The following is a 144,179-nucleotide window of genomic DNA, read 5'->3' on the forward strand; positions in this document are numbered from 1 at the left end:
AGAACTGCTGGCGTTTACACTCATGGTCATTTTAGTCATTTATTATCGTAAAAGAAACTTCTACGTATGCAATAATAATTAACCAATCATATGAACATCACTTCTCAAAATAAAAGTAAAGAAACACAAAAACGCTGCCTGGCTCCCCCTCCTTTCTATCTCACAAGGCATCTTGCTGTCTTTGCCCGTCTTCTGTTGCTTTGAAGTGCTTTGTGCTCCGCACACTCAGACAGCCTTCCTGTCCTGTGCCGAGCTCTGCCCAGGGTCAGACAGGGAGTGTGCGTCTGTGTGTGTGTGTGTGTTATACATTCGTATTCTTTGTCCGTCTCTTTTTTTGCGGCGGCTCCATTATGAAGATTGATAAACTTGGCCGTCTTCGTGCCCTGGCCGCCCCGTCGAGCTACACAGGGTGGCCCCCAGACCAGATCACAGATGTTCTTTGCTCAGGTACCTTTAATCAACCAGTCATTTTTTAAACTGTAAGAGAAATCCCAGCATATTTTTAGAGACCACCTTTGACTCAGGAAATTACACCTTCTCCTGTTCTCTGACTCAAAGGAACATGAGCTCTAACTGTCCTCCAAATGCCCCCTCACCTTCAGCAATAAAGGAGACACCCTGGGGTACTCATCTGCTGTCGGCAGACTGCATCTTTCTGACATTTTCAGGGGAGTAAAGTCAGCGAGAGAGAGGTGAGACCCCAGTGGGCGTGAGCGGGTGAGAGTAAAACGGAAGGATACTACACTGAGGAGAAGAGATATTTGTGTTCAGATGTTTTGGCAGCGCCATGTGAAGGGTCCACATGTCAGAGAAGGTGGTTTGTATTTTATGGACAAGAGAAGCAGGATTATGTCTATTAACTGTGGGATGGTTTTACTGTTGGGGCCAATACTGAAAGTATTTCATGTGGAAGCACGGACACATCCAGAGACCTTAAAACATGTGCCTGGAATCTTGTAGAATATGAAAAGAGGTTATTGAGTGTGGTTTTGTTGCTGCGCAGGCATTCACATGTTGCCAAGACTCCACTTTAAAGTGAACCTATGAGGTCTTATAGAGGATTGATCGAATCGATTATGTTTTCCAGATATTTCTCAGAATCAAATTGTCTTTTTGGGATTGTGCAACTGTAAAACGAGCAAGAAAAAGTACCTGACCCATAGAGAAAAATTCATTTCTGATTTATTTCCAGGAAGAGAAATGTGAGACTTCATTTATTAATGGGTTTATTTGCTTCTGAACATATGACATTTGGTAAAGATAGGACAAAGTGGTTACTGTATGTTCATAGCTCCACAGTACCATAGCTAATGTATAATATACCATATCCAATGGAAACAATTAGTGCTGTAAAAAGCCATACATGCAGCATGACAGCAGTCTGGTACAGGAAGGGAGGAGGTGTGTTTTCTGAAAATCAGAACTGTCAAATGGCACAAAGTGCAACCAGACTGCAACGATAATCAGAACCGTGACCCAGGAAGCGAACGCGGCGACAGAGACAATCACAGAAAGACGGGGTGAGGGATAAAGGTGAAGGAAGAGATCAAGAGAGCACTTCATAAAGAAAAGGAAAGAGAGAGTATCAGCACCCAGACTGGACCTGAATAAATGGAGGGAGGAGAGCAGATGTCTCGTGGCTCAAAGCCTGTCCTTAAATCTGCTGTCACGAGAAGAACACTTGTACTGTCACTAAAAACAGAAAAAAAGACCCAAAGGAACAAGCGTCTCATAGCTCCTCCTTGTAGTCGATGAAACTGAAACCATTCCCCATCTGGATGGATTTAGATTAATAAGCAGAGCCTTTAGCCTGCTAATCTAAAATGACACGACATAGAGAGAGAGAGAGAGAGAGAGAGAGAGAGAGAGAGAGAGAGAGAGACATTCTGAAACACTTGTCTGGGATATGCCAGCAGTGCCACAATAAAAGCTGTATTGTAATTCCATCCAAAACCAGCTCATTTTGTATGATCTTTGGCGCTTGAGAAAGTCTGTTCCTGCCGTAGAGAAGTCAGAGCTGCTCAGGTTGTTTTCTCACCTCGCTGAGAAAGGTCTGTTGACCACCAGGACTTCTGACTCACAAGCATTAGAGCCGGCAGCTCCTTCTCTACATCACACACTCTGTATGGACACATTGTCGTGACTGTCATGCCTGTGGACTCAGGGACTAATTATCATACAGGGTGGGGGTCGCGTTAAATCAACGCATATGCAGCACAAAGGGATATTTTCATGCATGCTTTCACAGACTTTCTTGCCAAGCTTAATTGGTTTCATTCCATTTGAGGTGTTTATTCTTTGTGTTCTCGACTTATTGAGGTCACCAATGATGTAGATCAAAATGAGTAGAGGACAGGATACCATTAGTGTCTGTCTGTATGCGTATCTGTGCCCACAACAAAAGGCATCACACCCTGACACATGGCAGTAGGAGTCACAGGTCACAATACACTATGCATCCTCGCTATTGACATAAACAAAAAAATATGTCAAGAACTATTTTGTTGAATGTTTAAACTGGTTCCAGTCCTGAAACTGATTTGAATAGAGTATATTTCCAGTTGGAATTTTGAGACAAAACTGGAGCACAAACTGGGCAGGAGGGTTACATGAGACTTATTTATGGCAGAGAAGCTTTATTTGGTTTGGGTTATGTTTACGTTTTTGACAACAGTACTTTAGTTAAAGGTTTAAACCTGAAATAACTGTTTTGTTTGCCCACTTGGATATCGACAAATCATAACATTTTAAGTAATGTGTTTGTAAACTTGCTGATTTACATATCCAGAGGCATTTGGAGTCAGGTTTGTTTCCACCTGACACATGTAAACCCAGTATTCCCTCTCTTTTAGCTCGGTTTTATTCTCTTCTAACTCCTGATGGGAATGTCTTGCTCTTTAGCTTCTGAATGCTGCATTAGCAAGTTGCTACCTGTGTGTGTGTGTCTGCTGTTTGGTGCTGAGCAGGTAGTGTACACTGACTTTTTACAGGTTTTTCACTGAAGACAGCTGCCGGCTGCCGAAGTAAACAAAACCAGTAACGTTGTGGGTTGTACAGCGAAACAAGGAGCCTAAACTTAGTCGAAAGTTAGTCATTTACAGTAGGTTCAACTCAATGAGCATTGTCACAACATTTTCACAATGACATGTCAGACATTGTTGTTGGTGCCAAAATGTTAACTTTAACCAGTACAAATTGATTTATTTAAATGTATTTATTGAATATTATTTATAATAATTTGGTGATGGCTGTTAAAACATTTTGGTCACTGTAAAATTAGCAGAACTACAGCTACACATAATAACAGGCATCTGTCAATCTGTTCACTCACCAATGTCACTTTCCCAAATTATTTTCTTTCTCTCCTCCATGTGGTGAAAGAACCAAAACAAGCATTTATTTTGAATCATGTAACACAATGTTATGTGGATGTAAATATAACAAAAGTTGTTCATGAACACTATTTTTCTGTTTCTATTTGGCTTCTTTGATAAAACACTGGTTCCTGTAGGCATCTATATGACGGATGTATATTGGTGTCAGGTCATTAAGTGGAAAAGTTTAACAACCCCCGATGTACTTTATTGCTTTTTTATACTCGACACAGCCTTTGGGCTTGTAAAAAAGACATTTTCACGCTGCTTAAGTCACCGAAAGATCGTCTATACGCCACAATAATGTTTCAAGTTCTACTTGTTACACATTTTTGCACCTGTGAAATTGGTTGGTTTGGTGTAGATTACCCTGAATGGGACTTCAGTGAGCAGAGCAGCAGGCACAGCCCTGGAGCCGGCCCAACACATGCCTGTCTAATGGCTGAGATATGTGAGCGGGACAGAGCACGCTGCACACTGCGCCTCATTGATGAAGACGGGAAGATTTTCCTCTGACCATGCATGGAAGAGCAAGGTGGTCCACCCTTGACATTTTTCGTCTGGGCAAATTGGTATGTGTGGGGTGAATGTGCATGAGAAAGAGAGCGACAGAGTGAGTAAGTGAGAGAAAGAGGGGAGAGAATTATGCTTTTCCTATTCCAAAGTTTGTGTTGTCCAAAACTAGCATTGGTGTATGGTAACCACACTGGAAGAGGACATACGCAGTGGTTTGGAACAGTGGCCTGGCTGCCAATGTGAGACTGCTGTTCTTCCATCAACACAGAACAGTGGCATGTCTGCCCACTGCATTAGTGAAAAGCACCATTGTATTTAACAATTAACTGGTTTGTTCTTACTTTCATTTATCTGGGCAGAGTTGGTTCAGGACACACAGTCTTACGCAATATGTCACATTCTTTTAGTCATGCCAAGTTGACTCGTGCTTCAGTCGTCTACTGCCGCCGGCCTCGCACAGCTCCAAGTGCTTTCCTCAAGGGCCGCTAAAATATACAGCAGTTGCTTCAGAAGAACATTAGTAATGGATTAATCCCAGTCAAATTCGCCCACTGTCTAAAGAATGAGCATGTTATTTCTAATATTCACACATATTCACATTATATACGTCTACAAATTATGCACAGCTTAAATCAAAACAAGTATTAATCTATTTAAAAATACTGAAAACATACAGTATGCCTTTATAACTACAACTATGTGTTTTATGAAACTTTCCTCAACAGTTTACACAGCACTAAATCACGCTTCATAGGTGAAGTAGTTGTTAACAAAATCAATGAACAGAGCATTTCCAGCTTATGATGACATCCAGCTCTTGCTCTTTTGAGTTTCAATGCACTTATTATTGTAAGGTGCCCTGTACAAGCGTCTGCCAGATGAATGTAATGCAATGTAGTTCAATGGTTCACTGGAGAACATTCTGGATATGTATTGCGATGGCATACAAAGAGCCCTTACGTTCTTGTTTTTAATTTTGTGTCAGAAATGTTCACATTGATAAATGTGGAATGTATGTGAAAATAACCTTGTGAGGGCTGCTGCTCTGCAGATGACAATTCAAATGAGAAAGGACTCATAAAACATGGCTGGAGGAAAGTAGAAATATGCAGTTACACAATGTCACTGGCCTGGACAAGATGACGTTGGTTAAGTGATGCTAAATTTTGAGCCAAGATTACTAAACCACATGAAACTCATTCCAACCCTTTGTTACATCAGAGGCATTTCGATGGTCCCTCTCAACTGGCCTAAATCATTTAAGAAAGCGACCATTATGAGCTTTTTCTCTGTGGAAAAACAGGCTCTATTGGTGCAGACGAGACGATAAGTCTACCGAAGAATTAGCTTTTAAACTGTGATGTGTGTTTGGCTTTCCGTATAGGCCAGTGAGTGCGAGACCTTTCTAATTTTTTTTTTTTAACAAGGGCTGCTAAAGGCTGACATAAATGCCGAGACCTTTCCTCCCATCAACCAAAAATGTTATCATGCAATCTTTCACAGAGATATGGGAAAAGCCATCCCTGTTTGTTGAAACTCCTATCTCTCTATTTCTCAACAGAGGTGAGGTCTGATCCTTAACTGATGACCCCGGCCATTACGGAGAGGAGCACATCGGGCATGTGGACACACACACACACACACACAAAAAGATGAAGAGATAGTGTGGAGAGGAAAGATGGGTTCTCACTGTCCTCGCTGACATATTCTGGATTATATGTTGAAAGACAAGCAAATGGATCGATAAACACACCCATACACGCAAACAGATCAAGTGTTTAACAATGAGGTTCACTCGTAAATTATAGCGAACCTTGCAGTTACGGCCTAAACACACAACTCACTCACAGTTGGGTTCAGATTACGAACAGTAACACTTGGAACAACACCGAAGACTAAGCGCCGAGTTAAAATACTCAGTCGCTTGCATACAGGTTGCGAGTCAAGTGGATGTGGTCAAAGAGGAACCTGGAGAGCATCAACTCAGTCAAAATCCTTTATTTAAAATAAATCAGCGTTTCAAAAAGCACCACATTTATTTATTCTACATATCCAATTGTGTGAATGTAGCTGGAATAGCTGCGGGGCTCAGCCTGACCTGTGGTTGCTTTGAGCAGTTAACTTTAGGTAAACAGTCAAAAGTATTACAGTAGTGGGGTTTCACTGCCTGGCAGTCACTGAGCTTGGGTTGATTCTTCAAAACTAAATAAAATCTCTACATTAAGCTAATCCCTTCCCATTCTTTTCTCCCTTTTTGAAAAATACACAGATCAAAATGTAAAAATGTCACAAGTTACGAGCAACTTTGTGCATCTTTTTTGCAGTATTTCAGCAGTTGGTGAAATAAGTCAATAACTGTTTCTTATTTTTGACATTTTAAGTGGACTAAATGTGTCATGAATATCCTTTGTTGTCAAGAGATCTCTGTTCTCTGTTCTCAGTGCACTAAATCAAGATCCAAGTATAACACATCCAACATGTGCAGCTTGAAAGAAACTGCAGGATGAGAGACTGAAGCTGACACTCACAGACCCCAGTTTGAGGAGACACATTTTTACCATGTAGATATATTGAACTGCATATGCAAGCGTGCTCACGCTTACACACATGTACCGATTGTGTGAATTCTAGCACCATGGTAGCAAGTTTGACCCAAAATGCTGACGAGAGCCATCGTCTCTGGCCCTGTTACAATAACAGTCTGTATGCTGCTACGAGCGCATCTGTGTCGCAAGATTCAGAGAGAGTTTCCCATCACTCAAAGGGTTTTTACTGGAAGCTGACTGCATGCTGGCCACACACACATACACACTGACAAAAAAGCCCTCCGCCCCAGTGTGCGTATCCCTTTCTCCTCTCTGTCTCTTTACATTGGGCTCCATGACGATGATCTGGTCAAAGCGCCTTTACAAAGACTTCGATTGGGGGAAGCTAAAGCCAGTGGTAAGGGTTTAAGTTGACAGCGCAGGGAGGTGTGTTCATGTGTGTGTGTGTGTGTGTGTGTGTTTGTGTGTGTGTGCCTGAGTGTGTGTGGCGGTCAGGCAGAGGCAGTAGAGATTGTCACATTGTACTTTCCGAGCCCTTGTGTTCACCCCGATGTCCAAATGAGAAGCATCCAGTGCTGGAACAAGAACAACAGAAACAGGAGTGAAGCAAAGCATCACACGAAAAAATACTTGAGGTGATAGTGAAGACAAGAAGGTCAAAGAAAGGAGCGATTAAATACTTGTCATCATATCTCTTAACCACTAAGCGGGGACAAGCATATAGGTTTAAGATGATGTGACTGTTTGGTGCTAAAGTCTTCCAACAAAATGTCATCACATTTCAGCAACTATACGTGCAATAGTCCCAACTGATAAAGTCGTTCCTGGCCTCAAGCTGAGCTCAGGCAGAAATCGGTCATACTGTATAAACCTGATATTTCCTGGTGGCACCCTGAGCTGCCAAATACATTCTTGGAGAAGTAAAACTCTCTGCTGATTTATTTGATTCCATCTACTGCGGTCTGTGGACTGACTGACCCTCCTTACATTGCAAACAAGCAGGTTATGGCGTTTGAGGGGTCCAAGTTTTAATAAAAAGATTGGAACCAGTGGAAGTTGAAGTGGAAACTACTTCAGGTGTTTTCTCACCTTGTATTCATCCTGAATTATTGATATTATTATTGATTGATTATCTAATAGAGCACCACGCATGACAAGTCAAACCTTTACAGGGAACTGAGAAGGCAGAGATAAAATCACTGCTCTTTACAGATTATGAATTGGCTATTTTTGTAAAAATGATCAGCTATATTTAAATGTCCACATAATTCCTCTTGTAGCATGACTGCGGTGTCTCCTTCAGTGGTTCTGCCTCTACCACAGATTACAGTAACACTCTCAGTGTGTGTGTGTGTGTGTGTCGTGAGGAGGTGGAGGTTTGCTCTTGGAGAAAGCCTCGTCCACAACATGTTCTTACCATACAGTGTAGTTGTATAACTTAGATACGTCTACGTTGAGTTCTAAATCAGTCGACATTATTTTCATTGCAAGAGATAAAAGCACCTTTCTTATACTGCATTTAATACACATTTCAGTAAGTTTTCATTCATTCTAATTCGAGTAAAATAAGTCACGGATTACAGAGTTTACTGAGATTACTTGTTTGATGAGAATACACAGTATGCCATACATATAATAGTGCAATCTGTGCTTGCTGCAGTTTTTCCCGCCGGAAAAAAACATGCATCATGTGGATGTTTCCGTTGTCGTTTACTTCATCTCCTCCATCATCTTGTGTGGTTTGGAATTCAAACTCTGCTTGGAGGGCATATCTGGGGGTCTGTCACCTCACCCACACCATCCAGCCTTTCCTCTTTACAATCACTCTGACACACACACACACAGACACTACCCATACCCACCATCACCATCTTCAAACACATACACACTCACTCATACAATTGCTGAGACACTCTTTTCAAACCATGCTAAACCTTTAGGCCCAACAATACAGGCTGGCTCTAATCTTATAGCCCTTGTCCAATCAGAAGGCTGGAAACTGAAGAGTGCAATTGATTGGCTGTTGGCCACAGGGGCCAGTTAGGGGAAGGAGAACAAGAGGAGACAACCATTGTTGATTGATTACCATGAAAGACACTTTTGTTACCGACTTGAAGGCAGTACACTGTGCCTGTATTCAGAGGAAACGCTCGCGGTCTCAAAATAGGTCACCACTGAACTAATGTGAATACACAAGATGTCACAGAGATAGCGAGGTGTGCACAAGACAATCTCACAAGCCCTTTATGAAAGAGTAAGGTCCATAGATTATTAGCTGTGAGTAATATTGATTAGCTGTGGTGCAAAGGTTAGGAGAGAAGTTACAACCATGAATAACAGAACACAATGTGAGCAGGAGCAGCGTTATGGGAAAGAAGAGGTGCGGAAATGTAGTCAATTAGCTTTGGCTAAAAAACGTATCAAACCAAAACAGCTCTCACATCAATTCATTGCTGCTTTTAGTAAAGATGATGACATCTTAGGGGTGACTTCAGCTCACCACCATCTCATCTTTCGACATCGCAAGTTATGAGAACAACTCCAGGAAAGAATTTAGCTTGTTTTTTTCTGCTGGCAGCTTTTGAATTCCCAGGAAAATCACTCTGCAGTGTCTGCAGCGCACCAATAAGTCAACAGGGATTCGAACTGTAGCTCGGGAAGATAAGAATGAAACATGTTCCACTCCATTCTCAAGTAAAAATGTTTTAAATGAATTAGTAATTGTATTCATGATCCCCTGGCTTGGGAAATAAGTATGGTTAAGATACTATAAAACTATATGTGTGCTTGGATAATGTCCAGGGTTTTATTACTGTGCCCGGTGGCCTGATACTGATCCACATTTGTATCTATTTGATTTCAACTTATTGAATTAGATGCTATGGACTCACTGCCGTTTCTGGAATCTTTCCCCTGCTACAGGCGAAGAACAATAATATCCCTGATTCTCATCCAAGTGCACCTCCGACTGTTTGCAACACACACACACTCACACACTTTCTTATTCTCCTTGTTTGTGCTGCCGCATAATAATAATAACACTCCCACATGTCATGTCTTTCATGTCATCTCCGTGTCAGCAGTATCCAGATTGTGTCCTGGCAATCCTTCTCTATCATGAAACAATGTCAGTTTGCACCAGCAAACACACTCTTCCCTACCATTGGTATGAACCTGCTTTTACAGCCCATTCACATGAGGAAAGAAGGCATGACATAGATAAAATGCCAGATGCAAGAACACCCTCCATGTGAGCCACCGATCCCACATCCTGCTCACACAGCTACTGCCCTTTGAATCTGAACGTGACCCTTTTAGGGTCAAGGCGAAGGCCCTCACTGTGTCAGTGGCACTGATAGAAAGAGACAGAGGGGCAGCGTGCCTCTATTCACAGGCAACATTTTCATTAGCATAACTCCCATAGCGCGGGTAAACCACCTAGCCACCTGTAGCTGCACAGCACACACTCAGGAACCTTAGTGCAGCTCTTTCACACCCACTTCATTCACTTTCTTGCAATTGTGCTTGAGCGTGTGTGTCTGTGTGTGTGTGTGTGTATGAGTGTGTGTGAGAGATTATATGTTCTCACTTTTAATGCCAGTAAAAAAGCCTGTTACACCAGCCTGTTTTGAGTTAATGAAGTGAGTAGGCTTGCATGGCAAGCAGAAATATTTGTTCTATGTGTGGAGAAATGTACAGGAAGCTTGTTGAGCCTCTCATGAGTACATTTAAGAGGGGTAAAAAGTGTATAAAAGTAGAAGAGTGAAGAGAAAAACAACATGACTAAGAGGGTGACAACGTCTGCTATGCATGTGTGTGGGTGTGTTTCTGACCAAAGAATCTTGTTCATATTAGGGAGATTTATATATTTTTTTACTTACCAAAGTTTATTTTTCTCTTTCTCTCTCATTTTTGGAGAGGAGGGGTTTTGTTGCGGACAAGAGGAGTGTCCTGAGGCCCACTAGGATCCTCCCCCAGGGTTGTGATTGGCTGAAGCTGTTGTGAGTGAGTGCAGGGGAGGCCAGTAGAGAGGTGAGTGGTCTGGGAGCCTGCTAGGGGGCAGGCAACCGCAGAGAGCAGCTACCAATGCCTTAAAACCTAAGGTACTCCTCATTACGGCTGCAGACTGATAGACAGCGAGCAGGGGAGGGCTGGAGACCGGTCTAAGAGAGGGAGAGGGAAGGAGAGTGAGACATTGTGACCAGGGAAAGTTAGAAAATAAGCAGTCCTGTGCTCATCTTTCCTTGGCTGCTTCCTCCCTACTCCACTACCTGAGGCACACATGCACACACACACAAGGAGGTGTTTCAGGGAGGCTTAGAGGGCTGACTGCAGGAAAGAAGGGAATTAAACACTTTGTTTTCAATCCACAGCGTCCATACTCTGGACAAAAAAAAGGAATTAGAGCTTGTACGCCTGCCCCACTTGTTCCTCTCTTCATTCTGCATTTTGTCTACACTGAGTCACTTTGGAGACTTTGGATACAATCTTCCTGAATTGTTGGTTTCGGGCTCAGAAAGGAATGGCACACGGACAAAAGAGCCCCAGGTGGGCATTAACCCAAGGCTCCTTCAGCTTGGCACTGGGCTTGTCACTCTTCTCACTCCTTCTCCTCTTCCTCACCGCCTCAGCCGCAGATGAGTACGACTACTACAGCTGGCAGTCGGACAATTTCCACAATGGCCGCTTTTACACCAAGCAGCCCCAGTGTGTGGACATACCAGCTGACCTGCGCCTGTGCCACAATGTGGGCTACAAAAAGATGAGGCTGCCCAACCTCCTGGATCACGAAACCATGCCAGAGGTCAAGCAGCAGGCGGGTAGCTGGGTGCCCCTCCTGGCCAAACGCTGCCATGCTGATACCCAGGTCTTCCTGTGCTCTCTGTTTGCACCGGTGTGCCTGGACAGGCCCATCTATCCCTGCCGCTCGCTGTGTGAGGCTGTGAGGGACAGCTGTGCTCCGGTGATGGAGACCTATGGCTTCCCCTGGCCAGAGATGCTGACCTGTGATAAATTTCCCATTGATAATGACCTCTGCATCCCCATGCAGTTCACTGGGAACCATGCGACCCAGCCTCCAGGTAGGGGCAGCTATGTATACACACATACACACTCACACACACACACACACACACTCCAACACAACCTAATTCAAGTACACTCACACACAAAATGATCTACGAACTCATAAAAGTAAATTATTTTCATTTTAGAATGGACCTGAAAGAAATTGAATTAACTTAGCTTGAGTTGGTTTGAGATTTTGCACCACCTATAATTTTTCTAAATATTACAAGTCAAATCTCATTAACCAAATTAAAATCAATTCAGATCCAATAAAACTCTCCCCCCCCCCCTTACAGCATAAAAAAGCAGGTTGTAGTTTGTTTGAATTCGGCCCAAAAAGGGTTTCTAATCAGTTTAATTGTACAAATCAGTTTCTAATCATGTGCGAAATGTGCATTTGTGTAAGCAATATTAATACACACACAAAAATACGTTACAAATATATATTATTCTCATAAAAACAAATGAAATTACTGTTATGCTATGTCCTGTGCAGACACAAATCCACCCTCGGAAAAAACTAGTTTGTCATTTGCATTGTAAATACCGGGACTCCCGCTATCAACTTTACTAAGACAGATGAGTGTTTAAGAGCCCGCAGAGTCAGAAACACTTAGAGCCCAGAGACGGCTCTGAGGCCCATATAGTCACAGCAAATGATGACAGATGAAAGTTGAAGTGAGAGAATAACCAGAGTCGGTGTGAGAGACAAGAGAAGGAAAAGACTTCGGGGAAAGTTCTTGAGTAAGTGGACAGTTCAGGACGGGACCCTGCCAACTGCACACGCCTCAGGGAGGGAGAGAGACGGAGACGGAGAGTCTCCGACAGCCAGATTGTTCACCTAGTTGAGATTAATGGACTGTGATGTTAAACTAATCTTAACTGAAAAGGTGACACACACTCACGCGCGTACACACATACACACCTTTATCAGCAGACATCCAGCAACAGCTAATCAATCAAAAGTGAATGGAGAATGTATTATTTCAATGCTGTCATGCATGCAAATCACAAGCTATAGTCTGCAAAGTGTCATTAAATGTACAAATAGATCTGAGATGGATAAATTAAGAAGGGGAAATTGCTCTGTGGTTTTTGTCAACATTTGTATATAATGTTTCACAGGCTGCGAGTAAGAGAACAGACAAATGGGCGAAATAATGAGCTGTGAGAGGATGAGAGGGAACGACATAGAGAGGGAAAAGGTGTGCGTGCATGCGTGCTGCGTGTATGTGCGCGCGTGTGTGCACCGCGACTACTTAAGCAGGCTCTTCACAAAGGCAGTCAGCGCTGAGAGGGGGAGAGAGGGAGTTGATGAGAGTCTTGAGACAGTGGACGGGGACAGTCCCCACTGTGTCCCAGCCCGAGAGGCCTTTGTTGGGTCTGGCAGCCAGCAGGCCAATTAGCTAGAAGGCCAATTACTGAGCTCCCACTAATTAGTCGACATGACAGGACAAGAGAGGCAGGCAGAGAATGGGCATGGCTGAAGTCTGATTGTCCTTGAGAGAGCCGAATGGTGAGGAGTGAAAGGTGAGGGAAGCAGGAGAGTAGAGAGAGGCAGGCAGAGTGTAGAATAGGAGAAAAGCTGCTTCCTGCTGGACAAAAAGTGTTTGCCTCCCCGCTTTCAATATGGACTCGAGGAAAACGGTTTATTGTTCTCATTATTCCACTTCATGCCCTTATCACAATTTCTCACCGATACCTACTTTGGTTAAAAATGTTCGTTGTTTGTATTTCTCTTGATATACATAGTAAATGTGTTTTTCTTAACTTGATGTATTACACACATTTACCAATACACTCAAAATGAAAGCTCCAAAAAATGCCAACACATAATTCCTTTAATCATAAATTGTTATTTTTAGCAATAATACTGATATCTAGTTATTTAGATTATTTCAGGACTATCTGGGGAATTCATGCAGTGCTGACTTATTCCATTAGGGAAAATGGCTGTTGTGTTTTTGCAGGACGAGAATCAACTATGTGACACTGTGGCTTTGCAAAGCCATAACTCATACTCCTAAATGCTCTCCGAGAAGGAGGCGGCTTAAACTTCATCTGTCACCTCTAACAGGGAACTGTTTGTTGAACCTATCTAATCCAATAATGATCGGAGTGGGTCTTTGCTGTTAAGCAATTTTATGCAGTAAAGACAAAATATGTTGACTCAAACTTGTAAAGTTCAAAAGGAAAATATTGGTGAAGTTTAACAATTCAATTTGAAAGCTCTATGCTTGTGTTTGTGTGTGTGTTTGTATGTGTGTGTTGGGGGGGGGGGTGGTGTCTCAGAGTGTGTTTGAAACTGAGAGTGAACCATTATCACTTCTTGCCTCAAGGCTCAGTCACTGACATTTGGTTAAGAACCAGAGATTCTCAGATGTGCCGATGAGGCCATCCTGAGGACAAACTTTTGGCTCTAAAACACACACACACACACACACACACACACAAAGCCAGCAATAATACAAAGGAAATTCAGCTTTGAAGAAGAGTTTCCTGGGAACCCTCTGTGTCGAAGAACATGGAAGATTCTCCTCACACGGATCACATGAGTTCTCTAGTGGTAATGCAGGTGAATCTTGGGGACTTAGATCAATCACCGGTATTAAGCACTCTGCTATCTCTGTCCGGGAGGCCCTGTTGCTATCTGAGCTATTCTGCAATTACATGATATAGCACGGTTCGAGAGCTCCTGTGGAAACTAACAGTACAGAGTCAGATTCACTTTCCACTATACTCTGTCATGGCCAAAACTGAGAGAAACACCTCTGCCACCTAACTTAGGTTGTGTTTATGGATAATGTTTGGCCTGTGTGTGTGTGTGTGTGTGTGTGTGTATGTCTGTGTGTGTACCAGGGGCCCATGGTGTGAGTATGTGAAACACAAGTCTGTAGATATAATACCAGGCAAGACAAGCAGACAAAAGAGGCCCAGGCATCCAGGGAGCCAAAAAGGCCAGCTGAGCTCAGCGCTGCCGATCAACTCCGCCTTATTCGATGATGCGACCTTTAGCTGCTGCCATCATCAGTAAACCAACACTTATGACAGACGTAGGTAGTCTGTTTAAGAGCATAAACTCCATAACTCACATTGCATGTTTTTTGCAGTAAATACTCTTCCAGACAAGTTGTGCGTTGTCCAGTGAAAGTTGTTGAAATTGCATGGTGTGAAAGATATTGTCTGTCCTCGCCGTACTCCACGATGCGGCTAGTGTAAGTTACAACCGTGCTAAAGGTGACAGGCAGCACTGTCAGGTCCCCAGCAGCACAATGGGGGCTACTCATGTGGCCCTGGCTGATATATGAAAGGGAAAATGTGATCCAATGCTCTGTGCTTGGAAGACCGCTTCGGCCTTTTGAGAGTGTATTTTCTCCTCTGTATGGGATTCCTACAGATAGAAGGAGCGTGCTGTGTTTTCGGGGCCCCGGGGGCCGCCTGTGGGCCGTGTTTAAGACCTCCTCTGTCAGTCTGCATGTCGCATTTAAACAGATGTTAGGCCGTCCGACATAAATCACACACTGCAGTTCATCTCCGGCACAGTACCGTTTTATGTCATAAGTGTTGCTGCTTGTAAGTAAGAGGGCCCAAATGAGGCATGAGTGAGTGACCCGCGCATACTTTAAATGGAACGTTCTTACAAAAACATAAAATGTGATTTACAGCATTACAGAATGTTTGAGGCAAACGAGAAGAATCTTGGAAAGTCGTTTATTGACAAAGGACAAGGTGTTTCCGCACATTTCGTCACTTATGGTTGACGGAAATTATGTTGTTGAAACTTGCATTAATGCAAAATAATTTTTGGCTGCACCAACTAATTTTATCGACTTTGAACATTGGAGATGACAGTGGACACATATTTTAAAGAAATAAATTCACATAGATGCACAATGGCAATTCTTTATTGGGATTTCTTGTCCAAAGGTATGTTGTTATTTGATAAGTTACTTTTCACATCTTTATCATTAACATCAACATTTGTTTGTTGCATTTTGTTGTGTTCAATTAGCCTTTCAAGATCATTAAAATACAATGGAAACCAGTGAAAGAAAGGAGAAAAAGCAAGTGAGAGCGTGGACAAGAGAACAGAAATACAGCAGAGGAGGGAGACTGAAATGAAGAAAATGATATTAACCTCGGAGCTATGACTAAGTTGTGGCGTTACATTACTGGACCCTTGCCGTATGTCAGTTCTACTCTGGCTTGCTGTTTGAAGATTAACAGCAAGGCTTTCCAGCAGACCACCCTCCTACTCAAACTACTCCCATCATCCTTTTCCTCTTACCCTCAATCATCAAATCCCAACCTCTTCATCCTCCAGAACAACAGCTCTAAAATACAACACCATAACATGTGTCCCGATGAATGTAAACATTTACGTTTCTGTTATTAAATCCCAGCGCGCAGATGACGAAAAGCAGCGCACAAAAAGCAGTCAAATCCAAAATCCCGGGAAGCAAGAACATTGTTTTCACAAGTCAACGAATTCGAAACTGCTTGAGATGATGACAAATTACATATGTGATCTCATGTCAAAATATTTGCTGCGTAGAAATATGTCAAGGAACGAAAACACACCAAGGCTCACAGCAGTGAATCCCATCAGAACATGACGTTGACTCCCCCGACGGAGAGCGCACCGTGATGTGGGCAGCCGCCGCCTAATTGATTTCTCAGCGAAATCCAAATAGGGGTTTTCGTTCCAATCTCAACTAGGTTTTTCATGGAGGGGCTGCTTTCTCTTGACACATGCTCTGGCATCACTGTAACTGGGCCTCCTGCCAGCATACCACCCCTGTGAAACCAGAATGAATTACCATGGAGTCTGAATAAGACGTAACAGCTTCAAGGGAATCATTCAAAACAGACAAATCCAGAGTTTTGGCATCTCTTGCCCTGCACCGTGTATGTATGTGTGTGTATGTGTATGTGTGTGTGTGTGTGTGTGTGTTTGTGATTGTGTGTTTCCGAGTTCTTGTCCCAGTCTTCATGTCAGCACCAGACAATTAAGAGGCCTGACCCTGAAGGCCTCGCAGGTCTCCTGCCTGTGAACCCTCAGAGGAGAAAAGCTGGCAGTTACTCTTCAAGAACATGGTTCAACTCCCTCTGACACACATACGAGCACATACACACATACATACACTCAGTGGTGGTAAGGGGGTTCACCTCCCCACGACCCGAGCGGCGAAGCATGCTAAACTTTGACCCCTTCTCATTATCTGTCCAGACGCTGAGGTTTGGAATGGGGTGATAACCTTTGAACCTTGACTTTTAACCCAGAGGCCTGGGCTGGACTGTGCTAGAAGTATCATATGTGTCTGTTGTAAGTGTGAGACATGCAGGAGAAAAAAAGAGAAGTGGGAAAGATCTGGACATATTTTGGATTGTAGTTAGTGAATGACAAAAAAAGACTGCTTCTGATATTTAACTGCGCTGTAGGTGTATATATGTGGTGTGGACTATATTCGTATGCCACATCCTTCACTCCCTGACCATTTCTAATATTATACCTTGTTCCACCGATTGGCCCATGGCTATGTTTTGTGGATAAGTGTACTCATGCTAGATGTGTATTGCTACTACAACAGCCCTTCAGGGATTACATGGAGTTTATGTAGTAATTGTCAGAATAAAGTTTTATATTGAAGAGCGTTTGGAGAAAATTGAAAGGCAGCATGAAGCATGTCTGAGTGTGTTTGTGTTTCTGAGAAAGAAGAGATGGAGGGCTTTTTTAAGTGGCAGATTCAAGTTCGGAAAAATGTTTGATTAAGTCAAAATTGCCATGCTTTTCTGTCGTATAAATAAGCCAGTCTGCAGTAAACAACCAAAAAAGACTGAACCGGTGCACAATAACAACAATCAAGTTTCAAATCAAAGTTAGTGAGGCTAAACATGCTTTTGAGCAAAGGAGGCATGACCATATATTTTGAGTTAAAAATAAACTGGACTTGTTGCTTCGGTTTCCCCTCGCTGTTTCACAATGTGTGGTTGCTGTGTGGCCTAAGTGCTGGCTGTGTCTGTGTACTGAATCACTTTGCACCAAGTTCAGCTGCTCCTGCTGCAGCGTTTACCTTCCTGAGCAGCCAAGACCACGCCTGCACCACTAAAATATACAAGGGCCAGAATAAAAACATTTCGTCCAGTATAATTTCAGGGCAAACATCAGTCAGCGTGCTGGACTGTGTATTCGCTCAACAGCAAATAGCCTCTGACAAGAGGAGGGGGGCTACAAATAAGTGCCTCAAAAGTACTCTGGACTTAACGATTTCATACCAACGCGGCTTTGGTTTTGCTGACAGTCAGCAGCTGTAAGATATGAGCTAATCTGGCATGTGATTAAATTCAGTTGCTAATGATGAATTATTTTCTGTCCCCTCAGTGTCGAAGGTGTGCCCTCCGTGTGACAATGAGCTGAAAGCAGATAACATAATGGAGCATTACTGCGCCAGTGACTTTGGTAAGTAACATCATGAAGTGTGACAGATACACAGGAGCAGGGTCAGTGTAATGCAGCAGGGCCAGTTTGGTCTTCTTTGGAGCCCAGAAGAAACCACAACTCTAACATGTATTGCCTGCAGGTGGCACACAAGTTATCAATAAAAGTTGTCAATAAAAACATCAACAATAACAAATAATGCTCACAGTGCTTTGTTAGCGACCGTGAAAACCTTTGGATTTCCACTTCAGTTTTAAAAGATAAAAATTATACTTACACCAGTTAAAGGTTAATCACTTAAGGTTATTTTGTTGGTGCACATACAAATAATATATATATTTTTATTTATTAGATATTTAAATTTTAAGTCAGTCTCTTCCGGTAACTCACATGTTCCAATATACCATTTGCTTGCAGGTATTTGTAGAACATATTTAAAATGAGCACAGACATGAATAAGAAAATAGATTAATGTGCACTGTTCCCTCCGCTAGCATGAACCTTTTCATCTCATAAATTGATACATTAATATAACAGCTTCAAGTCCCATTTTTTAAACTTCCTACTTTTCAGCATTCCAGTTTCACCACAGAAACGACCTGAACGTGAAGCCAGAGCATATTTATTCTATTACTTCTGCTCATCGAGGCTTTTGGCCCATTGTGCTCTACAGCAGCTGAATTTCTGCTTTCATGGACTACTGGCCCATTCTTTAGAGTTAATGATATACTTCTCTTTATTTTCTCCGGTCATACGAGTATTTAACTACTCGTCTCCCAACTCAAAACCTTGGGAAATGCATGAGGAACATGGCTTATGTTTCTGAACATATTAGTGAGAATCATATAACTGAAAATTAAATGTGGCAGACTGGTGCTGCAAAAACATATGTCTATGCTGAAGGGTCCCACAGAGGAAATGTCTGCAGTTTGAGAGAGACCAAGTTAAATAAACTATCTTCTGGCCATCACCCACACCTCTGAATAAACAAAACATGATCCATTATAAATGCACACACATCACATCCAACAACAACAATAAAATACATCTTTGGGCACATCACTCACACTCTGAGCTGCAGCCAAAATGTAATCATCCCACATAATTAATCACGACTCCCTATATGTATTTGTCTGATTAATTTCAGGATTACATATCTCAATCCTCCAAGATTATTTACATTTTTTTCAGCCATCAGATATTTTCTTTTTATTAGAAGGACTCATAGTTATTAATGTGAAAGCAGATATAGCCACAGACAGACATTTTATTGGCTAGTTATGTATAAGGATGAGTAGAGAAGTCAAGATAACCATGATGTATGGATCTGGAGATCAAGGGAAAAATTACTCTTCAATGTTATTCTATAGGGCGATAACCGATTACGGCTTGATCTCATGCCTCGTGAATCTTATTACCTATTCATCTTCGGACACTATTCACCCTCTGAGAATTTGTGTTTTTCGTGTTTTATTACAGTCTACTTTTGATGTCTGATCCCTCCACATTCCTTGCTGTAACATCCTGCAGCCTAGCACAAATGACAAGGGTGGAAAAGGAAGGGGTGGGAGGGAAAAGAGTCGGGCGGGGCATGAACATGAAGCCTACACCTGGTTGGTAGGGGAGGTTGCCTGATTTAGCTTCAAGAAAACCTGTCTCTCCTCAAAATGACAGCACACTTCTCTCTCCTTCTCTCCCGCTACACCCCTTCTGCTCGTTTTAAAGACAGTTTGTTTGTACAAAGAAATACGCACAGCTTGTTACAAGGATACTGGCCAGACTGCACAATGGGGCCCACTGAATATGAGTGGGCATTCAACATGAAGCAGGGAGGGACATTATTTGATCCTTCCTATCTATACTAAACACATACATACACATGAATGCATTCATTCAGGAAAAAAACATACACAAACATACAGGCATGCAAAAGTGAATGAGCTGGATGTGAATCAGGATGGGGATGAGAGGCAACTCAACACACACATTCCTTCTTGAACATGCTATCGCTTCACATGTACTGTATAAGAGTGCACCATGGGGTGTTTATACAGGCTAGAAGTGAAATGGCGATCTTCCAACAGGCTTGGGTACATAGCGATGCTTCATACCGACCCCTCGCCTTTGCACGGCCAATGATTAATATCACCTGTCAAAACGTTCCCCCAAGAGAATTTCTCTCAAATGCTTGGCAGGTCAATTTGAATCTCTCATATGTTAAACTAATAAACAGAAAGCTCGGGGGAGATGCAAGTTAGTACTTCGTGAAGTTGATAAACCGGAATTTGTTGAAACTAAACTCCTGGTATGCTAAAAACTGTGTACAAATTGGTATCTGCTCTGTATTACTTTGTGTTGTAATGTAAGTACAGAGGACGCACAATATCTCAATAGAGGAGCATGACATGTCAAACATGTAACTGTTACATAGGAAATGATATTCATGAAGAATGAGACCAAAAAGGATTGTACGGAAGTGAGTCCATACAGATAGAAGCAATGCAACGTTAGAACCAATGCTTTACACTGAGGATTTTTATTGTTACTTATAATCATTTTTTATTTTATTACTTGTGGCTTGACTTGGAGTTCTTATCTTAAAGTACTCCCTAAAGCTTTAATTTGACATGAAATCCCATGAATTGATGTCTAAAATCCTGTAATAATAATAAAAAAGACAGCACCAAGCAGGCCCTGCAAGTTTAAATTATTAGGCCTCTATGTTCTGGAAGGACTTGATCTCAGTTATAAAACAAACATATTCAACCCAGTTGTGAGAGAAAGTATATAACTGCCATGCCATTTAATGACTAGCATTCAGACATGTAAAAGACTTGCAATTTGCGTATAATGACTTGTGACTTGGACTCAACCACTTGACTTGAAACAAAGGTTGTAACTCCAAAAAATTGTCCTCCTTTTCTCGGGTTTTCCCCAAGTCAGACACACAAACATGGACACAGGATCCAGTTTTTATACGCTGCAGGCGAGTTTAAATCATGATACTCAGGAGAGGTGTAAAATACTGTAGCTGCGTCTTTGGCAGGTTTTCAGGAAGAATAAATGTCACAGCTGCTCAAAGTACAAGGGAATCAGAATGACACATACACAGCTTCTGGGTCTAATTATCTGTATAAACACTTAAACATATCTCTTCATCTCTTCTCCCTCAGCCCTCAAGATGAAAATCAAGGAGGTGAAGAAGGAGAAGGGTGACAGGAAGCTGATTGCGGCACAAAAGAAGAAGAAAGTGTTGAAGCAGGGTGTGCTGAGGAAGAAAGACCTGAAGAAACTAACCCTGTACATCAAGAATGGCGCCAACTGCCCATGTGCCCAGCTTGACAGCCTGGGGTCCAACTTCCTCATCATGGGCCGTAAAGTGGACCAGCAACTGCTGCTCATGTCCATTCACAAGTGGGACAAGAAGAGCAAGGAGCTCAAGTTTGCCATCAAGTACATGAAGTCTCATCAGTGTCCCACCTACCACACGGTCTTCCAGTGACGCGCCTCGCTGCACTGTTTGCACAATCCACTATAGCTCCCCACATTCCACCCGGTTCCACGTAGATCCAAACTGTGTGTCCCTGAACCCCAGATCCCTGCACAATCTGTTACCAAGCGCCGCAGCATCGTCCTACAAGGGGTAGCAGTGCAGCCAAGCGTTTATTTTCTCAGCTTTAACCCTTGTGTTGCCTTCGGGTCAATTTGACCCGATTCAATGTTTCACCCTCCTGTCGCCTTCGGGTCAATATGACCCGATTCAATGTTTAACCCTCCTGTTACCTTTATATTTGCTAACATATTTTACCCTTGAGGTCAATATGACCCCAGCTATTAAAATCTCCAGAAAATTATTAGAATTAATATTGTTTTCCAAGTTTAAGTGTGAGGTACTTTATGTTTGTTTGTTGACTCCCGAAAGAACACCGACATTAAACATTGAATCGGGTCAAATTGACCCGAAGGCGACAGGAGGGTTAAATATTGAATCGGGTCAAAATGACCCGAAGGCAACACAAGGGTTAACATGAATCAAGTTGTCAAGGGGGTTGTCCTGATCTGCTTAGATGAATCAGACATGTCAATGTTGGAGCGCGGAAAAGCTGCACACTCCGCAGCTCCCTCCTAACAATAAAAAAACCCTGAAGAAGAAACCACAGATTTTCCAACAATTTCCAAGAAATGCAGACATTTTAATCTCCCCCCCCCCCTTCTTCCAATTCAATGGAATCTTCCTTAATAATTGTATTTTCTTCTTCTGCTACAGTAAAATAAATCACTTATACAATATCTGACAGAAGGTTTATCAAGACAGTGGCATTGAGGAATGTGAATCTAAAGATTTGAGGTAACTTTTGTTGGGAAAACATGTTTGACAATGGAGTGACTCTAGAGAGACAGAATGAGGAGGGAGCCGAGAGGGAAAGCAGAGTTTGATTCAGTGTGAAAAAGAGAAATGAAACACTGCAGTACATGTGGGCTGTGCAATGAGCACCCAGGAAAAACATCAAAGCAAAGATATGTAGATGATCCACTTCAATGTATGTTTTAATAATGTAAAAAGTAGGTAATTCAGATGAATACTAGATGATTAGTAAATTGGGTCTTTTTTCTTTTATCCCTGCTGGTTAAAGAAGAACAATGGTACGAGACAGACTGGAAGACTGGAGGATGCTTCAACTGACTTTGTACAGCAACACGTTTTGTGGCCTGAAAGAGGGAAACTTGAATATTTGTTGCTTTTTCGATTTGAGAGCGAAGGAGAGAAAGGCAGAGAAGACTTCTTCCTGAAAACAAGTGGAGAAAGAAAGAGAGAGAAAGAGACTCTGGACAGAACCAACAATGTTGGGTTGATACGTTTCTGGTACTCGCTGTTTTTTACTATCACTCTTCAAATGTTTATTTGTTTTGTACTTGTTTTGCTTCAGTTAAACTTGTTAATGGACGCAGGAATCATACATGCAGACATAGCACCTAAATTCACTGTTGCCGTAGCAGTAAAAGATGAAGATTTAACTTTGACAATATTTTCTAATCAGTTAACCTGTAAGTACTGTAGTTATGTTACTGAAATACATCTTTGTTTTACAAAAAAAGAAAATGAATAAAATATATTTGAAATTTGTATAAAGAATCTTTCTTTGAAATGTGTCATTTCTTTATCATTGTGATTAAACCACGAAGGGCACACTCATGGATCTGTCTGCTTTCATCACAACATGTTAAACAGACTGCACACTTACATTATTCATTCAGTGTTCTTATGATTCCGTAACTTCATACTCTCCTGGGTCTGTATGAAGTTTATTATCCTAATTTTCCATAACAAATAAATAAAAGTAATTCAAATGTATACCAGCCAATCAGATGCAGCCATGGAAAAGCCCATGGAAAGGAAACCACTCCCAATTTCTCGTTTTCATTTTGTGTTATCCTTTTATCAATCCAACAGTCAACATTTAGACAGTAAAAAACTATTTTAATGTATATTGATTTAAATAAAGAACAACAAATACAACTTTGGACAATTTCATTTTTTCATTTCAAGTCGTTGAGCTTTCAAAAACACAATGAAATATATGGTCTGCCCTGCACCTTTAAAAAGAGGTGAAACCTCAGTTACGCCCTGTGGGATGACAACACCTTCCAGATCTTCACTGGGCAGAGCTTTACACAAAGCCGGGGCTACAAAAGTACTAGTATTTAATGTTTGAGAGTGAAGGGGTGACACAGACACACAGCAGGCTGCAGTGTCACCGACCAACTTTATCAAAACCACTCAGCCCTTAATCACTTCAGACGCACACAACTAATTCCATGCAATAAAACCAATTGACTTGTTTGTTCTTCTAAATGAAAGACGGATTAACTGTGACACAGTAAAATGTTTATTGTCTTCTTCCCATATTTCCCGAAATGTGGTGACTTTTGGAGAGTGCTTGAAGCATGAACGCTAGTAGAGTGATGATTTATGTCCAGCTGATTGTGGAGATAGTGCACACTCTGTCTTCAAACTGTGGAATGACAGAAACAAGAGGGCGAAGGTATCGACTGCCTTTAAAGGAGAGCACAAAAACTAAAAATGGTCTGTGAGCGATTAAACACAATAAGCACTGAGCTAGAATTCAGATTCCACACAGGTGAAGATGCCTTTGTTGGAACGTGTTGAGCAGAGTTGAATCAGCTCTCATGTAGCAGATTAAATGGAGTTAAAGAGAAAGGATGAGCGGATTTCATGAAAACGAGACGTGGTAAATCAACGAAGTGAAGGTGGTAGAAGACTAACAAAAAGGAGACAAGGGAGAATCTTGGCTGCGTACCACAGACACCCATCAGCACCTCCTCAAAGGTCACTTGGAGTTAATGAGGGCCTGATGAGGGACCAGCGACACACACACATTAATAAATACCCTTTTGATGCTCGCACGCACACAAACTGTAAAATAATGGCCACATTGTCCATTTTAATTGCAGTGCGCTGATAAGCAGCACCTTTTCACAGTCGAATAGTGCAGGTGCACACAAATACACTCACACACAATAATCATCTCAACATAATATCATATACTGTTCATTCCAGGAGTTTATGTTTTTTAGTTAGATTTCCTGCATCCACCCACTGCATCGGTGAATTTCAAAATGTTTCCATAACTTGTTCTGCTTAAACTCAGAGAGATGGGTGTGTGTCAGCGACTTACAACTTTTTTAAATGTCCTTCGAAAATATTTTTCTATTGTTAAGAAGTTCATTTGGCAAATGAGCTAATGAAGCCTGAATGTATGTACTGTAAAATCACATTTATGGTATACTTTTACACATTCCAAGACCGAAACCAGTGGCTGTAAAACACTGATCTCATCCAGTAATATCAGATCTCAGATCTCAAGTCACGAACAATGAAAGAAGAAGAATTATACAGTTATCCAATATTCAATATTAGATTTCGTAACTTCACTTTAATTTGCAGTATGGGTGGAGACAGCCTGGAAGAAAGCCCTCACTTTTGATTCTGGGCAACAGACAAAAAGAAACTTTAAGTTTATTGATGTTTTGATGTGTCTTTGGACAAGGCGTTGTGCATTGGCAACATATTACATTTTTCTTAAAACAAGTAGAAAGACTCAAATATGCTCAAATTATTACAAGCTAGTGAAGAAAAAAAAACTAAAGACCCTTTTTCTTACTTGCTGTACAATGGGACTTCATCATAAGAGTTTGGGATGATTTGTTTTTAGTTCTTTTCACTCATTTTCATCTTTAAACATCAATACAGGCCTGAACAAGCACTCTCACCAAAGAGCACATGACCACGCAACCACATGCTCATACACACGTTAATCAGATCTGACACAGTAGAAAGAGACTATTATAGAACTTCCAAGAGGGTTTATTAGTTGCAGCATGGCTCTCTCTACCCACCACCCAAGGTACCGTAAAAACAGCATTACAGAAAGCCAACATCCTGGTCTGAACCACCAGACCACCTGTCTACAGGAAGAGTGGACGAAGAGAGTTGTACTTTCATTTAAAAAGAGAGTGAGGGAGGTTGGGACCTGCCAGACATGGACAGAAGGACTGTAATGGCACAGAGCCTTGGCCTGCCTTGCTCACTAAAATGCAATAAAGATGTTGCGTTTAGTTGTGTGTGCTGATGTGCATACGTATGCCGTGTAGACTCCCTTCAAAAGGCCTCGAGCATGCCAAGGAAACATTCTCTCCCTATAATAAAGGCAGAGAAACTTTCTACATGTGGTACAAACAGGGAGAAGGCCACTTTCCATAACGCTGCTCTCATTTGCATTCTTGCCTGAGATATAAAAGTCTGTTTCAGCTGTCTAAAAAAATCTCGAATGAATTTCTCAGTCATGATGAATATAAATTATCATAAATGAATGTCCTATTGAAACCAAGGCGATAAATGTGGAGTATGACATAATAAAATAATACATTTGCGTGGTCAGAGCAATAATTTGCTGCTTTCTGAAGAACACTCATATTAATTCCGTCTTGTTAGTTTATACTGAGGACTGAGTGAGTGAGTAAGTGCTTCCCATTGTGCTAATTGTGCTAACTCACTTCCTCGCTCCTCCGTTTACCAGCCGCCTGACAAGGAACTGCAATACCTCTTGGCTGCTGCAACACTTTTCTATCCCATCCAGCATGAAGTGTGAAATAAGTAATAAGTGACAGTGAAATTGTCGCCTTTCCTCTTCTTGGTTCGGATCAGAGTCCCACACAGTGACGCAATGACGCCGGGACAAGGACATTCAAAGCCTGTCAGCTGGCATGTCGCACTAGGATGATAACGTTAGATGCACAGAACACACACACCAACCAGGAGAAAAGATGGCAGGGGGACAGAAGAGGCTAGAAGGAAAGAATGAAGGGAAAGATAAGAAAACACCCCAGCTGCTCTCAAGGGACTTTGGCTCTTGGAAACATTCACAATTGCCTCAGTAGTGGAACATAAATACATTAATAGGTAGAGTAGAAGCCTTGGGTGGGTCCTGAAGCCATCTGTGAAGGCCATCAGTGTGTCCCAAACCTGCTGTTTCCCCACTGAAGCAACATGTCAGTCTGGAGATTTACAGCCGCCCGGAAAGCATGCGCACATACACGCATCGACGCCCTCACACACACATCAAAGAGGGTATCGTCGTAGGTGCAGACACACACACGCATCCACATGTATTTATTCAGTGAGAGTGCCAAGATGCAAAGACACAGACAAAACAAATATGTGTCCGAACATATCGTCAGAAACAAAGGTTCATACTCTTCACGCACCCACATGCACCAACACACACTTAGCTGGTGGGAAGATCTACACCTGTTGCCAATAAATAAATCAGTTTCCCTGGAGACCTGTGGACCTCCCTCCCTCTCTTTTTGTCACACACACATTGGCAGAGGTCAAGGTCAGAAAGGGATGAGCGGTGGGTCCGAGGGAAGTGAGGGTGTGTTGGCGAGTATGGGCGTGCAGGCGGATGACACTGTGTGGAGAGTCAAAGCCCTCCTGTGTGGCTGGGGGGTCGGCAGCCTCCATGTTTCGGTCAGGTCATGAACTCTGACCCCACCAGGCCTCCAGAAAGACAAGGCGGTCTCCACAGTTTGGACAGTGGCCACTAATTAGACTTAATCTCCCATCTCCTGCTGGTCAGTGTCATTTTAAATAGATCAGGACAATCCGTGAGTCTCAGGGAGGCTGCGTTTGAGTGGCATGTTGCTATTGTTAGGTGGAAATAGTCCCTGTGCCCTTGTTAGCTCCGCTATCAAGTGTCCTCTTTCTCCTCCTTCTACCCTAAAGAATTTAACACAATGCCCACACAAATCCACTGTTTAGGGTTTTAAATTATTTTTACTCTCAGCTTTTTAGAAGTGAATCTGTTAGGAACACATTTTTTGATCGTGTGCTTAATTCAAAGAGGAAGGAATAGGATGATCTGGAAGAGAAGCTACTTTAAAAATGCAGATAAAAAAACAAAAACAATGGAAGGAATGTTGTATCTGATATGTTGGCGCACAATGCACCAGTAAGTTGTTGGGAGCTTTGCAGTTGGGGCATTACAATTGGTTTAGCTTGTAGGTTATCGATAGATCCATTATTTGGTTCAGAGTTTAACACCATTATGATGACAGAAAAGCCGGATTTACTTACGCAAGTGTTCTCATTTTAATCGGCCTTGTTGGCCGTTATTTAAGCATTCTTAAAGCTCTACTTCGGTCTGCTCTGCTTGTTGCTCTGCAGTTCTTCAGCCTCAGGCCTACAGAACTCTCACTCTTCACATATCTTGTTTTACTTCATGCCCTGAAGACAAGCTGCATTTTATGATTTACTCACTCTCAGACAATAATTGTGTTCTTTATTTGATTATCACTGACCCTATTCTGCACCTCACCACGTCTCTTTACCTGGCTTTGCCCAAATGTCCCCCTTCTGGTATTTGGCCTTGGTGTGAATTCAGACTGCATCTGCGTATTCATCTGATTCCTTTCCATGAACAGATTGTCCAAAGAATTGTCTGTTCTTTCCCCCAATGCCTAAAACAATAACTTCACCAAATGTCACTCCAACGAGCCAGCTTCAGAGTAATCGTTCTTTAGCGTTTGAAGTGTTTATGGATCCAGCATTTCAGAAGAGCAGCACATGTTTGGCAAAGCGGGCACTTGGGCCAGAAGAGAAAGCTTGTTTCAATAGAAAATAGTTTGTTAGAAGTTTCGGATGTTACGGTTGTGTGGTCTGAGTAGATCTGGATGTTAAAATATCCAAAACTATCCAGCCACAGACATATCCAAGACATTTAATGAAAGTAGAGATAATAGCATCTTAGCCACAAATACAGATGTTGAGTGTACAGTTCATGCCATGCTCCTGTCAGACAATTTATAGTAGAGGGCTACTGAATCAAAATGTCACATCATTAGTCAGTTGACAGAAAATTAATCTTGAATTTAGAGAATCGATAAATTTTTTAAAGAGAATATATCATATATATCTCTTTTTCAGTGATTGTGCACAGGCATCTGGAGTGTCCACCAATCCATAAACTATGAAATAAGACAACCAAGTTAGATTTTTTCTTCACTTATGAACACTTTTTATTTAACAAGCCATTGCCGGGATGAAGTTTATGGGGGAGCAAGGATTTTGTAGCTCAAATGCAATGAAAAGATGAAGCCCTGAAGGCCAGGTGCTCTATGGATGTATCTTTTCTTGATGACCATGTCTCCTTTTCCTCCCTTATATATTACATGTTTCATTATGCTGCATGCTAAAGATTTACCTCCCTCACTTGCAGTGTCTGCCCCCACCCATCCTCCTCCTCAGAGGGACGAAGTACTTGTTGAGGCAGACTCAGAGAGATCCCAGTCTCTGCGAGGTAGTGCGCACATATATCCAAACCATATAGTGGGACATGACATTGCTTTTTAATTACATTGGATCAAAACAAGTCCGCTAGCGGCATTACATTGTGCTATGACTTTGAATACTTTCAGATGGACCACCATGTATCTTTGTGGTTTTCTAAAGGTCTAAATGTGTGTTATGAGCCCATGGGATCATGGGATAAACATGATCAAGGGATCTTATCAAAAGCCATGCGACAGACTAAATAATCCTTCCTCTTCCATAATGTATAATGTATGAAGCTACCTTCTCCCTCTTCATTAGAACTGTAAAGAGGTCCTCCTGTGCAATTCTTTGAACTGATCCTTTGACGAAGAAAAGTCATGAAAAAGAAAAAAGATTTTGAGCAATGAGTCAGCACACTTTCATGTATGTTGCCTGCATTCTTACGGCTACTTCACAATAAAAGCCTCTAAGCCACAGTCTAAGACGCCAGAGCAAGGGACGGACGCAGGATTAGACACAACTGTTAGTGTTTGGAATCATGTTCACGATTTGTGAGCAATCCTTGTTCCCGGGTGTTTTTCTTAAATCATTTTGGTCATGGGATTTGCAAGTTGTTAATCACTTAAAATATAAACAAACATATAGATGATGTTGAGATGTTATTTTGTACGTGTATATAACAGAGCCACATCGTAGGGCAGAGCACAGTCATCTTCTGGTCAGTGCAGTGGATATATGAGTGAGTGATGATGAAATCCTTGGTAGTTTTGACCTTCAGCTATCTGAAAGAGCTCCCCGGGCTCCTTCATCACACTCCACGCGACCTCTGTCTCTGCCTGTCGCCACCAGCTTATAATGAAAGAGGCATCACTGCTCGACAGCACACACAAACACATACACACATTTACAGACACACACAGCAATACTTCACCCGCCTAGACACCAGCGGTTACAGCGGAGATGTCCACATGGTAGCTGCATCGTGACTGGCAGAAATAAAAGGGAGATTCCTGGGCTATGAATGTGTGCTGCTGGTAAAAAAGGACTGAACCCACACGACCACCCCGACGCCTCATCCCTTCTTGTCCTGTATTGTCGCTCAAACCCTTTTACTGGCAGCATACTCTCCTCCAAACAGACATTCATAAACGAGGCCCATCCATCCACCGTTCATTCCTCTCACCCGGACCTCCGGGCATTGACTGGTAAGTCCCAGCTTACTCACCCCCCTGTGCTCTTGATGAGCTGGCCTTGGTGAATATGTCATTAGTGCAACCCAAATACCAACTCTTGCCTGGAAGGCATGGCGTCATGTTTTGATTTACGCCAACACTCATCGCCCAAATATTCAGGGACTGTGACCTGATATTTAGAAATTGTACCGCCATGAGAAGCTTCATTGTGCGCTTTTGTCCTCTGTATTCTAAGAGCATTTGTGTGAATCACACTTTACAGTTCAATGAGATATTCGAATAAGATTACACAGTGTGCTAAAAGGCACAGTGGAATGTGGAATGTGTCCTAAATATCAAAAAATGTATAAATAGAAGATAATGAATGATGAGAGTCAATCCTAAAGGAAGGATTGGTGAACTGACAGAAAATGTAATTGATGATTAACTGCCCTATTTCCAATATCTGCTGGTTACATCTTGAAATGTGAGAATGCTGCTTATTGATCGTATAAAACAAGCCATTAAGTCGTTTTCTGGTGCTTTTAAAATGAAATTAAATTCATGAAATGAAGGCACTTGTCTTTCTACAGTACCGCAGCTACAGGGTCATGATGCAATGTTGGATCAGTACTATACAAAAGACACATGGACAGTGTGTAATGAACGTCGAAGCCTGTTATTTCCCAGCAGTATTATCCTACTGGGTATTGGTTTACCGTGGACTTTTATCGTTACTGCTAAATTTCCAATATCGTGAGATCCCTAGTTGACAGTATTTGCATGTATCCTAATAGAAGCCAACATGTTCTTGTGCCCCCAGGTCCAGGTCCGCAGGAGAATACGATCTGTCAAGAGTCTAGCCTCAAAGCCCCCGACCTTCTCCAGCTGCCATTTCACTGACTGTAGATCTACTGCTGGCAGCTCCGGTGATGTAGAGGGACGAGTCAACAAATCAACGGCTTCCGTTGCCAAACTCATCACACAACGTCCAAACTGTGCTGCACTGGCTCATCCACACATGGACGGACATATTCAGGAGTTTACACAGATGCATGTAGATACCTGCAGCATAAACACACATGCATGTGTACATGCCTGTGTTTGACCTCACGGTTACACTTGAAACACTGTTTTGTAACTGATGATGTGTGTGTGTGTGTGTGTGTGTGTTTATGTATGTTTACCAAGCACTAACATGATACAGTCACTCAGTTCACAGCCAGCAGCTTGGCAGCTGCCTGATTTAATTTTTCAAAGGCTAATAATAGACTTTTACAAGTTTCCCCTCACCAAAGCAAACACCAACACATTTTTCCAACAACAGGGGCTCTGAGAGTGAGTCCGATTAGCCGGACACAGCGCCCCAGGAGCAAGATGATTTAGTTTCTAACAGCAAGCAGGTGAGATTCTTACAGACAAATAAAATACTCTTTCATCATCATGTTGCTTTCTGAAATGTAAAATGTAGTTCAATGTGACCCACTCCAGTTTGGGAAACAACAACAGCCTACTGGACAGAGCAATCCCTCTTTAATGTGGCATGTGAATGTCTGATTTATTTAATCAGAGGGCAGCACATGTAACTGCTCATGTTTTATTAGCCAAGCCAAATGTTTAAAGATAAAATTTTTAGCTAAGGATTAAAGATACTAACATAACAGTATTTTCAAAAGGAAAATGTACCATAAAAAGCTCTTTCCGATAAAGGCCAGTTGCAGACCTCAAGGGTGAAAACTGGGTCATGTCTTTGTCAAAGACACTACAAGGAAGATGGATGTGTGTATTCATTGAGACAAAGACAGAACGGTTGCAATTGTTCATACCGTACCTCTAGAAAATGATGGTTTTATTGGATATCTGTCAACAAGAAATGCCTTTGGAGAAGATACTGTATCAGCGTGTGTATGTATAGGTGTTTGTGTGTTATGACTGGTCAAGGACAATGACAAATAAAGCAATAAATTAGGGTGTGTACTGGGTAAAGGTTATTTCTCCGAGACAAGTTCAAAAACACAAGGCAGGTGTCATAAATAATCAGAATAAGATCTTTCCAAAGAATAAATTGGTAAAGGATGAAATGCCTCTCACTCTCTGAAATTTCTGGATGAAATAATACAAAGACTCCCATGTGGTGACGCATTTCGGCCTAACGTTGAAGAACAGCCGGTGCTGTGTCACCTTTGTGTGTGTATGTGCATGTGAGAAAGAGCAGGGGCCTCTCAGAGCACTAATGACAGCTGATGATAGGCTGAGAAGAACAGTGACTGATGAAAGCTGCTGCCGCACTGAGGCAGGGAGAGGGATCAGATTGTTGCAGGGTGGACCACAGCGCGTCAAAGATAACGCTAATGGCACAGCTATTTCACTGTTTAACACTTACTGGGCCAACATTCTGACAATGAGGGTTGCTGCTAAAATGAAAGTTGATAATAAAGATTATAGAACACCTGAATACCTTGTTTATACTCTTGTTTCTTACTGGGAGGGCTGGGATCACACTTCAGAGGACCCCGCTGGGTTTGGACTTGTACACCTCTTACAATTAAATCCTCAGTTTGTTGTGTATTTAATTATGAATAATTAATGTTTTTCAAAAATTCAGATGATGAAAACAAAAATGTTCAGGGCAGATTTGTTAGCTCTGTTTGAGGGTGTATAGGTCTGACATGTTCTACATCCGTTGAGTTGCTTAAGATCGTGGTAAATAACAATTAATACAATGCCAATCTGGGTGATCCTATTCATTCCAAGAGTTGATGGGAGTGGTTGCCTGCAGGATGACATATGTCGTATACTTTGGGCCTTGGTGGCCATAAAAGCAGTTTGATGAGCATAGACATTATGTAAACTGTTTGCCAAGGCCATGTCAGTCCCATCTTAAATGAGACATTTTGGATTGGCATCCAAAGCAGCGCTTTCCACCAACTACCGACAGCAATTGAAAACTCCAATAATGTGCTATCGCCTAGTGGTTATAGTAAAGATACTCAGAGAAACAAATTCCAGAGTTCAAACTGTGCAGAGGCTCAGGAGAAATCCAACACAGTAAAAAAGCCTAATATTATTCTTTTTTGTATTTTGGCTACCTGTATAGCGCTTTGTTTTAATAGCGTAGCTTATAATATACTTATTTTTGAGGTCCCAAATTAGTTGGATCTAGAACCAGAACATACTTATACTCTTGAAGGATGTTGTGGGACAGCTGAAACAAGGCTGTGACAGATGATGGCTGTCTCCATAAAAAAATAACTTCAAAGGCCCCAGCCGAGTTCCTACTGTATAGCCTCAGGCACATTACTCATCAATCTGGAGACAACACTGAGGTGGTGCTACACATCCAGGAGATAGCATCATACATCAAACAAACTTTTGAAATATTACTCTGCTCTTCTCGCTGCTACTAAAGGCTATCTGGTTTTAGCCCACACACGTCTTAGCCCACCTCACGTGGAAAACATGCTAGTGGAATACACTAAGAATTTGGTGTATTCTTTTTAACTGTGGATTTTGGATTCTCAAAATCTACCATCTGAGTTCACAATCAACACACTGAACCTACATATTGGTTTAAAACTAATTCTACATGGTTAACCTGAACAAATACAAATTGAGAGTCGATTCTTGTTTAAATTCAAGGGTCGAATATGCACCCAGTGCTCCTGGACTATGATCAATATGTGAAACATTCAATACTCCCTTTACTTGAGCGGTTTTGATTCACTCATTCCATTGCTGAATAGTTGGAGAGTTTGTTAGAAGGGAGTAGGTGCTACACCCAAAGAGTGGTGGACATTCTCTTACTCAATTACACCTGATAAGAACTGTGTGGAGCTGATCCGTCAGAACTTATCTGATGTTATAAAAAACATAAACTTCTGCAGTGTATCTTTGTGTGTGGGGGAAGGGTGGGGGGGGGGGTGTTAGTGGGGCGCAGAGACAAGTACACATGATCCGTTATAGGTAGAAGAGACGTGGAGTTGATCGGAGACACACTCTAACCCAGGGGTCAGGAACCTTTTTGACTGGGAGAGCCATAAAAGCCAAATATTTTAAAATATATTTCATTGAGAGCCATAGCCTATAGTATTTTTAACGTATAATTTGTATGCGATTTCTGGTGCTGCATGATGCTAGGGGGGGTTGGGGGGGGGGGTGCAGATTACTTTTTCTTTGCTCCGCCCCGACACGCTGGCATCGGAGCTCTGCGGCGCGGCGCGCGAGACGGAGAGCAGAGAAGTGTTAACGCGACACGTAGAGACAGAAGTGACATGCTGTTGGTTAGAGACAATCAATAACAGACGGCTGTTTAGTTTAATAAAAGAACAAAGACGTTTGGGTGGGGGAGTGTTAGCACAGACCCCGCTTAGCGGACGGAACCCGTCCAGTTAGTTTAGTCCGTTTTTGACTGAATGAACGCCTTTGGTACACCGCAGGTCCGGACGGCGCCCGCGGCACGAAGATTACTGAGCCACGCCGCTGCTGGCGGAGGACCGACCGCTTTGGTATGTGCTATTTCCACGCACGCTTCGCGCTTAAAAAGCAGTCCCCGCGACTCAAAGCCCGACAGAAACGCAAGCTTGCGCTTTTTTAGTGGCGCCGTGTGGCAGCGCACGTCAACCCCTACACCCTCCGCCGCCGCGTTTTTTTTTGGACACACCAGGCTCAGAGGAGCTGCCCCTGGGGTGGGACTTTCCCTCTCGGCGCCGGATTTTGTGCGCAAAATCTCTGCTGTGACGTGAAAACAAGACCTTGTGGGGATTACGCCCGCGACGAGACCACGCCACCCGACCGCCCAGCGGGTCTTCTCGAAGGTGGACCTGGGTGGGTCGGTGGTGGCGCTGCTCGGGTTGTTCGAGTTCGCATGCCGTTCGGGGGCTCAGGAACGGCTCAGGCCCTTCGTTTTCGTGTGACGACATCCTGGGTCGCCAGCCCCTCCAAAAGGGGCGATTTCGCTTTCCCCGCCACACACGGCCGCCCGCGCGAAGACTATGTTTTCATTCGCCACGCGCCCACGGTGGTCCCCCGCCTCCTTACCGGGTGGGGAGGTTTAGCACGGACCCGCTTAGCGGACGAAGACGTGCTCTTTAAGAAACGGGACCTTACATTACTTCTGCTGTAATCTGGCGCGATAGAGAAAACATTTTTTTTTTTAACTCAAAATTGTCTGGGAGCCATATGCCGTCACCGGAAGAGCCATATATGGCTCGCGAGCCATAGGTTCCCGACCCCTGCTCTAACCACATTAATCTCTCTTCAAACTCATTACTTAGTGAAATGCAGCCCCACTAATACTATCCATAAAGAGAGCTATGTGTACAGTTGGTGACAGCATACAGATACTCTGTTGATACAGTATACACAGACACTTCCTGTATGTATTATGGAGGACATGGCATCAGTGAGCCTGCTCACCACACACAGCGTGTTCAGGATGATAGCAGAAGAAGCCTCCATGGTCGATTGCTCTAATTGCTTCTTAACCGTCTCATAAAAACACAAAAAATTTGGTCATATCCTCCACAGATACAAACAAACAAAGGAAGGGGAAGAGGAATACAATAGCAACATTAAATATCCAATGCTGTAATTACAACTACGACTTTCTCGTGATATTACACCAGTAGTACGTTTACATATTTTGACAGTTGAATTTAAATAGGATGAGCGATGACAGAATTGCAGTCATTACAATATTTGATTGCTGACTGGACTCAATAGACATAAGTAACAAGAAAAGTGGGGAAAAAACAGTCGAGAAGTGAGGTTAGAGGGGGTGTGAGAGACCAAACAGAGGAGAAACGGGAGGGAGAAGGGCAACGTCTGAGTGTAGGAGACCCAGGAATGTTAATCCTCTTTGTATGTCTCCCAGCAATGATTAAACTTTTCTAATATCAGGCATGACAAGAAAAAACAGGTCATATATGGGTCAGCTGTGGGAGAAGAGGAAAGAACAAGACCACAGTGGTTATGCTCACAGCAGCATAGCTTTAAAATCGCACAATGCAAAGCCACAAACAAGTCGGTGTGACTGCACAACAACAGAACCACGGTCTGTTGTTCATTAGCATGTCTCATGTCTACGCTGGGCCGAGTGTTCACATCAGTGGTAATGTGCATATCTGCACCCGAAATAAAACAAAGCGACATTAAACTGTAACAAGCTGGAAACACACTGGTACTGCACAATAGCCTGGGCCACGTGACATAATGTGAAATACATCAGGCCTGCTGCTACTGTGTGAAAACTGCCGGAGAAGCTGGCAGGCTGAGTGGAGGAGAACCACTTAGCGGCTACGCTAGGCTAATCAGAGAGGTGAGAGGTCAGTGCCAAACTGTGTGTGCTTAACCCCTACGCTTCCTGGAAACTGTGCTCTCTGGAGGAAGATGAAGAGACGGCGAGCGCACATTTTCCACAGCTCGGGAATCCCTAAGGCTCTGGGGACTGGACGTATCCCTCTCTTTCTCTTCATTCTTCCTCCATGTCTCCCTTTCCTCTGCTCTCATCACTTTCAATGAGCTGCATCATTACCAGCAGATTTAACCACAGAGCCGACGAAGACCAACACAGGGAAAGTGAGGGGGCACGGGGTGGGTTAAGGGGGGCATGTTTGTGTCTGTTACGCACTGGTGTCAGCAGGGAGACAGATTGGAGAAGTATTTCCTTGCCTGTCAGAGGAAAGGCCCTCTCACAGGAGGGCTCAGACATCATAAATCCTCTGTGATTCTTTCCATTCCCCTCTGTCTCTCACTCTCTCTCTGAGCCGAAATTGTAGTGTCAAAAACAATCTGATTCCTATAATTTATTCCCCTGGGTGGCTCTGTGAATTAGCCCATCATCCAGTTTAGCGGGCCTCACTTTCACACGGTCTCTATTTATCAGCGTCTGTGGTCACACACTCTAAACCTACAGTAACCTCCAAGCCTGCAGCACGCATAAGACACCCTGAACCATCTCCACTGTTACTTCATTAAGCTCTAACAGTGCCATGTATCTCTGTGAGTTTGTCAAGTATTACTATGTTGAGTATTTTGTTACAGTACTGTTTTATGGGACCTTTATTGTGAAATACCATCGACAGCCATACACTCACACTTAGGCTCTTTCACACACTCTCACTTGGCTCTATATATATTCTTCCATCATAAGCAGCGCAGCCCTGATTATTAACATTCTTACATTGAAGGGTAGTTTTATCACTCCAACAACACGGAGCAGCCTCTTTCTTTGAAGTCGAGTTATAGTCAGCGCTGGCTCTCCTCTATCTGCAAAACGTCCAACTACTGCTCAGCTAATGAAAACTCTGTCACTGTGTAAAGTAGCCACACATGTTTCATATCGAGCAGCACAAACAAAGACGAGGAAAAATAGTCGATGCAGGTCATTTGAGAGTGAGAGAGGCACGGTGTATCTGCTAAGTATCTGACAGAAGGAATTACACCCGTACCTCTGGAACAGTTCACTCAGCAGGCCATTCATGATCTTCAGGGCTTTGGCTGGATGGGGAAAACCCACTGCTTGAAACCCACAGCAGACATAATGTGTACTGTTCAAACAAACAGACACATGAGAAAATAAAACACTAAATATAAAAAACTTTATCTAAAGAGATACATGGGTGTCAGCCAACATGTATGTATCCTGCACTTTACTGCCCTCTTCTGGTATGTGTCCTTTTAAGTGAATTCTGAAGTGTATGGTTTAATGTATTTTATTTTCGAAGCGTAAGTATATCCGTCAGTTTTGTACTAGAATTGCTTTACAGTTTACACGGACAGTTGCAAAGGCTGTTGGTCTAATCACAATCTTGGTAACGAGGTGTCATGAGGATTTGGGTTTTATGAGAGGGAAGATGTGAACTGAGGTTCTAGGTCAGGCCTAAAACTAGAGCCCGGTGGCTTCAAAAAGCCCTCAGCTCTTTATCCTCCAACAGGGAACAACGACTACCTCAGGGACCATGTCAGGCATTCACTGGCACACCAGCTACAACAGATGTGGGCATGCCACAAATCCCACTTCTCACTGTGTGCCAATGAATGAAACCACGTCGTGGTGCTCTGCAAACCGGTGCTGTTGCTCAACTCCCAACACGAATATTTTTCTTCCTCTCCGCCATCAGGGGGCACAGAGCTAACGCAACGCAGCTGTAAGCTACGGTGCTTTGGAATACTTCAGTGAGAAGACGCCAGTGCAGCTGCTGCATTGCACAGTTAACAGATCTTTGGGGATAATGTCAGCTGGAAACTTGTATACGTCATATGCCATCAATATTTCAGGTGTACAAAAAGATCCGGTGCTGCGTAAAAGTGATCCTCGGTGGCCTTCTGCTGGTGGACTCATTGGCCTTTGGTTACCCCCCACCCCTCCTCTCAGGTGCCGGCAGAATCAGAAAGGGTCCCATGTGTTGGCTCATCTGTCCCGCGACACACATTCCCTAAACAAGCACTTTCCAAAACACTGCTGGTTACCATGGCAGTGCTACTGGCCTGTATAAATAAGGGGGAATGATGTCCTTAGAGGAAGGGAGTGTTGAATGTAGTGGGGCAGTAATGTGTGTGTGAGTGTGTGTGTGTGTGTGTGTGTGTGTGTGTGTGTGTGTGTGTAGGTGTGTGTGTGTAGGTCTATGTGTGTGTGTGTAGGTATAGGTGTGTGTGTGTAGGTGTGTGTGTGTATGTGTGTCACAGAATCATTGCGGTCTGTGCAAACACATTCTGATGTCTCGACTTCAGTAAGCCCTGCCACACACAAACATGCACACACACACACTTTACAAACGCATACACATTTTGTAAGTGTCCATCATAGTTAAATGGTGTTATGCAGACGCTTACTCCTGTCCACTGTAACTGAGCACATGTGCTCACTATTCTAATTGCCCATTTCCTCATGTTTGTTTACCGAATAGCGACTTGTAGATCTGAAATAAACCACAATTACTGTGTCTGACTCTTTATCTTGTTTAGTCTGAAACACACAGAGGTTAGCATGTTTAGTCTGGTTCACTATTTACACTTTAATTTCGTCAAAATGCTACGTCAATTAAAATGAAGGAAGCTTGGAGCGTCCAGTTGTCCAAAAACAGGTTAGAAGTCAAGGTTAGATAATGACTAATTATAATGCATCTAAACCAAGACACATACAGACACACAAACACACACACCCATTAACGCACCGCTAGTCAGAGGCACCGACTAGCAGGTGAGCACATGTGTTGTTCAGTGTACATAGAGCAGGGGTCCCCAAACTTTTTCCTAAGAGGGCCACATAACGTTTGCCTTGTCTGCTGGAGGGCCAGCCGGGGGGGGGGGGGGGGGGGGGGGGATCGGAGTAGTGTTAACGCGACACGTAGAGACAGAATGACATGCTGCTGGTTAGAGACGACCATCAACAGACGTATTGGAAGCTCATTCTGCGCATGCGTTAAATGCGTTAAAAAAATGTAACTAATTAATCCTGTAATTTAATCATAACGCGTTAACGCGTTATTTTTCACAGCACTAGTAATAACCCATCCGGAGTCCAAAGACACATCTGAAGCTAACCAAGACCTCAAGCCTTGAGGCTGGTTGTAGCCTGTCATGCTCATCACATGCTGCTAGAACAGCTGAAGCACCTGGACTCTGGAAAGCAGAGCGCAACACCTGCAGCAGTCGGACAAGGTCTGAGTGATGTGTCTGCTTCTCAGAATAGTAACAATTACATTTTCAATCTGCAGCTGATACATATTAAATACAAAATATAATTCAACCCTCCCTGTCCCTGTTCATTTACAACATGTTAGTGTTCTAGACAGAATGGGAAAAATGTGTGTCTTCTTTATATTTGTTTGAAATATGTTTCTAAAAGTTTGTGTGTGTGTGTTTGTGTTGGGAGTCTTTGGTGAGAAGTGTTTATGATTATTATTTACCTCCAAGCTTACATTGCATCAGCAACATGAGTAAAGCCTGTGTCAGTCCTTGTACAACTCTTCCTCACCCTGTCCCTAGCGATGACAGATGGCTCTGTCTCACTAAACATCTTGTTCCAAAACATTACTTGTTCCAAATGCCACATCAGAAAGGAACACGTTATCTTTAACAGAGCAGAACACACACAAAGCACTTTGCTTATATATACAGTGAATCCACACACAGAACAGGTCCATGTGCTGAGAGAACACACACACACACACACACACACACCTACACACACACACACACACAAACGCGCATTGGCATGTGCATGTGTGGCACATGCCTTCTCTTCCTGTTCATATCTTTCTTTCTTCTTTCTTCCCTCTATCTCAGGGGTCGGGTACCTATGGCTCGCGAGCCATATATAGCTCTTCCGGTGACGGCATATGGCTCCCAGACAATTTTGAGTTGGAAACAAAAAAAAATTCTCTATCGCGCCAGATTACAGCAGAAGTAATTTAAGGTCCCTATTCTTAAAGAGCACGCCTTTGTTCTTTTATTAAACTAAACAGCCGTCTACGTGTCGCGTTAACACTTCTCTCCGTCTTGCGCGAGCAGAGCTCCGATGCCGGCGTGTGCTATATGGCTAAAATACTATATGGCTCTCAGTGAAATACATTTTGAAATATTTGGCTTTTATGGCTCTCCCAGTCAAAAAAGTTCCTGACCCCTGCTCTATCTGGTGGTTGCCTCATCCCCCCATTATTCCACCTCTATATCTACTCTCTCTGTATCAGTTTAGCTCCACACCTTCCTTTTTGTATTAGTTGTTTTCATCCTGTCTAACTAACTATCATGTCATTCCAGATCCTGCTTCCCATCTCGTCAGTCCAACTCCCTTCACCTGCCTCTGATCACTCCCTCGTCAATCCCTCATTACCTTCACCTGGTCTTCATGCCCATCTCACCTGTTGCCCATTCCCTCATTAGTCACTGTCTACTTAGGTTCCCTCACTTGCACTTGGCCTCTGATAGATTGTTTTGTGTTTCCAGCCCAAGCCCTCACGTGTTACTTGAGTCAAGATATTTCGTAGTGTTCTGTTCTGATTCACGTTCTAAGTAAAGATAATTATTTGCAGTGCTGTCTCTGGAGTTGTGCTTTTGGGTCCACTCTAATAGCTCCATGACACTCTTTTTTCTACAGCCCATGCTTCATCTTCCTTCCATCCCTCTGTCTCTCTTCCCCTTCACACCTTTTCTTACAGACTCGTGCACGATCCCTGCTGCTCACAGCGTCTCCCATCTCTCAATCGGGTTTTTGGAAATTGTCTCAAAGCACAAGGATTTCCTCCACACCCACAATAATTATTCCCAACCTTCTGGAGCAGGGCACAACCGCCAGTGTCTCATAATGAGAGATTTGCTGAGGTGTAAAAGGTATCAATGCAGTCTGCTAAAAGACATAATGTACAATGATGGGAATGTGTTCAGGTATTTCACAAAAACAAGATAAATGCCACTTCATTTGAAATCAGGGGCAGTAAAATAACTATACACATTATTTAACTAAGTGTATTCATTCTACACATGGGGATTTGAATATCCTTTAATTCAACTAAATAATAAATGTAATTTACGTGTTATTTAGCTGTAGGTAAGTGTATCAAAAAATTCCCTCTTTCAGACTACCGGTAATTTGATGACCAGCCTTTCTCGACCGGTCAACACTGCACATCAATTTATGCTCATGACAGAGAAGGGAGCGGCAAATATGATTATCAATAATTTCCGCCACACTGCTGGTAATGTGACTTAGGGAGAAAAATATGTCCAAAGACACACAGAATCACATACCCCATATCCCCTCCAATGCACACACACACACACACACACACACACGTACACACAGACATTACATGCAAACAAAGCATAGTGGGCACAATCCAAAAATTCCTTCTTTGTGTAAAGAAGTTGCTACACAGTAGTCCCACAGTCAGAGGAAACGTTAGAGTGGACAAGCAAATGAGTCTTTCTGCTATGTTCTAAAAGAATACCTCAGATGTGAAGCAACAGGATGCACAGCAGCAGCCCAAACAGATCGAGCTTGTGTGACTGTGCGGTCAGCACTCTGTTGCATGATGGATCTCCAGGTGCAATTAAGCAAACAGACCGTTATCAGCAGCTTTGATGGATGTACAGGACTGCAGAAGGAAAGCAGGCCTTTCCGCTGGACTCCTTAAATACACACTAACCTGAGAGAAAACATTTAACGCGTAACCCACACAGAGAAATGACATTGCTGATCTATCATCTTACATTTCTCTCCATGCTTAAATGTGCATCCACTTGAGACATAAATCACTGACCCCGGACCTATTAATAGAGTGCCAAACACACAACACACATCAGAGTGAACACAGCATGTCAATCATGTCATGGCAGAAAAATTTTTTAACTGCGCAGGAAGCTGTAGGAAATGCTGGATATTGAATTAGCATAATAACACAAATAGTAACATAATATCAAACATAGTACACATAGTGAGATTAGCATGGTGCGCACAGGTAATAATGTTGTTGCTTTAACAAGCCACCACTTCTAATTCCCTGAGACTGTCGGTTTAAACACACGCAGTGTAGTATTACATGTTGTGTTTGGTCAGGCCACATAGGCCATGGCTAACCTACAGCATAGGAACAATGTTAGAAGTATGCACCACAGATCCCAATGTGCAGAGCAGCATGGTGCAGGACTGGTGATGTCACATTGACAGTATGATGTTATGAGGTGTGACGGAAGAGCAAAGATTGAGTAATTAAAATAAATTCCTAATTACTCTGCATGCAACACATGTTGGTGATAACACAGAAGTTTCTTTATCATTTTCAATCAAGAGTTAATTTCAGTTGGCCTGTGTCTAAAACATTTCCACATATTCAACATTGGTGGAAATGAGGATATTTTTGGTTTTACTTGGTCAACCCGCAGACATTTGTTGAGATGTGCAGTCAAATAATGTAATGCACATTTTCAAGAAAAGGAAAAAATGCCATTTCTTTATGTTTCTTTGCCTGGTAATAATCAATCAAGGATCACATACATTAATTAATTAATTAATGTATGAATTAATTAATGAATTAATGTTCTACCGATAGCCCAAACAGACACTACTATGTCTTGATTGGAGTCAAGATGGACAAAGACATGAGGCAAGTAAATAAATATTAAGTCTACTCAATCAATGTGCATTAGTTTGATATATCGGATCTGAAAAGCATTTCTTTCGGCAGAGCATCGCTAGAAGATCCACAAAAGATTTCCCCAAAAGCATTATTGTTCACAATTCCACAAACACATGTAATACCTGTAATGACATCATTTGAAAGTTCCACTCACAATGTTGTTTCTCCTTTCAGTTCCTTGGGTTAATATTTGTGAACCATTTGGAGGTTATGTATTTATTAATTTTAATGTTTATTTAGTAGGGACAAATGTACAATACCAAACTCTTTTGCATATGTAGTCCGTGGGAAGAGGCCGAAAGTGGTGTGCAGATTACAGAGATAAAAGATTTGTTGTATCAAAACCTGACACTGTACAAATCAAAAAGACTAAATAAACACCAATCGGAAGCCATGCATTGACCACCTCAAAAAAATAGAAGAACATTACTAAATTCAAACTTGGGAACACACCATCAGAAATCCCAGTAGGACATAAGTTGATACCATTACCAGTGAAATTACAAATCTCTCAATTCCCAATTCGATACCACTGTTATAACAACACAATGTAACACTCAGAGATTTTATAAGTTAAACAGGATTTAATTCCTACTCGAATATTTGAAACAACTGTATTTATTGAAGTTTGAAACTAAATGTGGAAGGATTACATTTTAACACATCATGAAAGTTATAATTTATCACGTGGACCACTGCATGTCATATTTCGGTTAATAATAATAATAATAATAATAATAATAATAATAATTAAAATATCATCTTTATGAATGAAGCTTCAGAGCTTCGGAGCTTATCACAATGCGGTACAACCCTCATAAACTGATTATTTAGCATGATTGGTCCGGCTGAGGTTGGAGTCGGTGGGAGGCTTATTGGGTCAGATGCTGAGTTTGAGGATATAGGAGCGAGATTTGTGGCCATCGGTGTTTCCATCTTTACTTCTCAGCTTGCAGATACCTTTGTGCAAGTTCTCTGGCTCCCTATTTCTTGGTTTGGTTTAATAGCGAAGAATTGACAAATAGTCACATCTGCTCTATTCTTTTACAAACAAGACCTGACGACTCCTGTACATGAGTAATTCTGAACAGCATCAAAGACCGAACCGGGAGGTGAATTACTCTGCAAAGGTGAATGCATTTATTTGTCATTATACTGCTGTTGTGGCTGTTGTTGCAGTGGTTGTTGTTGTTGGTTGTGTGTGGTAAGTGGTGTATGGTTTTTCTAACATGAGTTTATTGACTTGCACTGTATTGTGTGATTTAGATTACACAAGTGTTCCCCTGTGATTAAAAACACATTCACCCACACACACTGTGCACATAGGCATTCGACCCCTGGGATCCTTGGTGAGGGTCCCAGATCAAACCACCGCTGTAATCTGATGATCTACTGGACCGAGGGAATGTCGAAGAAGAAATGTTGAACGCAGGTCAAAGTCTCAACAAACACTCAGAAAATAAGTCACACACCCGCACAGAGTCACGGTCACAAACACATGAGCGGTTGAGATGTGCAGACTGTGCAGCATACGGTCCCTGTACATGTTTTTGTTCACTTCAAACCACAAGACCATGAGTTCAGTCTCGTTAGCCAGAAAGCTGAGTCCCTGTTGTTTGAATACAAAGAGGATAATGGCTTGTTGGAAAGAGTTAGCCTGCTTTACTTTCATGCCGGTGGTTGTTACGGATTTCTGGGGATTTAGAATAAAGCCATATGAGGATCATGTCATTGTTCAGAGCGGCATGGATACAGGGGGAATGGAAATGTACAGAACTTAGGTAGAGCTTGCAGTTCAACATGTTTGGAAATGGTGATGGAGAGATTAATGTGAGGTCAAAGTCAACTGAAGGCATGCCTATTGTACCATGCAAAGACATTCATTTCAATGCATGTGTGCGTGCATGCATATGAGCATTTTACAATCTGATGCTCGTGGGAAAATGTATAGTCTCAATACAGAACTCTGACTTAAATATACCAGACATCTAATTAATATCCTCAGATGCAAAGAGGAAATATGTGCGGAGGTAGAAACTGGGGTAGGGGTTAGAATGACACCTCCCAATAAAAGCCTGAGAGAAGCTCAATTCTAAAGGAACCACATAACGGTACATAACCGAGAATAGTAGTGCCACAGTGCAAAAGCATGCGGATGAACAGCAAGTCAACACAGTGTACAAATTCCAGGGAGACATCTATAATGAGGACTGAGTCATTTGGATTTAATTACAGGCAACCAAGTGGAAAAGTTGGAATAAATCAACTCAAAGTGATTTCAGTAAAGACAACTCAATTCCAGAGTGTGAACTCAATTTGCCATTCATTTGATTAATGTTGGTTTAAGTGGAGGCACTCAGCTGATTGTGTGTCATAAAACATTGCTGAGGTTTGGCTTCACTCTCTCTGTCTGTCTTGAGCTCTCTAATGTGTCCTTTCTCTTCTCTCAAACCATGAGTAGCGAAAGAGCAATGCTCTGGTGCCATCTTGTGTCTCATGCATCCTAAAACGAGCGGGTCAGTCCTCTACCCTTTTGTTTTTCACAGAAAATCAAGATGCTTAGAAAATAATTTGTATAAAGTGTATTCAGTATTTGTTTTCATATTCTGTATATTGTTGTATTCAACCATTCTGAATAATCTGTAAATATGTGCTATATTTGTGGATTATCCCAATGATAAATGGGCTAGTCAATCATCATTAATATATATACAGGCACATGCACAGACATTTTAGGGGGCAGGTGCTCAAACCAAAAAAAAGGGCACCCATTGGCAAAATGATTTTTCTATTGATCACTGTAACTTGAAGTGAGCAAGTAATTGGTTGTTACGAAACACCTGAAACACATTGTGTCGTGAGAGCTGAAGACATGAGCGCCGCGGAGCATGTCGAGGCGAAATTCTCACAAGAACTCAAATAAATGCCCCGACAGATATCTAAACACATTTGGGGGGAATTGATGACAGAGAGAGTAAGTGTTATTCTTAAATACTGATTAATGAAGAAAAAATGTGTCTACGTCCCTGGGAAATAAATCTTGAGCCGGAGATGTGCCAGTTGTCGATTTACAATATCCTATTTCTTATGTTCAGTTGTGTCTATTCCCCAAGACATGTGGTATAATAGGTTGCCCGAACTCAAAGAAGAAGAACAACTCATGTTGTCATTTAATTTCTGGATATATTGTACTTGTGTGATACTGGGTATTGACTCTGTGCAGGTGTGTATACATACAGATGTTCCAGATGCATGTGTGTGTGTGTGTGTGTACGTCTGGGTCGGCGAAATGAGGTGACCTCTTTGTATGTATTGTTTATGTATTTAATGTCCTGTACTCTAGTGTATACAGTGGGAGGGGTGGGGGAGTGGGTTTGTTATCTGATATTTCAACAAAAGGATGATAAACAATGGAAATATCAGTTAATGTTTACTGTGTTATGTACCTGTTAATATTTCCAAATAAAAGAATACATTATTTGTTTAAAGAAGAAGAACAAATGGACTGAAGACTTTACGAAAAAGGTAATGGAAAGTAATCATTTGACCTCTCTAACAGTTTCAAGAAGTTGAGAGGGGAAACGTATAGCTGTCAAATAAATGTTAGTAAGTATAAATAAATAAAAGTTTAGTCGGAAGACCATACACCTGCAAGCCCGCGTCATCTATTTCTCATCCATCTGCCAAGTACAATCTGGTGCAGTGCATCAAATGGTGACATTTGTTTTAACTACATGGTCCTTCTGAAATAATAAGATTATAATATATTATATATTTCATCTAGCATACAGTTTGGCTTTACAGCTCATACAGCTACTGAATAGCAACAGATAACTGAGAAATAATAATATAATAATAATAATAATACTTATAATAATACTACTACTAATAATAAAAATTAAAATAATAATAATAATAACTCGTATGAATCAAATCTATATTTAAAAAATATGGGGGAAATAAATAATGCCTCTGTATTGCTCAATCGCACGCACGCACGCATGTCAGTCAATGCCATGGAAACCGGACCGAGGGTATTTAAGGCCGCGGACGTTCTGATTCTGCCCTTTGCACTTTGGACTTTGACACGAGCGGACCTCACCTGTGAACCCTCCTGTGAACCCAGACCTGTGAAGGAAACTCTGAGACTTTTGCACTGCTTAAGACTTTTTGTTGGAAACAAAACTTGTTGGCGAACAGAACTACACGAGATCCGGACTACGAGAGACCTGAGACCCCGAGGAAGGCCCTCCGACGACCGAGAGCCGAGGACGAGCCCCTGCTGAAGCGACCGGGCTGTGATTTGGACTATAAGGTAAGACCATTTCTACATTTAATTTAGCATTTTTATTATTAACGTATCCCCTTAAATCCATAAAAGTGTTCTCAGTTTAGAAATCAGTTAAACCTTTTGAGTTTTAACGTTAATAATGTTGACAGGGCATTTTGGGAAAACATATTTTGTGAAAAGTGACACTCAGGCAGGGCCGGAGTGGGGCCACTTTTCAGCCCGGGAATTTCAGGCTCAAGACCAGCCCACTTTTCTCATGGTAGTGGAAATTGGATAAATGAAGCAACAGTTCAGCTCTTACTATCCTGTAGTTCTTTTATTAATACCATGGTCCAACAAATAATGTAACGGTTAAATACAACAATAATAATCCACTTAAGATGAGAAGTTCACAAAAAATATGCATAACATTAAAAAAGGCAGAATAGCATAGCAGGGGTGTCAGACTCAGATTAGGCAGTAGGCCAGATTTGTTGGAGTGAGACCTCATGGGAGACGTCATTGTCATGGTCATTATCATTTTTCTGCATGTGTATTATATAGTGGTGATTTACTCCTTTACTACACCCACTTCCGAGCAAACAATGCATATTGGTTCATCAAGTATTGTCATACTGCTCTTTCTTAGAATATATAACTTTAATTCATATAGTGTCCACTGTTATCCTCTCTACCTGTCCCTGTAGTCATGGCCTCCTCATTGCAAATGTCGGGCTCATCATTTTCAGCAGGAGACTCTTATCTGCTGCTCCGAAGCTACAAAGAAAAATTAAGTCATATTACTGCATACTTCAATATCAATATCAATATTTCCATAATATTTGCAAAGTCTATGGATCGCCATTTTTTAGGTGAGATAAAAAGGCTAATATTTTAATTCAAATTAATATTTTGCTTGGGAATAGGTTGACAACGCTACAATGATATGAATCAAGGCTACTACGTTAGCCGAATAGTTATGTTGCTAATCATTTGGCCTTTGTCTCTCTTTACCAGTTGCCACTTGTGTTTGTCCTCTTGAAAATAAATCTGTAAGCTTGGCACATTTGGCAGCATCCTCCTCCAATGCCTTTCTTTTTTTCAACCTGGCTTTTTCAGCCCCTCCTGCCCTCTTCCTCCCGTCCATCCTCCCTGACGCGTATCGTTGCGGTCGGGCTGGCCCAGCTATCCGTAGCTGAGAACACTTTTTGGAAAAGACCGCGAAGGGCCGAACCAACTCTATTAGGAAGTGCTCCTCTCCCAAATTGAGTTGGTTGGTTCCATAATGGACTGAACCAACTCTATTATTTGAGAGGGGTGAACTTCCTCGCATGGTACAACCCATGCAGAGGCTGTGGTGTCAGAATGCGGAACGTGTTTAACCCACTTTAAGAGAAGATGGACTAACGTGACAAATGTCAACAAATACAATTCTCGACCGGCCCAGAAGTGAAGCGGCCCACCGGGAACTCTCCCGATTCTCCCGATTACCCACCCCGGGCCTGGCTCCTTTGCACTTTGACCTCAACCCGAGCTTGAACCCTCTCGTTGACCAGAGCTGTGAAGCTAACTCCTCGAGCTGTTGACCGCTAGCTGAAAGTTATCCTTGAATCTCGTTCTAGTTACTGACTTCCTCCCGAGAAGCCTGAGAATGGAGGACCACTTGTACGCACGGGGCGGCCAGAGGTAAGTTTTATATTTATATTAGCATTTTTGTTATTGGTTCTTACCTTAAAACCATTTAAAACTTTCTCAGTTGAGAAACTAGTGAAACCTTTTGAGTTTATAGTTGAACAGTTCACAATGTCAAGGGGCCTGTTTGAAAAATACAGATGTGGTGGAGGTTTCTCTGTGTAAAATGATTATTTAAGGACCGGAATGTCTTAAAAGTCGCTGGATATCTGTGGTATGTGTTAACTATTAGTGGAGTGTATTTAAAACAATGTTCTTTTATTTAGAGGGTATCAAATATGACAGATTTTACATTTAAATTTCTGAAGAAAATTAATTAATTAATTCTTAATTCTGAAATTGAATCATGCGTCAGCGTGACGTCATCACACCAGGTGTGTTAGAGACGCATCTGATTGGACAATGAGTTGGTTTGTTTTGACTGAAACGTCACTTATTCAACAAACATCTGCTCCTTTTACTTAATACTATCCCATAAACTATTTCTTTAACAAGTAACCCTCCTGTCGCACAATTAAAGGTTTATAAAGGGGAAAAGTGAGAAGATATGAAACATTGTTTAGTTTAAATGTTTCCCTGCAGCTGTTGGCGACTTCGTTGGAGCTCCACCGCCGCACCCCCCCCCCCCCCCCCTCCCCTCCCAGTTTACGCCAGTGCTCATTTTTCATCTTCATAACGGATAAACGATTAGACGATTATATTTTTGTTTTGTGTTTTGCCAAACATAGCTTAAATGACCACAAAGATATTTTATCGTACAAAAAATCCGACATGGCAAAACGTGTCATGTCAGTTGGCAACCATCAGTAACAAATACCAACATATATCTTCACTCTAAATAATCCAACTAAAGCAATGCATCATTTCTATTTACAAGATTTTCATTGACAAAAATAGAAAATAGGAGAGGAAGTAACAGAACCCGGCAGTATATGAAATGATGCTTTTATACCAAACTCCTAACTGGATGGAGAACATTGAAACAAAACCAAAGAACAGACAACATGGAGGAGGACGTCTCCACAACCGCTGGACCTCAGCAGCATGAATGACGTCCTCTGGAGTCTGAGGACAGGAGACATGAGCCGGCATCTCGTCCAGCAGCTCCCGGAGAGTCCGTCTGGAAGCTCCTCGCCTCCCAGCAGTCGGACACTGCGGTCAACTCAGCCGACACTCGGATCTCCGTGGTCAACTCAACCGACACTTCAATTTCTGTGCACCTATAGACTGATGTTGACGGTAAACGCATTCGATCGGGAGCGCGCGAGGGTTTTGATAAAGTTAGCGGAAGAATTCACGTGACACAACATCCGGTTTTGTAAAGTTAGCGGAAAGAACTACGTGAAACAACATCCGTTTTTCAAAATAAGATGTCGACAAATCATACACTAACATATACAAGTAAACAATTAACTGATTTCGAATCTTTATAGATCGTTTCTGAGATTTAGCTTAAATTATGCTAACATTAAAACGTTTTTACTGTACCAAGGAAGAGTCCCAATTGGGAGATATTTCAAAGTAAAAGTCCTAAATGTTTAAAGAAATCGGTCATTTCTTTAATGTTTGAAGTGCTTTATATATGTTTTTCCCCATAAGCCCCGGCATTGACTGATGCAGCTGTGTTCAGGACAATCTTGACTTCCATTATCCTGGGAATCAGACAAATCTACGGTCCCAATTGGGAGATATTTCAAATTAAAAGTCCAAAATGTTTAAAGAAATCCGTCATTTCTTTCATGTTTGAAGTGCTTTATATATGTTTTTCCCCATAAGCCCCGGCATTGACTGATGCAGCTGTGTTCAGGACAATCTTGACTTCCATTATCCTGGGAATCAGACAAATCTACGGTCCCAATTGGGAGATATTTCAAATTAAAAGTCCAAAATGTTTAAAGAAATCCGTCATTTCTTTCATGTTTGAAGTGCTTTAAATATGTTTTTCCTCATAAGCCCCGGCATTGACTGATGCAGCTGTGTTCAGGACAATCCAGACTTCCATTATCCTGGGAATCAGACAAATCTACGGTCCCAATTGGGAAATATTTCAAATTAAAAGTCCAAAATGTTTAAAGAAATCCGTCATTTCTTTCATGTTTGAAGTGCTTTATATATGTTTTTCCCCATAAGCCCCGGCATTGACTGATGCAGCTGTGTTCAGGACAATCTTGACTTCCATGATCCTGGGAATCAGACAAATCTACGCTCCAAATTGGGAGATATTTCAAATTAAATGTCCTAAATGTTTAATGAAATCGGTCATTTCTTTAATGTTTGAAGTGCTTTATATATGTTTTTCCTCATAAGCCCCAGCATTGACTGATGCAGCTGTGTTCAGGACAATCTTGACTTCCATGATCCTGGGAATCAGACAAATCCACGGTCCAAATTGGGAGATATTTCAAATTAAATGTCCTAAATGTTTAATGAAATCGGTCATTTCTTTAATGTTTGAAGTGCTTTATATATGTTTTTCCTCATAAGCCCCAGCATTGACTGATGCAGCTGTGTTCAGGACAATCTTGACTTCCATTATCCTGGGAATCAGACAAATCTACGGTCCAAATTGGGAGATATTTCAAAGTAAAAGTCCTAAATGTTTAAAGAAATCGGTCATTTCTTTAATGTTTGAAGTGCTTTATATATGTTTTTCCTCATAAGCCCCAGCATTGACTGATGCAGCTGTGTTCAGGACAATCTTGACTTCCATGATCCTGGAAATCAGACAAATCTACGGTCCCAATTGGGAGATATTTCAAATTAAAGTCCTAAATGTTTCAAGAAATCGGTCATTTCTTTAATGTTTGAAGTGCTTTAAATATGTTTTTCCTCATAAGCCCCGGCATTGACTGATGCAGCTGTGTTCAGGACAATCCAGACTTCCATTATCCTGGGAATCAGACAAATCTACGGTCCCAATTGGGAAATATTTCAAATTAAAAGTCCAAAATGTTTAAAGAAATCCGTCATTTCTTTCATGTTTGAAGTGCTTTATATATGTTTTCCCCCATAAGCCCCGGCATTGACTGATGCAGCTGTGTTCAGGACAATCCAGACTTCCATTATCCTGGGAATCAGACAAATCTACGGTCCCAATTGGGAAATATTTCAAATTAAAAGTCCAAAATGTTTAAAGAAATCCGTCATTTCTTTCATGTTTGAAGTGCTTTATATATGTTTTTCCCCATAAGCCCCGGCATTGACTGATGCAGCTGTGTTCAGGACAATCTTGCCTTCCATTATCCTGGGAATCAGACAAATCTACGGTCCAAATTGGGAGATATTTCAAATTAAAAGTCCTAAATGTTTACGAGTAATCGGTAATTTACTTAATGTTTGAGGTGCTTTATATATGTTTACCCGGAAAAATCTGGGAAATAATTTGGGAATTGTTAATAAAACATGATTTACCTTCAACTTCCACTGATATGCATGCAAACTAATACATTGTTTCACACACACACACACACAAACACACACACTGACAGAAACACATAGACACTCACTGTAGCGGCGTTCCGTCGTTGTTGTTTTCTTAATCCACTAAAGAGCTGCAGACACAGTGAGTTTCCTCTCACGTGCATGACAGGAGACCGTTCATTTCCTTTTCTTTCGATTTTATTTTAAACAGCAAAAAACGCTGACAAAGTAAACAAAATAATAAACGTTCAAAACGATCTCATGGTCTTACGTTAAAAAAAACTATATCTCTCATGTCTAATGCGGCTCTGTTCTTACACCTGCTGCCGTCATGACGTCATTAAATAGCCTGGCTCGAGCGTCAGTCATTAACATAAAGATCTTGTAATATATTCAACTTATAGTTCCTCCAAAATGAGCATAAATCTAAATATTAAATTATAAACAATTCTGAAACTTAAATATACTAAAAACACACTTGTGGCTCTTACACTCACATACGTACACACACACACACACACAGGCAGAGACACACATACTCACACACACACCCACACACACACACGCATACTCTGCAGACTGACCCTTGACCTCCCAATTGTCTCTCAGATATAACCCTGCTGCTTTATATTTAATGTATTATATTTACCTAAATACAATACTTTGAGGTCATGAGGGGAATCCCCTCCAAAACTTTCACAAGAGAGAATTGTCACCGTGCCAATAACCCTTATACGATCATTAAAACCAGTCTTTTAGTTAATTTGTCATACTTTCAATTAGCTTAAAGATCTGGATTATTTTCAAATTCAAAGAAGGGCCTCTGAATATGAATACCCTAGAGGTTTGGACCGATAGCTCTGAGTTAAGGGCCCCAAAAACAGGTCCAAAGGGTCAAATTGGGCCTTATTCTCTTAAATTTGCATATTTTTTGACAAGTGCAAAAATGGCCATAATGTCCTAAATATTAGTCCTGGAAATCCCAAATTGAACACAGACACTCAGGACAGGGCCTACAATGAGGTGATGGGGTGAAATTTCCTCCGAAACACCCACAAGAGTTAATTGGCTGTCTGAAATCCAGGACTTGAAGAGGGTGTGTGGTTTAACAAATCTGAGACCCTGTTGTGAGCTTGGGCTGATTTTAGCTTTTTCTTCTAAACATGTCATAGCTTAGCTTTCTTTGCAGGTTGTAGCCCTCCCACATGAGGCCCAACCATGTAAAGCTAACATATAGCACTTAGCATCCCTGTTGGGAAGGGTTTAAAACCCGGAAAAACAACACAATTTAGTGTTAAAAGTACACTGCAATGTGTTATTAAATAACACTAAGAGTGTTAGAAATCAACAACAATTTAGAGTTAAAAATACACTGCAATGTGTCATTAAATAACACCAAGAGTGTTAGAAATCAACAACAATTTAGTGTTAAAAGAACACTGCAATGTGTTATTAAATAACACCAAGAGTGTTAGAAATCAACAACAATTTAGAGTTAAAAATACACTGCAATGTGTCATTAAATAACACCAAGAGTGTTAGAAATCAACAACAATTTAGTGTTAAAAGTACACTTTTGCGTGTCTTTTAACAACACTAGGTGTTAAATATTAACACTATTAATGAGTTAAAATATTAACACTATGCAAAGTGTAAATTTAACTCGGAGCCGGGGTGGATTATATAAACACCAGCAAAGTGTTGATTTTAACACTATGCGAGTTAAATTCACACTTTCGATTTTGCTGTGTATACTGCTCTTTCTTAGAATATATAACTTTAATTCATATAGTGTCCACTGTTATCCTCTCTACCTGTCCCTGTAGTCATGGCCTCCTCATTGCAAATGTCGGGCTCATCATTTTCAGCAGGAGACTCTTATCTGCTGCTCCGAAGCTACAAAGAAAAATTAAGTCATATTACTGCATACTTCAATATCAATATCAATATTTCCATAATATTTGCAAAGTCTATGGATCGCCATTTTTTAGGTGAGATAAAAAGGCTAATATTTTAATTCAAATTAATATTTTGCTTGGGAATAGGTTGACAACGCTACAATGATATGAATCAAGGCTACAACGTTAGCCGAATAGTTATGTTGCTAATCATCAGGCCTTTGTCTCTCTTTACCAGTTGCCACTTGTGTTTGTCCTCTTGAAAATAAATCTGTAAGCTTGGCACATTTGGCAGCATCCTCCTCCAATGCCTTTCTTTTTTTCAACCTGGCTTTTTCAGCCCCTCCTGCCCTCTTCCTCCCGTCCATCCTCCCTGACGCGTATCGTTGCGGTCGGGCTGGCCCAGCTATCCGTAGCTGAGAAAACTTTTTGGAAAAGACCGCGAAGGGCCGAACCAACTCTATTAGGAAGTGCTCCTCTCCCAAATTGAGTTGGTTGGTTCCATAATGGACTGAACCAACTCTATTATTTGAGAGGGGTGAACTTCCTCGCATGGTACAACCCATGCAGAGGCTGTGGTGTCAGAATGCGGAACGTGTTTAACCCACTTTAAGAGAAGATGGACTAACGTGACAAATGTCAACAAATACAATTCTCGACCGGCCCAGAAGTGAAGCGGCCCACCGAACTCTCCCGATTCTCGATTACCACCCCGGCCTGGCTCCTTTGCACTTTGACCTCAACCCGAGCTTGAACCCTCTCGTTGACCAGAGCTGTGAAGCTAACTCCTCGAGCTGTTGACCGCTAGCTGAAAGTTATCCTTGAATCTCGTTCTAGTTACTGACTTCCTCCCGAGAAGCCTGAGAATGGAGGACCACTTATGCAGGCGGCCAGAGGTAAGTTTTATATTTATATTAGCATTTTTGTTATTGGTTCTTACCTTAAAACCATTTAAAACTTTCTCAGTTGAGAAACTAGTGAAACCTTTTGAGTTTATAGTTGAACAGTTCACAATGTCAAGGGGCCTGTTTGAAAAATACAGATGTGGTGGAGGTTTCTCTGTAAAAAGATTATTTAAGGACCGGAATGTCTTAAAAGTCGCTGGATATCTGTGGTATGTGTTAACTATTAGTGGAGTGTATTTAAAACAATGTTATTTTATTTAGAGGGTATCAAATATGACAGATTTTACATTTAAATTTCTGAAGAAAATTAATTAATTAATTCTTAATTCTGAAATTGAATCATGCGTCAGCGTGACGTCATCACACCAGGTGTGTTAGAGACGCATCTGATTGGACAATGAGTTGGTTTGTTTTGACTGAAACGTCACTTATTCAACAAACATCTGCTCCTTTTACTTAATACTATCCCATAAACTATTTCTTTAACAAGTAACCCTCCTGTCGCACAATTAAAGGTTTATAAAGGGGGAAAGTGAGAAGATATGAAACATTGTTTAGTTTAAATGTTTCCCTGCAGCTGTTGGCGACTTCGTTGGGGCTCCACCGCCGCACCCCCCCCCCCCCCCCTCCCCTCCCAGTTTACGCCAGTGCTCATTTTTCATCTTCATAACGGATAAACGATTAGACGATTATATTTTTGTTTTGTGTTTTGCCAAACATAGCTTAAATGACCACAAAGATATTTTATCGTACACAAAATCCGACATGGCAAAACGTGTCATGTCAGTTGGCAACCATCAGTAACAAATACCAACATATATCTTCACTCTAAATAATCCAACTAAAGCAATGCATCATTTCTATTTACAAGATTTTCATTGACAAAAATAGAAAATAGGAGAGGAAGTAACAGAACCCGGCAGTATATGAAATGATGCTTTTATACCAAACTCCTAACTGGATGGAGAACATTGAAACAAAACCAAAGAACAGACAACATGGAGGAGGACGTCTCCACAGCCGCTGGACCTCAGCAGCATGAATGACGTCCTCTGGAGTCCGAGGACAGGAGACATGAGCCGGCATCTCGTCCAGCAGCTCCTGAAGAGTCCGTCTGGAAGCTCCTCGCCTCCCAGCAGCCGGACACAGGGCTCAGCCTTCTGGACTCGCTGAACGTGGCATGTCGGTTCCAACCTGTAGAAGGAATCAAACGGAGACTTTAATCGTAATTCGTAACGTTCATCTTTGGGCCGACGGGCTTTCTGGAAGAACAGCTCCCGTCTCACATCTAAAGAACAGAAAAATATAAACCGGAGCATGACGACCACAATAATGTGTATTTGACATGAATACAGAAAGGGCACTTTTCTCATCCAGGGCAAAGGGGCACGTGCTTGAGCACCACTAGGGATCTACCTGTGAACGTGCCGATGTATATATATATATATATATATATATATATATATATATATATATATATATATATATATATATATATATATATAGGTCACCTGTAACGAGGGCTAACAAGTAGACTGCACTGTGCTCACTCCTCCTCTAGATGGCGATAGCTACCAGGTGCAGCCCATAGTGTCAGGGAAAGGAGGACAGTTTTGCAGCGCAGGAGAATACATGATCGTGCATTGAGGTCAACAAAAGTCTTCACTCTCCAAAAGCAGGATGGAGTTGATAATATCCCGAGGAAAGTGCAGAATTTCAGTGGGTGTAACGGCAAACTTGTCCATGCTATTGAGTGAAGGGAAAGAATAATTACTTTGAAAAAGAACTGAACAAGTTCAGCATCAGCAACAAATGTTGGCATGAAATGTGCAGAGTTTGACTTATGATCAAGTTTGGGTATAAAATGAATAAGGTAGACATTAATACCCACCTTTCAAAAATAGTGTGTTCCTCACACATCAATCAAATGACTCTCATGCATATTCCAATCAAGCAGGTGTCGTAAGTGTAAAAATACAGCTCCAGACATCTGATGACAAGTATCATGTTTGTACAGAGGGGCTGACAGAGACCCATCTGCCACCTCGTTATGAATCATGCCAAGCAATTTGAGTTGTGAGAAAATGAGAAGGTTGAAAGCTAATAACTTGACAAATGAATAATTACTGTAAGGGTTTAAACAAATGAAGTGGCATTGTTTGTGGAATACATTTTTGTTTATGGAGAGCTGTTGATGAATATAAATGTTCCATAATTGTGCTTACCTACGACATAAGGAACATACCTTTCTTGCAAAACTCGTGGTAAAAAAAGAGAGCAGGGCTTTATGTTTAAGCTATAATAAGTTGTGTATAATAAAGGAAGATGACATTAATCACAAGGGTAACATTGTGTTGGAGTTGACACCATAGATATCAATTACTCTTCTGTCCTCGCTTTTCCTTCCTCGTGTGGTGTTTTGAGTGGTTACAAGATCACATTAATTTTGATTTAGCTCCTTCTGTGTCTTCTCGATGTCAGCTGTACGCTATATATGGCTGTTTGTAAGTGATCCGAGCTGTAAGTGTATAAGACATGCTGATGCTCCTGAAATAAAAACTCTATCTCTGGATTACCCCTCACCTGCTGCCAATAAACACTTTATTGGAAAGAGAGAACATGGATGCATATTTGTCTGTATCCCTTTATTTCTATGTTCCCCTGACTAATTACAAACACACAGTGTGCACTCCACAAATGCATGCACTGTCTGAGTTGTCAGTGTTTATGTCTGTGTCTCTGTGGTGGAAAAACAAAAGCATATCAGTTTTGTAAATACCTTTAGGATCATGGTTCTTGGAGGCGGTCTTACTTTTTTTCAACTCCAAAAAGCAACCCAACACGCTCGGGCTTGACACCAACTGGCAGTGCCGGCAGGCTGCCCCCGAACCTTGGAGCGGCATCAAGCAGACCGGGCCAGTCTCCCAGCAGTCAAAACCCAACAGATGCAGCGCACTGAGTCCGACATCACAAAATCTGGAGACTAACATTTGAAATGTTCTCCCTCACACACACACACACACACACAGTTCATCTAAATATAAACACTCCCTCAGCTCGGAGTTGGTGCACGAGTGGAAACAAAATCTAGTACCTGTTTTTACATGGCTTTACTTCTCCAACCGAAAGTTAGATTTTTAATAGAGAAAAGTCCAGACTGTACTGCACGAGTTTTGGAAAGCCAATGTTAATAGTAATATTATTATGAAATCCTCATATTATCACTAATACTTTAAGACATCCTTTGCCAAAAGTGTATATTTGATGCTAGTATGAGAAGTGTTACAATATTAATATTCACTAACTCAATATTTTGGTGTGCCCTGTCAACCCAGTAAAATGTTCAGAGGGAATATTTTTGCAGACATTAGACCCATTTTGGTGGTTCTTGTTTCATTTGAACCCAACCTCTTTCCAAGCACTGCTCTGTGTCTTCTCGGTCAGCTCTCTAATCATGGATTAGTTTGGGCTTGTCAGTACTGTAAAGCTCTGAGAATGAACTTTGATCGTGCGGTTTAATGGGGAGCACAAAGGACAGAGACGAGCGCCTCTCCTTTGCTCACAATCTCTTTTTAACAGACTAAAACACACTTCTTTACTCCAAAGCTCCTGACAATCACAATAACTCAAAATGCTCTTGTCATGCAGCCATGTCAGCCGGCATCAGGGTCAAAGGTGATGCATTTTACTGAAAGTGAAGTTGTGTTTGGAGAAATGACCTAACTGCAAAAGCAGAGGGGAAAAAAGACAAGTTAAACACACACTCGCACAGGCACATCCCGCCCTCGTTCTCCAGACCGATGCTGGCACCAAACATCCTCAGGCTGGCCTCGGCTGGTGGTTTGATAAATTGGCTCGTCGATGTGCATTGTGTCACAGGATTCGTGTGCATTTAGATCTGTGTGTGGGTGTGTGTGTGTGTGGTGGGGGGGGGGGGGCGTGTGTATATGTGTGTGTGCGTGCGTGTGTGCGTCTGCCCGGATACATTGTCGGAGCTGTGAAGTGTTTGGCTTCCTCACTAAGAGCTGCTGTCACAGCCTCAGAAAGCGTGTAATGGGCGCCCATTCTGCCGGAATAAATGCACATCCATACAGTCGCGAAAAAATGTGACATTTCCAAAAGACCTGGGATAATCTAACAGAAGAATTATTTAAAAAATCAAGAAATGTAATTCTTTTCAACTAAGCTCGAAAGGTGTTGTATTTGATTGCTTTAGGAAGTGTTTGTAATCAACAGTGAATTAATGCCCTTTTCCATGAAGTGTGGTTATTGTTAGTCATGGCTATGAAATGTGTGTCTTGGTTTGAAATCATAAAGCTTTTGGTAGTAGATGGTGTGCATTTTGCCTTCTTCAATAAAGTAACATGTGGTTTTTTTCTTCAAATTTGATCGACTCATTGTAAATTCTATAAAAAAATAGCACTAGAGGAAAATGACCATCACACATTTGTTTCACACCAATGTGCTGCCTTCATATTGCAGGTTTTGACTTACAGTGTTTCAGCACAGCAACAAAGTGTTGTGGATCTAAATACCACAGGATGCTTATTCATCGGAATCCCCATAGGGATATAAGAGGAATTCCCAGCAACCTCTTCGAGACACTGGACATTGTCTTCAGTCAAATGCATGCTGGGAAATCTGCAGAAACTCACCATACAAACACCATCAGGAAGCATATGGCTGAGGAATGAGCCTATTCACAGCACACCGCCAACACAGTGGTTCCTAACCGATGTTTCATAGGCTTAAACAGCCTGTTCAGTATAATGGGATAAGGTGACTGTAGCACACTTAATTAGTCTCCCATCACACTGTGGAAACACAATGTCAGTACAACAATAATTACATTACAGGGAATAATGTTGGCGCTCTTTCAGTCTCTCTGTTCATTTGTATGTAAGATAATATTCATGTGGGTGCACTGTGCGGAAACCTACACTCTCGACCATTGCTCCCACTCCCACTCACACTCACACTCACTCACTCGCTCACTCACTCACTCACTCAGTCGCTCCTTCAGTGTACACTACCGCGCGCACTGTGCGAGTCGAGAGCGCTCCCCGTCTCCCATTCATCCCGGTGCGGGCAGCTCACACTTTCTCCTTCTCTGCCCTCCTCTGCCCTCCCTCACGCTGGGATAGCTCACTTTGTTTGTGTTTTCCCTCCGCGGTGCCTTTCGGTCGGAGTAGGAGTGGATGATATCAACAGAGCTTCTACCTCCGCGATAGGCTACTATGGACTAGAGCGGAGGGCTTTAGAGGACACGCGCATCACGACGTGACAGAGCAGCGCGAGGGACTTATTTTTTTATTTGGTTCAGTATTTTCTTTCTTTATTGGAGGGTACGACGCGATTTTATTTTGTATTTTGTAAAGGCACAAAGAAGAGATCTGTATTGCGGAGCAGCGGGACGGAGGACGCTCCAGCTGGCCGGACTCGCGTTAAGTTTGGACGGATTTGACGGCACAGGTGTGTTGAAGGATTACAGACGTTTGGCGGATGGTGGTCGGAGAGGAGTCGCTGCCTCTGCGCAAGGTGAGTGATGGAGTCCGACGTGAAGGCGCAATGTTGACAGGAGAGTTGGTTCAACAGATGCAGTATTTACCCTTATTTGATATCTGAGTCATTCTTCTATCTGTTGCAAGCAGATTACTGAAGGTTGTGTCTCCTTGAATCACTCAATAGCTGAATATAATATTCCTGCTGCAGGGCTGTAAGTCGAGTTTGAAGCTACCTCTGCAAACTTGTTGGTATTTAATCGAGAGATAAATCTACGTTCTCTATCTTTTCTCATAGGATCTAGTTTTTCTTATCGTGCTATCTGTGTCCTTCTTGGGTATTTCATTGAACAATATCACATCGCTTTCAGTTCTATGCATTTCTGGAGCGACTGGTGTCGGGCTGCATGCAACTTGTGATTTGATAAGTTCTGGATATGGTTAATTGTTTGGTCAATAAAATGTTGACAAACAGTGACCAATGTCCCCAGATGTGTTTTGTGTGTAATTTATTCAGTTTACAGTGACACAAGCATGCAGCGCATCCTTCTGTTAGAAAAGATGAAACCAGAGAGGGTATTTCTGCCTGAAAGAGTATACTTAAACTATTATTTGATTATCAATATAGTAAAACCGTAATCTTCTCCCAACTGGCTATTCAAATAATTTAGCTCATTTAATTTCAGCTCCAGAGTAGTTTGAATTTATAAATGAAACTTGGGTGTCTGCAGTAATTTAAATGAGATGATTTTCCTCATGATTCAGAAACTTTTCATTGCAGTTCAAATCCAAGCTCTGGCACACCGTCACGAATGTATGTGAAATGTGAAGACACAGGTCAGATTTATTATGGATTAGGTCTGATACTTGCTGCATATTTTCTCTCGCCTCTATCCCTCTCATCGAGAGTCCACTCAATGCAATGTGTCACTTTGGGAAGAATGCGTCAATCCCAAACAGTCATCTGTGGCAGGATGATCCCAGTTTATGTCCTCGACACAGCACTCGCCTGCCTGTCACCAGGCCCTAATCCCTAACACACACACAAACACACACACGCATACATAAATACTCACACGCACACACACACACAAACTCACACACTGAAACTCATACACACATACATACGCAACACTCGCCTGCCTGTCACCGTGGATCAAAACCCTAACACACACACACACACACACACACAGAACAAGCTATCCCTAAATATCACTCAATCAGACCTCACATGCGATTATTATTTCAGGCCTGAGAAAAGAACATGTTATTGATTACCAGCTCCCCTGCTCGTCGACACTATAGGTCTTTTTTTCCAAGCCAAACCATCTGAGGCTCTGTTTCGATCAGCATGTGCTGACTTCTACTGTACTTCAGGTCACTGCAGCCGACTGGCTCAGGGCGAGAGAGAAATGCACCTTAACCTGACGATAATTTTCATTTTTGGGAATCTTTCAAATAATTGATTAACCTTTTGGTCAATGAAATGTCAGAAGTTTGTGAAAAATGGCCATCAAAGGTTCCTACAGAACAAACAACAGCTCTAGATTAGAGTCGGGACGATTAGTTGAATAATCAATAAGTCAATTGAAAGAACATTTTGATAATCACTTAATTAAAAGTTCAAGCAAAAATGACTGATATATCCTCGTAAAATATATATGTGTATAAATATAGTCTCTTAATTTGGAGGATTTGCTCCTTTACATTGTCTTGTGAAATCTTCAACATCTTTATATTTGGCTTTTGAGCTTTAGTCAAACAGAACAAGACATTTGCAATTTGGGCTTCAGGAAATTGTGATGGTCACAATTTCCAATTTTTAATTACATTTCCTGACTTTATGTTGACCAAGGTAATAATCGGCACATTGATCGATAATGAAAATACCTGTTGATTGCCGCCCTATTCTAAAACCCCACATGTTCAGTTTATTTACAATAAAAGCAATATATAGCATTTGGCTGGAACATCCTAACAATTGAACAGTGCTAAAGATTGTTGCTGAATACATATCTGCATCATTGTTTGTTTCACCATATCTTATTAAATTACAATTGAGGAAAAGGCAAGGTTTTTCTATGTTTCGTTGTGTGTTCCCCTTCAAGCTTTGTAGAATATTTGTTTACACAGTAAATATATCGGCATTAGAATATACTGTATATAAATGTATCACTTTGTATTGATGTCACTTACTGCACTGAATGTAACATCAAACCTAATACTGAAGTGAAGGAGGAAAAAATACCAAAGAAAATAAAACCAGTTCATTATCATGTTGATAATGTGGAGCATATGCAGCGTAGCCGTTGCCGGCTCCGAGCCATCAAGAAGTACAGAAGCCGATTGCATTCTCCCGCTTTCTGTCTCTCATGAGGGGCTGAACGGTATCTGGGGGGAATCTGATTAACCGACTGGCATAAATTACACAGTCCGGGAGGAATAAAACAAAAAGTGTTGTTTTTCTTGGAAAGTACCCACTTTCCTTTTATTCATACCAAAAAAGCACAGGTACACAAAGATAGATACACACACAAAGTTTGTGAGAAATAATAGAAGGCAATGATGCTTCTGAAAAGTGTCTGCTATACTTTGTATGAGGACATGGACTGATATAACTAGTGTTTATGTGTGTGTGTGTGTGTGTGTGTGTGTGTGTTTGTGTTTGTAGGTTTGCAAGTGCTCTAGTTTCTCTAAGGCTGAAGGCATCTCATGTGCTGGTGTGTGTCTTTTGTGTGTGTGTGTGTGTGTTTTCCTGCTGAGTGCTCCATAGCAACAGGCAGCATATCTTCTTCAAATATATTTTTCTCACACACCGTATGCTGTGACCTTTCTGAAAACTGTGTGCATGCCAGTCTTTGCATGGGTGCATCTGTGTGAATGTGTGTGTATGTCCATGTACATCAATGTGTGGGCCATTCGACCTTTCCTAGTGTACATTCATTAATAGCTAATATGGGACCGCCTGTTGTGCCCGTCTACACGATCAAGCTATTGAATCTGTCTCATAGCAGCATCAGTGCACTGCCAACTCTTTCCGAAGAGCTTTTGTGCCTATTTCCTTCTCAAATAAAGCAGATATTGTCAAAATTGTGCAGTATTGATAAGGAGTGTCATGCTTTGAACGAGTGGCAGTTTCTCAATCTTCGATTATTTCTTGAGTTTCTCAACCAGAATAAGACATCTTTAATATTTTAACATGGTTGTTTTGTCATGTTAATATCAGTGTTAAACTAATAACTGGTTCGTTATTTCATATCCGGATATAACAGACAGAGCTCTTGAGAAATCAATTTTCTTTTGCTCCATCACAATGTTTGAAAACTGGCCTGCTGCCAGACAGGGAGGGAACGAGGGAAGGAGAGGGAGATATTGTGGGTGCATTACTGAATGAGGAAAGACGAATATGTTCATCAGATGTGGAAATCATTCTTTTCTGTCTTTGAATTTGTCTAAATTAGTAATTTTTTTTCATAAAAGCTCATAGACATTCTCACAAACACACTGAGGAAGAGATGCAAGATGCACATGTACTTTGGTCATAGCTTCATATTCATATGGACTAGGGTGTTGTGAGGTCATGCCCTTAATTAATCCATCCATGTGTGTATGTCAGTGTGTGCGTGTGTTGTACATCATGCAGTCCAAACTCCTGCAGTACATATCAACAGCATATTCCTTTGTGTGCAGCTCTGTTTGGTCATAATTTACAAAGCACAGTAGCACAGCGCAGTATGACGCTTATATATACACTATATTTGTAGATCACACTCATTATTTAGAAAACATATTGTTTTCTTTAAAACAAATGACAATGGAGGCAGAGTTTTAAAAAAAAAGCTGAAACCGACAGCTGTTAAAAGGGTGGTGTGTGGGTGAATATATAATTTTTGTAAACTTTGTTTCATTTGATCTTATTGAAACTTGTTTGTTTGACCTTGAATTAAATCTAAAATATCTCAAAGTTGTAGTTGCTGTTCTTGTCGGGTTGTTTTCAACATGAACTTTATTTCTTTTGTCTGATCAGATACTCGCATGATCGATGCTCCTCTGTTCTGGTAGCTCCCGTTAGCTGGAAACTGTTCTCTAACAAACACTCGAGGACCAAGCAAGTTCTGTGCTTCAAAGTTAAAGCCATAAGCTCAAATCAATCCTTTCAATGTAATAGCACTCTGCCAGTCTTAGATAATACCGCAACCAGCAAACTCAATAAACTAAAATGTCTCCAATGTGAAAGTTAAGTTCAATCAATCCCAAGGTTCATATCGTCAGCCAAGCATGAAATCAACAGAAATAGTCTATTAACACTCTGCTCTGGACTTACTTTACCCTGACGTTGACCTGTGTAATTATTCCAGCACAATTTCCCAGTGGTTCATGCAGGCTGCCATGTTTTCATCAGAAACCAAGGCTCTCTGTGTGTGTTCATAGGAACGCTGTAGGAGAGAAAGTGCAGTCACACAAATGCAGAGACACACACCATTAAAAAGGTGCATTTATAGGCAGATATGTTACCTGATTGTGGGGATTCCAGCAGGCATGACAACTTACATTTACTTAAGAAAACACATACAGACACACACGCACACGCACACACACACACACACACACACACACACTTACACACGCTGACACATATATGAAATCGGAGCCCTGTGATTGACAGTTGATCCTACAAGGATATTTGTGTACATGTCCCCTTAGGACCAAAATACATCATCAACTCTCAGCCGTGTTGTATTGAAACTATTTATACTTCCGCTTTCCAGTCTTGCCACCAGAATCTTGTAGTAATATTGTTATTGGTCAAGCTTTTTGTGCAACAGAACAATGACATTATTATGATCTAATTAGTAAAAGGGAAAGCGTCATACTTATAATTAGGTGTTCGCAGTCATATCAATTCGGTAATAAACACAGAGAGTAAGAGAGTTATACCGAGAGATTCGCAGAGAAGCAAGTCAAAGCAAAGCAGTATTCGGCTTGTGTCAATTCAATTGTTCCAGATAATGCAATTGTATGCCTGATTTGTTTTACACATCTTATCTTTGTTTCCAATCTCTGAGGTAGTGCACGTTAGTTTGCTCCCTTCTCTATTTCACTCCAATCTGCTTGGTTGTAGAAAACATATTGAACGTGGAAGTTTTGCTTATGGAAAATACATTGAAAATATTGAAATATAATATTGTTCTTACCCAAGAAGAAGTCCCAGTTGCACTCTCTGCTTACCAGAAGCGATGTGCATAAACAGTGTAAGTGTGTTACACTGAGAGGACCACATGCTGCCAACAGCCCTAACCCTATAGACTAGAGTATATTTATGCTCAGGATATTTACCCTCCTTATATCGATCACATATTGCCCCTGGTGTTGTTGGATCCTCAGACGACGCTTTGACATCAGTGCAGTCTCAAGTCCAAATTCACTTGGTACTGAATCTTGGTGTTAAGTGCAAAAACCAAGACATTGTTTAATGCGAAGGAAAAAAATGGAAGAAAGTTACACAAAACCCAATAAGAACATCTGGACAGAATGTGCCGAAGTTTAAAAACACTGCAATTAGTTGCTAATGGAACAGACATACCCCAATAGTTTTGTTGCCATTCAGCATGGCACCCCCCATATGGTACAGTAACATAACAACCCTCATTCTAACTTCGGGCCGCCTTCGTCTCCCCCCATTAACTTGGTTACTGAACACACACACATGCACACCCTCATAGATAAAGGGAGGCAGAGATGTGCTCGGTTAAACTTAGAAAGTTTTACTTTGCCCGGGATAATAGTCTTTATTCACCCTCTAATGAATCCATATTGTGGCCTAAAGCGCTAGATCTGCTATTAATACCATTAACAAGTAATGGCCCAGAGAGAGATTTTCAGAGATTAAAGTACCACCACCACACCAAATATAAGGTCTGAGAAAGGCAGAGAGGTTACAAAGTCTATGAGAGAAACAAACAAATTAATGAATAGAATTTACTTCTATTATTTGCGACACAAGCTGATTTTCCCTGAGAGAGCACTAGTGGGGAGCTTATGTTCATTCGTATTAATCTACTGATGAACAAATGTTCTTTTATCTAATATCTTCTATAACTATGTCTGGAATAAAAGAAGTGGAATTCAAGGACTAAGAGTCTACAGCCATGCTATGTACTGAAGCAATGTGGTGACATGGTAACATGTTCACTTGGTGATGGTTGCATAAAAGGTCAGATGGGGTATTACAATTGTTACAATGTTAAGATATTTCCTAAGATAAGTAAAAACCTTGAACTGCTGAATCACCAAAGTCATTGGAATTCATTCAGGATTAGCATGTTGGCTACGCTAAAATAGTTAACAGGAAAAAGTCAGTGAATCACTAAAGCTATTACGATCCTCTGAGTATACACGTAACATAATATAGTGAGAATGCCCTTTCTTGTTTTTAAGCTTTATTTATTCTGTAAGTCTTATTCGAATCCTGATCCCTTTTGCAAGGGTGAGCTGAGATTGTACATATACCCTATGTCAAATATTATAGAACATATTTTTTTTAGGAAGTATCTCGAAGAAGAATGAATGCGTCTAACTTCAAGTTGCATTGCAAAGTAACTGCAGCAGTAAGCTGCATAATATAGTAGCTTATCTGCTTTGCTTTCGCTAGAGTAGATACGTCTAACTTTATGAATAATCCCTGCCCTCAAGGCCACATTTCCAACACCGGCAGAGAAAAAGAGGTGGAAGGGATTGGGGGGGAGGAGACAGAAAGATGAAAAGTTTACTGTCAATATGTGTGACTGTTTTTGAGTCTGTCAATATAAAGATGCTCCATAATCCTCTGAAATAAAATTTGGGGCACGGGGTAAGGGAGAGACAGTCACGAAATACAGACACACACACTGACTGTGAGGTGCGTTACGTGACCTTGGCGTTAAGTGTGTTTTTCTTTTCTCTGCCACTCTCTTTCCTTTTGGAAAGAGAATTCACCTTATTGGTTTGACTGTACTGAAATGGACAATGAGGGAACAGGGAGGAACCCTAGTCACACACTGTATGTGTCAGGCATTTTGGATCTTTAGCTTTGAACTCTTATTTTTATTTTCCAAAGCCAGACTTGTGTGTTTGTACATTGGCTGTATTTGAGTGTGTGTATGTTTGCAGTTTGCAGCATCGAGCAAGAATAGTACATGGTGAACTCCTTCAGAGCAAACAGAATGAATGAGGATTTGGGTTCAGACTCGGGCTCCTGCTCCTTTGAAGATGTTATTCCCTCAGTCTAGTACCTTTGATTGCTACAGTACAAAGGAGAGGTTTAGCTTGTGTATGTGTGTGTGTGTATGTGTGTGTGTGTGTGTGTGTGTGGTGGGGGGAAAAAAATAGAGAGTGTTGAAAAGATTACATTACAAAGAGTGAAACAGAGTGACACGTCAGAGGGCATTTGCGATATAGGCTTCCATATTATTAACCCTGCCACCTTTTATTTTGTTATCCCCACAAGTGACTCATTAGACTCGTCATTGGCTCTCAGGCTGATGTCTATTTTTCATCTACTGTATGCATAATTTGACAATTAAATGAGATCAGCACTTTCAAAAAAGAAAGGATTGTGACCACAGAAAGAAAGAGAGGAGAGAATACAGTTCACAGCAACACAGAAATGGAACGATCAAATCCTTACTTAAAGGGAAACTTCGCTATTTTTCAACCTATATTCTGTTTCCCATGTGTTTGACTGATGGGAACAACATTTTTTTGAAATTGTCCCCTTATTGAGCAAAAATGTCCGAAAACATTATGGAAAGGACTCTACAAAAGTATAAAACATTGTTCTTAAATTTTCGCTTCATCTGATCTGGTTTGTTTTTGTGTCATGTATAACTTGTTCCCGCAGCCCTCGAATTATCACCCATGTTTCCGGCGTCTTCCGGCAACAAGTCATCCATGAATGATAACAAACAGACCGGAACAATCAAAAGGGAAAGAAACATATTCAATTTCTCGATAGGCTCCTAAGGCTCCATAAGGTCTGAGCATTTATGGCAAACACAAGCACTTTGTGTGGATATACAATGATGAAGTATTGCCTAATATGATTACATTTATTCTCACTTAATAGGCTACTGGACCAAATAAAAAAAATGTTGTCCCAATCAGTCACTTCCAACGTGGGAAAATAGGGTCAAGATTAGAAAAAAACGATCAAGTCCTGCTGCCCCAACCACCTGCTGTCCTCACTTTGTATCCCCCAGTCTCTCTTTATGCCTCTCTCACTGGTGCTCTTTAAGTGTGGCCCATTTTTCAGTCTTCCATGGTTAATCTCTACTTAACGTTGTAACTGTGTGCCAGGGGCAGCAGTAGCTCAGTCGGTAGGGTCTTGGCTTGAGTGACTATCGATGTGCCCTTGAGCAAGTCACCGAACCCTACCAAACTGCTGGCGGTGCAAATCCAGAAAGATGACAATGGAATGAAACAAGGATTTGGCTTTTCAAAGGCAACAGATGTGTTTTCAGTTCTTCACTGAGAATGTTAGTGTCTCCGGAGCTCCCCGCTGGTAAAATACATGACACTATATCGCTGTCAGTACCATAGAGCTCTCATTTCGTGCAACGCGATCTAGTTGCAAGTAATATTACGAATAAATTATTATTCGTAGCCCAGGCGACAGAAAACAGTTTAAGAAGTTGCATTTACTAGACAAGAACAACAAGCCACATTCAAATCAATGCCAGCTTTAAAACAATTGTGGACCAGAGATTTGAGGGCTCAGAGTTCACGTCCATGTCAAATACTGGATGTGAAGCACAACCCTCTTAAGGTTAATTCTGTCTTCAGATGTCTCAGGCTTTCATGCATTCATTAAGTCTTGTATAGGTTTTGCGATCCTGTTTTTGATTTAATTTTTAATTTGAGCTGATGTTCCTGTATAACTTTAATCTCTGTCCTCTGTCCAACAAAAATAAAAATAAAACATCTGTGAGTACATATACACACATATACATTCTGGACTGCGTCTGTGTCGTTTCACACGGACATTACAGCAAAGACAAAAGTATCTCATGTGAAACAACCCAAAATGAAGCCATTAGTTCAGAAGCTGTGCTGACTGATTGGAATCATCCACTTAAATATGAAGGCGTAACACAGCCAACCGCAATCTCTCCGCCACTCCAACCCCATCTTCATGTGCAAGCTATATGTTTGGAATTGTTGGTTTATTAACATTCATTTATCATTTGTGTTTAGTTCACACTCTCAGAATTAACCATTTCGACTATTTAACATTGAATTCCAACATGCTCTTCTCGTGAAGACAATCCCTGCACTTGAAACAGCCCAGCTTGATGGAACTCGACAGGAAAACCGTTAGTGACCAAAATTCAAAGCTTTGTTTGTGCAGCTTGTTTATCATAATTAGCTGATTAGCTGTTCCAACAATGGGAAATGTCACGTTTTTATTTGATCGCAGGTGGCAAAGCCCACTGATAATATATTTTCAATACAAGAGGTTGGAAAATATGGCATCCTCATTGATTGCAGAGTTTCCATTGACCTTTATGTGCATCTAAGGAAACATTAAGATGCTAAATGTACTTCAATTTAAGATTGCTGAACTGTAAAGAAGGAATCGAAATATGAATTTAAATATGAAAGGGTCCAGCCACTGATGCTAAGTATAACACATGGCTATGTTTGGTTCACACCTGTAAATATATTTTTTGCACCAACTATACTCCTCCCCCTCCTCTTTTTTCCTCTCTCCATCTTCTTGCTTCATTGAGCCTGGCTTTCTATTAATCTCACCAGCATATTGAGTCTATTAATTAGTCCACATCTTCCATCTTGCATGTAATAATCAAAGTTAATAGAGATATTAGGAAGCTAAAGATATTTCTGCAGTCAATCTCTTTTAATTTGCCTGAAGATTAGAAGACGGATTAGCTTCTGCCTGGCTGACTTCCAGATAGACAAGGTTTTTTTTCTTGTCACAAAAAGCTTGAGGACACAAATTCTGCAGCAAAATATATCCGTTTGAAAAAGATTTGTTCCTTCGTGTCTTATAAGACACTTCACAAAAGGAACACTTCACAAAATGAATATTATCCTAGTGTGCTGCTCTACTTCAAATGCATCTGCATTGCCATTTCATTTTAATGTACGGGGTCATACTGTACGGTTAACTAGATCATTGAGGAATTGTATATTCATTCCGTCTGTAGTTAATTGGAGAGTCCAGAGTGCACTAAACAGACATGGAGAACAGACAGGGGTAATTAACAGCAGTGTGAGTGAGTGAGTGTGTGTGTGTGTGTGTGTGTGTGTGTGTGTGTGAGAGCCAGTGCATTAACTAAAAGGTAAATTACACACAAGACTTGAACTAAATAATACCAGTTCTTTCACTGCATCTCCCTGCTGAAAACGTGAAGTAGATTTTGTCGAATCTCATCACTAACGGAGCAATCCTTAGATACCATGCCAGACAAAAGACTGTATTATTTTAAAGTTACTGGAGCTGACCTCCAATGACATTTATGTTACTTGCTCTATGAAATATGTGCACCCTGTCCTGTCGCTTCCTTGGGGCAAGGGGCTCATCCGGTTTAATGGTGGATGTTCCTGAAACATTCCCTACAGACACGTTACTCACCCGAACCCTGTCAGAGCAGTGTCTACAGGGCACACAGAATAAAGAGCATAGAAAATTGAACACAAGACCACAGAGAACATCATTAAACTATTTTCTATTACAGTACTCAGTATAAAAAAGGAAAGCAAGCACTGCTTTCAGAGCTACAGCTCCCAGTTGGATTCCCAGGTCTCTAAGGTTTTACTGGTTAGGCAATTCCAGCACCGACGAGGGTTAAAGAACCCCTTTCTCAGCGGAAAATCTAGCTGGACACTTAACAATTTACTTCAGAGGCAGTAATACCCACCGAAGGTTGCTATTGGCTACACTCTACCACTCTACTTCATTTGTATTTCTTGCCAGAGCTCAGATTTTTTTTGCAAAGGGTTACAAATTTGATTGTCTCTTAAGTATCAGCTTGCCAAATGTCATTACAAAATTCTAATGTTGTTTGTGAAAATTGTGAGTAAGGCTGCAGAGAATAACTTTGGGAAGGAAGTTGCTAACTCAGTGTGGAGTTGAACAGATGGAAAAGATGATGGAAGATGTTTGTTCATATTTGGGAAAATCCAAGTTCTTAAATTTGTCCAAACTCTTGAACTGTGTTCCTGCACTAACTGAAGGCTGCGGTGACAGGTGTCAAACACCCTGCTTCACCTCTGATCAGTTCACAAGGTCATATAGTGGTTTTGACTTCACGACATATGTGTTTCATTAAATTAATAGTTATATCGCAGATACACTGATAATTAAAACTCCCAGCAATACATTATGTAATGAAGATTAGGATCATCTTGCCCAATTACAACATTAAAAGACCCATTCTTCACAATGTGTACATATACTGAACTTTAAATACTACTTTGCAATGGAACATATTTACAACAAACAATTTAGGTTTTCCTAATATGTATATATATATATATATATATATATATATATGTGTGTATTACTGTGTAAAATGCAGAATCTCAAGCCAGAGCCTCAGGGCAATGTTTCCAAGACTGGAGCCAAAAATCCTCCATGAGAGGATGTTCTGACAGAGAGGATCAACATATATTTGGGCTGAACTGTCATGACGAATCTGTCATTCTGAAGGACAACTATTTCTAAATTGAGATGAGATACATGCATGCCCATGCACCAGGCACGTGCACAGACATTTTGGGGGGCAGGTGCTCAAACCAAAAAAAAGGGCACCCAATGCCACAAAAAGAATTCTGACAGAGTTGAAGCATAAGCAGCATTACACTGATGATGCAATACATCCTCGACCTGCATTTCCTCTGGGCAGCATCAGACTACTTGCTTACATTTTCTTTATGAATAAAGATGAATTATTATATATAGCAACAGTACAAGCGTTCTGATTGGCTAATGGGTCGTCATGCCAGCCACATATTGCCCTCCTCGCTGGTCTGATACGGATCCGTATTGCCCTCTTACGTCATTTTCAAAATGAGCAATATTGATAGACATCAACAGACATCCCTCTGAACAATACCAGAGAGGCCTTATGATTTTTTTTTCAGTCTGGCCATGCAAATCCTAGACTAGCCCCTGTTAAATAGAACGGAATAAGAATGCACTCTCTCTCTTCTCTCTCCTCTTTCTTCTCTCTTCTCTCTTTCTCCCTCTCTCTATTCTCTAAACATAACTCACATCAGTAAACAGCTGCAAGGCTTTGAAATCACGGATTTCGTGAGTTTTTGTTTGTTTATTTGTTTAGGAAACGTCGGACCAGTCGTGACGTCATGTTTTCAGCAGCGTAATGTTGTGGTTGATTTATAACAAAACAACGTCAGGGGACAAACACCGTCATGACCTGTGTGTCTGGTGCTGCGGGTCAGAGGAGAAGGAGGTGCAGCCGTTTCGTGGCGCGAGGAGCACTGCGCGGAGGAGGAAGTGGAGGTGGAGGAGGAGGAGGGAGGGGCGGGGGGGAGGGCACGTGAGCTCGTGAACGCCGCGGAGCATGTCGGGGCGAAGTTCTCAGATAAATGCCCCATCGGATATTAAAACACATTTGGGGGGACTTGATGACAGAAAGAGTAACTTTTATTCTTAAATACTGATGAATAAAAAAAGTGGGCTCCAGCAAAAAGGGCACTTTTCTCATCCAGGGCAAAAGGGCTGGTGCTTGAGCACCACTAGGGCTCTATCTGTGCACGTGCCTGACCTCGAACACACAGGTTCACTGACATTGTAATCTGTTCTGCATTGTAATTATATTCATATGTGTGTGTTTGTGTAGTCTCAGATGAAGATGAAGTCTGCGGCCGTCGTGGATGGAGGCTTGTTCACAGAGAGCTATTGTAACATCTGTAATGCCCAGCTCATCTCCGAGTCCCAGCGCACCGCTCACTATGAGGTGAGTCCTTCTCTGCTTTTACGGGAATGTTAGCACAAAACAAACAAAGAAATGTTGCCACGATGACTTGGACAAGCAGATTCCTGCACTGTCCCCTTCGAATGGCATCCCAGCCTTATTTGTACCAATTTGGGGTTGTGCCGTTCTAAGCAGTGCTCATCTATTATAGACTTAATGCAGCATGGTAATGCTAGTCACTTGCAAACAAACAAACACACATGCCCTTTTTTTATTTATATGTAGCCTACCCCTCAGCAGACTCCCAAAGAGTAATTTAATTAGAGGCCATTCAATAATCAGCTCTGTGCAATAATTAACTAGGATGCGTGAGTGTGTGTGTGTGTGTGTGTGCACGTGCACATGTGCATGTGCGCTTGAGTGCGTGTCCTAGATTGAGGTTGTCCATGATTACAAGACACAATTGTGATTAACAAGCAGACTAATGAGGACAAGACCCTTATCTGGGGATAATTAAGGACAACAGCCGTGTGTATTTGTCTGATGCATCTACCAACCAACCTCCGTCTGAGAGAAACACACTGCCTTCAGTTGTGCAGAGAAATGGGCAAGCTCAGTCAGAGTGACCCTTTCTAAAAGGTCTCTGTAGAGGTCAGTAGCTCAAAGACACGTGGCAACAAATCATTTGAAGACAGTTGTGTTTTAGTTTAAATAGAGACCCAGCGACAATCACAACAGGCTAAAGAAAAGAGTGCTATCATAGGGGATGAATTATTGAGACGGCCCATGTTCTGGAGTCCTTTCCCACTCCACTGGCAGCAACGGACCTCATGCTCTTCTATAAGTACCTAAAGTAGCGGTAGGAATACTCGTGCAGGTCAGCGATTTACTTACAATGGGTGGTAGTTGCTAGCTAGTTTGAACTCCTCCAAATTGATTTGATACTAAAAACAGAAGAGACGCAGAGACATGCACAGTCCATTAGAGTAGGGTGTGCATTGATGGTCACTGCAGGGTAACCATGGAGACACAAGGTCCCGCTTTTAGCCCATGGCGACTATGGGTCAGTGGGTAGCACGTCCGTCTTTCAATCAGGGGGTTGGAGGTTCAATCCCGAGGGCAGAGGATCCAAGCTAAGCACTGGAGCACAGTACAGTGTCTTTCTTCGTGTCCTGTTCAGCCATGATGTATATTTAAACTAAACCACTTAACTTCTAAACTTAACTTCCCAAAAAGACGTAATCAAACCAATTAAATGATCCACATGCTGAGTGGAAACAGTGAAGTGATTCCCTCATAAGGATCCAGTTATGAAGACATCTGACACTGTTTAATCCCGTCAATCCAAAATGTTACATTTTCACCAGCGCTGCTTTTCATAACCACAATCTCGGCTTTGTATCCCCGCACTCTGTTGTACAATGACGGGAATTGTACCGGTGTGGAAGTTGCATTAAAAGGCAAAACACAATTTCTCAAGTTGAGCACACAAGTGCGTGTCTCGTTTATTCCGTAACACAAAACGAATGAACACAAGATGGCGCTGCCCAGATATCAAACCCGCATGGGGCTCGACGTCACAAACAGCAACACAACACTTAAAGGGACCGCGATCCCGGAACAGTCACACCGATGTGTGTGACACATTACTTTAATCATTGTGTAAAGAACTACACCAGGAACAAGGGTGAATTATGATGTCACATTCACTACACCGGCATGAAAGATAAAGTCTTTTTGACAGCGACAACTCTTGCTTCTGACAGATTGCTCCAAACAATGGAATGTATAGATAATAATAGATGTTACAAAGTAGAACCGAGTGAAGGTCACCCAGCATGCCAATAAAAAAAGGATATGTATAGAGCAAGATAGCTGTGTCAACCTTGTAGACAAACACACAGCGCTGTCTCAGCACACACACATGCACTAATCTTTACCCTGCAGTCTGTCCAGTGACTTTCATCGTTAGCCGTTAAAGGGACATCAAGCAGCTTCAAGGACGGCTCGACGTCCTTTCTTATAACACAGCGCTGTACATGTATACATATTGCAGATACTATAGGTTGTAACAGAGGCAAACAAAAACACCCACAAACAGCTCTACATCTGGTAAGCAGTAGAGATATTCCCATAACATTTCTTCCTTCCTGATACTTGAACTTGCATATTGGCCAATACAACAACAACAAATCTATCTATCAAATATATATTTTATTTTTCTGTGAAAAGATCTCCTTCAACAACTTTATTTATTCAAGTTTCTCATTTCTAATGAATGGAGACTGAATACATCATAATGTAACTCAATAAAATGTATGTCGATAAATGGTATGGTGATGTGATATGGGATTGGTGAAGTTTAGGACGTATTGGAGGTATTTTTTATCCTGGTATCGACACCACACTAGTAAGCAGCACAAACACCAGGCACCAGGATATTATCGTTTCAATGTAACCTGAGCTTTCCAAATTATTGCCTCACTTCCTTAGGCACTTTACAGGCCCAGTGTGTAGGTTTATAGGTGAAGCAGAGAGTCATTATATTTAACTCCCAACCATTTCCCCTATCCCAAAAACCTATTAAGGGCTCCCAGAAAGCTGAGGCTGGTCCTGGCCGTTAGTCAACTGGCCAGGAGCAAACTGTCTGCTAGCATCATCAGCTCAAACAGAGATAACAAGCTTGGAAGGAGCAGCCAAGGTGGAGTGACAGTCATTGATTTTTTTTCCACTTGGCTCACTTGATGAAATAAAACTTCAGTTCATTGGCTGACACCTGTTCTCTCTCTCTGTTTCTGTGCCTCTCTCAGAGTAAGAAGCATGCCAACAAGGTGCGTCTGTTCTACATGCTTCACCCCGAAGATGGAGGACCACCTTCCAAGAGACTGCGGCCAGATAACCCAGTATGTTCCCAGTGTGTGTTTCTGTGTCTGTGTTTATCGCATACGGTGTTAAGCTTCAATGAACTTAATGACCTGCTCTGCAGTGTAATCACAAACTGAAGTATCTGATGGTGTTTGAGGAAAGACAATCGTTTGCATGATGAAATGTGTGAATTTTTCGCATTTTTCAAAGTGTAGATGACACATACATAATATAGAGATGGTTTGTCTTAGTCATATTCTTTTCTGGGCCGGCTTCTGCAGCCAAATGCTCATGGGAATATGTGTTTGATCTGTTGTGTGCAGTTGTTGTGTGCAGTTGTGCGCTATTCTATACCCAAAGGAGGTGATGCCTTAACGGTGGTGTTTCTGGCCAGATTTAGTGGAGGCAGATGCCACCAAGCAGCTCTTTATCGGGCTCTTGCAGGCTATGACGAGGGAGGTCAGTCAACATTACCAAGGTGTGTGTGTCTTTCTGCGAGTGTGTGCTGTAAGTGGGCCATTGTGTCTGTATATTTCTAGAATCCTGTCCTGCAATTTGAGCAAATGGTGAGATTGCATTTGTGTCCACAGTGAATTGATGGGATTATAGCATGAAGCACAACTAATATTCAGGGGTTGACTCAATTTATAATTTTTATTTATGGGTGTTTGTGTGTGTATGAAAAATAAATGTCAACATAATAGACTATCGTGAAGAGGAATCATTAGAATAGGACGTTGTGTGCCCCATTTATCTGGGGTGCTATGCCATAATACACACACACACACACACACACACACACATTGAATACAGATGGTACACACTTTGAGGACACAGCTGGTGAAAAAATAAAGCTAATTGACTAATCTAGCTGTGCCAGATAGAGAGGGAGATGAGAGAAGGAGGGGAAGAGGTGGAGCATCGCCATACATCGTGTAGTGCCACAGCCAAGACCTTGAGCAGGAGTGCAGGGCCAATTATCTCTGTACAGCAATGACCCTTCGACCTCCACTGAAAGGAAAATATCAAATTCAAACTAAAATGTTTGTAAATGTCTGCAATGTGCAGTTGCACTTTAGGAATGAGCAATTTAAAGTTTTGAAAAGTGATGAATAGAGTTTACTGCAGCAAGCAAACATCTTCAAAGGAAACAGATTAAAGTTATTTTAGTTTCTATCATTACCATCCAGCAAGACAAAAGCCATAAACTGTATGTCAGAAGTGGACACAGTCACAAGTGACGTCATTGGTTTATGGACTGACATTTTAAAGCCTCACGTTGGACACTTTGTCTGTCGCCATTTTGGTTTTGTGTTAATGGAAGTGAAACAAGAGGGTGAAGCTAAGGACAAAGGAATGATGAAGACGTTTTCTGGTGACCAAAATGTTACAACTAACTTTCATGAACTTTCATTAAGTTGCGGAGCTTTTGAGACCGTCTTCGGCTTTAAAATTTTTATTTTATTTGATTACTACTGTAGATAAATATACCAGTATCGTATTTATGGTATTGTATTGAATTCTGGTATCGGGTATCATGATATTTATGGCAGGTATCGTATAGAAGTTATACATTTAGGATCGTGACAACCAGGTAGAGGAAGGAACAGACTCAAGAAACAGAATCATGGAACAGACTCATGGAACAGAATCACGGAACAGACTAATAGAACAGAATCATGGAACAGAATCACGGAACAGAATCATGGAACAGACTCATGGAACAGAATCATGGAACAGAATCATGGAACAGACTCACGGAACAGAATCACGGAACAGAATCACGGAACAGAATCACGGAACAGACTCATGGAACAGAATCATGGAACAGAATCACGGAACAGAATCACGGAACAGAATCACGGAACAGACTCACGGAACAGACTCATGGAACAGGCTCACGGAACAGAATCATGGAACAGAATCATGGAACAGACTCATGGAACAGAATCATGGAACAGAATCATGGAACAGACTCACGGAACAGAATCACGGAACAGAATCATGGAACAGGCTCACGGAACAGAATCATGGAACAGAATCATGGAACAGAATCACGGAATAGACTCACGGAACAGAATCACGGAACAGACTCATGGAACAGAATCATGGAACAGAATCACGGAACAGACTCATGGAACAGGTTCAAGGTTCAGGGTGTCATCAAACAACCCCCCCCCCCCTTGTCACTTTTTTTTTTACCCCTCATGAGTTTGCAGGTATGCACTTAGAGTGGTTAGAGTGGTAAGACGGAAACACAGACAACTCCCACAACACAATTTAGTAAATTATCATCCTGCTGTATGGAGGAAGACTTAAAACTAGAGATAATAAATGTTTATGTTTATGTTTACAATGTCTACTAAAGTAATAATTTAAATAAGAAGTTGTAGTCATTTTCTCATTGCAAATTATTAGAAATAATGCAAGTTGAAGGCGCTGCCGTATTGGCGCATAAAGACAGATTTGGGTTGACAGTGTTAAATATCAGGAGCCAGAACAACCAGGTGGGGTATGAGTTATTGTTTTGGTCCCATCGTTGCAGACCTAACCCACGAGCTTGCAAGCTGTTCAAAATCATTTCATACCGTAAAACTGAAAATGAACCCTTCCTGGTGTATTTACTACAAAACCAGTTGAACCATTTTTCTGAAATCAAGCTGTGTACTAAGCTTTAAAGAGGTGATACACGTGCAGACAATCAGGAAATAGGTACGTCAAGGGCACATGGGTTTTCAAACACACTCACAGCCACTGTGAAATATTATCACCTGTGTCTCCATTTATCTCTCTAAATGACTCAGCCTCTCCTGTCTTTCACCTCATATGGGAAAGACACACACAAAACAGACCATTTGCGCACACACGTTACGGTCGTCTGCCACAGCAATACATTTGTTCATAACCTTTCATGCAGAGATGTGACATTGATTATCTGACAATGCTTGAAAAACTGATATAAGATCAACGAATCTACAGAGATAAAGCTCTCACCGTACGATTTGGGATGGACGTTTTTTCTTTTATCACTTTCATCTTTTTTTCCTCCTACGGTAAGAGTTGCACGTCTTTTCTCTGCACTTCATCTCCGTGCTTGTGCCCCTCTGTTCTCATATTGATTGACATGGTGCAGTCCGATGGGAACAGCAGAAACTGCACTTTTGCAGAGTAAATGAAATACCGGCGTCTGCCCGGTGTAAAATGCCGTGCCTTGAGATTTGTGTGTAGGTGAAAGTGTTCGTCACAGAACAAACACGGAGAAAGTAGGTCGTAAAGGTGCTCCCAGATGAAATGGGAGGAAATATATCTATATTTCTATCCTATTCTCCAAACTGCTCTCTCAGTATGTGCAGTTTTCCAACTGCAGAAAGGGCAAGAGATAACCCAAAGTGTTATTTCCCCTCAACTTTTCTCATCTAACTATTCTCATCTAATGCTAAATGTGCACTGTCGGCCATTTAAATTTACACTTTCAGCTCTTCTTCAAGCTCCAAATAAGAGCGTCTGTTTCCCTGTGCTGCTCCATGTGTATATTTAGCTATGTTTCCCACAGCGCCTCGACACATAGCAGGGGGATAAGCAAGGAGGAGCAGATAGAACGAAAAACAGAAGGAGAGGAAGATTAACGCGGCTAATTATGAATCTATTGTTAGGTGCAGGAAGAAGCCACCCAAACATAAAACATTCTGCGACAGGCACACTATCAGGCAGCGGATAAACAGGCATACGTGTATCATGTGCACACACAAACAGAAACCCACTCAACAACTAGGTCACATGCAAATCAATCTCAGCAGATGTGTGAGATGCGACAGGTAGAGGAAGTGAGGACAACAATACAGAGAGGGATACTGAACGGGTAGGAATCTCAAAATCAAAAGTGAAGGAACAGACAGGTTGATGACTTCCAGCGGACAGACGATGGAGGGAAACAGTGAGTCACAGATGCTGTTTATTGTTTAAAGTGGAGTGGCAGCTGTAATGAGCTGACATTTATTCATATGTCACCCACACACACTTCAGATGGATTAAAACTTTCCCCGCACTGTCACTAAATCCCTTGAGTAACATCTGTCACTGAGCGACAGGATTTGTGTTGCAGCCTTCTTTCAAGAAGATGCTTCTTTGTGATTTAACCCCGTCGCTGTCAACTGATCCTTTTACTTTTCTGCTGAGACCACTGCAGACTGCCACGCAGAATCAGCTCAGCCTCTTTGTCCTGAGTCAAAGAAACATGCAAGAAGGGAGGCAAGAAGTAGACACAGTATGCAAAGAGGGGAGTGGAAGGAAAGAACAATAGGATGATGAGTGAAAGAGACAAGAGGCAGAGCAGAAAACACACATTATCTTGTAGGTGGAACAGAACACGGGTAGATGGTAAGGAGGAAGCAGGTGAAGTGTATAGGTGAGAGGAATGGATGTAGTAAGGGTGAATGAGGGGAGGAGATTTGTCCTCATGGGCACTGGCAGTGTCTCCCATGCCCTGATGCCATCACGAATAAAGATCATGAGATAAATATAAATACTGTAGGCTGTTTTTACTTTCTTTTTTTTAGATTTTTTACATAAAATCACAGTCACACGCTCTCTTCCTTTTGCCACATGCGACAATGCTTCACGCGCCAATAAAGCAAATGAATGTGCACCAACTGAGAAGAAGAAGGAAATGGCATTAATGGTGAAAATAGAGGAAGGGGGTGTGGGACATTTCAGAGCAAGCCTTTATCATGATCACAGCGGGGATAGACACGAGGGAGGAGAGGAGAGGAGATGAGAGGAGAGGAGGCGAGGCAGTGGAGAAGGGGTGGCGAGGGCCTGCCAAAACAGATAAATATTTCATCCCACAACACAGAGAGTCACTGAGACTGGTGCCCAGAGGGGGAGGGAGGAGAGGCAGAGCGAGAGAAAGTCTGAGAGTGAAGGAAAGACAAAGCGCAAGAGGAGAAGAGAGTGAGAGAAAAAATAGAGAGGAAACTGAAAGCGAGAGATGAGACAGCTGAGAGACAAAGCCAGCGCCTGGGAGGTAGAGGTGTCCTCAACTCTCACGTCCACTGTCCGTGATGCTCAGCAGTGCTGACACAAGACACACATACACACACACACACACACACACATTAACACACATTAACACAGAGAAACAGCTCGCTCACACACACTGTGATATGGTGTCACAGACACTTTTCTATTATTGTCCTCTATTTCACAGAGACCAAGGTTCCTCTCCTCCAACTGTGGACTGACACCTGGACCAGAGAAAGCGCTGGTGTGAAAAGACAGAAATAAAGATGTGCAAACAAATAGATGGAATTGAAAAGAGGCAGCAACTAAAGAGACTAAAACAGAATTAAAGCCTGGATGAACAGACAGTGAGAAGGTGTAGGTTCAATCGGAGCAGAGAGAAGAAGAAGGCAACTGGGGGAAGGGTTGTGAAAGTGTAGAACATGAAAGGTTCCACTGAAGGTGGAACATATTGCCCGTCTTTGAAGACATATTTCAATTTTGTATTTTCAGCAGTCACTGTTTTAATTCATATATCTGAGCTTTCTAACATCACAACCATATGGGATTGTTTTTCAGCAAGAGCTCAGTCCAAAACGGGTTATTACGTAATATGCTGCAATAACAACCTCCACTCCTCTGACAAGATTGTCCACAAGACTTTGAAGACGTGGCTGCCAGGATTTACTTTGATTTAGCCACAAGGGCATTGGTGAGGTGTGGGACTGGCGTGAGATGATACCGCTAGACCTGGCTCACTGTCTGTCCTCATCCCAGATGTGTTGAATTGGGCTGTGGTCATGCCTTTCTCTACAAACTTAGAAGAAGAAAAAACATGTTTATTTGTGGCGACAGGAAAGGGCCTTCAGAAAACTGTTGCCACACGGTGTTGTATGCCGTTTTGATTTCCTTTAACTGGAACTACAAGGAGCTTAGTACAAACCATGAGTGATGGCCTCACAGTGTCTCTGCTATCTGTTGTTCTCCTGCTCCGTTCAATTCAACACAGTTTATTGTTTATCGGATTTTCATTCAAATGTTTTAAACATGGTTTGACTGACAGGTGCGATGTCTCCGTCGATCATGACTGGCACTTTGGGATCATTTCTAAAGATTACTGAATTACTGTCATTTTCCGGACATGCATCCTACATACTTTTGTGGGGTTTTCTTTGAGATGAATAGGGCAGAAACAAACAGAAAAAAATAGATGAACATATGTGTGTGTGTGTGTATTTGTACATTGGTGTCAATCAGGCGGTTGGTCTCTTTGTTTGTGTTCCCTACCTCCCGTGGGGAGCAACTCTCCCTCATCATTAGTAATGAACGAGCAGCGGTGAAAGGGCCGAGCCACAGTCTCAGCCCAGCGAGACCGATGAATATTTGATCAGCCTTCCATTTGCTGTGTGTGTGTGTGTGTGTGTGTTTTGAGAGAGAAACTGACAAAGCCCAGGAGGTCAGCGCAGGGTGTACAACTTTCCTTTTCTCATCTCCCCCTGCCTCCTCTCTCCTTTTCTCACCTTCACCTCTCTCTAACTCTCTTTTCACATCATTCCTTTCTCCTCAACGACTCTCTTTTCCTTTTCACCCCCCTCACACTTTCCTTCCCTGTGGTCCATTTGTGGCTCATAACACCTCTCCCTCTCCGCCACTTGCTTTTGCCATCTCCCACTACTCTTCTACTGTAGGACTGTGCAGAGACAGAAGTGGACAGGAACAAGTGCTGTACCTTGTGTAATATGTTCTTCACCTCCGCTATTGTGGCCCAGTCGCACTACCAGGGCAAAACCCACGCCAAAAGAGTCCGCCTGGTGCTGGGGGAGCCGACCAGCCTTCCCACAGCCATGACCAGCCCGACAAACACAGGTATCTCCCACCTTCTATCTGTCTCGCTGTCTGGGCTTGATTACTGCAACAAGATCAAAAACTCACACATCCAAACATGCACAGATTTTGTAAGTATTTGAGCTCCACTGCTTTGATAGTGTTGGGACTGACGACAATGGTGGAACGGACCATTGCCGATCCATGATCCGATCAATCCCATATTCAGTAAAGAAAATGCAATCAGGACATTTGTATTTATGTTCTCTGTTGGGCACATTTCTGATAATGTTACATTTGAAACGACCAATCTTTATTTAAATTAACAGCAAAGCTAACGATGGCATCACCTCAAAGGACGAATGTTCAAAGGCTCCGTTCAGTTACTGTATGATGCATTCAGGTCATCTCGTAAAATGTAATTTAGGCAAGAAACTTAAATAAACGTGTCCGAAAGCGATGTTTTCACAGCAACACAAATAAATATTAGAGAGTTAATTATGATCTGTTTAACTAGATTTAAGCAGCTTATAATCATTACAACTCCAATTACAATATTTTATCACAATAAATTGCAATCTTTTATTTACTAATAATTTAAATGATGTTATGTGATATTAAAGTAAAAGGAAGACACTGACTATGGAGCAGTGGAAATTATTTGATGAACAGTGGGCCATTTTTCTTAGCGCCTTGTAGACCAGCTGTTATAACCAAACAACACAACAAGGGATCTGTATCTACCAATATGGATCACTAATGATTGGAAATTATTATTGGCAATTAAGAAAAATTTAATCAGAGATATCTGGAGTTATATTTACTCCCTTTTTTCATTTTGTGACGTTTTGATTCATGATCCGTGACTCCAAGATAAGATCCGAACCTTGAGTGCTATGATCCATTGCACTTCTTCAGCAGGAATAGCAGCAAAAGAAGTCAAGGGAGTGGAGTATTAATCTGATTCTTTGACCTAGTTGGTTTATGACGTTCTTCTGGTCAGACAAGTGAAACATGACACGTATAATCCATAAAACATCCGTATTTAGACTGGGGGTTTTGTGATCAATCCTTGAGCGGATCAATACATCTATTGGATTTTAATCATGGTGCCTTCACACAGAGCCTGTCCTCCCTCAAGACTCAAGACCACAGTAATGAACTTCAGGATTTGCAACATTTGTCACTGGACTGAGAATTATTTAAGTTCAAAGCATACATTTTTATCAGGAGTGGATTTGGAAATCTTTAGTCACGCTTCAAGAGGTAACACTTTGAAGGTAAAGCACACAGGCAAAAAACAAAAAACAAATCAAGACATCCGTAAATTCATATTTTTGTTTATGTTCATGATTGTTTTTTTATTTTTAAGTGTCGGTGCTGGTGACTCGTCTCCAGGGGAGCTTTACATAATGTGATTCAAATTGGATTCAAAGTGAAAATTCACAGAGCTATAAACACACAATTGCTACAGAATGAAGTGTTGTGAATAATCTAGCCCCTGAGTAACGTTGTTAAACTTTGTCCTACTTTGTAAAAGTGTCACTACAGTAGAGACATTGTCGTGGAGTTCTGTGGTTTTGTGACAGTGGAACCTGGAGGAAAAAGAAACAAGAGAGGAAGAGTGAGGAAGAGTGACCTGGGAGAGAAGAAGAGGATTTCAGGAAAGATTAAAGTCAAAAGGAGCCTTCATGATCACTCTGAGATAAACGCTCTACAGAGGATGCACAGCTGAGCTGACAGGCTTGAGCGCACATGTAAACACACACACACACACACACACACACACAATCGTCAGAAAAATAAGCATAAGCAAGGGGACTGATGTATGTACTTTTATATTGGACAGTCACTTACTTTTCAGGTCACACACTCAAAGCCACTGCACCAACCACAGTGAGGGTGTGGAAAGTAAAGGCGGTGTGTGTTGAAGAAGCTCTTGAGAGGTGAAATTCAAAGACTACCTGTGTTACCTCCCCCTTTCACACATCACACACTCCAAACCACCTCCTCCTCATGCACACTATCATGCACAATCCCTGTGCCCTGCTCCATGAAAAACACTTGCTTCTGCTCCAGTGTGCAAAGATCATAGTCATAGGACAGGAAAGGGTGGGGAAACAAGGGATGGAAAGAAGAAAAAACACACCTGAGGATCTCTTCTTGTTGCTGCTCAGCACGTACTGCTCCACAGAGCTGTCAGGGCGCAGGAGCCTCACTCATGCACGGGCACACACTAACGCGCAGGAATGCCGCACCAGAGATTTTAGGATGGCCTCCTCTCTGAGATAAATATAAATAAATAAAATGCAATGACAGTAGAAGAATTAGAGGGTTGGGTTTTGTAAGTGAGATGATCGTGTGACGAAGGCAATGTGAGTGGGTGTGGTTGGTGAGATGAGCGGAGACACAGCCATAGATACAGTAACTATGTGAACAGAGCCCTGAAGACACATCAAGGTATGAGCAGCCAATCAGAGTGCAGGGCTAGAGTCTCGTCAAGACAGGCACGTACACCCCAAAAATATACATCAACGAACACACCTCACACTCATAGTCACTGGTCAGTGAGCTGGTGGTTGTTGTGAAAGACGTGGTGTGAATCATTTGGGCCTTAAAACATGAGTGCTTGAGTCTGCGATGTGAAATGTTTAAACTGTCTGACTTGTGGCTGTGTAGTCAGAGTCGTTATAGCTCTACAGTCATTGACACGTTGAGCATGGAAAATCGGCACATTTGGACACGCCATCTGGCATTATGAGCTTTCTCACACCAGTTGGCTGTGGACTTAACACCCCCTCATGTGAGCAAATAAACAGTTTGGGGAGAGAGGATTTCTTTGGTACATGCACTGTACCTTACACACACAAGCGGCCTATTCTGGAGCTTCATTCATGCACACACACACACACATACACATACACAAGTCATCACAATATTTCTCAAGCGTGGAATATGCATTCAAACCGCCACCCAAACACCCACACGCACATGCACACACGTGTACAGCACACGGACACACACATTTGCAGTCTTCGCTGCGTGAACCACAACCGCGTCCTGTGGACAAGGCAATGCCTGTTGGCTATAAATGGGCAATCACCATGGTAACCAGTGAGTAGCAGGTCACCTGGAAGTTTGCCCTTTTTCCCTTCAATTCCCCAACAGAGAGGAGAGGAGATGAGAGAAGAGGAGAGGAGATGTAGTTCACAAGAAAATGAAGCAGGAAGATTCAGAGGTACAGGAGATCGTAGAAAGCACTTTCAGACTCGTCCCCAGAGTGCGGACGGCTTCCTCGCGACCCTCGTCATGTTCCACAGATGAAGGCCTGCAGCAGCCTCTTGCTCTTTGCTCTCTCCATTAGTACTTTACTACTTGTTGGTATTGTATCTGTGTGTGTACAAGAAAGATAGCGTGTGCATCTGTGTGAATATGAATCCATATGAATTCATGTGAATTCCATAAACTTAAAACTCCCATTGCCTTTGATTGTATCTTAAAATGATCACTTACTCTCTTCCTTTTTTCCTCCCCTTCCTCCTTCTGCAATCCCTCACCCCTCTTCTCTACCTCCTATCTGTTATATTCTCCCCCCAGATTCCTCCCCTTCCACCCCGCTGCCCACAGACCCCGCTGGGTGCCCTACTCCTACCCCTGACCTGGCTTGGCCCTTGGCAGGGGTCGGCGGAAACGGCGGGAGAGAGGCCGGGAAGTACTGCTGCCTGTGTGGAGCCTGGTTCAACAACCCGCTGATGGCCCAGCAGCACTACGAGGGCAAGAAACACCGCAGGAACGCAGCCCGAGCGCGCCTCCTGGAGCAGCTAGCGGGCAGTCTGGATGCCACGGAGAGCACAGGTCAGCCTCTTGGCCCAGAGCCCGACACAAGTGACAAGTGAAGGGCAGGAGGGGTGTTAAGACTTTGTACGAGGAAAGACGATAAGGGGGAGCTCACATTCAAGATCTGTGGGGATGGACTTCTGAGGAAAGCTACACCACTTATAACAAAGATAAAATTAGCACCATCAACCTGCTACTGTAAAGATCAGCTTATTCACATTTCTTCAACATCATGAGTTCTTTGTGGCGGACTCCTATGTCCTTGAAGCCCACATGTTGCCATTGAATCAGTCCAGAGCTTCTCCCGTGGATCAATCCCCTCTACTGTCCCACTGTTTATATATTCTGTAAAGAAGCAATGTTCCACGGATGGTTGGAATACATTCTTTAAATCGGCTTTGGTTTGGGGGCTACAGATTTGTCTTAGAAAGTCTACTTAACAGATTGGGGCATGTATCTTGAAAAGCACGAGAGATTACCAGGTGTGGGTCAAACAAGAAGACGCTGTCGAGTTGCATTCTTGTCATTGTAGGAGCCAGCATGTTTGCTTGACCCTTAAGAGGGAACAAAGGGACGGACTAAGTCAGTAATCCGGCCTCTGCTGAATCAACTCTTACCATTGATTTTTCAATCAGAACCCAATTAGAGTACCCTTTGAAAGTTATTTAATGGGTGATCTCAATGGTTGGAGCCTAAGCCAATAAAAGGGAAGAGCAAGGTCATCTACCACCACAAGCACATATTGTCACTCCCTCATTCATAATTATATCTCAGCCAACAGAAATGTTGACACATCTTGTTTTTCGTATCTGTTTACAACAAACTAACCTTTCCGTGTCAGTTGTCTGGGGTCACAGTCCCCTCAGCATAGCTGTGAAACGGTCACAGATGTCAGCATGCTGCATAGAGCAGACTAGTGCAGTAGCTCAGGCAGCTAAATAACAACATATTCCACACTATTGCTGAAGGGTGAACATGAGTCTCACACATCCTGACTAAATCTGTAACTTAGGTAAATAATTAAATTGAAATTGTTTCTTAATGTGCATTATTAATTGGTAAAATGGAGATCAAATTACAGCTATCATAGTGAGTGCTGGCTTTTAATTACTATTCTGTGTCTTTCTCTCCCCCTTAAGTCCTTTCCTCTCCCACACAAACACTTCCAAGCACAAATGAAGCAGTAAGACGACACTGATTTACATTTCATAGACACAGTTCAACCAAAAGAGAATTCTAATGGGAATATTAATAGTCGTTGGCACTGAAAGTGCTCTTCCTTTTTCCTATAAGTGAGATCGGCCAACATCATCCCACTGCGTCACGCAGACCAACATGTAACGTTCGTGCGACACAACACCTCCACTGCGCACACATTCAAGTTTAACACTCTCGTATACAGCTACAAACAAATATGAAAATCCCCTGAGAGCCAAAGCCACGCTGTTCACTGTGTGCTCCAGGTGCCATGACACAAACCATCATCTCAAGAAGCCAATCATATTAAAAGCATGAGTCATGTTGCCGCCGACACTGGCTCAGAGGCTTTAAGTGGTGTCAGGTTGTATATCGTCCACCATCCACACACTGTGACCCACATCCCACAACCTCAGCTGCTTTTGGGGAGGTTTTGACTCCAAATATCAGCATTAAACTACAGAAGACATTTAAAATAGTGAGTATAAAATAAACATATGCGCTCATTCATGCTCTCCTGCAAAATGTATCCCGCCTTTTTTTAAAGTGCAATGAACTGGCTTAAAATGTCTAAGTGAGCTCGCCGCTGACATGCTTTATTATATGTGCCATCAAAGTATTTGTTCTGCTGCATTTAGTCTGAAAACGTTGCTCATCCCGATGCAGCTCCATTGTCAAACGCATCAGTGCAAGATTCTCACACCGGATTGGCTTTTATCACCACTTCAGGTATGAAGTCCCAGGTGTGCCGGGTGTAATCTCAGAGGGAGGGTCCAAGGCGAGGCTGCAGCTGAGCTAAGAGAAGAGGGGGGATGAGGATGTATGTGTCAGCCAAGTGCAGATTCCTCCTTTTTCTTTTTGTGTTGTGTAAAAGTTTGTGTGCGTGGGCAGTGAATTATTTACACGCCAAGATGTCCTTTATTTCCAAACTATGGCTTCAGAATCTGCCTGGCATATTGTCTGTGTCCTATTCATGATACTGACCTTTACTTGTACTTGCATTTTCACCCCTTGTTCTCTCCCTCTATTCCCTGCTCCCGTTTTCACCCTCTCACGATCAAAACATATCACAAAATCCACATGACATTTATATCAATACGTTTTATTACTCTTGTATTTTTCTGGTGAAATTGTGCAGACAGGGCACAAAGGAGGACGAGATTGTCGTTATTTTCTAAAAAAATCCTTGGAGATGGATTACAGAGGTGGAAGAGGGAGTTGCAGTAGCCCGGCTGACTCGGCTGTGTTTTTACATAAATCACGACAGGGGTAGAAACCCCTGAAGACATAGCCAGTGCATTGTCTCTTCTCTCTCGAGGCTGAGTAGTTAATTAGAAGCAGTGAGATAAGCGTCGAGGACCGGAGTGTGTGACTGCCTATGTGTGTATGTGTGTGTATGACAGAGTGCATGAGAGAGGGTGAAGAACCAAAGCTATGAAAATGGTGTGTAATTGATGACTGTGCCTAAGTTGGGAGACAGAGCTGACCTGCATTCCCATGAGACAGCCGTCACTGTGACCCAGTCGCACAAGCAAATCTAGCTTATACACAAACAATATGCACGGGAGGCATTGAAGAGCAGAGCCTGGGTATCACAGTTCAATTCCTATCTCATCAGTGGTGTTTTCTGCTGCTGCTATTTATACCCGCTGAATGCTACCTGCACAACACCAATTGGCACACTGACACAGTGAGTAATTAATGCTGGTGAATAAGAAGTGGAGCAGAAGCACAACTCCAACTGAACGCTGAGGTACACTGTGTCAGCTGCATGTGTAAATAAGGAACTATTTGCCAATATGTTCTCCAGATCATCAAGTTTATGTGGCGCCTATGTGAAGAAAAAGCAACAATCATTTACTGCTTTAACAATGATTATATTAGCAGTTTGGCTGATACGTTAAAGCATGTTTGTATTTCCCAAACTATGGTATTGCACATTTTTACTGAAAGGTTTTGATATCAGTTAAAAAATTTAGATTTTATTTTAGCACAAATCAATACGTCATCAAACGTGTTCCCACATCTATAACCAGCGTTAAAGAAGGATTAATTAGTGAAGATGAAGAGAGGACAAACAATACAAACTAATGAGGTAGTGTGAAAAATGTAGAGAATCTTATTTTATTTTGTTTGTTATCTTTTCTATTTTTAAACTGATGGTCTTTCTAATTACTGTCCCGTTTTCTGCTAAACTAATTAGGTGCTTCAAAGTGTGTTGCTTTGTAAAATTCCACTTGGATTCAATCCGACTCCCGCCCCATTGCTCAATGCCTCTCTGCTGTGGTATTTGTGATATATTCCTGTGAGACTTTTGCTGCAGACTGTTGGTTTTGATTCCATCTCAATGGGCTTCTTTTTGGATCCAGTTCCTTTTTAATCTCGCAAAGCGCATGCTAAACTAATGCACAAAGGCTCAGAAGAGCTCTGACTTGTATGTCTGCCTCCACTGCGAATAAAACTATACGAATGCCATATAGTGAGATTCTCATTTTCCCTCACGGTTCATAGGGAGGAAGCAGGAAATAGAGTCAACTTTAGCTTTAAATGATCCATATGTAACTGGATGTTACGGACAGTGTGTTTAAGGCTCATTTGCTCCCTCTGCATCTTAAAACCATCCAACTATTGCACCAACGATGTTCACGCAACAATAGATTTTACAATCAGCGGCGCTGACCGCGACCTGTAAATGCTTGAGACTCACACATAAAAAGGCTGCAGTTGGAGCTTGGCACTGCATAGAACGAGAGCGGCGCGCTCTAAATGGGTCATTATTGTTGCCTGAGCTGAGGCATTGTTACAATATATCAGACTCAGAAACTGCAGGAAGAAGTTACATTTCTTAGCAACAAGGCTCTGGAAACAAAATATTCTCATTACTTTTTTGACAAGCATTTAGGCGTCTACCGTCGGTGCCAGAGGCCTCTGTGCATTACAGTCACAACCAGCTCTGCACCCACAGCTCATCTCACCCCCTCTTTAATCTTGGCTGGCATATCATCTTGTGTAATTAACAAGGCTTAGAACACCCTCACAAATACTACTCATGCTCACAAAAAAACACACACATTCACAACACCAGTGCTGTCAGTTTCTTTGCATGCACACATTCAATGCATGTAATTAACATGGATTAGAACTGCTTTATTAACCGAAAGCACAGAGTCTGTGCATGTGCTTCTGTGTGTGAGTGTGTGTGCGTGTGTGTGTGTTAAAAATTTCCTGGCACACACACAAACTGCCGCATATTGTACATCAGTGCTACTCGGCCGGGCAGTGGGGAGGTGACATCAATCAGGCTAAAAGCAGGGAACCTGCCTTTCTGTGTATGCGCACACATACACACACACACACACACACAGACACACTTAATCGTGTATACAACCAAGGACCTCTTTATGTAATCCTTGCAGCAGTATGGAATTACGAGGAAGAGAAAAGGGAAGGATAACGAGAGAGAATCATTCCTTTCTTTTACAAAATCATCTCTTCTCCAATTAATAGCATCTTCATTAAGAGAGAAAAGGAACAACAGCATGTATCTCTCTCTCTCTCTCTCTCTCTCTATATATATATATATACTGTATATACACCCAGACTTAGTTAATAGCTCATAATAGATGCAAAATGTCAACATTTAAACCAAGACTTACTCCCGGCTACCAATTCTGTTGTGACTTTCTTGTAAGCTAAAGGATTGGTTGTCCTTAATCACCGCTAAAAGCCGGCAGAGTGACTCAGACAACGAAAAGAGATATGCCATGTTATGCAGCTCTATCCCAGTCTAAATGACCGACCCAACACTCCTAACTACAACACTGCTCTTTATATCCCAACATGCTTTCCCAATTATTGCAACAGAAGGTCAAAAGGGTGATCGAGTACACAGCAACTCATACATCTCAAGGACAGGGATGACGGCAGAGAAAAGGGCACCCGCACACAAGCAATCACAGACGATGTCAGTCACGTCACCCAAAATTACACATTCATCATCAGAAAATCGAAGTCCAAAAAAAAAAACAGGCTGGGGGCGAAGGGCTCCAAGCAATTAATTCTTGACTGTTTTGTCATACAACCCTGAAGTGTCAAGGTTTTTCATCTCTGATCTGAGTACTGCAGTGGCAAAATGTGAGAAAACTAAAATAGCACTTCTTTGCACGACTGACAGATAATACACAGCCAATTATGTCATGTTGCTGATTGGCCTATCTTTCAGAGAGCATTTCCTCTGCCCTCGTGAAAGAAAGAACATGTGTGCTGCCATACTGTAGTTGCTACATGTGTAAGAGGATGTTTTTTTAAGGGCTGGATCTCTAAATGTCATGTTTTGTCCTGTGATTGTTAAAGCCCAGCATGTATTTTATCTCACTGCTGCAGTGTGACAAGTCATAATTTCCACGTCTCAGGCTCCTCCCCTATGTCTTTTTATACACATCTTTCTCTGGAAATTCCCCTCTTTTCACTTGTTCTCTCTACCTAACCCTCCGCCTGCTCCTCTTCATCTCTCTTCACCCCAACCCGCTCTCTGTCACTATCACCATCCTCATGCATCTATTTTTGGGTGTTCATCTCGACCACCTGCAAACCCTCTAATTAGTTCACATCTGTGTCTGAGCCGCACCATCTCAAGCACACATTCACTGATACAATACAAATGTGCATGCATGAAAAGCCCTACACAGTACTACACATGTGCACAACCTACTCCACAAATATTATATAATTTTTCTCTGTCAAAGTTTCAAAAGACACTAAAAAGAAGAAGATGATCGAAAAATCGAAAAATGTAACTGGCTTTCTGCTAATATTATTGTAATCTACCATTTTTCCAGACGCACTCTAATGATGAAAATTACACACCATGGAATTTCCTAATAAGACTTGTCAGGTCTTTTTTCTTGTTGTTGTTGATCATGTTGTTCTAACTGCTTCTGCTGCTAATGAGCCAAATGAGATTTTTTTCAGCCATACTTATTGAAAGTGTCCTCATAGTAACCACGGTGCTCGTGTGTATGTCTCTGCAGGGCTGCGCAGTAGTTACTCTTGCAGTGTCTGCAGTGTGGTCCTCAACTCCATCGAGCAGTACCATGCACACCTCCAGGGCTCCAAGCACCAGAACAAGTGAGTACAACTACTTGACTGACGATCCATCCGTTCATCCGAAATGCGAAGAAAGAGAGACTTTCTGAAACAGACAATCCGACAATCACGTCCACTTCGTGCAGCGATTGCCGAGATGGGTGGAGGTGTGAAAGGAGGTAGGTTTGAACTTCACTCTCAATACATTGACGTGGTGCTATGAAGACACACAAAGACACAAGCACTCTGAGACATCAGGGGGGGAGGGGGGGGGGGGCAGTGCAGTCAGGAGGAGGCTATGGTGACAGGCTTTTATCGCCTACCAGTGCAGCCGTTTGAAACATGTACGACGCTATTGAACTGACAATCCTTTTCCTGTTCTCCCCCATAGAGGTGATGTATATGAAGTCTCACTACAATCAATCAATTCATCAATCAAACTTGTATTACAGACTCAAGGTCCAGATAGTACAAAACATTAAAATATAATAAAATACAGACAAAATCACAAGTAAAAATCAAATAATGGAAAATAAATGGTATAATAACTGGGAAATAAATGGTATAATAACTGGATAATATGTATACAAATATACTACAGTCATTGTCTGATATATTATGTTCGTCAATTAATTGTTAGTTTTGTTTCATGCATAGATGGCAGAAGATTCTGTTGCAAGTGCTAAACCAGGTCGAGTAAGAATGGGTATCGTACAAGCAGAGGGCTAAAACACGAGGCACAGTTGGCATGGTTTGTGATTAAGATATTTCCAAAGATCATTATATTTGTATACCTATTATCCAGTTATTATACCATTCATTTTCCAGACAAGGAGATTATAGCCTTAGTATTGTATCTGGTTTGGTGGACTATGAAACAAGGAAGCGATTGAGAGACTGCATTATATGTTGTTTGTATTACAATAGATTAAGTAGGGCGACATTTGAAATAACTAATGAGTGAAACAGAAAAGATGACATTTATTTGATGAAATACATTTATAATACACACACAAGCGTGTAGAGCAGACTCGGGCAGCGTGGCGGGAACAGGTTTATTTATTATGAAGAATGACAGTTGCACAATGAGATTATATCATTTTTTATGACTGATTTTAGAAAATGTAATCACAGCCAATGTGAATATGTGTATGGAATACATTAACCATGAGATGGCTTTGAGCAGGCTACTACAGGCGCTGTTGTGGCATGTCTGCATGTAAGTGTCTCTTTGTATTTACAGCAATGTAATTTACATTAAGTGTGTTACCAGTATTTGTTAGATAAAAGGTTGCTTGAGGATAGAAGTTTATTGTTGCGGCATATCAGCTGAAATGTCTGTATGTATCCGCCCTAAAGCACAACTTGTCTGTGCTGCACAAACCAAACAAGTTAACCGTTAGCAAGTGAGAACAACAATGGCAATAACAATGATGAGAAAGGCAGAGAGGTGAGGAGCACAAGACACGGAAAAGAAAGTATATAGGATATATTTTCTTTTAGCAAAGGGGGAATTCCAAATGCTTCTATACACTATTTAGAAGAAAGAGCATAAGCATATAATATGTATATGGTAATCATCAGGCATGTGCACATATAGACCCCTAGTGGTGCTCAAGCACCTGCCCTTTTGCCCTGGATGAGAAAAGTGCCCTTTCTGCTGGAGACACTTTTTATCTTTATTAATAAGTATTTAAGAATAAAAATTAGTCTCTATCATCAATTCCCCCAAAATGTGTTTTGATATCTGATTTATTTGAGTTCTTGTGAGAATTTCGCCCCGACATGCTCCGCGGCGCTCACGAGCCCCCGCCGCGCCCCACCCTCCTCCTCCTCCACTTAGTGCTCTCGCAGTGCTCCTCGCGCCACCAAACGGGTGCACCTCCTTCTCCTCTGACCCGCACCATCAGACACACAGGTCATGACGGTGTTTGTCCCCTGACGTTGTTTGGTGATAAATTTACCACGTGAGAGAGAGAGATACAGGCAGGTATCTGTTTTGTGTTTTATAAATGCCATTTAGACAATTTCGAAAGTATTTTGAATTTATTAATTAATTTTATAAATGTCACAATAATTCACAGCTAGAACAGAGCAGCTAAACTATGCTAACAATAGCTCTCGGTGTCATGCTATCCATGTGCCACATTGTTGTATGCGGTAAGTTTCTCTTTGTTTGGTCTGTTCCAGTTTTACAGAGATCAATCTTGTATGAGTAATTGCAGAAGCTGAAAAGAGTAAACACAAGAAAAAACAACACGTGTAAAGGCTTCTTACTAACCAAGAGTGATATCATGCCGGGAAATATCAGATTGAGGCTTTATAACGTTTTTACAGAAGTTGTATATTTCCCGGCATGACCGAACGGTCGTAAGTTGTTTATGATATGGCATTTTTCCTCTCCTATCATTTTGTAAATGAAAATAAATTGTAATTGTGAATAGAAAACATGTCATTTTATTCAACTTTCATGTCTTCTCATGACACAATGTGTTTCAAGTGTTGCTAGCAACCAATTACTTAACTTCAAGTTACAGTGATCAAAATAAAAATCATTTTGGTGATGGGTGCCCTTTTTTTGGGTTTGAGCACCTGCCCCCCAAAATGTCTGTGCACGTGCCTGGTAATCATCATGTTTTCTCTGTTAGCTATATAGACTCAGTGTGTGCTAAAAATAGACACTGGTAATACAATACCTCTTCTCCTGTTTGTTTTGATTTATATATGCATTACCCCGAGAATGAATCACGCATTAACATGACTTATTATGAGTTATTCTCAGACCGATAACAATGTTTGTTGTGTGTAGAGGGAGCATGTATTGTTGCGACGCTGTCCTGGGTGCTGAAACACAGCAGAGGAGATTGATAGACAGACAGGTAGGGCTGGCTGAGAATTCAATACGATTCTTTTTCACCTTTCAATGGAATTGTATCATGATGAAAGCCCACATATTCTCCCTGTAGCAGTGTGGGTTCCGTCTGGGTTCTCCGGCTTCTTACCACAGTCCAAAAACAATCAAAAAAAACTATATATGATAAGCGGATTGGATAATTTCATGGAATGTGGTTATTACAAAGAGGTAATTTATTGAATTAGCTAAATAACTCATTGTAAATCATTAAAATGAGCAATCTCCAGCCCTACTCCACAATTTTTTTTAATTTAATTTGTTTGCATAGGCTACTGTCATGATCTGGAGTTTGTGTCTCGTCTTGTTTTGAAGTCCTTGTGTCGTCTGTCTCCCTGTGATTGTCTGCCCTGGTCCTGATTGTTTCCTTCTGTGTGATTGCTGGCCCCGCCCTCATTGTGTTCACCTGTGTCTCGTTCCCCGTTGTCCAATCACCTCCACCTGCCTGTGTATGTAAACCCTGTTAGTCTCATTCCCAGTGTGGCTTCGTACTGTTTGGTCCGCGTGTTTGTCGTCCTGTTAGTAGTTGGAAATTAAATATTGGTTTTTGCAGAATATGTCGGCGTTTGGGTCCTCTCTCTCTGCGACATCCGTGACTTATCATGACAGGCTACAGTATATGTATTAACAAGCAAAATAGTTTTCATAAGCTATTGCTGCAATTCATTTGTCGTGAATATTGCAATTCTTTGTTGCCATTTGCGTATCATTCATAAGACAAATCCTTGAAGTCTGAGTTCTTTGTCCTCCTCTCTTAGTCAATAATAGCAACATGATGTACAATATCAGTAAAAAATGGACGCTAGTTTTGAAGAAAGTTAGACAGCTTGTGTTGTTGTCATCTCCCCTCCCACTCACGTTTTAATGCACCAGCGTATACTGGGACTCAAGTGCAGCAGGTTATTTAACTCCAAACACAACCTGCTACGAGAAGGAGACAAACTAGCAGCTGTATATCAGTTGGAAGAGGTTCTCTCTCTCTCGTCTCCTCTGTATGTAAGCGAGCATATATGTTCATTTTGTGTGAGAGAGCATCACAATTGCTCCTCTTCATCAAAGCCTTGAGTGTCATTTCATATTTCTCACGGAAGCGTCGAAGCCCTAAACGGGTAATTGGGACAGCCGTACATAAACCTTTAACATGTTTTATTTAAGGACACCATTCCATTATCCAAACCGCTTATCCTTCTTTAGGGTTGCGGGGCGCTGGAGCCGATCCCAGCTGACATTGGGCGAAGGCAGGGTTCACCCTGGACAGGTCGCCAGTCCATCTCAGGGCACATAGAGAGACAGACAATCATTCATGCTCACATACGGTCAATTTAGAGTTCAATTAATCTGAGCTGCATGTCTTTGGACTGTGAGAGGAACCCGGAGGGAACCCACGCTGCCACGAGGAGAACAAACTCCACACAGAAGGACCGCCCAGGCCGGGAATTGAACCCGTGGCCCTCTTGCTGTGAGACAACAGTGCTAGCCAATACACCACCATTATTTTTTTTAACCCTTGTGTCGCTTTAGGATTAATTTGACCCCATTCAATGTTTAATGTCGGTGTTCTTTCGGTAGTCAACAAACAAACATAAAGTGCCTCACACTTAAACTTGGAAAACAATATTAATTCTAATAATTTTCTGGAGGTTTTAATTGGGTAAAATATGTTAGTAAATATAAAGGTAACAGGAGGGTGAAACATTGAATCGGGTCAAAATGACCCTAAGGCGACAGGAGGGACACATTTCTTGCTATCAACTCGAGTTAACCTCAAGGAACTTAAAAACTAAATGTTTGTAAATGAGCTAGAGGTGAGGTATAAAAGTCTATACTTGTAAAATTGTGCAGAAAACAGTACAACCTAAGACATTGAAAGGAAAGATTAACCTGAAAGCCAACAGTCAAACTGTTTTTCTCTTACCCAGAATGCCAGCTGTCTATTCAGAGGTCTTCAGTAGGATTTGCTCAGGTGCAGAGATAGCAGCTCACATCAGGACAACGGAACTTAAGTCAAATTTAGTTTTATGGTGGTCAAAAACATCAAAAGCTTCAACAAACACTTTCAGCACCGATGAAAGATTACTTGACATCCAACACAGAAGCTCATCGGATCGTCCTTTCTCAGCAGAGACACTGTACACCTTAGTCACGTGTAGTTTGGAAATGACCGTAACAAATGTTGATGAGTATGAGGAAGGACTAGTTTTTGAGACAACAGGTTACAGAATGAGAATGAGAAGGCACGTCTCCTCGACTAACCCATACCACGAAGCAGGATACTGAATGGATAATGCGGCTCTTCACTCACTCTAAGTCAGCCTGGATGAGGGTGTCAGCTAAACTCCTAAAAAGCCTGATTTTCAAAATGTATATTATATCTCTGCACAGAGGCTCTAAATCCTGGAAAAAGTGCCTCATAACTCTCTCTTTCTGTCAGTTATACTGTCGTAAAGCAGAAAAGAGGGCGAGGAGAGAGTAAGCAAGACTGATGGATACAAGGGAGACAGTACATGCACCAGAGACAGAAAGGCATGTCACGTTAAAGACAGAGGCAACACAAATACAACAAGTTAGGGATGGAAAGAACAAAAGAAGGTAAAACTACATTGTGACTGAGACAAAATATCCTTCAATTGAACTGAAAAGTGGAGCCAGAGTGATAAGAAGCAGATTTAGAGTGTAAATTGAGGCGAACCCAACCGTTGCTGCTTTGGATGGAGAGGACATTGACGAATAGAGGGCAGTGAGAGACAGACAGACAGAGGGATCCTCCTCTGTTGCTCTCCTCCAGGTTTCTTCCCTTTTTTCCCCAAAAGTTTATTTTTTTGTTTTCCCTGTGTCCGATGTGTTTTTTAGGGGCAGGGGTCAGGTCTACAGATTGTAAAAGCACTCGAGAAGATTGTATTTGTGAAATTATTGGGGCCAAATAAACTGAATTGAATTGAATACCAGGTACCAGGGAGATTTACTGAGTAGGTAATAATAGGTCACTGGTTAGAAGAGGAGAAAGTACCTCATCCACCTTATCAGAAAGGCTTATGGGAAGTATTCTGAAGTGGAGGAAGTTTGGTGGAGAAGTGTGCAGAGCTTCATTCTTATTATAGGATATAACACTGACATATTGTCACACAATGAGTGTTTGGTGACATCTTAAAGTAAAACCAGTCTCATGCTGACGTTGTGGGTAAAAGTGGTTATTTTCAAATGTTTTACCAAAAGAAGAGGAGCACAGGAGATATTACAGGCACGTTTGGAAAGAACTTAATCACCCCAGCTCACTAAAAAAGTAGAAACGGACAACTCCCTGCACGTTGGTTTCAACCCAAGAAAGAAAATAATGACTTTTTCTTACAGTATATTGGAAAATATTAAATCAATGTATGATATCCGTTCTTTCCGTGACATCAAGCATTTATCTGCGTCATTTCAAATGTAGTTTGACAGCAAAATAGCAATTTGGTTTGAAGCAATATTGCTTCTCTATTTTTAATGTATGGATTTAGTTAAATTCTCTTGAGCAGCGTCTGCAGGATTGCAGACTTACAGTGTGCATAAAGTGGGAAAAGGTCCATGAGAGAGCCTCAAAGCACAAGTGATTTTACAGTGCAACAGTGCACTTATTTTGCCAACGCACCCTGAATTCAGGTAAGTCCTCGAGGGTGAACATTACACTAGTACTGGAAATAAGACTAGCCAGCTCTGTTGCCCCGCTGGATACATCTTCTGGGAAAAATAAGACAAGACCAAAGGTTCCACCTCATCGACCTCCCTTCCTCTGCCTTCACCCAGCCACTGAGGAGAAACACAAGACAAGTAATGTGTGTTAGAAACCGCTTCAGGCGAAGTCTCTCTTACTCACACAGCCTCACCATCAATGTGCATCACATTTTAGCCTCGGCAACACAGGAGTATGTGGGCATGATATGATAGCAAAGAAAGTTCCTTTCACACTTCTGACATGGGAGTGTTAATACTCTCATGCACACACACACACACACACACAAACACTAAGTGTTGGTTTATTTATGCAGACTACGTCATGAGCACATAATTCCTTACCAAGTGTCATTACGGGGTGTTGTGCTGCAAGAAAATGGTGTTTTGTATTTTCTTACAGTTAAGTGTATATGTGTGTAAATGTAGAAACATGTCTGTGAGCACTTATGTGAAAGAGGCTATTGAGAGTGTTCAGTTCATATCTCTGGGTTGTTTACAAGGTGGACAAGGCTTATCTTAAGTGACGCGAAATCTTCCACCCTAACTTTGAATGAGTGTGTGTGTACTTTTCTGGGTGCTGTGTGTGCTGTGTGTTCTTTCACACTCAGGATGAGCTCTGTCTTGTGTAAGGAGCTTTCGAGAGGAGATGAAAGCACAGCTGACAGCGGCAGGGGATTAGCTCTCACCGAAGAAACATCGATGAAAAATGTGTATTTCTGTCTATTTATGCGTGTGTGTGATATTTGGCATTATGAATGTCAGAAGAGGGACCAAGAGGGAATATCCAGGCAGAGATACTCAGGTGCAAGACACAACTAGGTCACTGCAGGGCACAAAGGTGGTCTGCTCACAGTTAGTCTCCAAATAAACCGCTTCTTCCTCTTTTTCACTTTTCATGTCAATATTGACATAAAAAGTGAACAAGAGTGAGATATTTACGTGGAGCCTAACCGTGTGCAGACCTCCTTCGCTTCCTGGTAATAGGAATGCGACATTATAAAATAACTACAAGTGTCTCTCTTCTTTAAACAGCCGGATGCATCTATCTGCCAGTTCTCCGTATCTGTATCGTGGATCTGCTTCATCCACAATCAGCTGCAGGTCATTCGAAACGCTGACGACTCCACACAGTCACTGCTGACTGGCTGTTGTAATATGTTGTAATTGGAACCTGTACATGATGATGACAGAAGAGATATAACTAGATAAACTTGGCAGAACATGTTCACAGTTTATAGTGTGTTGCAATTAAGCCAATGCACTTAGCTGGCACGCAGACAGGGACACAGGTGGGAGGCACAGAATTATACCAGATAGATACATATTAAATCCCAAAGTCGGTTTCTTTTCGAGAAAAAACGTATTGCTATTTTGAAAAAAAGTGACAATTGAAGATTGAACATGAGGCTATCAGAGAGGAGTTGAATTTGTTTATCAGTCCTACTAAAGATGTAAAGATCTGATTCCAGCTGGTGACCAGCTTGAGGTTCATTTTTTCCCGCCTATCGGCCAAATTAAGTCTTGCATCATATCGACTGAGGCGATCGGATGACTCAAATCCAAAAACATCATCATCCTCCTTTAATATTTAAAGGAGAAGCGACCAAATTACGCTTTTTAAAGTTACTGCGAGGAGCATTTTGGTTCTTAACCGGTCTCTGTTTAGTCTTGATCCTCTATAGACCTCAATCAGTAAACCAGACCATCAGAGAGAAGATGATTCTGTATATTCCTTCTATCATATATATTCACCGGGTCCAACTACATACAACTTTAGACAGAGCAAAGCTCCCTAAGCACATACATAACATAAAGATTAGTTACAGTGACTCTGGATCAGCAAAGAGTAAAAGAAAAGAACTGACCGAATAAAAACGAAACTAGAATTACCGCCTCCCACCAACCAAAACCTCATCGTCATTTTATCCAATTCGACATGTGTGTGAAATTGTCATTATTACATTGATTATTATTGTCAGGTTCAGGTCAGAGTAACCTTCAACCTACTAATTCTCATCATTGAATTTGTGCCAAATTTGACAAAAATCCGCTCGAGCCGTTCCTGAGACAAGTGGAGAACTTGATGCCTCTGGCCTTACACATTTGCTTCTGTGATCCTGAACGTGACATGAACTCCAACCAGCCGCTCCGTTGTTAAATCGGACTACACTTTTCTCTCAGGGAGCAGATGGTACCATTTTTCTAAATTGCCCTGAAGCTCACGTTTCTAAACCCCACAAACATAAAAAGTACCTCCGCGTTCGTAAGAGTCTCATCTCTCTCACGATGTCAAGATGGTTTTAGTATAAGTGGGCCGGGTCTGACTGGTGCTTTTGTTGAAAATCACTGTCTGTCTTGTTAATTCTGCCTCTTAAACGTGTGTGAGTGTGTGTGTGTGTGTGTGTGTGTGTGTGTGTGTGTGTGTGTGTGTGTGTGCTTGTGTGTGTGTGTCAGCTCCACAGTCAAGACCCTCATGGTCATATTTTAAACTCCACAAACATAACAAGCATATCAATGTGTTCGGCAAAGTCTTTCTTCTCTGTTGATAATTTAATTTGGTGATTTGACTCGTGTTTTTTGCCTTGGAAGGCGGACTTTAACAGGTGGTTTTGTAGATAATCCAACACCAGTCTTAAAATCTAGTCTTCGCCATATACTATACCTCAATAACCTCAATAATACACCTTACTGCTGGTAATGTTAGCGTATATTTATAATGTACCTCAATAACACATCTTACTAATAGTCATGCTAACGTATATATAATGTACCTCAATAACCTCAATAATACACCTTACTACTAGTAATGTTAGCATGTATATAATGTACTTCAATAACCTCAATAACACATCTTACTACTAGTCACAGTTAGAGTATATATAATGTACCTCAATAACACATCTTACTACTAGTCATGTTAGAGTATATATAATGTACCTCAATAACACATCTTACTACTAGTCATGTTAGTGTATATATAATGTACCTCAATAACCTCAATCATACTTCTTGCTACTGGTTAATAATGTGGTACATATTTCCTGTCGCGGTCGCTACTGCACATGTGCATCTGTCATCTCTCTTTTAGCCTCTTGCATCATCAGCTCCGGAAATAAATAACATGTTTCATGAATTTTTTTAAAGAAAGGGGGTAAAACACAATTGTAAAAGAAAACCTAGCCGCCATGCCAAATAAATGTAAGATTTTTTAAATATCATATACTATTTTTCCTTTTAAAATTGTTTTAAAATACGTTCCTTAAATTAGTAGCCCGATGTGGCATTTTACTTGTTGTTGAGCCTTGACTAGCAAAAATTATATTAAACATATACTTATCTATAAAAGTAGTAATGGAGGCGGTATAAGAGATGTTGACCTCACAGTTTAAAGCCTTCATTTTGTATTTCCAACATTGGTAACACGTGTGGATACTTGGAACAATGTTGGAAATATGGATTCCATTGTTTACTACATTTTGTAAAATAAATTATAAAAGAAATGTTTTTTTGAATAATGTAAGTCATTGTAATTGTGTTATTCTGCACTAAAGATATTATAGTTCTCTCTACTTCTAGTCAGGATGTTTCCACAGAGGAACAATACTTTTATTGCAGTGATATAATATATATAAATATATATATATATATAATATATAATCCCTTTTTGTGCAGTGTTTTTCAGCAGCGGCGGCCGGTTTGGCCATAAAAGGTGGTTAAATACGACGGTGATGAATGAGATTTTGATAAGCTGTTCATCTGGGTGCGTGCGTGAGTGTGTGCGCATGTGTATAAACGGTACACTATATATCTGCCAACATCAATGCCGGTAACTGCATATCGGCAGTTAGGTTCTATTATATCGATCCTTTTCTGCGTGACTCAACATTGTTCCTGTTAATATGATCTGATCCAGTGTTGACACTGTCATGACTTGTCACGGTTGTCGCAGCGAGAGAGGACCCAAATGCCGACATTACTGCAAAAACCAATCTTTAATCCAACAAACCAGAACGGCCTACAAAAACGCAGACCAAACAGTACGAAGCCACACTGGGAATGAGACGAACAGGGTTTACATACACAGGCAGGCGGAGGTGATTGGACAACGGGGAACGAGACACAGGTGGACACAATGAGGGCGGGGCCAGCAATCACACAGAAGGAAACAATCAGGGCCAGGGCAGACAATCACAGGGAGACAGACGACACAAGGACTTCAAAACAAGACACAAAACGAGACACAAACTCCAGATCATGACAGACACAGAGCTCAGAGAATATCCTCAAGGCTATGGTGGCTTTTCTGCAATAATCACAGGCCTGACAAGTTTAGACCAAGTATGCATTCAAATATATTTCTAAAAACAGAACCAAACAAGAGAGGGCACTAATTAGCTCCTTGGAGTCCACAAGAGAAAACACAGAAACTAGTAAAGCATAGTTTACTTGACGGGAACTGTCAGCAGGGTTGTATCTCGGATCAATGACACTGCGTGTCGTTAACTACGCGTATAACATTATTAATGTTCACATCGCTCACTCGGATTGTAAGGCCTTTGCTCTCTGCATGCTTTTTTGTTATGCAACTTCTGACCTCTGGTCTGCTTTTGTGTGTATTTATGTGTATAGCATGTGCTTGTGTATGAGTGTGAGTGTGTTTGTGTGATGTCGATGTTGATGTTAACGCAGGCCCCAAGGGTACAATGGGAATTCGGGACAATCCATTTAGCCTACTCACCCCGGTAACTATCCAGCATCAGTATCACAGAGGACACATACACACAAACTACAAAATAAACTAACGGCGGGACGGAGAGAGCCACGAGTGTGAAAGATAGAGGGCTCGGTGAAAAGTATACTCTGAATGCAAATGGTTGAACTGTCGACCTGCTAATAGGGCGGGCTTGCTGGCTGTATGTGTTTCATGGTAAAGTATATGTGTGTGTGCCCTCTGACGACTTCAGGCAAGGTCAACGGTTGATTTAGGACTGTTGCAGGTCAGCTGTCCTCTCACACGCCTCCTCTGTCACACCTGAAAACACATACGTGCAGGCTCGCGCCCTCATCTGCCCCAAAGACACTTCTCGTTATCAAAAATCCCATGAATACAGTTTTTGTTCACACACACGGACAAACACTCCCCTGAGCAGATCTGTCTGATATATTAATACGGTGAGGGCAGTAAAGGGGCGGATCACGCCTGAATCATGACTCACAGATTAGCTCCCTTAGCAACCACCACTGCCGGACTGCATTTACCTGGTGTTCGCACAAATACACACACACACACACATGCACACAGCAGGGCCAAGGTGACCTTCTCATCCTCACAAACCATTTCATTGGATACAAAGGCACTCTACCCTCGTCCTCGTATATCTCACATCCCAGGTGTGTGGCCCTGGGGCAGATTATTGGATTAATTTATGAACACTCACAGATCGTAACCCTTCTTTTAGCCCATCACCTGTCTCACCTTCAGCTTCCCTGCATTGCACTGTCCTTGTCTCCGTCACCTCTCCTGCCCTCCTCCTGTGATTTCTCATCTTGCACCTCCTTGCTCCGGCACTGATTGAATCCAAATTTTTATTTTAGCAATCTACACAATGTTTATGAAGAATTATGTGCAAAGTGCTGTCCGTGCAAGGTAGCATTATGCATGCAAAATACAAGAAAGTGCTGCTTATACAGCCGACGCTCACAGTACAGTCAAAATCATCCCATCATTCTTTGTGTACCCATAAAATATAATCGGGGGACATTTTCAAAACAATACACGGATAACAGTGAAATCTGCTACTTCAAATGTATGTTATCGAACAACTGAATCAAAAGGCAACTTATATTTCTTCTGGCATTATGAAGTGTCCTTGCTACAAAGTTCTGAAACCATTAATCAATTAATGGATCAACTGACAACCTATTAATCTACCTGCCCGACATTTGTTGGCTCAAGCTCGAGAAAATTTTAACGTTTTCTGAATGCCTTTGTTTTATATTGTTGTAAATGAAATAGCTTCACTTCTAAAGCATGTGCACAGGAAAACATACTGCACCATACACCAATATTATAAATAGTACTCATCTAAAGTATGTAGAATACATTAATAATTCAGATACAAATGCTGGACTGACCTCTTTCCTGAATGGCCTTGCCTAGTTCTCCCTCTCTCCCTCTTTCTGCCCCTCTCTCCTCATGGTGTCCTTCACTCCCTCCTCGCTGCTACCTGTCCCCTCCCAGAGAACAATGCAGGCTCCCAGAGTCCCGCCATCCCAAACCCTCACAGAGTCCCAAGTGCTAGATGAGTCCTGACAGAGCAGACAGGGTGTCGAGGCCACTGTTTTAAGAGCCATTACCACGATAGGAGCTGACAGCTCGGGCGCCTGTGCATCCGTCCCTCTTGCTCTCGCTCCTTCTCAGCGTTGGAAGTGAGTCAGTTGGGCAATGCTCCAAATAGGACACAGTGAAGGAACGGCATTTCAACAAGGACTGTGATTAACATGGCAGAATTTGTTGTGCTGTTTGGGGGACACGTTTTCATTTGAGGAGACAAACATCTTATTCTCACACTGATTGTGTTTGTATCTCCAAACAAACGACAGTCCTGAGTGTATACTGAAGAAAAAATATTCAAAACTGCGTCATGTAACAAAGTAATTTAAAAAAAGTTCTCAGTCTAACAAAAGGAATAATTAGACAAAAGGGTTAGGCCAAAATGAATGAGGTACTGTCTCAATTATTGTTGAGATTTCTGTTGTAATATGCAGGCAATTTAATAAATAAGAACACCTCTGAATGATAACTAAATATTGTTGTTTCGGCTGTACTTTGAAGAACAGCTTGACTCCTTTTATATCCCTCTGTCCCATGGAGCAGTCCAAATAAATGTCATCAAAAAAGACTTCCACAAATATGTGGGTGTTCCTTGGCTTGAGCTACAATCCAATGTATCACTTTGTTTTAATTAAATGTGGCATCTTTGCTTCCTTGCTTTGTTTCATGGCGATAAAGCTACAGAATGCAGCCACAGCGCCTGTCATCATGAAAAACAATCAGCTGCTAAAGAGAAAGGCCAAATCCACACTAATTATTGCATCTTAAACACAAGAGTTTATGCTCATATCTTTCTTCTTTGTTTAAATGTGGATAGCTGCCAGATAGAAGCTGTAATAGACAGCTGTAATTATGAGAAGATTGGGAAACAGGATTATTGGTTTATGCCTCACATTGCAGGAGAGCCGTCATTCCCGGGGAAAGGAAATGTGTTTCCGTGCAGCAGAGCAAAGAAGCCAAAGCAGGGTTGCGGTGCTACATCTCTGTTTGGTTCTGCTATAATAGGAATGCCATGAGAAAATGTGCTTGTGGTTAATATATCAAGACACAGAGATTTACAGGTAAATGAGATTCTTTCCCAGGGACAAAACATGGCAGAAACATGATTTCTTTCCCCCAGTGGGCATGATGTTCCCTGTGGTTAAAGAGACCTGTCTTGTTGGATCTGCTCGTCTCAGAGGAAAACAAGACTAACTAATTATTTCCTGTGTTTTGTTTTCAGCCTGAAGCCACACCAGCAGTAAGCCACAGAGAAAGGCCACACTGGAAAGAAGATAAGACGATTGACTTCAGAAAAAAAAGGACTTGAGTCAGAAAACCGAAGAGTATGAGAAAGTATTGCAGAGTAACTTCAGTGTGTGTGTGTGTGTGTGTAGGTGAGTGTGTGTGTGTGTGTGTGTGTGTGTCTGTGTGTCATGGGCAACCATGCACGTATCTGTAGTATGCAAGTGTGGGTCACTGTGTGTGTGTGATTATTTCTATCTTTGATCTATAAATATATTTCTGAGATTTATTCAGCACCTAAGTGATATGAGTTCTCAACAGCCGGCCGAAGCGGCTGCATATTGCCATATAACTCCAGTGTGAACCACAATCCGAAAACTGAACTGATGTCAGCGTGTTGCCCAGAGTGGTAATAATCATTATAATGATAGTCAAGCAGTAATAATAACTTTGTTACTAGCTGTTCTCCAAGTGCTCTGACAGTGATCCAAATATTGTGTTTTGACATCGTTTTCATATCCAGTAATAGTGGCACATGAAGGGATCACTTTCATACCACTCGAGACATACTCAGGCCCAGACCTTTAAACAAGAAAACTCCCAATGACCTCAGACATTACAGATTGCATGAACTTCCAACTTTAAAAAGTATTTTCGGTTTGAATCATGTGTTAAAAATGCAGTGGATTGACATCACTTCATTTTGAAAACTATCCTGTCATGTATTCCATCGAATCAAAACCTTGAGATGTGGCATGGTTAGAGTACAGAAGGCAGCGGAGAAAAGAAAAGCAGCACAAAGCCTTTTAAACTCTTGCTCTGAGTTGAGGGTCTGTGCAACTTTATGAGTCATCTATCGTTGAAAACATTCCCACGGCACTGAATACTGATGTCAGTTGCATTTAGGAGGTGACGAAGATTATCTTCTCTGTTGAGTTGGGCGACATGTAGATAATACTTTTTTTATTCTATAGATGGAAAAGAAGAAAAAAAGCACTCCCAAACCATGTAGCAGCCAATGTGCAATACAACTGGGATGTAATTCAATGCATGGAAAATGTAAAACGTTGCATTCACTTGCCTTTTTGAAACCTGTTGCTTGCACGTTTTGGTAATAGCGCTGCTTTCTAGTGATAGCTTCGTCTGCATTACTGCACATGCTCACACCTGAGCAAAAAGGTCCACTTTTCAACATCAAACTCATTCTCAAGCTATTAAAACCTTTTGAAACGTATAAATTAGACTAGCCACTACTGTTCTGACACCACTCATTTGTGTGTATTTTGAGAGTGTGTAAAGAGAGTTTCAACAATGGTTTGTAGTGTCGTACGATGAGCTAACAGATGACGCGCTCCTCTTTCCTATGCTGACACTGCGCAGCATTAATCGAGCTGAGGGCAGGACAAAAAAAAGAAAACAGCACTCAATGCTAAGCTATCAGCTGTTTATTCTCTGTAAACACATACGAATGGTTTTATTTATTTATTTTGTGCTTTGTTCATTTCATGGCCAGGAGAGTTAAATACGAGAAACCCGATGAAAAGAGTGTTTTTCTTCTGCAGACATATGTAGGAGTATTAGTTTTATGCAATCACATTGAAATATTAACAACTATACAATAAGGGTTTGAAGTTAAATAATTTAATAAAGCAACAACAAAAAAACCTTTGTGTAAATAAGCAGTAGCTGCAGGTGAAGTTTGTGTTTAAAGACGTACAAGAGTTTTGTATTCATAGTGTTCAACTGTACTAAGTTACAGGACAATAAGGGAAATGGGTTTCTTATAGATGTTATTGAAAAACATGAAATTTGCTGGCACTTAAATAAGAACGAACTGTCTGTTGGTGGGTCATGTTTCTGAAATGATAACCATCAGTTTTCATGAGGACCTTCACATTCACCACAAAGATCATCCCTCGGGGAATGTGACCCTTTTGCCAGCGGATTCTCGAAACAGCAGAAAATAACAATGCGGGACGACAAACTGTTGGATTTTACATGCATTTAAAATAACCAACCCCCCTGTTGTTGCTAATGCTGTAAGAAAAACACAAAAAAAGAAGCCATTTGGCTTTTTTGATGTGCATCATGAATATCTGATGATTTGACTCCTTTCTCTCCAGCACTGATGTTATCACACCAGACACCGGTCTGTGTGTGTGCTGATAGCACAGTCTGTGCAGAGGATGACTGCCATAAGTCACATATTTCACCAGATGTTACATTATATATATATATATATGACAGAGATGTATCTACATGTAGGGATTTTGTGATATGATGCTTGCTGGTGTGTCTGAGTATGTGAAGCTGTCAACTGCACTGGCAGTGGGAGATTCGTGAGCTGTGTAAACACACCTGATGATGTGTATACAATGAAGATGATCTATTTTCTCCTGCGAAAATCCGGAGCTGTTTTTCTTTTTCTGTATTTGCACCACTGTGTAAATGTGTGAAGTTTGCTTTTACTGGCAGCAATAATCTGTTTCCACACATCCACAATGTAAAGCTATGCAGCATCAGCCATACAATAATAGAGATAGAAATTATTACATTTATGAATTAAAATAGACTATTAATTACTTGTAGTGTCTCTATCACTATCATACAGCACCACAAGGTATATTAACAAGAGTTATGAGATGTGGAATATATGAAACAGAAAGCCAATGATATCAATAAATATTTGGTTATAAAGTGGACCAACAGTACAAAATGGGAACAACACAGATAAGTTCGGAAAGTTAGACTTGGCTTCTTGTTCCGCCACCGCCACACATGGTAGAGAAACACGACAGCATTTAATGTGGTTAATGAAGAACCACGAGGTGCAGAACCTAAAGCTCACAGGGAACATGGCGGAAGGCAGAAATGCAACGAAAAAGCAAAGTTGAACATGGACTTTGTTTACATGGACATGTATAACCCATTCATGAGGATATTTCTAGTTATGTGCATATTCAGGATCTGACGTTTTCTTGTGCAAAGACAATATGGGTTATTTCTAACTCTGTATTACATAATAAAAACAAGTAAGAGTGATTGAAACTGATTACTGCGTTACACTATGTAAAGAATATATATTATAGTTTAGCATAGCTTAGTATTGTTTGCATATAGATTATGTGTAAGATGGAAAACACTGAATGGAAGTTAAAATCTCCAGTTGAGCACTCTGGTGTCTGACTGATCTAAAGAAAGATAACAGTGACGCTTGGTGAGGTTCTGTTAGCCCCCCTCCTCCGCATCCACACATTCCGGAGGTGATCACATACAAAGAGCTCTCTATACTCTCAGAGCATAGGAAGGGTCCAGATGTGGCCATTATTCTCCTTTTAGACACTCGAGGTCACTCACTTTCCCCCCCCTTCACCTATCCCCCTCACATGCTCACACACTCACACATGGGAAGAAGCCCCCGGTGTGTGGACGGCCTTCGGAGAAGATCCAGGCCCCATTCCTGAAGAGATAAGGCCCGAAGGAAGTCTTCTTACAAGAGAGGGACTATTAAATCAACTATCTCCTCTTCCCCCACCTTTTCACAACATGTGCACTCATTGGCAGACGAGAAGAACCAATGAAGGAGCAACAACGGCGGAAGCAGAGAAACAAGAGCCAATGAGAAAACCCCACCCCCTTATCTCCTGACGAATCAGAACTGTTCCGTTCGGTTATTTAAAATGGCCGAACACTCTGAACCGGCGTCCTTTCTCCAGCGCTGAGGCCATCGGTCAGAGCTCTGGAGGGGGGTCCATGCATGATGTCTACTTGTATCCTGATTTCTGAATAAAACGCTTATAGATGTAACGTAGAAGTCTACCGCTCTTTCTTCCAGTGAGTGTCGTCCAGGTGGTGTGTCGCTGTCCAACTCCAACAAAATGGTAGCAGACGAATGGTTGTGAAATCCGGTCCAGAGACCTGAGGAGGACGAGCACGAGAGACCCCCGGACGGACCACTGCTTTCAAGGCCCACTCCAAAAAACTGATCAAACACCGGTGTACAAAATAAGGTAGGACTGAACCTATTTATTTTTAAATCAGTCAGATTGAATACTCTAAACTTGATCAGGAGTATTGGATGTGAGTATTGAAACTGCAAAATTTTTGACTTGATTTAAATAATAAAATAAAGCGTAAAAAGGGAAATCACGATACAGTTTGACAGAAAGACGAGGCGGCCTCGCACGTAGAAGACTCTGCAGAGAGCCGGTTCGGAACCGAAGACGAGGCGGCCTCGCACGTAGAAGACTCTGCAGAGAGCCGGTTCGGAACCGAAGACGAGGCGGCCTCGCACGTAGAAGACTCTGCAGAGAGCCGGTTCAGAACCGAAGACGAGGCGGCCTCGCACGTAGAAGACTCTACAGAGAGCCGGTTCAGAACCGAAGACGAGGCGGCCTCGCACGTAGAAGACTCTACAGAGAGCCGGTTCAGAACCGAAGACGAGGCGGCCTCGCACGTAGAAGACTCGGCAGAGAGCCGGTTCGGAACCGAAGACGAGGCGGCCTCGCACGTAGAAGACTCTGCAGAGAGCCGGTTCGGAACCGAAGACGAGGCGGCCTCGCACCAGAACACATGTGTATGCATAAACTGTGAATGAATGTTGAATACCGGTGGTGAATACATGTTGTCAAAGTGGAATCAACAGAGCAGAGTCGAAACCTCACGGTGTCAACGCAAGCTCTAGTCTGTTGAATTGCACGAGTGATAAATGAGGATTTATTGTTCTGAAAGGCACGTTGCTGAGTAAAGAACACATTGTATGGCGATTATGTATTACGTTTAAGAGCAGGTACGAGTTTGAGATTGAGGAGGATACTGAGAAACAACGAGGAAACTCCGCTTAACAAGAGCAGAAACGTAAACACAGGAGGAGGAGACAAGCTGCTGCGCGTCCCCGCGGAGGGCACGCGCCTTCACACAACAGAGTAGCCCCCCTTCCCCACATAGCTGCGCGCGCCGTTTTACACCCTGCAGGCACCCAGAGCAGAATAACAGAGCAAGAACAAGGACGGAAGAATTCCTTTTGAAGATAACTATTAATTAGTAGAGTGTGCGACCATCTTTTACTTTTTGAAATGATGCTTTAAAGAAATGCATTGTTTTGCCAAAGTTTTAATTTTTCTTTAAATTAACTGATCAATTGCCCGGCTAGCTCAGTCGGTAGAGAATGAGACTTCTAATTCAAAGGTTGTAGGTTATTCAGTTTTAAATTGATCCCCTTTATTATTTTATATTTTTATTATAATTTTTCCTCAGTCTCTCTTAAAGATTTGACCCCTTTCAAGCATAACTGCAGTTTTTCCCAGCCACAAGGCACCTCTCTTAGCAGTTCAGATAAAAATAATAAAAGAAAAAACTGAGAAAAAGGTTGATGTTTCTAAGATAATGATGATGCCACCATTTGATGGTGAGGGAGGAGCAGCCTATTTAGGTAGAATCAGAGAGTTGTAGAACGACAAACTAGGGAAAGATTTCCTTGAAGATAGCATGACTGAACAGTTTTTAGGTTATCAATAGAATCATCAGTGACTGTGACCATACAGACCGAGCTGAAAGGGATAGTACTGGACTAAAGTACATGAACTTCTATGACTGGGAAGCTCAGGTCAGACGCCATATAGATAAAAATAAACAAGAGCAGGGAAAAGATGACTTGACCAAAGCAGAAGTAAATGGCACAAGCCACAGTGCAGCAGACAGCAGCACAACCACATGGACCTTAAGTCCCGTATCCAGCTCCTCCTCCAAATCCATAAGCACTGATCTATCAACAGCCACAGCAGGCCACGTTTGCACCGCTTCAAGCTTAGTTCCCTCAAACCTTATGTTCTGCAACAGGCGGGTCAGCAGCCCATAAAGAGGGCCCCACAACAGAGAGATAATATGCATAAAAGAAGCCCGTTCAGGAGTAAGAGGAGTAACAACTGGGGCAACGGAGGCTTTAGACGAGTATTAATAAATTTTTAATTATAGTCAGGCTGGACATTGGGCTAATTTTTGTCCTTATCCACCACAGGGTTAGCAGTCTCAGTCAGAACCACTTCAGTACTCTCATAATGTCTAAACCCCGCCACAACAAGCACCCAACACACAGCCACAGCCACAAGGCAATAGTGATCCACGGCACCAGGCCCGGACCAGAGACACAAAATTAGGCGTGCCCAGATCCAACAGCTGACAGCGAACTGTACTCACTGAACAGAAATGTGCCACACCCACTAGTCACCCAATGATTCAACTGGAGACTAAAGAGACACTGAACAGGAAGCAAAGGGTCCGGTGGGACAGAGTAGATGATGATGACATCACACCTCTGCATGACAACAGCCAGCAGTGGAGACTTTGGTTCAAAGTCCTGCATCCCTACCCGCCACCAGGGGACCAAAGACATTGTGCCCTTAACTCCTCCTTGATACAAGATGAGATCTGAGATCCTGAGGGACTGCCTGCAACACGAGATTGAGGTTCGTGAAGACCCAGCTGAGGAGGCTTGGAGATCTATGCAGAACAGCAAGGAGTAGCAGCGGCCGGTGAATGAACACCAGAGTTGCAGATTGTATGCAGTCGTTGACACCGCAGCTCCACGTCACAGTGTTGGTCCAGAGTGAAGGCACAGAGAAGAACAATGGTGAAAGCAGAGGTTGAGGCTACGGACTGGGTGCACAAACAAAATTAACACTTGCATTACTCCACATTTGAGAATATGTAAAAAATTACACACACATCGGAGGTCCAGTTAATATTAAAAACACATGCTGAGACGCATGCTGAGACACATGCTTACACACACATAGTAGAGAGAACACTGATCATGGGGACACTGACAACATGCGTAACTTATTTCAAGACACTTTTAGGACTAAAGGGTGAACTGATGTGTGACTGATTCCGATAACTCCCGTAGAGATAGAGTTAAAACTGCGTGCGATTCCAATTTAATCGTCACCAGCATCCCTTAAGGATGGAACAGACTGGAGATATATTTTTTTTAATCATAGAATGGTTGTTATAGACAGGTGTACTGGAGAAGACGAGGGCTCCCTGGAATACATTAATTAATTAATCTCCTAAACTTGGAAAATGGGCCTTGATATGGGGCCAATAAATAAATTTGTAACCCGTTCTTTAATAATTAGGCCGACTTATTATGATCAGATCAACGTGCTAATTTTTTGTTTTAATACTGTACATGGGGTAAAAAAGTGCGAGTCGGATTAACCAAGGGCCAGGTCAAACTAAATTTTTTCTTGTTCCTTTGTGAGAAGACACGAGGTCAGTGGGGGTGAGACACATTAGCATAGTAGAAGACGCCAGTACGTGGTTGTTGTTGTAAATTACATCCGACACACCAGTTACATGCTGCTGCTGTTTTCACCAACACATTTTGACAATTTGGATTTAAGAGATATTTTTCTTTGAGTACTATTGCCAGTGTTGAAGATATAGTGTTGGGTTTACTATTGATTTTTGATAAACAATAGTGGTTATTATTACAGTAATGCCATTAGGCTTACGAGTAATTGATTTCTCATCACTGTTTCAGTACTGAGTTTTTATTTGTTTATCTTTTTGTTTTTTTGATTGACAGTTTTAGAGAATAGTGTTGGGTTTACTGTTTTTTGGGAAAAGACAGTGGTTATTATTACAGTAATGCCATTAGGCTTACGAGTAATTGATTTCTCATCACCGTTTCAAAACTGAGGTTTTATTTTAGTCGGTTTCAAAGGATAGTTTTGGGTTTACTGTTTTTTGGAAAAATAGTGGTTATTATTACAGTCGTCCGTTGGATGTACGAGTAATCGATTTCTCATGAGCTGTTAAGAAACTGACACCTATTTATGCGACGTGCTAAATTGGCAGTTTTGTTTAAAGTAACGAATATTCTCCCTTCATTCCTTACCCAAGCACAATGATGACGCTGTGAGTTCAGACAAGACATGGTTCTCCTGCATTGATATGACAGACGCAAGCATTTTTATTTTATTTCTCTCCTTTCTTCTAGAAGTTGACTGTTTATTAAGATTATTATTGAAAAGGATGGATTTAGGAATTCCATCCTATTTCAAAAGAGGGATAGAAGCGATAGAAGCACACAACAATCTATGTTGACGCCAGACTATTAAGAGGAGGGCCAGAACAAGTACAGACTAATAGATCAGATATCAGTAGGTTTAGAATCAGTGACTACAACGAGAACCATAAAAATATTTTTTTTAATCATAAAATGCTTGATAAATGAAAAGATGTAATCTTATTTGTGTTCCTTCCATAGTTGTGGTGATAGTAGATGGGGTTCAACGTCGACGGATTCGAAGAAGAGCCGCCACTCCTGTACACATAACTTGCGAGTGTTTGATCACATCCCATATAGTGCACACATGCACACACTTAAGGTATAGAGTTACAAGACGCATCAGGTCCGACAACAGAACACATTTTAACAACAAACTGCTGGGGAAAGTTGATATGCACTGGGCATAACCTACAAGTTTGGGTCTGTATATCACCCTCAGTCTCAAGGATTGGTCGAGAGAGCCAATCAAATAATTAAGAGGATAATGTGCGAAGGCGCTTCCACTGGTACTGATGACCATGAGATCATTACCAGGGGGGAAGACGTCACCAACTCTCTCAAACCAGGTTGTTCGAGCCCAGACGATCGATCAGGAGGCAGCAGAGCAACCAAAGTAAAAGTAGGTGACTGGGTCAGGGTCAGGGTTCACAAGAGGAAGTGGACTGAGCTTAGGTGGACTGGTCTGTACGAAGTGAAGGAGGTTACTTCACACATGGTCCAGGTCAAGGGTAAGGCAGAGGCACCTTGACACCACCTGACACATTGTGCCCCAGCCACCTGTCCAACAGGGACATTGACAGAAACACAATCAGATCTAAAAATGTTGATGCCACAGAGGTCGTTCCGTAGGTGTTTCGGGGAGCCTGATAGCCCAGCTAGAAGGTCCCCCCCCGCAAACCACTATAGGAACAGCTGGAAGTCAGACAAACTGTTCTAATGGTCATGGGACTGACCCTTGCCATTATCGTAGGATTAGTCATGTGAGGTTTAGAGAAGAACCTGCCAAAAAAGACATTATAATAGAAAAGATTAGGGAGAATATTGTTTTTAATGTATGTTGCCTGAGAGTGACTGTATGTTAATATTATAGATTGAAGCCAGTTGAATTACGTGAAGGAAAAGAAAAGTAGGAAAGACAGGAAAAGAAAGGTTGGAATGACAGGAAAAGAAAGGAGACAGAAAGGAGACAAGAAGGAGCAGAGACTGAGACATTAGAGCTAGAGTTAGGACTGCAACACAGGAAGATGTGTGCAGACAACATCGACTCTCACTGCTCACCGTCTCCTGTCATTAATGGCACCTCGATGTGCAAATGTTTTGTTTTTCCCCATAAGCTGTTTTAGGGTTCGAGCACGAGAGAGGAGGGTGCTGGACGAATACCTGCCTACTATCAGATCCTAGTAGGATTTGAATATTTCTATGCCCTAGTCAAGGGCCATAGATAGGATCAATTGCATTTATCATAACCAGTAAAGATAAATAAAGTTAGATTGGATTGGATAAGTAATTGAGACTCTGTTGGACGACGGATGGCCATTTAATAGATGATTCCTCCCACACGGGGTTGAGAAGCTGTTCCTCCGACTCAGTTAAAGATTGCAAATTCAAGCCTAGAAAGTATTAGATACTTATTAAATATAGAAATTAAAATAAAAATTTTCATAGTCAAGTGTCACATTCTGTATAGATCCGGCCTATACAGAATGGCTGTTGTGTTGTGTTTTCTCATTCTCTTCAACAGCTACACCTGACGCTCCAGCATCGACCTCCATCGTGTGCTGACTGCCTGCTGTGAGGACCTGCCATGAGGAGCTGCCCACAGGAGCATCGGACACCATCATCACCCGGCACAGGGAGCAGGGGAGCCAATGAAGAGCACGATGCTGCCCATGAGAGTCATTTCGAATCCAGGGCCCATGCGACACCAGTGAAAGAACAACAACAAGCCTGACCAGGACGATCCAGACGAAATCAAGTTCGAGACCACCGGATAAAGACCCCATCGACAGCCGGAGGAGACGCTGACGAGGAGCAGAGGAGCAGAGGAGCAGAGGACCAGAGGACCAGAAGGAGTTCCAGGACCCAGACCAGGATGAAGCAGATGATGCCGACCAGACAGGATGAAGCAGATGGATTGCAGCGGGGACCGGATCGTCAACTGGTTATCAGGATGCCAACCTGCTACTCACCAGCCGCTAGGATGCAAGACCCCCCCCTGCCTGACCACTCTCAATTTCACCTCTTTCCTTCGACACCTGCACACTACAGATTTAACGCACACAGACATACTGACTTCCCTAGGATGGAAGATCTAAGAGGGTGGATCGGAGTACCACATGACAGAAACCACGCCCCTGTTTCCATCCCTAACAGAGAGAGACTCTCTCCCCGAGAAATAGGTATCTTACAGGTCTTATGGGACCTTAATCTAGGCAACGAAAGATTATATTTCAGGAGACTCATTCACGTCAAGTGGCAGAGCTAAGACAGGACGAGGAGACCAGGACACATAGCCACTTAGGGAGGCCAGGCCATGACAAGATCTGGCATAAAGAGGGAAATAAATATTCCCAGAGAAAGGGTTCACATCCAGCGGATGTGAAAAGAGGGATTTGTAAAGAATATATATTATAGTTTAGCATAGCTTAGTATTGTTTGCATATAGATTATGTGTAAGATGGAAAACACTGAATGGAAGTTAAAATCTCCAGTTGAGCACTCTGGTGTCTGACTGATCTAAAGAAAGATAACAGTGACGCTTGGTGAGGTTCTGTTAGCCCCCCTCCTCCGCATCCACACATTCCGGAGGTGATCACATACAAAGAGCTCTCTATACTCTCAGAGCATAGGAAGGGTCCAGATGTGGCCATTATTCTCCTTTTAGACACTCGAGGTCACTCACTTTCCCCCCCCTTCACCTATCCCCCTCACACGCTCACACACTCACACATGGGAAGAAGCCCCCGGTGTGTGGACGGCCTTCGGAGAAGATCCAGGCCCCATTCCTGAAGAGATAAGGCCCGAAGGAAGTCTTCTTACAAGAGAGGGACTATTAAATCAACTATCTCCTCTTCCCCCACCTTTTCACAACATGTGCACTCATTGGCAGACGAGAAGAACCAATGAAGGAGCAACAACGGCGGAAGCAGAGAAACAAGAGCCAATGAGAAAACCCCACCCCCTTATCTCCTGACGAATCAGAACTGTTCCGTTCGGTTATTTAAAATGGCCGAACACTCTGAACCGGCGTCCTTTCTCCAGCGCTGAGGCCATCGGTCAGAGCTCTGGAGGGGGGTCCATGCATGATGTCTACTTGTATCCTGATTTCTGAATAAAACGCTTATAGATGTAACGTAGAAGTCTACCGCTCTTTCTTCCAGTGAGTGTCGTCCAGGTGGTGTGTCGCTGTCCAACTCCAACAACTACACTACACTCTACTTTTACTACTTCTTGGAACTGAACTGCTGATTTCTTCACTGCTTGTATGGCTCTTAAAGAGCTGACTATAACATATCAACGTCACTGCAACTACTGTCTGCAGGGGGAAAGTGGATGAAAATATGCGTTTTTTTAATTAAATTTTTTCATTTCTTCGTTGCTCCAGAAAAGATACGGCGTAATTATGCAACAGTATCCCGGGTTCCTTCAGAGGGCTCCAGCTCGCACATTCAGGTTTCTTGTGAGCGGTGAGAAATATGCTTACGGTTTAAACTCCACATGTGGATAAGCCTGTTGATCAAGATCAAGGAGTGAGAATATCTAGAAAATATGTACATTCTAATCATTATCACCCAGCTAGGCCACTGAGCAATTTAGAAGAATATAATGACGTGAAAAGAGTATTAAAGTTGTCTTCTACGAGGACAGGAAACAACTGTACCGCTTGCGAGTTAAGGTGATGCTTAGTGTCAACAGAGGTTCCAGTTGAGCAAATGAAACACTAAGTAAGCCACACAGCAGAAGAAGGTTTCAAAAAGACAACCCCTCGATTCAAAAACAAGAGTAAAAAAACTTTAATCAAAGCCCACAGATGCTGTCAGGCATCTTATGCAATCCCTGGTATAATGTATTCTTCTTCCACTAATTTCTGGACAGAGAAACAAAGAACAAGGTTTTTCTTTGACATAAGGTGTAAAAATGAGTCAGATGTTATTTATTGCAAATAAAATATATATATATTGTATGGACTAAGCTGTTATGGATTGCCCCATGCTTAGAAGCCAGAGGTCTGATCTGGCCCATTAAAGGGTAAATAGACAGTGACCTTTTCTTTGGAAGCTACAGTGTGCCAATTGATAGTCTGCCGATTGCTGCCAGTTACATTAGTTTATGTTATTATATCATTCATCTGCTTTGTGTTGAAATGAAAAGTGTTCTCTGTTTATCTTCTCACCATGCCTTTATCATTGCATAGTGTATACGCCTGTGCTGTATAACATTTATTAAAAAAACACAAACATACAACAAGCTTCTTCATTATTGTGGCAGTTAGACCAAAATGTATTGAAAAAAAGTATAAAAGGTTTTTTTAGCCTTTAAAAAACAACATTGGAAAAAAAAGGGTTGCACATAAAAAATTGTTTAAAGAATATAAATAAAATATATTTACTCCAGCGCATTCCCATTTACGGAGCCTGGGCTGTGTAGAAACACTTTAATTCACAGACATTTTGTATCAAAGATAATGGTAACCCTTATTGTTAAGCGAGAAAGAAAACACTACTATGATTTATGAGTATGCCAAATATATTTAAATGTACTTGAAAGAGGCAATAGAGGCCAACTTTAACACACACAGATAACATTGGATATCAAACCATTATATTTAGGTTGTATTTTACCAGAGGCAAATGGTGTTCAAAATAATTTGTGGGTATATTACTGGTAACAAGGATAAAAAAGCTCTTATTTGAAGATAGGTGCTGCATGTTGAGGTTCCAAAAAAATCTATGATTTTAACGTGAGCTTTTTATGACACATTTTATTAGCCACAAGATAATTATTACTTGGAGGGATTATATGATTCCCCGCAGTTATTATTAAAGTGAAGACGAACCTCGACACCTGAAGAAATTATTACATTTTTGTGAAATATAATATTTAGCTTCTGGGAAATCAAGTTTAAACCATTGTCTCATTACTGAATTGATAATAAGACAAGATGCATCACGATCAGTCTGAATCAGCTCAGCAGGTGACAGTGATTGATTGATCACATAATACATTGGCTTTATTAATCAGAGCAGCATATCACACTTTAGGAAAAAGATCAGGCCCTCGAAACCCCTTCAATAAACCTACAGTATTGATTCAAATTGCATATAGACTTAGCAGGAAATTCTCTGCTTCCTGTCATAACACTGAAGTGTCTTGTACACACACACATAAACACACACAGACACACAAGCACACACTTAACATTAGACATTCACCTTGGTTACAACTTATCAATAATTCATACAGAAAAGTAGGAAGCACATGTAAAAACGACGAGCATTCAAATGTGTGATCTGTGATCAAATGTGTTCACATATGGATCGATGTATTGAATTATAAAAATGGTGGAAGATTAAAAAGAAAAAATATAAAACATGTCATTTGTTCTGATCAAGAAATTAACTTCAAAGCGTAATTCCCTAAACAAAGTGTCCATAGTCATATATGCCATTTCTGCTCGGTGAAGAAAGGCAAGCAGAAGGTTTGAGGTACGCTAAGAGCACCATTCCAAAAACACACACATGTCATGTTTAAAATCATATTTAACCCTCCTGTTGCCTTCGGGTCAATTTGACCCGATTCAATATTTAACCCTCCTGCCGCCTTCGGGTCAATTTGACCCGATTCAATGTTTAATGTCGGTGTTCTTTCGGTAGTCAACAAACAAACATAAAGTACCTTACACTTAAACTTGGAAAACAATATTAATTCTAATAATTTTCTGGATATTTTAATAGCTGGGGTCATATTGACCCCAAGGGTAAAATATGTCAGTAAATATAAAGGTAACAGGAGGATTAAATGCATTCACATAATAACCCAGCAACTTTTAACATTTGTGGAATTACAAAGAGCTGCAAGATAGCTCCACAACGGAGCAACATTATTCATATAGATCTTTTTGAATTTCCTTGAATAAAAACCAAACTTGTTAATTCAAAAGAGCAGCTCAGTTAAATGCATGAACACAACATTCCAAGGGAGAGAGAAGAGATGCATGCAGGAGGGAGAGGAAATCAGTGCCAACAGGAGATGCTGTGCACTCTTAATGGCCTACTGCAGTCAACAGGAGATGAGCTAAATAAAACATTAACGCTGGTATTATGTCTTTTCCACTGTGCCATCCAACCTCTGGGTATGATAAGTCAGTGGGTGTGAGAATACTAGACCATCGGTCCACTTAGCCCTCAGTAGGGCATGTTATTTTAGCTCATCCATATTCATGACCCTATCATTGTAACCCCGCGTTCTGCTGGGATGTGCCCCTGCAAAGGTAATCACTCTGGATCGTACGGGAGCTGCAGTTCACAGCTCGGCCTCTTGAACTTCATTTGACAACACTAGCGTGGCCTCACTATGGAGCTCATACTGAATAAGCAGTGGTTGATTGTGTAACGGTTTCTCACCACATAAAGGAGTATCAGAGTCTCGGTAATGGTCCCCAGAGAACCAGTGTATTCAATGTCCTCCATGTGACCTTGGACAAATGCATATTTATGAGGAGCATTTGTTGAAAATGTCAAGATGGGGATGTGTGTTCAGTTGACATATTAAATGTTCATAAGGACCGCAGGGTTCACACAAAGCAGGGAAAAAAAGCGGACCGACGATTTCATTACTGTACAGTAGTGTCTCTTTATTAGGGTGAAGCAATAGTAAACAGTGAGTCACCCCTCTTGACAACTGGTAAATGAACAAATAAGACTAAACGTTTCTGAAATTTTATTTAATTCAAGTCTAGATGGAAACAAAATGAAGATGGGAAGCTGTTACCCTGTTGATGTAGGCGTAGAGAGACTAATATTAATTCATAAAAATCTCTTTCAAAAATCACGCACAAAGACAACGAGCATAGTAGAAGGTTTGTTTTGTCTCTGGTTACACATAAGAAACATATTATACTCCCTTCCACAAATCTAAGACATAAGACTTATTACTTTCGCCATTTCATTCATCAACCGTCACATGTTGTGTCTGCATGCCCCAAACTGGCCGTTGCCGTCAACAACGGCCCAGTAGCGACAGATTTCCACTCCGATGCTCAGCTCCGTGCAGCAGGCTGCTCATTGTCAGAGCCTGTCTGAGCTTCCCTGTCAAAAATCAATGTCACCATCACAATATTCAACCCCACAGCCCTGGCTGGCATTTTAAACAGAGCATCCCGAGCTGGTGGGTGACACAAGAAGCCAGACACATATGCAGTATACAGCACTGAATGCATCTGCATTAACACTAAAGTACTTGCCCTTGTGCTAATTGGTACGACAAAGATGGCATGTTAGAGCAGCAATATAACATCTCTACAAAGATTCGTGACCGTCTGGATTGATTCATTTATGAAGGGCTGCAGGCTTACCTTAGACCTGGCCTACTTTAACTATCCTTTTAAATGGCAAAGACAGCTGAACCAGGTAAGAAGTGAGACAGAGAGAATAAAATGCCAGATGGGATTCTCATTTACAATGCTGACCTGGCCAAGAGGCAGTAGCACAGTCCACACAAGTGACACAAACAGCACAGATACAATACAGCATGACAAACACATGAGAAAATGGCTAAAAGCAGTGAGTTCCAGTCATTTGCAGCGGCAAAATTAAAGGTGTTATGACCAAACAAGGTACGGATGTTTGAATGATGAGTCTAATGAAGTCACTGGATCTTAAACGGTGATTGCTGTCAGAAATGTCTGAAAAGATTTGAGAGGTAGCGAGGGGTCATTCCCAAAATGGATTTGTAGACCACGAACAGCCAGTGGTGTAGCCGCCTGCTTTGAATCCACCAATCTGTAAAGATCACAGTGGTGAGTGGTGGAGGGTGTCCAGTTTTCTGAGGGTGGTCTTTGACACCATTTTATAAATTATATCGCCGTACTCAAATAGAGGAAGGTTGGTCATTTTCACAAGGGTGAATTTGGCAGAGTGTGTGAAGGAGGCCTTTTTTCGATACAGGAAACCTAGTCTAGCTTTGACTTTAGCCAGAAGGTTATTGATGTGTGTGTTAAATAAGAGAGTTGAGTCCAACCAGAAGCCAAGGTTTTTGTTGGAGCTGACAAAGTTCAGCTTCGAGCTATCAGCACTGTAGATCTTGGGAGGGCTGGGGATGATGAGGGGTTTCTGGTCAAATAGTATACATTTGGTCTTTTTGGAGTTGAGGAGCAGGTGGTGGTTGTCGAAAGACTGTTGGATGGAGATGAGGGTTTGTTGAAGAGTGTACACAGCAGAGTGGAGTGATGGACCAGCTGGAAATATCATGGTATCATCAGCATACAGATGAATCCTGAAATTTCCAGCAGCCTTTGCTCGGTCTGTAAAGGCAGCTACACAAATCGGTTTGTTGTCCATGGCGGTGATGACATCATCAGGGACCTTCAGCGTAGCTGTGGTACATCCGTGGCCTTTCCTAAACCCAGACTGCAGGTCAGACAAAATATGAAGTGAATTAGTTGTTTATGTACCAGTTTTCTATGACTTTGGCCAGACAGGGCAAGATGGAAATTGGCCTGTAGCAGTTTGGGTCAGAGCCAGAGCGTCCTTTAAAGAGGGGGAGGATCGGAGCCGATGTCCAGACAAGGGGGAAAACAGACAAAGGAAATGACAGATTAAACATTCTTGTAATAGGGGAAGCAATAATATGAGCGGCTGATTTTAAAAACACAGGGTCAAGCCCGTCAGATCCAGCTGACTTGTTTGAATCTGACTCTGGCAGCGGGGTGTGTTTAGGCTTGGCTGCAGAGTGGGTGGAGCGGGGGGTGGTTCAGGGAACGGTGTCTGATTATCATCAGCTGGTCTGATGGGTAATCAGTCCAGCTGATGACAATCTGTGTTTGTGTATCTGCGAGGCTTTGCCTTTAAAAGGAGCTGGATGGACTGAAGACGGGAGTGGAGTCCTGAGCAGAGACACCGTCTGCGGTCCTGAACAATAAGATATGTTACCAAATATCACTCCGACTGCTCATTCTGTGGTGCTTAGAGGGGGAACCTACAAGTGACGGCTAGAAACGTGTCACACTGACTTAATGAACTCATCCAGGACTTCCGTAACCATAAACGGTTGAAGGGGAAAGCTGATAACGCTGAGTGATGAACCAGGAGTGTTAGATTAATCTTTTGCAGGGGCAGCTGCACCAAATAAATTAAATGATTTCACGAAATGTTGGTTGAAGTGTGTGGCTATGTGTTGTTTATCAGTAACAACAATGTCTTAAAAAATCCAAGAAGTGGGTAGATGTGGAGAAGCAAGTTTGTTTTCCATGGATTTTACTGTCTTGGCCTCAGAGCCGCTGGCTGAGAATTCTCATTTGAAATGACAGATTTTAGCCTTCCTGATCGCCTGTGTTATTTTGTTCCTGCATTGTCTGAAGGCCAGCCAATCGGCAGCAGACTGAGAAGACCTCGCTCTCGGCCATGAGGTACTTTTGTAGGCGCCAAATATTGACTAAACCAGGGCTGTAGCGATTTTTTGTCTGGAATCGTTTCAATGGGGCGTGTTTCTCAATGACTAGGCTAAAGGTGTTTTTAAAATAAGACAAGGCATCTTCCACTGGAGGGATAAGATTGATAATTTTTGCAGGACGCAGCTGCATTATCCTGCAGGAAGGCATGATCGTCAAAGTTTTTCAGTGAGCGCTTGGTCACAACCGCCAGTGGACGTTTGAAAGAAAGGCCGGGACGAACGTATGCAATGGCACAGTGGTCACTCAAGTCTTGACTAAAGACTTCAGATCCGTAGATTGATGGAGTGTTCGTGAGAATAATATCGATCAATGTGGCAGATGACGGTGATTTCAAATTACTTCTGGTTGGCTCGGATACAATTTAAAAGTGGTTGAAAGCCTCAAAGTGCTGAGTAGCTAAATCGTGGGGGTTGATCATATTTCAGATTAGGTCACCCATAAGGACAAACTCAGAGGAAATGTGAGGGGCCAACAGTTCACCGAGAGCTCTTAATGTGCATGCTGGAGCAGAGGGTGGTCTATAGCAAACAGCTACAGAGAGAGTGAAATGTGTTGATATAGTTTCAGTTTTAACAGTAACAGTTTATATTGCTTGGGGTCTGATTTACACAGCGTAACAGAACATTGCAAATGGTATTTTACAAATATAGCCACGCCGCCACCCTTGGTGGATCTATCCTGAAAAAAGACATTGTAAACCGGTATTCGAATTTCTAGATCCGAGACACCTTTCTTAAGCCATGATTCAGAGACAGACTACAGATATTGACATGTAGAAAGCCAAATGATATACGATCACAAAAATCATTAAACGACTGATTAGAGACAGTGAGATCATGCATAGCGGGCCCTGGGCTTGTGTGAACATTTACAGAGATAAACAACATGAGAATGGTTAGCACACGTCTGAGGACAGTGCTAAAATGTTGCATATGTGTATCTTTCATTGACGGTTTGGTCAAAATTAAAGACGAGGAGTCGTGGAACTGCTGCAATAACATGTAAGAGTAGTCTACAAAGGAATAAGCTGTTACACACCAAATAGGAAGTCCACAATTCTTTGTGCTAGTGACTCTTTCTTTTACTCCGAGAAAAGTTGTTGACGGGGGGGGGTGCTAGTGACTCTTTCTTTGCTCCATCCCGATGCGCGTAGGCCGGCGTCGGAGCTCTGCAGCGATGGACCAATCGATCACGATCGGCGTATTGAGCACCCAAACATTAGATAGCCGAGAGTTCTTTTCAGCGTGAGGAATACGGGGGGAGTGCGTGAGTTAAGACCGAAATGCGTGAGTCTCACGCTCAATGCGTGAGACTTGAGAGCCCTGCATTCAGACAAACAAACACAGGACTTGTCTGGTGGGCATCTTGGATCACGTTTAGGTTTAGGTTGGCATTATTTAGTGTATGACTTATGGCACAATTAAAACTGTATCCAAAAATATTTGTTCATCGCCCTTGACTACCGTACATATGTTTCTGAAATAAGGTCTGGAAGCGGATGGTGAAGCAGTCACAGAGCAGACTCAGCCGTGTAAAAGGAAGAGTCGGTGCACACTTGTAATGTATTACACATCACAACAGCATAAAGTGAGTCCTAATTAAAACTCTGATCTGACGGTTTTAGCTCATGACTGCAACAGTGCACATTTCGAGAGTTCTCTGTGTGTGTGTGTGTGTGTGTGTGTGTGTGTGTGTGTGTGTGTGTGTGTGTGTGTGTGTGTGTGTGTGTGTGTGTGTGTGTGTGTGTGTGTGTGTGTGTGTGTGTGTGTGTGTGTGTGTGTGTGTGTGTGTGTGTGTGTGTGCGTGCGTGCGTGCATGGACACCTGGATTCCAAGCAGATGTCTGTTAACCTTTTGCTCAAATACAGATGTTTTTGCACATTTACACAAAGTAAATATATGTCCGTGTGTCAATTTATGTTGGTGTTAAGATTTGTGTTTTGAGGTTTATGTTAGTTAGTTTGTGAAAATATCTCTTCCAATGTGCCGTGCATCCTAAAATAACTCATGACAAGATGCACACTCCATCTAAAATCTATTTCACCATCCGCAGACTTTTGGAAATATCATTCAATTTTAATAATATGGGCACTTTTTTGCAAAAAAGTACAAATTTACTGTCTCCCGAAAACAAATTTAACGAATCGCTCCTTTGCTCCATGTAGTAGATTTTGATTAAACAAAAAGGGATTGAGTGTATAAAGGGATGCTACACAACACCTAAAGACTTCCAAAGGAGGCTTTCAATAACTGGGCCAGTGAAGCAGTATTTGGCCTCATACCATATGTATCTGGGCCTCGACTCCGAGGGGGACAAGCAGTAATAATTCTGTCTGTCAGCTGACGGCTACATCTGATAGTTTCCCCCTGCGCCTACTGTCATCAGCAGCATCCTGCTTCCAGGCTGCAGAGCCCAAACCAGGCATCTAAATCTGTAACCAGTATGCATACATACATACAGGTACATGCACAGACAGCCTGTCTGCAGATGAAATTAGGTTGTCAAAGCTAACTGGCAGCTAGTCAGACGCTTCGTCTCCCTGTCAAACAAATCAAATCAATAACCATAATTACTGAAGCCGATGTGTAATGGTCGAAATGTATCTATGAATATAAAGGGGGAAATTGAACTTGTCTCATAATACATGGTCATTAATTTAAGGGTTTCTGTTATCTTCACTTAGAAGACACTAAGGCTATGAGAACTATGTTGTGGGACATTTTGTTTCGACTAACAGGTGCTGGTTTACTCACCGCTCTTAGGCTGCATTTAGGTTACTGATTAATGTCTAAATGTAGCTTTCTGTCATCATCTTTCATCAAAACGGTGTATCAAAACCAGATTGGGCCTATACTATTCAGAACATAATTATCTTTATACTGAAATATTATAATAGTTAGTATGGGGGGCATTAATGTGTCTCATCAATGTGTACAATATGTGCAATCCACAGCCTGTGGCTTTGTAAATGTGCTATGATTTAGACTTAAAGCAAATGTTTTTCCAAAGACATAACTGCAACGGCTCCACGGCCATCACTCGTGGGTTTCCCCCCAAAGCACCAAGGATTTGCCAAGACCATGGTTCGGTTCAGTAACATTCTTTTATTTCACTCCAGCACAGACAGCACGACGGCGCCTCTGCTCACTCTTTTCCCTCTCCACTCTCAACTGCTCCTTTTATGAGAGCAACCTTGACTGACCTAGCAATCAGCCAGCAGCTGAGGCCTAATTGGAGACCCCACCCCCACAGCTGCCATAATAACGTTTGAGTCCAATTTGTTCTGATCTTTCTGGAGCTGTCTCACCCCTAAGTGCAATTTGTCTTAATCTTTAATCAAAAAGCAGCTGTTCCATTCTCGTAATTGAATCGTGGGAGAATAGTGTCAATCCCCACCACTCTCAAGAATCAGTCTAAATTCAATATTTTTATATAAATCTTTAAATACACTTCATGGTGTTAGATTACAAGTGTTAACACACTGAATATCTTATTTTATTTAAAATAGAATTAGATCGTTCCATTAAAGTGTGACGTAACTTCAACTTTAATCAGCCCTTGAGAAACAGGGTGATGCCAAATGTGCTTCATCTAACATCTGGTTACTGTGCTGAACCTAATAAAGAGTATAGCAACGCACACCTTCGTCTTGGTTTGGTGACAAATACATTTACAGATTTAATCAAGAGATTCAGCAATGCGGAAAATTACCGTACAATCATGAACACCGACTTAAAGACATATTAAAGGTGTGTGCAGTCACAGAACAACCAGATTATGTAATAAATCAGCATTATGAGAGAAAGAGAGAAGTATAGAGAAAATGGGGAATTGTTAGGAAGAGAAAGGGAAGGCCTAGTTGCATTGGAATAATATGTAAAACACTTACAACTCATACAGTGCCGTCATTGACTAATCAAACGGTGACATATTTTAGATTTATTTGGCTTCTTTACTCCAGGACATTATATTCTAAGTTTTAGAAAATCTTTGAGGTAAAGTGCTGACCTCTGCTGATGCGTTGGAAACAAATACAATTGTCATTCATTTGTTTGTTTATTTAATTTTGTCTCAAACATGTTGGTTTTAATAACCTCCTTATAGACTTATAATTGTGTCATTCCGAATCAAATTTGTTGGATTACAGACGACGAGTACATCACAACAACAATGTGTCACTCTGCCTCCTGCTTAGAGTGCTGGCTGTAACTGAGCAGTAACAATAAAAAACGTTCTCTGGAGCATATTATTATGTCCATAACAAATGGAATAAATTGAATCATTACATTGACTCAGTGTGAAGCCCTTTACTATATGATTGATGTGTTAAAAGTAGCTTGAAATGAATAGTTAAATGCTGAATTGGATGTACCCTATGTATCCAACGATATACAGCCCCTCTTCTCTTTGAAGCAGAATATTAATGGGTCTTGGCCTCAATCAGCCACTGTTGTAAAAGTGAACCGGATGAGCCGGAGTATAATGTAGAGCCATTAGGACACTAAAATGCACTTAGCCTTCATTATGAGGAAAAAGTGGGAAATGACTGCATGGCAAGCAGACTCATCTTGTGTGCTGGGCTGGGCCTGAGAGTCTCCTATGAAGAGAGATATATAATCTTTTCGGTCACAATCCAGAGGGCGGCTGTCATCACAATCACCGCGGGATGAAAAACACTGCAAGGGTTTGAATAGGATGCAAATATATCTCAGATCCCAAGGGTGAACGATGTTATGCTTAAATCTGCAGCTGATTTGACGTCCGTGCGAAGGCGGTTGAATCACGAGCGTCAAACCAAAACAAGGATGCTGATTTGGTTTCCTGTGTTAGTCCAAATGTAAAAGAGAGTATGAAGCAACACCGCCTTAAAGAAGTTGGCAAACAAAATTCTTGTTTCAAAACACTGACAACTGATATTTAAATGAAAACCGTCAGAATGGTAAATGTCTAATTCATACACTGACATTCACACAGAACACACACACACACACACACACACATAAACACCCACTCCATGACAGGTGCCACCTTTCTGAGTCAAAAGATCCTCAGAGACTAAATGTGAATGCGTCAGCTTACAGGCATTATGGCTACCTCCCTTTTCAAAGCTGGTGCAAGGTCACCCTGACCTTGAACCACAGCTGTAGTAACTTTGAAATCTAACTAAATCTCACGTGTCACTCACTAGTTTTAAATGATTTTGTTAGAAAATAGGATAATTCATTCATATAAGGACAAAACCTTGTTGTTCATGCACTGATCAATGTGCTTTCTGTGTCTTCTTTCAGACCAGTAGATAAACAACAACCATAATACGGATGTGGGTTTTTACGTGACTTCTTTATCTGTTTGCATCTGTAGATTTCTCTTATTAGACAATGGCTCATTTGCATATTTAAACATAACATCAGAAAACTTGGGGCTAATTATTTTAATGGAAGTTTTAAAACGATCTATTAGTTCAACATGTTAACCCTATTGACCAGTTTCTTGCAACATGTATGGAATTTTACTATACATATCTTTAAAAGCTGTTTTCTCTAATTGAGGTTTTTCTACAAGGAACAAATGTATTCCTTAAAACAAGCCAAAAACAGATTGTTTTATGAATCTATTTTCTGATTCACGTCTTAATAAGAAGAGATGCCCAAAAACATTTGACTAATATTTCAACCAAATTAAACAAAAACGTTCAACCTGACTTTCCAATATTTACACGTCTGATTTGAAAATGTATGCAGGTTAGCACATTTTCCCACCAGTATAATAATAGTTATTACCATCATTTGTACCAAAACAATGGTAAAACAGCTCATCAGTGATGTTTGTGTGATTACATCTTCTTTCCAGAACACAAATGGCTAATTGCAAGCATATTCTGCCAATCAAGCCTTTCATTTAAAGACAGCTGTTTGCCAACACGCAGTAAGCAGATGCATTCATCTGAAAGAAAATGAGGGGCTCGTTACTCTGGATCTGCAAATGCATCTCCATCGGAAAATGTGCATTAAACAAACACAGCTTCCGACATACTTCTCACTAACAGCTTACTTACGATGCTGAGCACGGAATTGAGATAAATTGCATCTTCCCATGTGACAGGGGACGGAGCGACAGAGACACATAGAGGGGACAGCAGAGGAACCAATGGGACTGTTTACCCCGTGGCCCTGTGGGGTATCAATAGCAGCTGAGAGCGAGCAGGAGAAGGGAAAGGAAAGTATGTTTTTGAATCACAGTTCTTGCCACACAGGTTCTCTATTAGATGACAGATGACACGCTTCACATGCTGCACATTGCAGATATCACTCAGCGCAGCCTTTACCTCCTCCTCCCTCACTTCCCCCTCCTCAGCCCTTCATCTGACTACTGCCTCATTCACGACCCAATTTTACCCCCTGCCATCCACCATAACCACCACCCCACATACATTCATATTCATATACGTTGTCCATTTGTCTATCAGCGTGTCTTCCTTTCTGCACTGAAGCTCGAGCCAGGTATGTTAATGAAGTTAATTGGATTGTCGCCTGGGGGGAAGCAGCACAACTTTTACAAAGTTCCCAGTTAATTTTCCCTTAATTCAATCAGCAGTTGCCTGTGTGTTTGTGTGTGTGTGTGTGTGTGTGTGTGTGGGTGTGTGTGTGTGTGCGTGCATGGAGGGGACATGGAGGGGTGTGTGATTCTGTGTGTCTTTGCCTTTGGACGTATTTTTCTCCCTGAGCCGCATTACCAGCAGTGTGGCGGAAATTATTGATAATCATATTTGCCGCTCTCCCTCTTCGTCTGCCGCGAGCATAAATGTGGGACAGAATTAGCAGCAGCTTTTCTTCCCAGTAATCACATGCCTGTGCTCAAGTCTCCTGACAAAGAAGGCAACTTAAGTGTTGACAAAGATACTCTTAAGGTATGTGTAAGTGCTGATGCAGACACTCTGAAACTGACACTGCAGTATATGGCCACCGAATTGCCACTCAAGACATTTGAAAATGTCAAATGTGATGTTTCGGTTTGTCACTGTGGCCGCTCAGTAATGACATGAACCGGGTGTCAGGTTACTGGCCATACACCGAAATTAGCTCCACCGTGCTTGGCAATGAGGGAACCCCCCCTCCCAGGATTGTGTGGCCCAGAAGAAAAGATGTGGAAATTTCACTCACTCACAAGTCACCAACACATCCACAGCGCATACCAGTGTCTCACCGTGGCCTTGGTCCCTATACTGTGTGAGTGTGTGTGGGAATGCCGTTTCCCTATGTGCTACATATTCGATATAAGCACTGGCAGGTCTCTCTGCATGTATTCTCCCCTGACAGTGACCTTGCTGCGCTGTCTCTACTGTCCGCTTCCAAAGTCTGAATACCAGCACTGTCAATCAAACAGCCTCCTCACTTCCCCCCAGCGCTACCTTAGGGGCTATTCTAATGAGGTGGGTATTTGGTATTAAGGGACAAAAGGCTGCCTGTGAGACTGTTTCATACAAGGGCAGTCATTCCGATGTGTGTGAAGAGGAAAAAAGACAGCAAAAGTAATGTATTTTTTTCTTTCTACTGTCAACTGCACATAATTAGAGCGTATATGGCATAGTTTTGTATACCATATGTCTAGATTGAACAATTGAGAGTGTAGACGCTCTCCCTTTTGCTAAAAAACATGTTCATGTTCATTTTTCTTAGAGAAAAGTATTCATTGAAACTCGGATAATGTATCCAGAAAAATTAAAATTTGTGTGCAGGGAAACGCTTACCTTATCTCATCTGTCCATACATCCAAAGTTCAATTTGTTGTCACTTTGTCTCCTCTAAGCCTCGAATTCTGCTGCCAAATGTTGTTTGTGGAGACTTGGCGTGCATGACTGTGTTTGTGGATCCACATCAACAAACGGTGAGACAGTGGTGCCAGCTGTTTGCAGTCCAGGCATGCAGACTGACAAGCTTCCTGGGAATTAGTGGTTATACTGCTCTCGACAACCCAGGCACACACACAGCAAACTCTAAGAATCAAAGAAGATTTGGAGATGGACTGCTTCCCGTTTCTCAATTTTTTTCTGATCTCGACCCACACATACACAATCACACACCACGAACTGCATCCTAAAGGTGGTCGATCAAACATTTAATTTTCCTCCGGTGCTGACAAAGGCCTCTCACCAGTGAACAGAGACAAGCCCTTTTTATCGACTGGCGTCCAGAGGACCCAAACAGCTATTATAGCAGCAATGAGTGACTGGCCCAGTCAATAGACTTTCTATTAGTGGACTGCTCCCTCAGCCCCACGCCAGCACACAAAAAGTGAGAGAGTAAGGAGGAGAGACTTGGGAACTCTATGAAGGTCGAGGAAGGAGCAGCAAACCCCCCGAGGGAAATGTGTCGCGAGCAGTGTTGGGCAAGTTACTGAAAATTAGTAATTAGTTACAGTTACTAGTTACTTCTTTTAAAAGTAATTTAATTACTTTACTAGTTACTGTATATCAAAAGTAATTAGTTACTAGGGAAAGTAACTTAAGTTACTTTTATGTCTGCTTTTTTAATGTAATGAACAGTACTGAACAGTCAAACACAATAAACATATTTTGTAGACCTATTTATTGCAATCAACAGGGCAACAGGCCTTCAAATCAAGCAGTAGTACAAAAGTCCCTTTTAATTCTTAACTTTATACAAAATAACTGTCTCTTAGATGTGGATAGGGTCTTTGCACCTGCACATAATTTACAACTCACCACTACATTTTTGTCTTTAATTTCGACGAGCGAAAAGTAATGTCCATACTTCCAGGAGAGAAAGCTCATTCTATCCGCACTGTCGGCCATGATGTGGTTTAATGCTCATTGATTGATTCGATTGGTGTACATTGTAGTGACCCTGTGAAGTGGCTGTCAATCACAGTGTGGCACCGTGCATGCTGGTCGAGGGGGCGTGCCTGTGATTGGCAGAGTAGAGGGGAGGCGGGGTTAACCTGCCGGAAAACGGGAGTTAAGGTTGGTTGACGGGAACCGTTGTTGTTGACGTTCGAGCTGCTGAGCTGAGAGGAGCAGCTGTCTGTAACATGTAAATCCGCATCATGTAAACACACTGTGTTGGTGGATGCCCAATAAAGTGAGGATTAATAACGTTGTCCCGTCTCCGTGTCATCAGTGCCATAACGTCTGAGACGTTACAATATCATTGAGCCACCAAGGTCCTGCGATGTCGGATCAGAAGCAGTAAAGTAGGCCTAGCTTGTCTTCTTGTCTGCAAGTGTTAATTTTTCACAAAAGAGAGTAACGCGAGTAACGAACTCATTTACATTTCAGTAATTGTGACTGCGTTAGTTGAGTTAAAAAAATACTTCGTTCCATGCTCGTTACCGCTAAAAGTAGTGGAATTACAGTAACGCGTTACAAAGTAACACTGGTCGCGAGTGTGAGAGAGGGGACCAGGAGGAGATCAATTGGAGGAATAAATAGGCACTGAAACCAGGCTCAGATATCAGAGACATGTAACTATCAATACATGGACAAGTCTTTGCTTATCACACATTTATGCAAAAATAACCAGATTATTCTGTTATTGACAAAATAGAGCATCCATCCACCAAGTCAGGTTTCTATTGCAGCCATAAATAGTAACACATGACCTCAGCTCTTATATATAGTGAGCAGTATGTGAATGTGATGGCAAGGCTTCAGTGACCTTGGTCCTGCGCCTGCCCGAGGCAAATTTAGACGGATCTCGATGAGCTGTGAGGTACTCAGCTTTGCTCTAACAGAGGGAGTAATAGCCAAGGATAACACCCACATTCATCTCTGAGCATCTCTCATCATACCACCGTTCAGCAATGGTGCTACACTGCTCACACAGACAAAGATGAATCTGACACATTAAGATTGAGAGAGAGAGTCAAACAGAAAAGCAATAGAAGCTCTTCAGACTTTGAATCAAGCTCCAAGCATTTGAGTTTCAGAGAAAGTTGAGATACATTGGATATAGTAACACTGCGGCCCACTGCTCCTTAATAACTAAGGATGGGTTAAATGCAGAGAATACATTGTGTTGCCTGTGTACCTGTACTCTGTGCAATGACAATAGATTGAATCCAATCCAATCCAATGTGCTCTCTATATGTAAATTAAGTTGTGTCTGGATTCAGAAGAAAGTTCAGAGACTCTGACTTTCACCTAAATTCATTTTAGATAAGAGAAAACTCTTCATTCATACCCAGAAATGTCCCCTCAATATGAATAAAGTTAATGGAACCGATTATCATGAGAATCATTAATCAGCAGCCAGTGATAATGAGAAAAATCTACAAGAACTCTTGAACATAAACAACTTTGTGATAAATGAAGTCGGTGAGAAAAAAAAGCAAATCAACCAGAACATTTGTGAGGGATGGACATTAATATACCTTACCACATTATACCTTAATGTTAGCTTAATGTTGGATATAGTCTTCATGTCATCATTCACTCATTCCCACTCTGATGGCAGGGGCCACCATGCAAGGTGCACCTGCCACCAGGGCTCTAGTTAATCATTCATACCTATTTACACACTGATGTCCGTATGCGGGAGTAATTTGGTGTCTTGCCCAAGGACACATTGACATGAACTATCTGAGCTGGGGATCGAACCACCGATACTCTGATTGAAGGACGGCTCTGCTCTACCACTGAGCCAGTCGTCCATGAAGTCTATTTTAATCTAATTCTATGAGTAATTTTCTCTAATCTTTTTTTTCTTCATTTTTTTTCTACTTGAATTAAATATGTCGATGGTCCAGAAGAGAGAGAGAGAGAGAGAGAGAGAGAGAGAGAGAGAGAGATGAAGTCAGCAGCCCAGCTCAGGCACATTAAGGTGGGCTGAACTTTAAGGCGGACCAGCTATTCTTCTTAAGGTGTCAAGATGCTCCTCTGAGTTTTGTTCAGTTCAACAGAGCAACATCTAATGAAAGTAAAACATGATTTCAAAGTAATTGTTCGATCTGTAGTGCTATCATTATGTCTCATTGTTCCTCGGTATTTGCAGAGCTGTTATTTAGCAGTTAGTTCAATAACTATTTCTCTATCACTTACTATGGAATTGATTTACCGACATAAGTTACCATTGTATTCGTCAATCCACACCATTCTGGATAATTGATTCGCAAAATCAAGTGAAAATGAGTAAAGATTAGAAACAAAAATGGTGCAACACAAGTTTCTTAATTGTTATCATCCATTGTCATGGAATCATCAGGGTTCTATGATATTGTTATCGATATTTCAGAAGACATGTTGGCCTATCGGGAAAGCACAGGCGTTGCTGATGACATTAGAGATGGCTCCCATCTCCTCAGTGAGCCTTAACAGTGCAACAGTGAGGCAGCATATACTACGCCTCTAAATCTAATTGAACAACATTATTTTGAATGTTAGCAAATGTTATTCAAAATAAAGTGTCGGTAGTTTCATGTGGGCGAAGCTAAAACATTTATGAGTTTGCAGTGTAGCAGATTAAATGTCCTTGCTCTATTGGACTTTTTTTATCAAAATTATAATAAAATAACATAATAAAAGGAACAATTCCAGGGTCGGCCACACAAATGGAAGAGACAAAGAAGCCAAGGTGTTTATTATATAGTCGTCTAAATAACTTATTTAAACCCATTTTTATAGAACAGTTTTCAAGTTATGTCGTCCTTTTATGCAGTTCTTTGGTTCCCCTAATTTAGTTTGTCTGTTTTTTATTTTATATTTTTTATCTTACCATTCTATTTAGTTTTGCCTTGATTCTCTGTAGAGCACTTTGTAAACTTTGTTTTTAAAGGTGCTATATAAATAAAGTTATTATTATTTATTATAAATACACGTGAAAAATGTGCTCACATTATAAAAAGCTGAATCAAAAATCTAAACCAAACATTGAAAGTGAAATGAAATGAAAGCTAAACAATGTAATAGAAAAGCAGTAAGTCGTGACTAAAACTGTCCGAGGCTAGTGATGGAAAATAGATGTGAGCATTTGGAGAAGCACAGATCGCTGCATCGTTGTGAAGCTGCTGTCTCGATAAAGCCTCTTGATCTTTCAGTGCTCGAGACAGATGACCAAAGTCTGACCAATGCTTTCACTCTGCAGATGTAAATTGTCATGCTGGGATTTGAATACAAAGAAACAGACTGTTGCATTTCAGGCTCAGTCTTTTTCCCTCTATGCTTCCCCGATGTGGTGCGTCTCTGTTTACAGGGCAATGATCACACTGAGACATGTCACTTACGCGTCTTATCATTTTCCTGTACTTAGAAACGTCTCTTTACTATGCAGCATGCGCAGTATTCACTCTGGTGCTGAAAATAGGAGCAACACAACAGCCTTGTTCTTGATGTAATTACAATGAATATGCATTTACTTTCAGGGGCCATGTATGTTCCTTTTACACGTAATCGGATGGGGCAGCCAGGCAGCGGAGCACAAGGACAAAATAAACAGGCACGAAATTAGGAAAGACGTAGAGGAGGAAGCTTTCACTTTGGTTTGAATAAGTTGTGACAGTAACCCAGAGCACAGATGCTGTGTACATATAGCTGCACGCAAGACTAAGATATTAGTACTGCTGAAAAATAAAATTCAACCATCTGTTCAACGATAAATAAAGTGCTTCAACCAATACATTCAATCCCAGTGGCGTAACTAATGATACAATATGGAAAAGATTTGAAATAATTAGCTTTGAGTTACAAAATATGAGACGGTTAAAGTAATGAAGTTATTGCCATCTGGAGCTGGAGCACACAAGAAAAGATTAATGTGACTGGTAGACACTGCTCACATGTCCTGTTAACAAGCATTTTCAAAGTTGCATTCAATACAGTCATTAGAAGAAGTGAAATTAATATTACGGTAAGTTCTAAGTTGAAATGAGTTTCCTGCACATGATGACTGGACTCCTACTTAATGGGAGAGGGTAAGGGTGGACATAAAGGAGCTAGGGAGTACAACTGCTGCTCCTTGGCACTGAAAGGTGCCATTTAAGGTCGTTTGTGAATCTGAAGAGGTATCTTCATCTGGTGGTTTCCTCGCAGTACGATGAGACTCTGGAGTAGACCCAAGGAAAAATTGGGATAACAGATGTCATTTAGCCATGGGAACACCTTTGGATCTTCCAGAAAGAGTTGTGGGCTGGTGAGAGGGAAATCTTGTCTACCATACCTCGCCTGCTACCAGCATGCCCCGGACTCAGGGATGGAAATGGATGATTGGATGTATAGAAAGAGGACTTTGAGGTTCTCCAGGGGTGTTTCAAACCTGTAATTAATTTTCTCCGGCCCAAATCAGTTTGTTGTCACACAACGGAAATGGCATCAAAACAAAATACATGAAATCCATGTGAGAATGACAACACCACTCATTGGATCTGCCCAAATATCAAGAAGGCAATGAACTGCATTGCTGGTACTGTCTGTGTATTCAGATAAGCAAGATGGTGCCAGTTGTACTGCCACACTCAGACACTTAAAGAGAGGAACTGCATGGGAAATGAGAAGACAGATGGATATCATGCCACCTGACTCCTCTGGAGAAGGGTGTCTGTAGGAGGGCCGGGGTGAAGATAACTGCGAAGTACAACTGTGTCTTCCAGGTTTTATTCATTCAGGTAGCATTGCTCCAATGGCATAATGGCAGAAAAACACAGACACACTGCTGCACACAGAAATGCTGAAGGCAGGTGCACGAATACAACACGTTCTGAAGGGGTGTGATTGTCAAGACATAAGCCATTAGCATTCAGATGGGATTCACACACTCACTAGCAGGAACACATCACACTGTTCCAAACTATCAAGACCACAATGCAGCCATAGAAATGAGTGATGGAGATGTATTGTTTCGTCATCCTTATATTCACCAGCATGCATGAGGAAAGAGGGCATGTACAAACTCACATCCTCCTCATTTCTCACATAAGGGCACCTTTGTGTGCATATATTCCTGCAGGCAACGACACTGCAGCACTTCTCTAAAATGTGACTCGGATTACAAGGACAAGTCAGGAATACTGACTTCCCAGGACTGTGTAACTTGTCAAATTCGTATGCTTCCTTAACGCAGGCACCTAACCACACACACATCATACCCCCGCACATACTCTGTGCATGAAGCATGTGTTTAATTCAAGGTACAGTTCTTGACATTTTCGAAAGTTTGACCTCTACAACAAAGAAATCCACAAATTAATCGACATACCATGTATGGCCACGTGACCTCTGGAGGTTGTTCATTATTCTTCCAAATATCTTCCTGAAGACTTGCTTGCTTTCTTGGATTGTGTGAAGGTCAAAGTGAAATTCAATGAAAAGCGTGTTTCTGTTAAGCCTAGAATATCCTAGGATTCTAGAACAATTCCGGAACCAAAAAAGAACATGTTGGAAAATGTTGTCAGTGACTTAGTTCTACAACTTATCTGATTCCTAATATTCAGTTGGAGGAAAAACAATAACACAAATAATCTACATACAACCTTCAAAGACACAAATTATCATCTTAAGTGAACATTACTGAAGAGGATTGTACTAAGTATCAAGACACTTGTTCACACTTTATAAAGTTTCCCCCAAAAATAATTATTACTGTCATATTTCTTCATATTTTGTATATTCTGATTGCACATCTCAGTCAGGCTGATAAAATAAAATGAATCAGCCTCCTAACCAGGACTGCTTAAAAAGTGTTTTTTAACACTGAGCCAGTGAACATGTAGTCGCTTATCTTTAGAGTGTTAAAGTAACAATGAACATAGTGTTAACATTCCAGACTTAACGCAACTCTGGTAAAAGTTATTATTTTACACTACACTGAGAAGTGTTCATTTGGATTAACACTAGTCCGAGTGTCAAACATAAATATCACTTGTTAGTTCTACACTTCTCAGTGTAGATAATAAGTCTTACCAGAGTTGTGTTACTCTAAAATGGTATCACTATGTTTAGTGTTACTTTACGTTTTATCCAAAAAATCATGTCACATTGATCCACTGCAGACACAGGAAGCAATCCAGTGTCTTGCTCGCTCTATGACACATGACTAGAGTGGAAATTGAACCATCAACCCAGGGATTGAAAGATGCACCAGCTAACCACTGACCCACAGTGGCGTTTCAACACTCTGTGGATAAGGACCATATGTTTACTGGCTTAGTATTAATGTACTCTTTAATTTTACTGTGTAGCTTTTGTTAGCCGTCTGCAATTCGATATTTCAAGAGACAATAAAAGCTTGAGTTTAAGTTGAACACAGTATAGCGATATTCAAAAATGTTGCTTCTGCTGAAATAACAACATTTGGTATAAAAAAGTGATTTTGAGAAATTCTTTCTAGAATTAAAACGCGTGTGATAAAACTCAATTGTAAAGGAGAAGAAGGGGGCAGAGCTTTCCAGAGTAACAATGAACGTTGTCATCAACACTTGGCGTTTTACTCTTGCTAGTGTTTTAATAACTCTGAAAGAGTTCATATACTTTGAAACTGAATTTTTAACACTGGGGAATTTACTGTGTAGAAAGTTACTAAGATCTCTGGGTGTTGGGACAGTGGTTTGTGAACAGCGTGACATCGCGGACTTAAGTGCCTTCAAAACATCAAATTTAAATTAAAAAAACTCTGAAGATACAAAAGGAAATCAGAATAATTTAGAGTTTTTAGTAGCCAAATGGCACTTTGTCATCTCATAACACACCTGATCACTTTCTCCTTTTTAAGTCTTTCTGCAAGTTTATGCAAAGTCATCATTTCAATTGTAAAGCCAGCTAAAAGAAAAGGCAGAGCAGGACGGTTTGGAAATCAAATTCAATTGTCTAAATTCAGCTGATTTTTGGTTGTATGGGAAGTAACACCAAGCCAGATAGTACCTTTGCTTGCATTTCTCCTTTTTTTCTCTGAATACCTTAACAATTAATTAGGTCATGTCTTTGTGCATTTATATCAGTTGGTTCTCATTCCCTGCCCTGTTTGATGTATTTTAAAAGATAAATCACTCGGTTAAGTTATTAAAGACTGCGCTGAGTGATTTCAAAGCAGACTTGACATAGAAAGCATCTGTTCTTTAAAGCCATTATCTTACACATTTCGCTCCAAGTTTACCTAATTTGCATGTCTTTGGACTTTAGGAGGAATGTGGGACACGCTGACGAATCCAATACAGGCTTGGAAAAACGTCCTAAATCTAGAAAAATGTGGAACCTCTTTTTTAAACCAACTGAGACTATTCACATCTGTCATGTGCATTGTTGTCAGTCTCCAAAAACATCAATCAAACAATGACAATGTGACAATCAGAAAAATCTAACTGTCGAATCCTGAGGGGTGTCATGGAAATGAATGCGGTTGATGACAGCATTCAGAGGAATACAGAGACTAATACAAAGAGTGCATATTTCTACCCTAAGTGTAAAACCACAGAGCCTTTTCCTGAGCTCAGCTGTGGCCACAGCACTGCTAACACTCTCTCAGAGCAAGTGTACACCATGACTAATCGTAAATACCAGCTCAGCTAATCTCTCATTATGAGACACTGTTGGTTGTGCCCTGCTCGGGAAAGTTGGGGATAATTATTGTGGGTGTGGGGGTAATCCTTGTGCTTTGAGAAAATGTCCAAAAACCCGATTGGCTTGGCAAAGAGATGGGAGACGCTTTGAGCAGCAGGGATCGTGCACGAGTCTGTAAGAAAAGGTGTGAAGGGGAAGAGAGACAGAGGGATGGAAGGAAGATGAAGCATGGGCTGCAGAAAAAAGAGAGAGAGTAGATAGAGAGGTGGAACAATGGGGGGATGAGGCAACCACCAGATGGAGGGAAGAAAGAAGAAAGAAAGATATGAACAGGAAGAGAAAGCATGTGCCACACATGCACGTACCAGTGTGTGTGTGTGTGTGTGTGTGTGTGCACCAGACTGAGTAAGCCTCCCTTTATTTGCTGTAAAGATTAAGGGGACAGCTCCAACACATGCACAATCTCCGGCTTAACGTGGTGCCAGACTCTGAAGCAAACTCACAACTACGCACACACAAGCACACGGCTGCAGAAATGATGAGCACGTTCAACAACTCTTGTTGAAGGCTCCACCACAGGATCATAATTGAAGACAAAGACTATTTAATACACGCAGTGGGGCCCTTTGAAGGCCAACACATACTATTGACACTTCAAGACGGTTGTGATGTGATTACCTTTGGTGTCCTGAGGACATTTTTATTTTTTTAATCGGGGGCTGTTGAGCAAAGTTTCTCTAATCATCTGATTCTGTGCGTCCCTGAGGCTGAGCTGTGTGGTCCTGCATGAGGAAGCTTAACCCAGTATGGTCACACAGGTCAAACACTATCATACCAATTCCCTGGGTTTGAGTAGTTGTTAATCTCAGCTGGCTCGGGACTGGATTCTCCAATTTAAAAACTCTGACCCTGTAAATGACCCGCTCAGCACCGAGCACAGAAACACATACAACTGCCACGAGGAGAGACAAATGCACGGTTGGATATGGGGAAGAACAGGAAGACATGGGAAATATGTTCAGTAAATACTTTCTGTACCATCTTGGAAATAAAGAGGGTGAAATCGTATCCATATGATTAAAAAAAAAAGTTTCAGCTTCTTCAAAGTGAACATCTGTGTGTTTACGGATATTAAATTGAAATTTAATGTTAGAGTTTTGGGACACAAAAAAAGAAGACAATAAAACAAATCAACATAGGATATGAAATGCTAGGCGTTAAGATCAACAAATTGATTAATCAACAGAATAATCAGCAGATTAATCAATACTGACACAATTAACTGTAGCCTTAATTGTACATTGAAATAAAAAACAATCTCCACAAACAATTTGATAATAATTTATCAGTAAAAGATGGCAACATTTCTGGTTCAAGTTTTTAAAATATAAAGAGTTGATGTTTTTCTCCATTCTATATTGTAGTTACTGTCATAAAGATTAATGATCTGTAAACAAAAACTTTCACAATCTGGATTAAAAGTGGTGATCCTTAAGATTTCCTTCCTGGTTGATTTACATTTCTATATGAGGGAAAACAAAATAATAGTTTTCAGAGTTCAGCAGTCTGGAGACTTGGGCTGCGTCCGTCACTCCATATTAATATGCTTTTTTTTCCTGATTGGTGTGCATAGTTCCACTTTGTGTGTGTGTAAAATAAAGAAAACATATTTTTTCAGCAATGTGGCAACAGACATCCATTTCTTAACACTGTAAATTCAGAAATAATGCAATAGTTTCATCAGTGTGCCATAGGCTAAATTGCCCTTGTGTTGCCTTTTCTGACGATCGATAGTAATTTAACAGACATTTATTTAAATACAAATCTTCAAAGTTGCCACTTATTTAGACTAATCGTCAGCCTTACTTGTTATTCCAGAGCCATGGGAAAAGGTCTTATTGAGCTTTCGCTGCAAGATTGTATCTTTGATGTTGTCAGTGTGCAACTTTACCGACTATGCAAGAATAACGAAGAAAATAATCCTCACAAATAATATGCAGGCTGATTGTGTGTTGTCACATGGACAGTTTCAAACATTTAAACATTTGAGTTATTGGCTACGTTATGAGTTCAACTTGTTTAGTTGCTCAATAAAAAATGTCCATCCCTTCTTGTTCATTATTTTCTTTTGATCAGAGGAAATTGTTTTCAATTTAATAATCAGAAACCAATTTCAGAGACTTTCAACAGATCCAGTACAAGGCTGCTGCATGCCTTCA

General features: G+C 41.6%; 2 protein-coding genes and 1 long non-coding RNA gene across 3 annotated transcripts; 2 read left to right on the forward strand and 1 right to left on the reverse strand.

The window, feature by feature from the left end:
- Positions 1 to 10,569: 10,569 nt before the first annotated feature.
- sfrp5 (secreted frizzled-related protein 5) lies at positions 10,570 to 23,076 on the forward strand. The gene is made up of 3 exons (XM_056436174.1): positions 10,570 to 11,517; positions 17,886 to 17,963; positions 21,116 to 23,076. The coding sequence occupies exons 1-3, from the start codon at positions 10,959 to 10,961 to the stop codon at positions 21,442 to 21,444; spliced, it is 966 nt and encodes a 321-aa protein (XP_056292149.1). The 5' UTR covers positions 10,570 to 10,958; the 3' UTR covers positions 21,445 to 23,076.
- Positions 23,077 to 56,212: 33,136 nt separating this feature from the next.
- LOC130207166 (uncharacterized) lies at positions 56,213 to 69,373 on the reverse strand. Its single transcript, XR_008834242.1, has 2 exons — positions 65,116 to 69,373; positions 56,213 to 56,484 (listed from the first exon to the last, which is right to left on the reverse strand). It is a non-coding gene; the product is annotated as an uncharacterized LOC130207166 (long non-coding RNA).
- On the forward strand, positions 60,431 to 111,522 carry zgc:171482 (zinc finger protein). Its single transcript, XM_056435645.1, has 7 exons — positions 60,431 to 60,828; positions 73,655 to 73,771; positions 76,540 to 76,632; positions 83,281 to 83,458; positions 87,014 to 87,271; positions 93,481 to 93,577; positions 107,714 to 111,522. Exons 1-7 carry the CDS (start codon positions 60,793 to 60,795, stop codon positions 107,733 to 107,735), a joined length of 801 nt encoding a protein of 266 aa, XP_056291620.1. The 5' UTR covers positions 60,431 to 60,792; the 3' UTR covers positions 107,736 to 111,522.
- Positions 111,523 to 144,179: the final 32,657 nt, after the last annotated feature.

This window comes from Pseudoliparis swirei, chromosome 17 (genome assembly GCF_029220125.1).
Source record: "Pseudoliparis swirei isolate HS2019 ecotype Mariana Trench chromosome 17, NWPU_hadal_v1, whole genome shotgun sequence".
NCBI lineage: Eukaryota > Metazoa > Chordata > Actinopteri > Perciformes > Liparidae > Pseudoliparis > Pseudoliparis swirei.

Bases quoted from the DNA above. Each gene is read 5' to 3' on its own strand.
- zgc:171482 (XM_056435645.1), top strand. From the start codon at position 60,793: ATGGTGGTCGGAGAGGAGTCGCTGCCTCTGCGCAAG. The intron at 73,772-76,539 runs GTGAGTCCTTCT...TGCCTCTCTCAG, and splicing joins AGCGCACCGCTCACTATGAG to AGTAAGAAGCATGCCAACAA. The intron at 87,272-93,480 runs GTCAGCCTCTTG...ATGTCTCTGCAG, and splicing joins GGATGCCACGGAGAGCACAG to GGCTGCGCAGTAGTTACTCT.
- sfrp5 (XM_056436174.1), top strand. From the start codon at position 10,959: ATGGCACACGGACAAAAGAGCCCCAGGTGGGCATTAACCCAAGGCTCC. The intron at 11,518-17,885 runs GTAGGGGCAGCT...CTGTCCCCTCAG, and splicing joins CCATGCGACCCAGCCTCCAG to TGTCGAAGGTGTGCCCTCCG. The intron at 17,964-21,115 runs GTAAGTAACATC...CTTCTCCCTCAG, and splicing joins TTACTGCGCCAGTGACTTTG to CCCTCAAGATGAAAATCAAG.